Source organism: Narcine bancroftii, chromosome 3 (genome assembly GCF_036971445.1).
Source record: "Narcine bancroftii isolate sNarBan1 chromosome 3, sNarBan1.hap1, whole genome shotgun sequence".
In the NCBI taxonomy this organism is placed as follows: domain Eukaryota; kingdom Metazoa; phylum Chordata; class Chondrichthyes; order Torpediniformes; family Narcinidae; genus Narcine; species Narcine bancroftii.
The window spans coordinates 259,018,952-259,140,847 of NC_091471.1; the positions used below are offsets into that span (position 1 = coordinate 259,018,952).

Sequence of the window (121,896 nt, forward strand, 5' to 3'; positions counted from 1 at the left end):
CTAGAGCAGCACCTGGTCATTCTGCCCGTCGCGTACTATCATCGCAGCTGGGCTTCCCAGCGGAACCTGTTTCTTTCAGCAAAATCCCTCTTCATAGCAGCTACCTGCAAGATCGTGAAAGCTTGGATCTGTGTCTAAAGCTAAAGGGCGTGTAGAAGTGATTTTTATTTCACCTACACCGTGGTTGGAATCTGGAACAGAGTGAGTGACAAGTTCAAAGTTCAGAGTACAGACATACATCACATACAACCCTGAGATTTTTTTCCCCTGCAGATGCAGAGACTCTCGCAACAGTGGGACGTGCACTTGATTGCCAAGGCATTGAAAGCTATAGACAAAGGTGCTGCTAAATGGGATTAGTATAGATGCTCTATGACTTCAGGACTAATGTGAAAACAGTAGGGGGCCATTGAGCCCCTCGAGTCCTTTGTTTATCGAAAATGGACGATTTCCTCATTTGTGGAAGGAGTTCCAAATTTCTCTTGCATTCCTTTTTAGTGTGTCTGAGTTTCTTTCTGAAAATCAGGCTCTAATATTTCCTCTCTGTCCTCTGGCCAAACTCCCTAACCAGAGAAGATTCTCTGGTTATCTCTATCTGTGTTATCTCTCACTCTCTCTCTCTCTCTCTCTCTCCCTGGATTTTTAAAAAATCTCTTCCTAAATATGCTTGGTTTCTAAAAGTGACTTTCTCATTAGGGGCAAAAAAATGACTGGCTGCATCTTAATTACTCCCTTGTCTGAAAGCGGACTCAATTCGTCCTGAAACCTTATGGTTACAAACACTCCATTTAGTTTTCCTGATTTACTTTGTCCAAACCTGCACGATTTTGAAGATTTCGAACAGTTCCATGTACCCCTGCAAACTGGAGGTTTGGTATAACACCAGAATCCCTGGTGCAAAGTGTGCTGACCAGCTACATCACATTCTGGTATGGGGACACCACTACCCCTACTCCCCAAAAAGGTAGTGGACACAGCCCAGGACATCACAGGCAAAACCCTCCCCACCATTGAGAACATCTATGGGGAACGCTGCCAACGGAGAGCAGCAGCAATCATCAAGGATCCACACCATTCAGCACACCCTCTGTTCTCACTGTTCCCATCAGGAAAGAGGTGTCGGTGCCACGAGACTCACACCACCAGGTTCAGGAACAGCTGCTCCCCCTCCACCATCAGACTCCACAATGACAAACTCAATCAGGGACTTATTTAAGGTCTCTAATTTTTACACTTTATTTATTATTGATTTTCTGCATTGCACAGTCAGTTAGTGTGCATTTTTTCTTTGTTTACATTTTTCTCGTATAAATATCTTTTCTTGAGTACAGTTTTTTTGCACTACTGATCAGTAGAAATTCTGCCTGACCCGCAGGAAAAAAAATCTCAGGGTTACAGGTAATGAATGTCATGTATGTATGACCTCTGACAAATGTGGATGGATAATTTGACAGCAGAACGGGACGCTTCTGATGGGCAAAGAGAAAACAATGACATTGCAGAATTCAGCACCGAGTCAGGAAAGCTGCAATGTGTCTCCAAGGCAGATGAACGGCAGTTCCTCACATTGGCCCACAGACAGATAGGTCAGCGGGAGAGAGGGATGGTAAATTGATGTGACAAATAACTAGGAGCTCGGGGCCAACCCCGTGGAGTGAGTTACACGCTCTGAGGAGCGTCATCCAATCTAGTCGATCTCTAAAATGATGAAAACAAACACATTCTGAACATCTGCTCCATCAGCAAGGCTAGTTTAGGTTACTGGACGGTGGGAAGGAGAGAGGTTGAAAGGACTGGTGTAACGCCCCCTTTTGCTGCCCAGGAAGTGCGGTGAGAAGGGGAGGCAGGGAATGGGCAGTGGAAACAGAAAAGAGGCCCAGGCAGACAAAAGGAAACAGGCCCGTCAGAATGCTGCAAGGGTGGATGTATCTAATAGTGAGATTTAGACGAAGACATACAACACAGTAATAGGGCCTCTCGGCTCATCTGCCCATGCCACCCAATTACATCCAATTGACCTACAGCCCCTGTACATTTTGGAGCACCCAAAGGAAACCCACACAGACACAGGGAGAATGTATAAACTCCTTCCAAACAGTGGAGGATTTGAAATGGGGTCACTGTGGCGCTAACTGTGCCGGTTGAAGATGAGGGTTTTAACAAATGGCCCATTCCATAAGACATAGGAGCAGAAATAAGGCTATTCAGCCCATTGACTCTGCCCCTTCATTCAATCACATTCCAATAGAAGCAGAATTAGGTTGTTTGGCACCTTATGCCTGATCCACCATACAATGAGATTGAGGCTGATCTTTCACCTCAGCTCCACTTTCCTCCATATCCCATGGCTCCTTTAAAAACCAAATATCTCTGTCTCGTGCCTTGAAGATACTCAGAGACCGAACTGCCACAACCTCATGGAAAAATTCACCTGGCTGAAGAAATTTCTTGTCATAATTTGATACAACATAAAATTGAATTTCTCCTCAGATGGAAAACCAGGAACTAGTCCGTGCTATTCATGGTATTCCATTAAAAGTTATCACCCAGACGTACTGAGTGAATATGGGCCCCTTGAAAGTGCTGGACTAAAGGAGTTTGAGGAGATTCGGGAAAAAGGTACAGACCTGAAGACGATCCCTCAATGTCACAGGGGCAGCTTCTTCACCACTCCCATCAGATTCTTGAATGAACAATGAACCACAGCCTTACTTTGTCTTTTTTATTTTGTCTTGCACTTTATTTATTTTGTAAGGTGGTTCATATAAAGTTTGGACTGTGATTCTGCCACAAAACAATGAATTCTGCGATGCATTGATGAGAATAAATGTTGATTCTGATGCCGGAGCAGTGCACTTTCACAGAGCTGGTAATCTGTTTGGGACAGCCAGCAGGAAAACACACCAGGCAGAACATGCAGCTTTTCCACACAATGCCCATACTGAGACAGGCTGTGCGTTTCAAAATTAAGGGAACAATTGTGTGCTTCTTTCACCCCTATGCAGGCAGACTGTTGATGGTCTCGGCACAAATCTCTCATTGTGTTCACCCTCCCACGCGTAGAATGCTTTTTATTGCTCGCTGTACCCAGTCCTTCGCAAGGAGAACATTGGAACATGAGCCAGCCATTCAGCCTCTCGACGCCTGCCTCATCATTCAGTTAAATCAAGGCCAGTCATTACCTCAGCCTCCTCTACTCACCTTCAATTTACAAGACTGGTCAATAGCCTCAGTCACCTTCTCCCTCTTTAGATGGAATTTAAGTTAATACAAAGCCTTCTGAAGGAGAGAGTTCCAGCTTTCCACTTCTTAACAGTCAGTCTCTAATCTTAAGATGGATTGTCTGATCCGTATCTCCCCCCACTAGGTGAAACAGTTTCTCTATATCCAAATGATACCTTCTCAGGAAGATGAGATCGCCCTCTCTATTCTTTCTTTTACTTTACTTGAATGTGTTAAACCTGTCCTTGTCGTTTAACTGAGGGTGGCCTGCTTGTGAAACTAATTTTTCCCCTAAGACCAGAGTGAATGCAATGTGCACAAATGTCCAACATTTTTAATGGATGTGTTCATGGGATGTGGACGTGCTTGGCTGTTATGCATTGCCCATCCTAAGCAGATGGTAGTTCTGAGAAACCACAAATCAAAGTTCAAAATTCAGATTTGTTTGTCAGAATACATGCATGACATTACCTGTAACCCTAAGATTCTTTCTCCTGCGGGTCAGGCAGAATTTCTACTAATCGGTAGTGCAAAAACTACTCAAGAAAAGATATTTATACAAAAGAGAGAAATGTAAATAAAGAAAAAAATTACAGAAAATAAATAGTCGGCACACTTTCCCACCACACATCTATAAAAGTTTGCCAGGGTTTCCAATGTCATACCGAACCTCCACAAACTCCTGAGGTACCAGAGGCTTTCTTCATAATGCCATTTGTGTGTTAAGTTCAGGAAATGCCCGCTGAGATGGTGATTCCCAAGAACTTGCTCCCACTCTGCACCCCTGATCCCCCAATGATCACTGGATTGTATAGCACTGGGTTTCCCCCTCATGAAGCTGCTTTGATGCTGGTGATCATTAGAGAAGGACGGGAGATTTCCTTCTCGAGGGACAATGGCAAAGCAGCTGGGTTTTCAGAACCATTCAATGATTTAGTAATTCAAGATTTTATTTTTTTATTTCCCAGCTTCTGTGGTGAGATGTGAACTCATACCTCTGCTTAACGGTCCAGGCCTATGGTGGCCAGTCCATTATCTTAACCTCCACATCATCTTACCAGTAATTGAAGCATCACATCCTTGTTTCTCACCCTTTGTGGTAAAGCCTGATGTTCAACTTGGCTTTTTATAATGTTTAGTAAGGGGGATTTGGGTCATGATCTGTGGAGCTGAGAAATGGATCAGTCGAGGTCAAATTGAATCCAGGCTGAATGGCCAGGCAACAGCGATCCTGTTTGGACATGGACTGGACACACGCTGATCTTTATTAAAACACACGTAAAGGGATTGCAACAGGGATAACACACACTAATACTCTCAATCACACAGCACAATCACATCGGACTTAACTCGACCAATACTAGCAACTGCTTACACTCATACAAGCACAGTACAACCCAGTCACATCGGATATATTGATTACCGATACCAGCAACAGTTTATATAGACTTATGACAACCAAAGATTACAATACGCTACCTGTTGTTCCTTGTCTAACGTGAACATGGCTCCGATGCTATCTATAATGCTAATGTACAACAGCCCCGATTACTATGTAGTGCACACCTTACCAACGACTCCTCCACAGTTCGCGACCTGGAGTGGACCAGGGTTCGTCTCAGGACTGAAGAGCAAAAGAGAAAGAGCTACTCCATGTGGTGGAGTTTATAGAACAGTAAGCTAGAGGATCCATCCCAGGTATTGACCAGATGCCTGACAGGACCAATAATCAGGTATGCACCAATGGGTGGGTAGAGACCAAATTTGATTGGCAGGTGATGTACCTCCAGACAAGTTACTCATCACATGACAGATGAGACTGTCCACACTAGTGTTACCTAAAGGAGGAATGGTGAGATTGGGGTTAGAATGCAGTTGAGGAGAGAGAAAGGCAGAGGAGTTTCATTTTGAGTCTAATGTTGAGCTAGCTGGAGTTGGCCAGGAGGAGTCGAGCTTTTATGGCTGGGAGAGAACACAGACTACTCACCTCGCTCCCTGGATTTAGTTTATGCATAGTTGCTGCACCTTTTAACACATGTGGGCTCCTGCCACCACTCCAGAGACATGACATCAAGGGCCCAGGAGTTGGTTCAGGATCGATTTACTGGAATGGTGGCAGGAAGGAGGGATCCAGTTCCAAGGTTAAACTGGAGAAGCTGACATTGTTCTCTTTGGAGAAAGCAAGGTTGGGGGGAGGTTTGATAGAGGTGATGGGGTTGGAAATGCTAGAGGAACTCAGCCGGTCCTGCACCATCTATAGGAGATAAATGTATATGACCAATGTTTCGTTGCCTGAGCCCTTCCTCAAGCAGGCAAGAGTCTAAATAAAGACTGGAGAAAGGGGGAAGAATGGCAGGGGGAGGGGTCCAGACCAACAGACAAAGGTGTCTAGAGGATATGATAAGAGGAAAGATTAGAATTGATTTTTCCCACCAGTGGATGGATCAAGAGTTCATGGCACATACAGGATAAACATTTGGGCCTCAGAGACAAAAGCCTTCAGCGGCTCAAGGCCAGCTTCATCTCTTCTGCTGTCAGATTTCTCAATGAACAATGAACCACAGACATTACCTCACTTCGTCTTTTTCTTGCCCTGTTTTTATTTATATTGAAATGTGGTTTTATCGAAATGTTTGCACTGCGCGATGCTGCCGTAAAACAACAAATCTTGTGATGATAAATTCTGATTCTGAATGTTAGAGCTTTTTGCACGGACAGTTCTGAGTTGGTTCTGCATTGGAGCGATGGCCACTTTCGATAACTGCCCCCCGACTGCTGGTCAGGGGCAGCGGGGAACCGTGCCAGACTTGTGGCCGTCACTGGGGCTCTGTCTGGTAATGGAGCTGCTTTCCATCATGACCTGCCCTCACTGAGCCTGGGCTCATTGGCAGTCCAGTGACACCCTATCAATACGATGACTTGTCTCAGGAGCCCCGCAAAGGAGTTTGTTTGCTCATTATTCGTTTATTCATTATTAACGTCCTGCCTCATTAAGCAGTTACTTCATTCTCTCCAGAATTAGTAGCGCCAGCCAGGCTACTGGGCAGAGGGGTTTTATTTGCTTATTCACCTGGGGATAGAAGCAGTGCAGCTGAAAACAAATTTATACCAACAACTGGGGCAGAGTGGGTGGGTGTGTGTGCACGCGCCTGTGTGGGTGGGTGGGTGCATGCCTGCGTGTGTGGGTGGGTGGGTGTGTATGACTGTGCCTATGCCTGTCTGTGCGTGAGTGTATGTGAGAGAGGAGGGGGGGAGGGGAGAGTGAGAGAGAGAGAGAGAGAGAGAGGAGAGAGGGGAGAGAGATTGAGGTTGCCTCTTCCAGTTTCCAGCTACCTCTTTCTATCTCAGGTACAGGCTGATACAACAGATTGTTCACCCCGACAGTCACAGGTGCAAAGAACAGGGCCAGCAGATCATCACTGACCTTTAAGGCTCATACCCTCAATCACATCATTTTCAAAAGTTGAATCATTTATGGTTTATATACTGCAGGCATGGAATATTGCCACTACATGGGCAGTCGAAAAAGCAACATGCAGGAATTGTGAGTCAGTTCCTGCCATGCGATTTTTCCTGCAGGACCCCTACAACATTATGGAGGAAATCGTACCGGAAAAATTCGTTGATGGTCATCTACTCTACTGCATGTCCAACCACCGGGCCTATTGCACTCAGGTGCTTGCAGTTTAAGCGACCACACGGACAGCAATTATACAATTTTCTCCAACACTGCTGTCTGAAAAACATTATCACTAGTTAATAGACTGAAGAGGCGAGAATAGTAGAAATCATGGCACAAGAACATCACAGCAGCAGAATATCACTCCCATGGAACTATCTGAGAAGGAGGTCAACTGTTCTCATTTACAGGATGGTCCCGGTAGGCCCACTATTTCTGCCTGGCTTGTGGTCCGCTGAGCTCGTACCTTGACAACCCTGTTGTCCTCTTGTCCAATCCCTTCCCACTGTCATCTGGGAGAGCTCGAATGCCCTCCATCGTTCTGTCAAGCTCCCTACCCCCACCGCTTCATCTTCACTATAGATGACTGAGCTTCATGCACCTCCATTCCCCATCAGGAAAGTCTGAAAGGCCCCCCCCCCCCCACGCTTCTTTCTGCAACAAAGATCCAAACAGTTCCCCTCCACCAGATTTCTGATTTATTTATTGTCAGAGTACGTACATGACATCACATAGAACCTTGAGATTCTTTTCCCTGTGGTCCAGGCAGAATTACTACCTATCAATAGTGTAAAAAACTGTACTCCAGAAAAGATATGTATACAAAAGAGAGAAATGTAAACAAAGAAAAAAAATGCAAACAGAAAAAAAAAATTAGAAATAAATTTTAAAAATTTTCTCTATTTTCTTATTGGGGCTTAGGGATAGTTGGGGTTGGGGAAGGAGGGAGGGATAAGAGATATATACACCACATATGTATCTTTTTTTTCAATTTATTATTAATAATTGTAATTGTGGTTTTAAAAACATAAATAAAATATTTAAATAAAAAGAAATAAATGATGTGCAAAGTGAGAGTCTGTAAATGAGTCCCTGATTGAGTTTGTCATTGAGGAGTCTGATGGTGGAGGAGTAGCAGCTTTTCCTGAACCTGGTGGTGCAAGTCTTGTGGCATCTAGACCTCTTTCCTGGTGGCAGCAGCAAGAACAGAGTGTGTCTTTGGCGGAATGGATACTTGACGGCAGCATTTCATGTAGATTTTCATGATGATGGGGTTTTGCCCATGATGAACTGGATGGTGTCTACTACCTTTTGTGGGGCTTCCCAGTCAGAGGTATTGGTGCCCCTAATACCAGACTGTGATGCAGCCGGTCAGCAGACTTTCCACTGCACATCTGCAGAAGTTTGCCAAGGATTCCAATGTCATACCAAACCCCCACAAAGTTTCGAGGAAGCAGAGGTGCTGATGTGCTTTCTTCACGATGCCATTGGTGGGTTGGGTCCAGGAAAGATCCTCTGAGGTAATGACTCCCAGGAATTTAAATGTGCTCACCCTCTCCGCAGCTGATTCCCCCAGTGATCACTGGATCATACACCTCTGATGGTACAACTCTGATCGTAGTCAACGTCCTCATCTGCCCTCCAGAATTTGTTCTTATCCTGGACAACTTCTCTTTTAACTCCACTCACTTCTTACAAATCCAGAGTGAAGCCATGTGCATTCGCATGGGTTCATTCATACCTGCCTTTTCATTGATGCATGGAACAATACTTGATCCCACAATCTAACTCTTTGTCCATTACACTGACGACTGCATTATTATTGCTTTCTGCAAGTTGTCCGTTTTGCTACCTTCCTATTTGACCATGTGTCAAATTCACAGACCATTTCTGATGTTTCTTCCTTTTCTCGATCTCTCTGACTCTATCTCAGGAGACAAATTATCCGTTGCCATTCCCTGTAACCCCGCTGATTCCCACAGCAACTCAGACTTTCTCCAGCAATTTGCTTTTTGCACCAAATCAGTCTCTTGCGACCCATTGATTCTCTGTCTCTGCCAGTCAGACCAACTTCATACAATTCGGATCTTGGGTGTTGCTGCCACCTGCTGTTGCTTTATATTAATTGCACGGGTGGAGTCCAGTCTACTGCATGGATGATAAAAGTACTCTTTAAGTGGTAATTGATTTACAGTGACCATTCCACATTCAACGAAGCTGCTTACAGACAAATCCACTCCTCAGCTTGACAGTCGTGTCTCGGAACCCTCATGGATGGCTAAAAGGCATGTGGGTACACCTTCTGGAAAAACCTCAAGTTAAGTCAAGACAAGTTTATTGTCATCTGATTGTACAAGTACAACCTGATGAAATAATGTTATCTGGTTCTCGGTCCAAAACACGCAGACGCACAACCAGATATAACACCAGATAAACAATACATATGCAGGAAAGTATTCATTCATAGGTACAAATAAATAAATAAATATTTAGGGAAGAAGCTGTTCCTCAGCCTGGTGGTGCTGGCTCTGATCCTCCTGTATCTCTTTCCTGATGTGAGCCGCTGAAAGATGCTGTGTGCAGGGTGGAAGGGGTCCTCAATGATTTTGTGCTTCCTCTTTAGACAACGATCCTGGGAGGATATGTCAGGGGTTGGGGTGGGGGAAGACTCCAGTGATCCCCCTCTGCCACTCTTGTGGCTCTGAGGATTGATCTTTGATCCATTTCTCTGCAGCAGCAGTATCGCACTGTGATGCAGCTCTCTATAGAGCTCCTGTAGAAGGGTGACGTGACGGTGGCCAGTAGCCTTGCCCACTTCAAACTTTTCAGGAAATGGCCTTCCTGACGTGAGATTTCCACGATAGGTCACAAGTTAAGTGAACTCCAAGGAACACACTGAATTAAGATCAGAATCAGAATTTATTGTCAGGACCATGTGTCATATAATTCGTTGTTTTGTGGCAAGCATCATTGGGCTTTACAGGTGCAAAAATTACAATTCTGTAAATCCACTATTTTAAAAAATAAATACATTTGTGCAAAAGAAGAGAACATGAGGTGGTGTCCGTAGTTCATTATTCATTCAGATATCTGATGGTGGAGGGGAAGAAGCTATTTCTGCTCCATTGGATGTTCACGGGGTGGGTTATACCATCAAGCAAAGAAGATTTGGTTTGTCACCAACCTCTACATTCTGGCTGGTTGCGTCACTGACTGGTACGGAGGGTCCAAAGCTCAGGACAAGAAAGAACTCCAGAGGGTTGTTAACTCGGCCTGCGGCATCACAGGCACCAGACTTCACTCCATCGAGTACATGAGGCAATATCAAGAAAGCTTCTATCCTCAAGGACCCAGGCCTCGCACTCTTCGCTCTGCTACCATTGTTGGAGATAGGTAGAGGAGCTTGAAGACTAGCCCTCAGCGGCACAAGGATAGCTTCTTCCCCTCCGCCATCAGATTCCTGAATGATCAATTAACCACAGACACTGCCTGACTTTGTGCTCTCATTATCTCAGAGGTTTATTTATGTAAACTCTAAACTTGCACAACTAACTGGCAGTGTACCTAGGGCGTTATGTGATGGGGTGTAATGACTATACATTTAATAAACAGTCATTTCAAAGTCAAAGATCTTCCATTTTCAGTACGATCACTTACTTTCCAAGGTGTGCCATGTCCGTCAATTTTATACAGCTATATACCATACAGATATTCAACAAAGTATCACACTATTTCTTTAATTGATAGCTCTTCAAATTTAGTTTAAAATAAATTAATTATTTTCTGATTAGATAATTCACCAGATCCATTCCTAATTCACACCCCTAGGCTCCAGTATCTTAATCTTGGAAGTGACATAGACAAGGTGAATGAGAAGTTGGTTTGAGGTGCACCCTTTCCCTTGTGCTATGAATTTAAGTGCCACACTACAGACCTGAACACATGCACTCGCTTTCCAGAGAAGGGCCGAGGTAACAAAGTAATATTAAGGTGCCCTTTTTCATCTGAAACTTTGATGTAAGGCCTTGTTTACCCTCTGAGGTAGGTTTAAAAGTTTCCATAATTTCAAAGTGCAAACCATCCTTCTGACCAGAATTTATCCAACTAACTTCACTAAAATAGATCATTTGAACATCGACTTCCTGCAGTTTGTGGGCATTTTCTGGGCTTAGATTAACTGATGAGATTTCCACATCAAAACAATGAGAACGCTTCAAAGTCCTTTATTGGCTGGGAGACACTTTGGAAAGTACCAACCTAAGAAGGTGCTACGCACATACAATTTTCTCTTTTAAATATATATCGTATTTAAATGTATTTATTTACGACATGGTATGAGCCAATTCCGACCACCTAAACCCGTACCACCCAATTGCACCCAAATTGACCTACAATCCCATGCGCTTTGAAGAGTGGGAGGGAGCCAGAGCTCCCACAAGAAACCTGCGCAGTCACAGGGAACACGTACAAACTCCTTACAGATAGTGCTGGATTCGAGCCATGCTGCCCATAGACGAGCAATTTCTGGATTGGTGAGGTAAAGGACGAAAGTATTGAATTTAATTATTTGTCCTCTTCCTAGAAAATTACAGTGACTTTTTTTTCCATTTGGGTGATTGCTTATACTCTTATATTCAACTTGATTCTTCGGTAACTCAGGAGAGAGAATAGAACAAAGAAGGTGCAGAAGGATAATATTCACCCGAGAGGAGGCCTCATAACATAACATAACATAACATAACATAACAATTACAGCACGGAAACAGGCCATTAGGCCCTTCTAGTCCGCACCGAACCAAACACCCCTTTCTAATCCCACCTCCCTGCACAATGCCCATAACCCTCCATCTTCTTCTCATCCATATACCTGTCCAACCTTTTCTTAAATAATACAATTGACTCCGCCGCCACTATTTCTCCCGGAAGATCATTCCACACAGCTACCACTCTCTGAGTAAAGAAGTTCCCCCTCATGTTACCTCTAAACCTCTGCCCCTTAATTCTTAACTCATGTCCTCTTGTTTTAAACTTTCCTCCTCTTAACGGAAATAGTCTATCCACATCCATTCTGTCTATCCCTTTCATAATCTTAAATACTTCTATCAAATCCCCTCTCAACCTTCTACGCTCCAAAGAATAAAGACCCAATCTGTCCAATCTCTCCCCATACTCCAGATGCTTAAACCCAGGCAACATTCTGGTAAACCTTCTCTGCACTCTCTCCACTCTGTTTATATCCTTCCTATAATTAGGCGACCAGAACTGCACACAGAACTCCAAATTAGGCCGCACCAACGTCTTATACAATCTCAACATCACCTCCCAACTCCTATATTCCATGCAATGATTGATAAAGGCCAGCATACTAAAAGCCTTCTTCACCACCCTATTCACGTGAGTTTCTACCTTCAGGGAACGATGTACCGTCACTCCTAAATCTTTCTGCTCTTCTGTATTTCTCAATGCTCTCCCATTTACCACATATGTCCTATTCTGATTCTTCTTACCAAAATGAAGCACCTCACACTTATCAGCATTAAATTCCATCTGCCATTTTACAGCCCACTTTTCTAAGCAGCCCAAATCCCTCTGCAATCCTTGAAAACCTTCTTCATTATCCACTATTCCACCTATCTTAGTATCGTCTGCATATTTACTAATCCAATTCACCACCCCATCATCTAGATCATTAATGTATATAACGAACAACAATGGGCCCAATACAGATCCTTGAGGCACACCACTGGTCACCGGCCTCCAACCTGACAGACAATTATCCACTACCACTCTCTGGCCTCTCCCTTTCAGCCAATGTTCAATCCATTTGACTATCTCAAAATTTATACCTAAAGACTGCACCTTCCTAACTAACCTTCCATGTGGTACCTTATCGAAGGCCTTACTGAAGTCCATATAGACAACATCCACTGCGCTACCCTCATCCACATTCCTAGTCACCTCTTCAAAAAATTCAATCAGATTGGTCAAACATGACCTTCCTCCCACAAATCCATGTTGAGTGCTCCTGATCAGACCCTGTCTATCCAGATGTTTATAAGTACTATCTCTAAGAATTTTCTCCATTAATTTACCTACCACAGACATCAAACTTACAGGCCGATAGTTGCCAGGCTTCCTCCTTGAACCCTTTTTAAATAACGGAACCACATGCGCAATGCGCCAATCCTCCGGCACTATCCCCATATCTAATGACATTTGAAAAATTACCGCCAGAGCCTCTGCTATTTCCTCCTTCACTTCTCTCAATGTCCTGGGGAAGATCCCGTCTGGTCCCGGAGACTTATCCACCTTTATATTCTTCAAAAGCCTTAAAACTACACCTTTTGTAATCTCTATATTCCCCATATTTACCCAATTTGCTTTTTTTATCCCACATCTCCCAATATCCTTCTCCTTAGTGAATACCGAAGAAAAGAAACTGTTCAATATCTCCCCCATTTCTCTAGGTTCCACACACAGTTTTCCACTCTGATTTTCTAAGGGACCAATTTTGTCTCTAGCTTTCCTCTTACCATTAACATATTTGTAGAACTCTTTTGGATTAGTTTTCACCCTGCTTGCCATAGTTTTCTCGTACCTTCTTTTAGCTTTCCTAATTCCTCTCTTAAGATTCCTCTTACATTCAATGTATCTTTCAAACATCTCCTTAACTCCATGCTTCTTATATCTAATGTACGCCTCCCTTTTTCTTCGAACCAAGTTTCCAATATTCCTTGAAAACCACGGCTCTCTCAAACCTTTTGCCCCTCCTTTTAACCTAACAGGAACATAAAGCTTTTGCACTCTCAAAATCTGATCTTTAAAAGACTTCCATCTCTCTACTACATCCTGCCCATAAAACAAATTGTCCCAATGCACACCCTGCAAGTCCTTTCGCATCTCCTCAAATCTAGCTTTTCCCCAATCAAAAACCTCAATCCTTGGCCCTGATTTCTCTCTTTCCATAATGACATTGAAGCTGATGGCATTATGATCACTGGACCCGAAGTGCTCGCCAACACTAACCTCCGTCACTTGACCCATCCCATTTGCCAACAGTAGATCTAACACTGCTCCTTCTCTGGTCGGCACCTCTACATATTGTTGTAAAAAACTATCTTGCACACATTTCACAAACTCTAACCCATCCATTCCTTTCACAGAATGTGTTTCCCAATCTATATGTGGAAAATTAAAATCTCCCATAATTACAACCCTGTGCTTATCACAAATATCTACTATCTCCCTACAGATTTGCTCCTCTAGGTCTCGGTCCCCTCCGGGTGGTCTATAATACACCCCTACAAGTGTAACCTCTCCTTTCCTACTCCTCAGTTCCACCCAAATAGCCTCCGTGGATGTGACCTCTAATCTATCCTTCCTAGGCACCGCTGTAATATTTTCCCTGACAAGCAATGCAACCCCACCTCCTCTTGCCCCTCCGACTCTATCACACCTAAAACAACGAAACCCAGGGATATTCAGTTGCCAATCACATCCCTCCTGCAACCATGTCTCACTAATCGCTACCACATCATACTTCCAAGTATCAATCCACACCTTCAGCTCATCCACCTTTTTTACAATACTCCTGGCATTAAAATATATGAATTTCAGGGATTTCCCATTTTTTAATCCCTGTTTTCCCTCATCTTTAAGAACAACATTATTTACTTTTCCTGCCAATTGCCCTTCATCTTCTTCCAGAGCATTTCCCTTCTCTATCACCTGCCCATCCATATTCAAATACTTACTACAAACTTTCATTGTTTGCATTCTAACCTTCTCCTTACTGCTCTGTACTATTTTGTTCCCTAGTTTAATATCTTGTTGGAAAGACATGACCTCTGACTTTGATGGGATTATATTATCGGCCCCTGTCAACAAGAATTGGTATGTATACATATTATATATATATATATATATATATATATATATATGCATATATGTGTGTGTGTATGTATGTATATATAGGGATATTACAGATAGATATAGGAATAATAAGGCTGGAATAAAAAGTGATTTTAACTTCCCTAATATCAACTGGGGCTGCCTTGGTGCTCAGAGATTAGATGGGGCAGAATGAGTCAAGTGAGCCTTTCCCCCACTCTCTCTCTCTCTTTCTTTCCTTTTCCCTGTCTCCTTTCACAAAGCCAAAATCAATTCTTACCTCTCATCATTGTCAATTAATACCTTTCGTTGGTCTGGACGTCCTCAGGCCAGTCTTCAGTCTTCATTCTGACGCCTTCCTGTTCTTTGCTTACCTTGAAGAAGGGCTCAGGCCCAAAATGTCAGTAATATAGACGCTGCGGGTCCGGCTGAGTTCTTCCAGCATTTCGGTGGGTGTTTACTAAAAGGGATCTTGACTCCTTCCTTCTTTTAAAAATGAGGCTGGGGGAGTGATTTGGAGACCAGAGACCATGAGATAGTGATGGAAAATGATGGGATTGTTCCTCAAACTAATATCTTAAATTTTGATGGCATCTCTAAAAATCTGATTTTGAAAAGCTGTTTGTACTGAAGGGATATTTGGCAAGTAGAAGGGTTTTAAAAGTGAGATGGTGAGTTCAGTTGCCCCATTAGAGTAAATATCAAGGCTGACAAGATTTAAATTTAAATTTAGACTAACAGGCCCTTTCGGCCCACGAAACCGTGCCGCCCAATTACACCCAATTGGCCTACAACCCCTGGTTCGTGGGAGAAAACTGGCGCAGATGTGTGGAGAATGCACAATCTCCTTACAGTCAGCATGGGTTTCGAGCTGTGGTCGCTGATGCTGTAACAGCATTCGTGCTGCCCTTTTGGGAACCTTGACTGAAGAGGCATATTGAGGATATAATTAGAAAAAAAAACCCCACACGTCAGACACAGGCGGTTTAGATCATGCAAATCTATCTGGAATGTAGGAGTACTCAAGAAGGAAGTGGGGGAAACCGGCGACACGAGCCCCATTGAGTGCCAACTATGCCAGTATGCGATTGAACTATGGGTCCAGGCCATATAGTGGCCATTCAAGTGGATATTTTTTACAATAATCTAACGGCTACATCATCACTTTTTCATTGCTTAGTGGTTCTTTTTTTCAGTTCTTGCCTTGTAGTGGGATTTGAATGCGCCAATCTGCACAATTACAGCCCTGAGTGCATTTATCCATGTCCAGAGAAGCTCAGCAAACTCTTTCTCAAGATCTTTTTTTGACTGAAGTCAAACAAGGATGTACTTCAGTCAAATTATATGGTTACCACAGCAACCTGCTGCACAATTTGCAGCCTACAATTCAGTTTACAAAGTTTACACAAAGGTTCTGTGAATAAGGTGCCTCTATCCAACCCACACTGGAACCTCCAGGGGCCGCTTAGTGAAGCAGCCACAAAGGATATATAGTCAGAGGGAGCTTTAGGCACTGCCTGCATCCAGGGTTTTCTGCTTCATTTAGCAGTGTTGCAGAACTCATAGGTTGTTTAGAAACAACACTCAACTGGGAACTCATGAACCCCTTTATGTTCCAGTACTGGTTCTGAAAATGTTTTTGAGCTTCCTGCAAAATGAGAAAGGCAGTTTCCCACATTCAACAAATTAAAGACAGAAAAGGCCCTTGTATTCCATACACCTTTCATGAAGTCAGCCTGAGAGTCAATTAAATCGTTTCCAAGTTTAGTCATATTTGGCACAGAAGCGCAAGCTCCTTCACTTTTGTGAAGAGAAATAAGCAGATAATCTCTATTTAATGATGTTGGCTGGGAAATAAATCTTCATCATCTTACTGGCCTTAAACTTCCCACTCTGACCCTGCAGTTAATACAAAGTTCAAAGCAGGTTTGAGGAGCAACATCACCTGCGGGCAGTGAGAATGACCAAAGGAACTGATCACACTAACCCTCCGAGGCCCTTATATTTACTAAACAATATTTATATCTATATTTGTCCTGCATATGTATTCTTTGCCTGTATGCGTCTGGTTTTGAGTCTGCATGTTTTGTACCAAGGACCAGAGAATGCTGTTTTGTTGGGTTGTACTTGTGGAATCAGATGGTTAAGCACGAACACCTCATCCTCTGTCTGTCTGGGCACTTTGCAGCTTGCTTGAACTCAAGATCAAATTTCCAACTTTTGGAAACTCTCTCTTTTTGACGCAGAACTAACCATTTCAGCCTGTCATCATTTTTAGCTCAGTTTCTTTATGTCTGGCCTGTTGGTCACATCCCACAGCCCTACAATGAGAGTAATAGACAGAAACATGATCTAACTTCCACATTAACATACTATTAGAGGTCTTCCCCACTTTCTGCATGACTGAAAAGTATCTTTTCCCTTTCTGATAAAGCTTGGGTCTGATTCATTAACTGCTTCTCTTTCCACGGATGTGGAGTGTTTCTCATATTTTGTTGCTTTCGCTTAGATTTAAAGCAGCTGGAATGTTTTGATCTTCATTACTCTTGCCACACTTATTCAAACACAGCCATCTAATGTACTCCAGCAACAAGGCTCCAGTTTTAACTTCTCCTGTGAAGGTTGGTAGCTTTGAAATGGATCACTCCTAAGCCAATGCACTGGATCTGATGTCCACCATCTCTAAAGTACACTGAACTTTCCTTGCTCTTGCCTCCCAAATTCCCAACAAAATGAACAATGGCAGCAGGCACAGGGAACATCACCACCTGCAGGCTCCCCCAGTCATCTCTCAATTTTTCCATTGTTGGGTCCAAGTTCTGAAATCCCCTCCTCAACAGCACGAAGGTGGCTCACCATGGTAATAGGGGAAAGACAATAAATGCTGGCCTTGACAGTAGTGCCCAGACATTATAAATGCATGGTTATAAGATGGTCAACCACATCGTCTACCAACGTTCATGAAGGTGGCCTGTCACCATTCCCAGTGTAATTAGGAAAAGGCAATAATATCTAGTTGTATTAGTAAGAGCACATCCCATAAATTAGTTTTTCCTTGGTGCAAAAACAGCAACCTTAAATTATACCCACACTGGAACCTCCAGGGGCCGCTTAGTGAAGCGGCCACAAAGGATATATAGTCAGAGGGAGCTTTAGGCACTGCCTGCATCCAGGGTTTTCTGCTTCATTTAGCAGTGTTGCAGAACTCATAGGTTGTTTAGAAACCTAGAATTAGTTCATGTTTTCATTGAAAATTAGAAAAAGGGAATTTCCCAGAAAGGTCAGACTCGGGGTCGGAGGAGACAGTGAGTCAGTGCCTGGTGTCGGGTGAGAGGAGGAGGAGCCAAGAGACAGCATCAGAGAGGTGAGTAGAATAAATAGCTGGACTTACTAATTTGGTTAGTCCAATCTATATGTAAATTCGAGCTGGGAGTCGAAGAAGAAGCTCGGAGAGAGTGACGTGGAGGTAAGCAGTTAAATACAAGGGCTTACTGGGGCTTGGGCCTACTCAAATAGGGCTGGGAGTCTGAGGAGGCAGCAGCTGGAGTTTGAGCTGTGAGTCAGAGGAGCAGGAGCATGGAGAGAGTGACTGGGTTAATTGGTCAAGGGGCCAGTAAAAGGAGTAAAAGGGGAGGGAGCGGCCACCGAGGAGCGGCGCACTGAGTGAGTGGGGCACTGAAGGAGTGGGGCACTGAAGGAGTGGGACTTCCAGCCTTTGGCTCAACAGGCTTAGGCAAAAGCAGGCGAGGAGAAGGGTAAGTGGCATTATTTTAGCTCAGTCTGCCTATGGGGTTAGTGCTTTGTACTGGATGTCAGATGTGGGAACCATGGGTGAGTCCCACCCTCCCAAATAGCCACATCTGCGTCAGGTGCACCGAGATGCAGTTCCTTAAGGACCGAGTTGGGGAACTGGAGCTGCAACTTGAGGACCTACGGCTGGTAAGGGAGAGTGAGGAGTTGATAGATTCAACTTTCAGGGACATAGTTACCCCAAGACCAGATGTGTCAGGTAAGTGGGTAACTGTCAGGGGTGGGAAGAAAAATACCAGGAAAATGGAGAGCACACCTGTGAATATCCCTCTCAGTAACAGGTATATTTTGTTGGATGCTGTTGAGAGAGATGACCTGACAGAAGCTGGCAGCAGTGACACCAGGTCGCTGGCACTAAGCCTGGCATGGTGGACCAAAAGGTAAAGAGGAATGCAGTGGTCATTGGGGACTCCATTGTCAGAAATACAGACAGGAGATTCTGTGAGCCAGATAGGTATGCCCGCATGGTGTGCTGCCTCCCTGGTGCAAGGGTACGGGGTATCTCAAATCAGGTCCAGGGTATTCTAAAAGGGGAAGGCGAACAGCCTGATGTCTTGGTACATGTGGATACCAATGACATAGATAAAAAGGAGGAAGTACTGAAAAAGGATTACAGAGAGCTAGGACAGAAACTAAGAAATAGGACAGCCAGGGTGGTGATCTCTAGTTTGCTACCTGTGCCAAGTGCAACTGAGGACAAAAATGGAAGGTTAAGAAAAAAGTGTGGCTGAGGGGCTGGTGTAAAGGACAGGGTTTTGGCTTCTTGGATCATTGGGATCTCTTTTGGGGAAGGCATGACCTCTACAAGAAGGATGGGTTACACCTAAACCCAAAAGGGGTCAATATATTGGCAGCTAGGTTTGGTACAGCCGTTGGGTGCGGTTTAAACTAATTTGGCAGGAGGGTGGGAACCTGTATGATAGGGCAAAGGACAGAAAAGATAAAACAGGAAAAGTTAGGTTAGGCAGCGAAAGTAAAAAATCAGAAAGAGCAAGGAGGGTGAAAAAAGCAAATCTGAAGGCTTTATATCTTAATGCAAGAAGCATTCGGAATAAGGTAGATGAATTAGCTGTGGAAATTGAGATAAACAAATATGATTTGATTGGGATTACAGAAACATGGCTGCAGGGTGGGCAAGCCTGGGAACTTAACATCCCGGGGTATACGGTATTTAGGAGGGATCGGCAAGAAAGAAAAGGGGGTGGGGTAGTATTGATGGTGAGAGAAGGGACCGACACGATTGACAGGAAGGATATTAACTCAGAAGATGCGGAATCTATATGGGAAGAACTGAGGAATAGCAAGGGGCGGAAAACGTTAGTGGGGGTGGTATATAGGCCTCCAAATAGTAGTGTAGAGGTGAGGGAAGGCATTAAAAGAGAAATTAGAAAAGCGTGCAATAAGGGAACAGCTGTCATCATGGGAGACTTTAATTTGCATATAGATTGGACTAGTCAAATTGGTAAAAATACTGAGGAGGAATTCCTTGAATATTTACGGGACGGTTATCTAGACCAATATGTCAAGGAACCAACTCAGGAGCAGGCCATTTTAGATTGGGTATTATGCAATGATAAGGGGCTAATCAGCAATCTTGTTGTACGAGGCCCTTTGGGTAGGAGCGATCACAATATGATCGAATTCTCACTCGACATGGAGAGTGATGAAATTAAAACCGAGACTAAATAAAGGGAATTATGATGGTATGAGACGGGAGTTGAGTAAGATTGATTGGGTGGTGTTTATGGGGGAGTTGACTGTGGATAGACAATGGAAAGCATTCACAGATCTAATGGAGAAATTGCAAAAATCGTTTATACCAGTTTGGCATAAAAATAAACCAAAAAAGGTGACTCAACCGTGGATAACAAGGGAAATTAGAGACAGCATTGGGTCCAAAGAGAGAGCATATCAATTGGCCAAAAAAAGTACCACAACCGAAGACTGGGAGCAGTTCAAGATGCACCAAAGGAGGACAAAGGGATTAATCAAGAGAGCAAAAATAAATTACGAAAGTAAGCTTGCGGCAAATATAAAAACCGACTGCAAAAGCTTTTATAAGTATGTCAAGAGGAAAAGATTGGTGAAATCCAGAGTAGGTCCTTTGCAGTCGGAATCAGGGGAATATATAATGGGGAATAAGGAAATGGCAGACCAATTAAATTCTTACTTTAGTTCTGTTTTTACAAGAGAGGACACAAATAACCTCCCAAGGACGTTGGGAAACATAGAGACTAATGCAAGGGAGGAACTGAAAGAAATCAGTGTCTCTAAGGACATGGTCTTGGGGAAATTGATGGGATTGAAGGCAGATAAATCCCAAGGGCCTGATAATCTACATCCTAGGGTACTTAAGGAAGTGGCCATTCAGATAGCAGATGCTTTAAGAATTATTTTCCAGAACTCGATAGACTCAGGATCAGTACCCATGGATTGGAGGGTAGCTAATGTTACCCCACTATTTAAAAAGGGGGGTAGAGAAAAAGTGGGGAATTATAGGCCGGTGAGCCTTACATCAGTAGTGGGCAAAATGATGGAATCCATTATTAAGGACGTAATAGCGGAGCATATGACTAGCAGAGAAGGGATCGGACGGAGTCAACATGGATTTACAAAAGGTAAATCGTGCTTGACAAATCTATTGGAATTCTTTGAGATGGTGACAGATAAAATAGATGGGGGAGAGCCAGTGGATGTGGTGTACCTGGACTTCCGAAAGGCCTTCGATAAGGTCCCGCATAAACGACTGGCTTCCAAAATCAAGGCTCATGGGATTGGGGGCAAAGTATTGATGTGGATTGAGAACTGGCTGGCAGGTAGAAGACAGAGAGTTGGGATAAATGGCTCGTTTCTGAGTGGCAGGTGGTGACCAGTGGGGTGCCACAGGGATCTGTACTGGGACCCCAGCTGTTCACAATTTACATTAATGATCTGGATGAGGGGATTGGATGTAATATCTCCAAATTTGCAGATGACATTAAGCTAGGAGGGGTTGTGTGCATGGAAGAGGAGGTCAGGAAGCTCCAGTGTGATTTGGATAAATTGAGGGACTCGGCAGATACATGGCAAATGCACTACAATGTGGATAAATGTGAGATTATCCACTTTGGTAATACAAACCGGAGGGCAGATTACTATTTGAATGGCAATAGATTAAGAGATGGGGAAGTGCAGAGAGACCTAGGGGTACTTGTACATCAGTCTCTGAAGGCGAGCATGCAGGTACAGCAGGCGGTTAAAAAGGCAAATGGTATGTTGGCCTTCATATCAAGAGGGTTTGAGTATAGGAACAAGGATACCGTACTGCAGCTGTACAGGGCCTTGGTGAGACCACACCTGGAGTATTGTGTGCAGTTTTGGTCATCTTATCTAAGGAAGAATGTTCTTGCAATGGAGGGAGTGCAGAGGCGATTCACCAGGCCGATACCTGGAATGGCAGGAATGACTTATGAGGAAAGATTGCGCAAATTGGGATTGTACTCCCTGGAGTTTAGAAGATTGAGAGGGGATCTCATAGAGAAATATAAAATTCTGGCAGGACTGGACTGAATGGATGCAGATGGGATGTTTCCAATGGTGGGAAAATCCAGAACCCGGGGCCATGGTTTGAGGATAATAGGCAAACCATTTAGGACCGAGATGAGGAGGAATTTCTTGACCCAGAGAGTGGTGAATCTGTGGAATTCATTGCCACAGAGGGCAATAGAGGCAGGTTCATTAAATATATTTAAGAGGGAATTAGATATATTTCTTCAGTATAAGGGTATTAAAGGTTACGGAGAGAAGGCGGGGACGGGGTACTGAACTTTAAGATCAGCCATGATCTCGTTGAATGGCGGAGCAGGCTCGAAGGGTTGAATGACCTACTCCTGCTCCTATCTTCTATGTTTCTATGAAATGATCTGAAACACCCTTCATCCATGTGTCATGAATTAGGTTTCTGCCTCTGTTACCATTCTGTTAAGATTAGATTTCTGTGGTGTTAGTGCTGTGTTCCTGTGAAATATAAATCTTCTGAAGGAGTAATAAAGTTTTTTGATGTTTTACTTTAGTATGATGCACAGAGGGTGTGGTCCCTGTGGAAATGTTCTCTGAAGTGTGTGTGTGTGTGTGTGTGTGTGTGTGTGTGTGTGTGTGTGTGTGTGTGTGTGTGCGCGCGTGCATGTACTTTTGACTTTTTCTCTATCCACAGAAGCTGACACTCCAAACAGGTCTCCCACTTTCTATTTTATTCCAGTGTTTGTGTTGTGTTTTCTTGAAGTTCAAAGTACTTTATATTACCAACTGATAAAATGGAATTAAGCTATTGCATTCACAGGCTGACAAATTTGATTTCTGGTTGGTATTTAGCTCACAAAGTCTCAAGTCTTGAGTTTTCATGGTAAGAACTGAATCCTGTTTCGTCAAAGCCTGCACATCCATTGGTCAACACTGTGATCCAGAGGCAGATCCTGACATGTTACTGATCCACAGCAAAGTTCAGAAGTTTGATTGTAGACTTTAATTTCCTGATTTGAGGTGAAGCCTTGCCCACTAGGTGTTGGGGAAAACTCGTCAACCATGTTACTTCATGGAGAAAACTTCATGAAATAGCCCTGGGAAATAAACATAATTGCATGATTCTTTCTGTGGCAAGAGATTCAGTGATATGGGATGGGGGAAGGAAGAGGGAAGAGCGCAAATCAAAGGGTAAAGCAGTCGTATCTGGGAGTGGAAAAACAGACATGAAGAGATAAGTTGCCTCAATGCCACGTCAGAGAACCTGGTTGTCAGCAGGATCAAGGGATAAAGTTGTAATGCTATTATTCCACCTTAGGAGCCTTCATTGAGGGGAAGAGGAGGCTGCCAGTGGCTTCATTCAGAAGTTTGAAGAGGGCAAGGGTCATTTATCCTCTCCCACCTCCACCCGCAGCCCTCTACAGAAGGACAATGGCCCAAGGCTCATTAGCTCAAAAAAGACAATAAAACAAACTGTCATCATGCAAATGTCATCCCAATGCTAGATTACCAGGTCAATGTGGAGTCACCATCTTCTTATGGGTCCTTGGTTGTGTTTCCCATGCACGACATTTGATAGAGACCAATCAGGGATGAGATGGTGCCCATTAGTCCAACCAGCCACTCGGGGAAATGCCCTGCCCACAAGAAGCCCACTGGCATCCAGTGTACAGCATTGGCCAGGTCACTCAGGCTGCCGATGACGTTGAGGATTTCTGCTCGCTTCCGAACCTGGTACATATGCCACTGCTTCAGTTCTCTAAGATGGATAGGGCATTTGTTTAAAATGTTTAAACATAAGAAATAGAAGCAGGAGTCGGCCACCCGAACTGTCAAGCCTGCTCCGCCATTCAATAAGATCATGGCAGATCTGATAATAGGCCTATCTCCACCTACCTGCCTTTCCCCCATATCCTTTAATTCCCCCGTCATCTCCCTACAACTCTCCTCTGAGCTCCCCCTAGACCTGACCATCTCATCTCTCCTCCAACTCTCCTATGACCCCACCTACCCTCCACCCTCTGACCTCCCCAACCCTCCTCCTCCCTCTGACTTCCCCAACCCTCCATTTCCCCTCCCTGATCCCCCACCCTCTCCAGAGAGCTAGCCCCTCCCTCTATTCACCTCCGACCTCTTGCCTGTTGCCCCATGCTCTTCCCCTCCCACTACTTTATTCAGAGACTTGCCTGCTTTCAGCTCATACCTTGATTAAGAGCTCTGGCCCAAATGTTGGATATGTACTGTGACAGATTATGTTATATTTTATATTATGTATAGATATGTTTTTGGAAGATAGATTGTGGGGTTTTTGGTTAGGTCACTCACAGAAACAAATGCTCCAGAAAGTCCAGGCTCCGAATGCCTTTGAAAAAACTTTGAAGGAGGGAGTCACGTGATGGAGTAGTGGCCGGTCAGGAAAACCAGCCCTTTCCAGTAAAATAGGAAAAAAGTTAGGAAAAAGCAAAGCATAACAAAAATAAAATGTAAGAAATAGAAGATAAAGTTACAGAGAAGAGAAAGAAGATGGCTTCCAAGAAGGAGAAAGTAAAAACAACTGGAAAAAAAAGAAGTAGAAAAGTCGCCGGAGAAGAAAGAAGAAGGTCTTACCTGCACAAAGGAACAGGACGCTGTGGTGGCGAGGAGCGCCCGACCCTCGAGGTCAGTGCCTGGCCTGCAGAGTCGCAACCCACCAGCCGGTGGCACCACAAAAATGGCTCTCGGAGCCAAACAAAAGTGCATAACTGCGCAATCAAAGGAGAAAGAGGACACCAGTGGGAGAGGGGCTCAGCAGAGGAGCGGGATGCCACAGCACGAATAGCTGAGGGATGCCCGACACCAGGGCTCCCAGCTGGAGGACGAGGAAGACAGCAGAAGAGGGAGCAATGAAACAGACGTGGGAGATAGACGGAGGGATGACCGACAAGAAGACCAACATCAGGAAGCACAACAGACGAGCAGCCCAGGAGGGGAGGACCAGCAACAAGAGGCCCAGCAACAAGAGGCCCAACAAAAGGATACAAGCAGCTCATCAGGGAAAACAGAAGAGACACAGACACAAAGAAGAGAAGAAGACACAAACACAGGTACAGATACAGAAGAAGAGGAAGAAGAAGACCAAGATCTTCACAGAGAAATAGAAGATAAACCTGATGGACAAAGATAAATAAAAGGTAAAACTGATGAACAGAATATAGATAAAGTCCTTTTTGAAGAACAAATGAGATCACTAAAAGAATGGTTATCATTAGAATTTAATGTAATTAAAAGGAAAATGAAAAGAGCAGAAGATAAAATGCAAAGGTTAGAACGGTAATGACAGAAATAGGGAAAAGAGTAGAGAATGTGGAAGAGCGGGAAACGGCTGTAGAAATGGAAGTAAATGACTTGAGAGAAAAATTGGAAGAAAGTGACAAAAAAATTAAAGAGACACAAGAGTTGTTATCTCAGAAAATTGATAAGTTGGAAAATTATAATAGGCGGAACAACATAAAAATAGTGGGCCTGAAGGAGAGTGAAGAAGGCACAGACATGAAGGAATTTATAAAAGGATGGAACCCGATGGTCCTGGGAATTACAGAAATGCAGGAAGAAATGGAAATAGAAAGGGCACACAGAGCATTTGCTCCGAAACCACAGGCACATTAAAAACCAAGATCCATCTTAATAAAATTTTTTGAGATACTGTCTTTGGCTTGGCTTCGCGGACGAAGATTTATGGAGGGGGTAAAAAGTCCACGTCAGCTGCAGGCTCGTTTGTGGCTGACCAGTCCGATGCGGGACAGGCAGACACGATTGCAGCGGTTGCAAGGGAAAATTGGTTGGTTGGGGTTGGGTGTTGGGTTTTTCCTCCTTTGCCTTTTGTCAGTGAGGTGGGCTCTGCGGTCTTCTTCAAAGGAGGCTGCTGCCCGCCAAACTGTGAGGCGCCAAGATGCACGGTTTGAGGCGTTATCAGCACACTGGCGGTGGTCAATGTGGCAGGCACCAAGAGATTTCTTTAGGCAGTCCTTGTACCTTTTCTTTGGTGCACCTCTGTCGCGGTGGCCAGTGGAGAGCTCGCCATATAATACGATCTTGGGAAGGCGATGGTCCTCCATTCTGGAGACGTGACCCATCCAGCGCAGCTGGATCTTCAGCAGCGTGGACTCGATGCTGTCGACCTCTGCCATCTCGAGTACCTCGACGTTAGGGGTGTGAGCGCTCCAATGGATGTTGAGGATGGAGCGGAGACAACGCTGGTGGAAGCGTTCTAGGAGCCGTAGGTGGTGCCGGTAGAGGACCCATGATTCGGAGCCGAACAGGAGTGTGGGTATGACAACGGCTCTGTATACGCTTATCTTTGTGAGGTTTTTCAGTTGGTTGTTTTTCCAGACTCTTTTGTGTAGTCTTCCAAAGGCGCTATTTGCCTTGGCGAGTCTGTTGTCTATCTCATTGTCGATCCTTGCATCTGATGAAATGGTGCAGCCGAGATAGGTAAACTGGTTGACCGTTTTGAGTTTTGTGTGCCCGATGGAGATGTGGGGGGGCTGGTAGTCATGGTGGGGAGCTGGCTGATGGAGGACCTCAGTTTTCTTCAGGCTGACTTCCAGGCCAAACATTTTGGCAGTTTCCGCAAAGCAGGACGTCAAGCGCTGAAGAGCTGGCTCTGAATGGGCAACTAAAGCGGCATCATCTGCAAAGAGTAGTTCACGGACAAGTTTCTCTTGTGTCTTGGTGTGAGCTTGCAGGCGCCTCAGATTGAAGAGACTGCCATCCGTGCGGTACCGGATGTAAACAGCGTCTTCATTGTTGGGGTCTTTCATGGCTTGGTTCAGCATCATGCTGAAGAAGATTGAAAAGAGGGTTGGTGCGAGAACACAGCCTTGCTTCACGCCATTGTTAATGGAGAAGGGTTCAGAGAGCTCATTGCTGTATCTGACCCGACCTTGTTGGTTTTCGTGCAGTTGGATAATCATGTTGAGGAACTTTGGGGGACATCCGATGCGCTCTAGTATTTGCCAAAGCCCTTTCCTGCTCACGGTGTCGAAGGCTTTGGTGAGGTCAACAAAGGTGATGTAGAGTCCTTTGTTTTGTTCTCTGCACTTTTCTTGGAGCTGTCTGAGGGCAAAGACCATGTCAGTGGTTCCTCTGTTTGCGCGAAAGCCGCACTGTGATTCTGGGAGAATATTCTCAGCGACACTAGGTATTATTCTATTTAGTAGAATCCTAGCGAAGATTTTGCCTGCAATGGAGAGCAACGTGATTCCCCTGTAGATACACGACAAGAGAAAATATACTGGAACGGGCAAGGAATAAAGTTAGAGAAGATAATAAACCATTGGAATACTAGGGTCAAAAAAATTTTTTTTTACCCAGACATGTTTTGAACTGTTAAAGAGGAGAAAGGAGTTTAATACTGCGAAATCGATTTTAAGGAAAAAAGGTTACAAATTCATGTTAAGACATCCAGCCGTGCTTAAAATATTTATACCCGGGAAGCAAAACAGACTGTTCTCGGATCCATAGAAAACGCAAGAATTCGCAGAACGTTTGCAGGACAGGAGAAGAGATGAAGAGATGTAACAAGAATGAAGAATGGCGATAAAGTATATATAAAGATGTAAAAACCATGTATATGTAAAGAACTAAAGAGGGAAAAGAGAAGGGAAGGAAGGGAGTAAGGGGGGGGAAGGAAGAGAGAGAGCTTTGTTATATGTGTTCAAAAAAAAGTGTTTTCTGGAGAGGGTTGGGTAGAGGGGGAATAATCGTCACTGCAAAATCAGTTGACGCTGTGAACAAGATTGCAATCCAAATGAAAAGGGGAGTTATGGTTGCCCAGCAACTCAGAGGGGCAACTCAGAGGGGGGGGGGAACTTTTGGGGTTAAGGAATTAGTAGATGTGGAACTGCGGGGGTACTTTATGTCTTAAATGTGTTGCCATGCATTAAGTGTAATAAGAGAAAACTAAGAGATGAAAATGGGGAGAAGGGGGATGGAGGTGGAAAAGTATAAGATGGCCACATTGAACTATATGACTATAAACATTAATGGAATACATTACCAAATTAAAAGGAAGAGGCTACTAAATTTATTGAAGAAGGAAAAAATAGATATAGCATTTGTGCAGGAAATGCATCTAACTGAAGCAGAACATAACAAACTAAAGAGAGACTGGGTAGGACACATAACGGCAGCATCCTATAATTCAAAAGCTAGAGGTGTAGCCATACTAGTTAACAAAAATGTACCAATCAAAATAGAGGAGGAAATAATAGACCCGGCAGGGAGGTATGCAATGATAAAGTGTCAGGAATTTTGGAATTTGCTCAATATATATGCGCCTAACGAGGAGGATCAAAAGTTTATGCAGGATATTTTTTTGAAGATTGCAGACACACAAGGAAATATATTGATAGGAGGGGATTTTAACCTTAATTTGGACCCAATGTTGGATAAAACGGTACAAAAGACAAGTAAAAAGAATAAAGTAGCCAAATTTATGGTTAAATCAATGCAGGAAATGAAACTTATGGATATATGGAGGAGGCAACATATATTCCTTCTTCCAAGAGAGAAGGAATTTTCATATTATTCGAGTAGGCACAAAACTTACTCAAGGATTGATATGTTTTTGTTGTCAGCCCATATTCATGGAAGAGTTAAGAAAATTGAGTATAAAGTTAGACTACTATCAGATCATTCACCCCTATTATTAGCAATAGAACTGGAGGACATCCCACCAAGAAAATATAGATAGAGGTTAAACTCCATGCTACTTAAAAGACAGGAATTTAGGGAGTTTATTGAACGCCAAATTAAAACATATTTTGAAATAAACACATAGAAACATAGAAACATAGAAGATAGGAGCAGGAGTAGGTCATTCGACCCTTCGAGCCTGCTCCGCCATTCAACGAGATCATGGCTGATCTTAAAGTTCAGTACCCCGTCCCCGCCTTCTCTCCGTAACCTTTAATACCCTTATAATGAAGAAATATATCTAATTCCCTCTTAAATATATTTAATGAACCTGCCTCTATTGCCCTCTGTGGCAATGAATTCCACAGATTCACCACTCTCTGGGTCAGGAAATTCCTCCTCATCTCGGTCCTAAATGGTTTGCCTATTATCCTCAAACTATGGCCCCGGGTTCTGGATTTTCCCATCATTGGAAACATCCAGTCCTGCCAGAATTTTATATGTCTCTATGAGATCCCCTCTCAATCTTCTAAACTCCAGCGAGTACAATCCCAATTTGCGCAATCTTTCCTCATAAGTCATTCCTGCCATTCCAGGTATCAGCCTGGTGAATCGCCTCTGCACTCCCTCCATTGTAAAACTGCACACAATACTCCAGGTGTGGTCTCACCTGATCAGGATCAGTGAAAGACAAATTTATATTATGGGACGCAATGAAAGCCTTCATTCGAGGGCAGATATTAAGTTATGTGACTAAGATGAAAAAGGATTACAATCGGGAAATAGAGCAGTTGGAAAGTACAGAAAAGGAATTAGTAAAAAGGGATGATATAACGAAAAGGAGAGAATTGGCGGACAAAAAAATAAAAAACGAAACATTACAAACGTACAAGGTGGAGAAGAACATAATGAAAACAAAGCAAAAGTATTACGAACTGGGAAAAAAAAACACATAAAATATCTGCCTGGCAACTTAAAACAGAACAAGCTAAAAGAACGATACTGACATCAAGGAAAAAGGACAAACAAATTACATAAAACCCAACAGAGATTAATGAGAACTTTAAGGAATTTTATGATTGTATCAAACTGTGAACGAGGGGAAAGATGATAAAATAGAGGAATTTTTAGCTAAAATTGAACTGCTGAAATTGCAAGAAGAGGAACAAAATAAACTAATAAAACCATTTGAAATAGAATTTTATAAAACATTTAAAGAGTTATTAATTCCTCCTCTCCTGGAAGTAATAAACCAGATAGAAGAAACACAAAGCTTGCCAGATTCATGTAAGACAGCAATAATTACAGTAATACCAAAGACGGGGAAGGACCCATTAACACCAGCATCATAAAGACCAATATCTCTACTTAACTCAAACTATAAGATAATAGCAAAATTATTAGCAAACAGATTGGCCGATTGTGAACTTAAAATAGTAAAACAAGATCAAACTGGATTTATTAAGAAAAGACAAACAGCGGACAATGTCTGTAAATTTATTAATCTAATCCACGCAGTTTAAGGAAATAAGAAACCAACATTGGCTGTTGCTCAAGACGCAGAAAAAGCCTTTGACAGAGTAGAGTGGAACTACTTATTTAAAGTATTACAGAAGTTCAATCTACCAGAAAAATATATAAATTGGATTAAAGCATTGTATAATGGACCATTGGCGAAGGTAGCAGTAAATGGATATGTATCGAGTCACTTTAAATTAAGTGGGTCAACTAGACAGGGATGTCCACTGTCCCCCTCATTGTTCGCCTTAGCAATAGAACCTTTGGCAGAACTGATGAATAGAAAATAAAAGTGATAAAAATAAAGGAGGAGTATAAAATCAGCTTATTTGCAGATGACATCATAGTATACCTACCAGAACCAGAGGTATCAGTAAAAGAATTACATAAGAAATTGAAGGAATATGGAGAAACATCGAGGTACAAGATCAATGCAAATAAAACTGAAATGATGCCAATGAGTAACGCAGACTATACAGAATTTTTTTTAAAAATCACCATTTAAATGGCAAACACAAGCAATCCGATACCTAAGGATCAGGTTAGATAATAAATTAAGCCACTTGTACAAACTAAATTATCAGACACTAATAAAGAAATTGCAGGAAGACTTAGAACATTGGAAAGAATTACCGCTAAAGTTGATAGGGAGGGTAAACTGCATTAAAATGAACGTGTTCCCAAGGATACAATACTTATTTCAAACGTTACCAATTCCTTTAACAGAAAAATTATTTAATGAACTAAAGAGAATAATAAGGGAATTCTTGTGGAAAAGGAGGAAGCAAACAGTAGTGTTAGATAAATTAGCAGAGAGGTATAATCAAGGTGGTTTGCAGTTATTAAATTTTAGAAATTATTATAGAGCCACACAATTAAGGTATTTATCAGATTTTTACCAGACAAGGGAAAAACCAGACTGGGCTAAGATAGAGCTAGATAAAATAGGGGAGAAGGTACCGGAACATATACTTTATAAGTGGGATGAAAAGCTGGTACAATATAAAAACTCACCGATACTGCATCATTTACTTAATACATGGAAGAAGATCCACTTAGAAAGGAAAAAAATGAATTATCAAATACCAAAATTATTATTGACACAAAATCTGCTCATCCCTTTTACAATAGACAACCTTTCCTTTAGAGCAGTGGTTCCCAACCTTTTACTTTCCACTCACATACCACTTTAAGTATTCCCTATGCCATAAGTGTTCTGTGATTAATAAGGGATTCCTTAAGGTGGAATGTGGGTGGAAAGAAAAAGTTTGAAAACCACTGTTTTAATCATTCCAAATTGATTCATTATGTGCACAGTTTCATAACTCCAAAGGAAATAGGCCAATGACAATTTTTCTCAAGCAAAATATTTCAGTAATAATTGGGTCTAGAGCAGTGATTCTCAACCTTCCCTTCCTACTCACATACCACCTTAAGCAATCACTTACTAATCAAATAACACTTACGGCATAGGGAATACTTAAAGTGGTATGTGAGTGGAAAGTAAAAGGTTGGAAACCACTGCTTTAGAGAATGGGAGAGAAAAGGAATCAAAAGAATAGAAAACTGTCTTTTGGGAAATAATTTATTAACATTTGAACAGTTGAAGTATAAATATGGAATAACTCATGATACAATGTTTGCATATCATCAATTGAAAGCTGATTTAAAGGATAAATTGGGGAACAGTTTGAGATCACCAGAAGGAAGCAGTTTTGAATATGTAATTACAGACACAATGATAATTAAAAGATTTATAACCAACATGTACATTAAGCTGCAAGATAAGGAAAATTAAATAAACTATAAACCTAAGCAGAAGTGGGAAAAGGATCTAAACATAAAGATAAAAAATGAAGTTTGGGAAAAGTTATGTTCTGGAACTATGAAGAATACAATAAACACAAGGTTACACGTGATTCAGTATAATTGGTTACACAGGGTATATATCACTCCTCAAAAATTAAAAAAATGGGATTCAACATTATCGGATAGATGTTTTCACTGTAAGAAGGAAATGGGAACAACATTACATGCAACTTGGGCATGTACGAAAGTGAATACGTTTTGGGAAAAATTAAATCAGATACTAAATAAAATTACAAAAAATTACATACCAAAAAAACCCAGAGATATTTCTTTTAACTACCTAAGAAGAAGAGAATTAGGCCTCAAATTGGATGAAGTGCAAAAAAATTCATTATGATAGCCTTAGTGATAGCAAAATAATGTATAATGTCAACTTTGAAAATGGAAGAGAGCATGAGTATACAGCAATGGTACATGGAAATTAATAAATGTATTCCATTGGAAAAAAAACATATAATTTAAAAAATAAAGTCACAATGTTTGAACAAACTGGAGAACCATACATAGAACATATCAGAGAGAGCTTGCCTATGACCTCCAACCCCTAGAATGAGAATGAAAATGATAAGAAGACAAAACGACTAGATTCAGTGTGTAATAAATAGATGATGCATTTTTCTTGTTTATTTTCCTTTATGTGAAGATATTGCTTTATGGTTTTATTATATGGTATATGTTGAATATTTATGGGTTTTGGAAGACTACACAAAAGAGTCTGGAAAAACAACCAACTGAAAAACCTCACAAAGATAAGCGTATACAGAGCCATTGTCATACCCACACTCCTGTTCGGCTCCGAATCATGGGTCCTCTACCGTCACCACCTACGGCTCCTAGAACGCTTCCACCAGCGTTGTCTCCGCTCCATCCTCAACATCCATTGGAGCGCTCACACCCCTAACGTCGAGGTACTCGAGATGGCAGAGGTCGACAGCATCGAGTCCACGCTGCTGAAGATCCAGCTGCGCTGGATGGGTCACGTCTCCAGAATGGAGGACCATCGCCTTCCCAAGATCGTATTATATGGCGAGCTCTCCACTGGCCACCGTGACAGAGGTGCACCAAAGAAAAGGTACAAGGACTGCCTAAAGAAATCTCTTGGTGCCTGCCACATTGACCACCGCCAGTGGGCTGATAACGCCTCAAACCGTGCATCTTGGCGCCTCACAGTTTGGCGGGCAGCAGCCTCCTTTGAAGAAGACCGCAGAGCCCACCTCACTGACAAAAGGCAAAGGAGGAAAAACCCAACACCCAACCCCAACCAACCAATTTTCCCTTGCAACCGCTGCAATCGTGTCTGCCTGTCCCGCATCGGACTGGTCAGCCACAAACGAGCCTGCAGCTGACGTGGACTTTTTACCCCCTCCATAAATCTTCGTCCGCGAAGCCAAGCCAAAGAAAGAAAGATGGGTTTTGGAGGGGGGTGGGTAGAGGGGAGGGAGGGAAAGGGGGAAAAAAGACCACTGTGTAAATTTAATGAGAAACCTTTATACATATTTTGGTTGATATGGTTCACGGAGTGAAAAATAAAAAATTATTTTTAATAAAAAGAAAAAACTTTGAAGAATGCCCATAGAGACTTCACAACTAGGTGTTAATTGGATGTGCTGTGGAGTAATGGGTTATTGTTTTGGAAAGCAACAGTTGATTGTATTTATCCTTCCCATTAAATTAATAGGTAAATCTTTCAATTTAATGAAATCAGTTTTAATTTTTTTCATTAATGGAGCATAATTTAATTTATATAAAGATTGATAATTAACATTCAAAATTATACCCAGATATTTAATTCGATCAGTCCACTTCAAATTAATAATATTCTTATAAACAGAATAATCTCCTTCACTTACCGGTAATATTTCACTTTTTTCCCAATTAACTTTATATCAAGAAAGACATCCATATTGTATTAAACATTCCTTCAAATGCAAAAGTGACTGAGCTGGGTTTATTAAATACACCAATACATCATCAGCAAATAAATTAATTTTATACCCCTCATCTAAAACTTTCATAACTTGTATCTGTGTATTTTGTCTTATCAACTGTGCTAAAGGTTCAATCATTAACACAAACAAAGCTGGTTATAAAGGACAACCTTGACGAGTTGATCGAGTTAACTTAAAAGATTCCAAAATCAAACCATTTGTCAATACTCTAGCTACCGGTTTACTATATAGAGCCCTAATCCAACCAATAAAAGAAGGACCAAACAAATTTCTCCAAAACCTTAAACAAAAAATTCCATTCAACTCTATCAAATGCTTTTTCTGCATCTAAGGATATCACCATCAGGTGATCTAAAGATTGTCAAAATCTATTAATCAAACCAATCGCGCAAAATTTTATCTGAAGCATATCTATTCTTTATAAAACCTGTTTGATCAATATGAATCAATTCTGGAAAAAATTTAGCCAATCTATTCACTAATATTTTAGCTATTATTTTATAATCTACATTTAACAACAAAATTGGTGTATATGAAGATACTTTCAAAGGATCTCTATCTTTTTTAGGAATTACTGTAATTAAAGCACTAGAACAAGACTCAGGTAATTCATAACGTTCTCCAACTTGACATACTACATCCCCAAACACTGTAGATAAATCATCATAAAAAATTTTATAAAATTCAACCGAAAATCCATCATCACCAGGCAATTTACCGTTCGGCATTTCCAGCATAGCCATTTTAATTTCCGAAACAGTAAATGGTTCTTCTAACTCCTGTATTATCTCCATCCTCTAATATCGGTAAATTCAACTGTGATTAAAAAAAGATCAATCGATCCAGTTTCCTGTTTTCCTTCAGATATATATAACTTTTTATAAAATTCATTATTAATCTCATGAGGTTTATAAGTAATAAGAGAATTCCATCTAACAGCATTAATAGTCCTCGATATCTGTTCTTTCTTTAATTGCTGCGCCAATACCTTATGTGCTTTCTCTCCCCATTCATAATACCGTTGTTTAGTCCTATCAATCACACATTCAAATTGATAAGATTGCAAACTATTATATTTCAGTTTCAGCCAAGATAATTCTATTTTCTGATCTTCTGTAGCATCTTTCTGAAATTCTTTTTCTAACTCATCGATTTGTTTCTCTAATTCAAGACTGATTTAATCGATTCTTTTTTATTTTAGAAGTATAACTAATTATTTGTCCTCTCATATAGGCTTTTATAGCATCCCATAATACAAACTTACTTTGAACAGAATTAGAATTTTCTTTCAAAAAAAATTAATTTGTTTTTTCAAAAAATCAATAAATTCCATATTTTTAACAACATTGTATTAAATCTCCAACGATAAGCTATTTGAATTTTCTCAGAAGTTTCATATGTAAAATATAAGAGAATTATCTGAAATCACCCTTTTATATTCCGCTTGTTGTATTTTCCCTTGTAAATGTGCCAATACTAAAAAGAAGTCAATCCTTGAAAATGATTCATGTCTAGATGAATAAAAGGAAAAATCTTTCTCTTAAGATGAATATCTTTCCGGGTATACAATATTTGTTTCAATCTATTCCATATTTACATGATAAAATTTTTTTTCGAGATTTGAATAAAATGGTTAGGGCGTTTTTATTGAGGGGTAAATTTTCAAGAGTAGCTTTGAATAAATTAACTTGGAAATATGAGTTAGGGGGACTACGTTTACCACATTTTCAAAATTATTATGAGACTGCCCAACTTAAATTTATTAGTTCATTGATGGAAGTTGGGCTAAAATTGAGATGACAAGTATTTATGAATTTGAAATACACCAATTTTCATTTAGGTGGAATATAAATTTGTTACAACAATATAATGTGCCTATACTAAAACATTTAATGAAGTTATGGATAAAGAAAAATAAAATGATAGGCTCTAGGGGTAAATTATTGGCTTTGACTCCTTTGTATAATAATCAACTTATTTCTTTTTCAATACATAATCAAAGTTTATTGCATTGGAGACTTAAAGGTGTGAAAAATTTGGGAGATTGTTTTAAAGAGGGTAAGTTTTTAATCTTTTAATCAGATGAGGGAAGATTTTGGTATTGATAAGAATTCTTTATTTCTCTATTATCAAATTCGATCTTTGGTAAAATGTATGTTTGGTAGAGATATGATTTTACCTAAAATGACTAAATTTGAGACTTTTCTTATGAAGGTACCAGAGAAGGGTTATATTTCATTTATGTAACAAATATTACAGGATGGTATGGATAAAAAGGGTTGGGATAGATCTAAAATTAAATGGAAAGCAGATATTGGTTTTATTTTTTCTGAAGATGATTGGTTAGATATCTGTTATGATAGCGTAACTAGATTTATAAATGCATGTTATGCAATGATTAATTACAATTTTTTACATCAATTATATTTGACACCTGAAAAATTTTAAAAATATGGTTTTAATGAATCAGATTTGTGTTCTAGATGTGGTGATACGGTTGGAACTTTTTTTCATGCTGTTTGGTTATGTATACATATACAATCTTTTTGGAAGAAAATTCAATCGTTTTTAGAATACCTGTATAAGATTAAAATAGTTTTAGATCCAACAGTATTTTTATTGGATAGTTTGCAATCTCTGAAAGGTTTGGGATTAGATAAATTCCAGCTTGCTTTTGTATATTTAGCTTTATCCGTAGTAAAAAAATGTATTGCTAGTACAAGGAAAGATACAAATATGATTGATATTAATAGATGGCATAATGAGATAAATTTTGTTTAATAATGGAAAATATTATGTATGTTTCGCATGATAATTATAATTTTTTAATTAATAAGTGGCTGTTATACTCGGAATATTTACATTTCAATTTATATTGATTAGATTTTAATATGTATATTTAACTTTTTCTTTAATATTCTTTCTTTTATTCTTTTTTTCTGGCTCTCCTTAGGAGAGTTGACTGAAGGGGGCGTTCTTTTCTTTTCTTATATATATTTTTTAAAATGTTCATGTTTAATTGCTGTATATGTCATATATTATTTGTTTTTTGAACGAATAAATAAAGTTTAAAAAAAAGTAAAGCAACAGTTGAACGGACTCAGAGGATTGGGTCCGGGGCCGCAGTCTGTCTGAATACAGTTTGTTCTAAGAGAGTCATATGGTTTACTCTGTGTGTGAGAGAGAGAGAGAGAGAGAGAGAGAGAGAGAGAGAGAGAGAGAGAGAAATCATTTCTACAGTTCAGCAGCAGCAGCTGCGACTGGAACATGACAAGCTGGCAAGCTTGTGGAAAAACCCAATTTTGAAGAAGGGTAGTGAGTTCTTAGTTCAGCCTGTTCAAAGCCCTTGTGGTCCATACAAGAGGAGATGGCTGGCTCTATAATGTTTCTTCTTAGATAAGGGAAACAGAAAAGGAACCTGAAAGAAACGTGATGGGGTAAGTTTCTTCGGCAAGACACTGAAGTGGCTGATCGGAAGGAATCAGTTGTGTGTGCTCAAATCTCTCTCTGAAAACCAACAAGAACCTTCCTGAGCAGTAACCATTTACTTTTCAAGCACCAAAGCCTGGTGAAGATTCATAAATGTTAAATTCTGTGCACAGTACAAGAATTGCCTGATACCGGTGAACTTGGAACAGTGAGAAGTGAGATTGGACTGTGAATCAAAGAACTTTTCTGAACTTACACACACATTACATACATGTGCGCTTAGAATTAGAAGGGGGTGGCAAGATTAAGTTAATAGTAATAAGTTATTTAAAGTTTGATATTGTTTTTATATTTAAAGAGAATTAAAAGTAACTTTTGTTTAAGTAACCATTTGCCTTGGTGAATTTTTATTGCTGCTGGGTTTTAGGGTCCTCTGGGCCTGTAACGGTACCTTTATCTTTGCTACATTAAGAATGCTGCATGACTTGCTGATTTTCTACAACTTCATAAAGAGCATATTGCCATAGCAACCCCAGCCTCTCCCTACTGAAAATGTATCTTTTCTACTTAATTCCCTCTCTGTACCTTGAAACTAACATTTCAAATCTGGTGTTTTGGACTGGAAATGATCATTCAGTTTCGCATTACAACAATGCTACCAGACCCGCTGACTAGTACTGGAGAATTTTTCAGTACTCATTTCTGTTCTGTATAAATGCCTCTCCCTCAGGCTATGACTGGTGGAGTTTCACGCTTTGGCCCCACCTAGTGAAATCATTTCAATTATTTGGGTGAAAGAAGCAATGCCGTATTTCCACGTTTGGTGATGATACTAAACAGGGTGAGATTATGAGCAGGGTAGAGGATGTGAAGAGGCAGTGGTTCTCAACCTTTTTCTTTTAAGTAATCCCTGTGCCATCGGTGCTCTGTGATGCAACTGACACAGTTGTTACTGAAATCTTTTGCTTGAGAAAAATTGTCATTGACCTATTTCCTTTGGAGTTATGAAGCCATGCATATAACGAGTCAATGAGATATGATTAAAACAGTGGTCTTCAAACTTTTTCTTTCCACCCACACACAACCTTAAGCAATCCCTTACTCATTACAGAGCACCGATGCCATAGGGAATACTTAAAGTGGTATGTGAGTGGAAAGAAAAAGGTTGAGAACCACTGCTTTAAGGGATATTGATAAATGAATAGGCCAGTCGGTGGCATAGGAAGTATATAATAGAAAATATATGAGGTCATCCACATGGCAGGAAAGCAGAGTAATTTTGAATGGTGACAGATTGGAAAACTGACGTTCTCAGGTTCCTGGATGCCTGTGCACATGTGTCACTGCAACAAGTAATTACACTCCCACAGGAATGCAATGAAGTTCCTGGGATGATGGGTTTTCTGTATGAAGTGAAAATGAGTAGCCCATGTCTGTATTCTTCAGAATTTAGAGCAGAAAGAGGTGATTTCATTCTTACTGGGCTTGTTAAGGTGGATGAAAGAATGTTTCTCCTGTGAAGAGGGAAGAACCAATAATCAGGTCATGTTGCAGCTTCATGAGGTAATGTTGAATCTTTGGTGAGACCACAGTTAGAATATTGTGTTGAGTTCTGGTCACTTCAGTACAGGAAGGATGTGGAAGCTATGGAGAAGGTGCAGAGGAGATTTACCAGGATGTTGCCTGGATTGGAAAATATGTCTTATGAGGCAGGGTTTGCAGAGCCAGGTCTTTTCTCTTTGGAGTGAAGGAGGATGGGAGGTGACTTAATAGGTCTACAAGATTATGAGAGATAAGGTAGACAGTCAGCACCTTTTTCCCAGGGCGGGAGTAGCAAATACCAGAGGGCATCTGTACAAAGTGAAAGGAGAAAAGTGTAGGGGAAACATCAGGGGTAAGTTTTTTTTTACCCAGAGTTGTGGGTGCCTGGAATGCATTGCCAGGGGTTGTGGTGGAGGCAGGAACAATAGGGGGATTTAAGAGACTCTTGGACAGGCACATAGTTGAAAGTAAAACAGAAGGTTATGGGGTAGGGCGAGTTTTGTTTTATTGGGTTCCGTATAAACTCATGTAAAAGATGAGTCAACCCCCGCCTCTAATTTTTGGCCCCCAAATCAGGTATTTTCCATATATCGCATGTAAAAGTGGAGCCCCCTGTATTTGGCTCCGATCTCCTGCTCACCGAAGCTCCAAACGCTCCAGCTGCGGACCCTCACCTAGGCCCTGGTCACCTGCCTCAGAGTTTCCGATGCCTAGGCCCCAGCCGCCCGCCCACTAGAAGTCTAGACATCTTGCCCGCAGACTTACCACCCAGTCCCAATCTGCCGCCCACCCATCCGAGCTCCCAAAGCTCTGAACAAAGCAGGTACTGACCGCAATCAAAAGTAGTAATGGGTGTTATAGTTGACCCTCTAAATTTCTCCCTAAAAATTGGTCTGCAAAATTCAATTATTACATGAGGGGGTCTGTATTTTGCTCTAATGCTCTATGTTCATTATCTCAGAATAATTCTAGTGATCTCTCTTTCTACCTGTCCCTGCACCTCACACCTTCTGTTCTATATCCTCTTGGCCTCTATCCCAGCATCCTTTTTACCTTAGTCTCGATACAGGCTCCTGACCCAAGTCATTGACTGACCCATTGATGCTGTCTGATCTGCTGTGTTCCTCCAGCACTCAGAATGAGTGAAAGGCCATTTGGGATTGAAATAAGAAGAAAATTTTTGATTCAGAAGGTGACAAGTCTTTGAAACTTTTTATCTTGGTGAGGTGAGGAGGATTAGTTACTGTGTTCATGTAAAACAGGGATGAAGAGAGATAGAAAGAAAATTAAGAAGTATGAGGATAATGCAGGAGAATGAAAATGAGGCAGAGGATCATTCATGACCTGACTGAATTTGGAGCAGGATTGAAGCCCATTTATGGGCAGCATGGTTAGCATAGCAGTTAGTGTAATATTGTAAATGTGCTGGTGACACAGGTTCAAAGCTTGTAAGGAGTTTGTACATTCTTCCCATGTCTGCATGGATTTCCTCCCACTGTTGAAAAGTGTACCGTGGGTGCAGGTTAATTGGGTGTAATTGAGCAGCATAGACTCGTGGGCAGAAAGGGCCCTGTTACTGTGTTGTGAGTCTAAATTTTAAGCACATTTGCCTGACTGATTATCTCCAATAAATTAGGCTCTCCTCAATTACTAGAACGTATATGTACTAGTATATCATGGGTTTTTTTTAAATTGTAATATGACTTATTAGTTAATTCCTACTTCTGTAAATCTGTTTCATGGTCCTGGAGAAATGCTATCTTGCCTTTACTGTGCTATTAGTGGTTATGGTATGAACAATAAATAAAGGTGACGCTATTTCTGACATTATTCTGTTACATTACCATTGCCAAATTTCTGGCATTGTGGTGGATTTTTGGCATCCGAATCTTCCCCATATCAAGAACAGGAAAATAATACCTGGACAACCAACTCTTCAGATGACTAAAATACACTTCTACATTTTCCCACAAGAATAACATTCATGCTATCTTCACTCACTTTATTCTCTCCACATTTGCACCAATGCTCCTACCCCTTGCCCCATCCCAGATTTTACCTCTCAACCTTTTTCTTTCCACTCACATCCCACTTTAAGTAATCCCTATGCCAAAGGTGCTCTGAGACCACTAAGGGATTGCTGAAGGTGGTTTGTAAGTGGGAAGGGAAGGTTGAGAATCATTGCTCTAGACCCAGTTGTTACTGAAATATTTTGCTTGAGAAAAATTGTCATTGGCCCATTTCCTTTGGAGTTATGAAACCGTGCACATAACGAATCAATGAGGCATGATTAAAATGGTGGTTTTCAACCTTTTTCTTTCCACCCACATACCACCTTAAGCAGACCCTTACTGATGTGAGTGGAAAGAAAAAGGTTGAGAACCACTGCTCTAGGGGAAACGTACATTGACCAATTTAACCTCCCAATGCCACATTTTTGGGACCTGGAGGAAAGCAGAGCATCTAGGAGAAAATGCAAGGGGCTAGAGAATGTGCAAAGTCCACAGACTTCATCAGATTCAACCTGAATCCGGCATTGATTCTGAAAATCCAAAATCTGAAACAAGAAAAAAGATAAATACTGGAAGTACTCAGCAGATCAGAAAGCATCTGTGGAGTGGGAACCAGAGCTAACGTTTCAAGTTCTTGGCCTGTGGCTACAAGCCACAGAAGCTCATCAACCTGAATCATTAAGGCTCGTTGCCTCATCTGATTCTGCAAAGTATTTCCAGCATTATTTATTTTTATTTATATTAGGGTGGCACAGTTAGCTTAGTGGTTAGCGCAACACTGTTACATCACCAGCCATCAGGACCGGGATTCAAATCTGGCACTGTCTATAAGGAGTTTGTACATTCTCCTAGTGTCTGCGTGTGTTTCCGCCGGGTGCTCCGGTTTTCTCCCACCCTTCAAAAATATACCTGGGATTGTAGGTCAATTGGGCGTAATTGGGTGTCACGGGCTTGTTGGGCTGAAAGCACCAGTTACTGTGCTGTATGTCTAAATTTAAATTTAGTTTCAATTTTGGGCACTGCAATATAAACAGTCATGTTTTTCACCGTACTCTGTTCCAACTTGCCCCCTTCGCCCTCTCTTCAGCTTTCTCTTTAGCAGCTGCAGAACTCTTAAAGATCTATTCATAGAGGAGGAAGAAGAAAATTAATTCTGTCATTCTGTTTGTTTCTTGGTGATCTACAACTACTATTAAATGCAAAGTATTAATAAAATCTGCAGATTCCCTTTCTTCATCATTAAACATTTAGAATGGTGAACAGCGTGACTGCAGGTTGTTAAACCAATTACACGTGAGTTAGGCCTCAATCGCCATCCCATGAGTGTCATATTTTAAAAGCCCATTGGAAATCTTCCTGCAGGCTTGGGCCAAAGCGTGCAAGGCTAAATTTAATGCTTAATCCTCTTGTCCATAAACCCACCGCTAATCTTTAAGTTAAGCAGCCCCTGCTGCCATCGTGGTAGAACTCATGTTCACAGTCCAAACCTCTACTGTCCTAATCTAATCACAAGTAATTGGTCAGCATTGTATTGTTGAGTGTAAACCTACTGCTCCCCATCCATTCCAGCCTTTCATTCCCATTAAGCGACATAAAAGGATATTGAGTTTTAACGTGTCAGTCACCGTATAACACCCAGTGCCAGCGACAGACTCCAGAGTATGTTACTAAGTGTCCACCACTTGTTGGAGTAGATGCTGAGGATTTTGTAATCTGCTGCCCAAGCTAGGTGTTCACAGGGGTAGTAGAGCTGATCTGTCACATTTGCAACCACGGACAGCCACCGTACTGCAGCATCTTCCTCCTACACAGCAAGTTAAGGAATACTAAAATTATTTCAGTACTCAAATTTACTCTTTGGGCCCTGTGGGTCCAATTGTGTTGGAGGCCTTGCTACTGTGGCCGCTCCATGAGGTGCAGGATGAAAAATCCTGATATAAACATTGCATGTCCAGAGGACGTGTGGGAAATATTCTATATGTCGTCATTGTTACTGTATTACCCTGTAGATTTGACATTAAAGTCAAGTTTATTTGTCATCTGATTGCACAAGTACAACCTGACAAATCAGCCTTCTCCGATCCTCAGTGCAAAACATGCACAAACAGCCAGGCATAACACACATATGGACAAACAATACATATGCAGGACAAGTATTTAATCTATACAAATAAATAAATATTGTTTTGAAAAATTTTAGAGTCTTGGATGATCAGTGTGAGCAGTTCCTTTGGTCGTTCAGCATTCTCACTGCCCGTGGGAAGAAGCTGTTCCTCAGCCTGGTGGTGCCGGCTCTGAAACACCAGTAGCTCTTTCCTGATGGGAGCAGCTGAAAAATGCTGTGTGCAGGGTGGAAGGGGTCCTCAGTAATTTTGCTACTGCTCTCCACTGTTTCAGTCAACGATCCCAGTGGATCACGTCGATGGGGGGGGGGGGGGGGGGGGTGGAAGAGAGTGACTCCAGTGATCCTCTTATGGTCCTGAGGATTGATCTCCGATCTATTTCTCTGCAGTGACTGTACCACACAGTGATGTAGCCGGTAGAGTTTATGCAGAAGGTAAACCCAGGCTACCAGTGCCCTCACAGGTCAATGTAATTAATCCCATAGAACTTGTAAAAGAAATCTGTATCCTCTACGCAATATCCATCAACCAATATTCCTAAAACAGATGATCCGTCCTTGGTCACATTGTAAAAACTTGCTTTGTGAAGATTGGCTACCATGTTACCTATTGCATTGTGGTGGTTACACTTTATCGGACTCATTGTGCTGTGCCAGACAGACGCTCCACAGAGAGCAGGCAACTAGCTGCAGTGCAAGGTCAACTTGTTCCTGACTTGGGTGCTTCGTACTAGAACAGGTTGGGTGTTCTGATGCTACTGCTATCCACTGCTAGACTTGAGGCAAAGGCATAACTAAAAGAGCATGCAAAAGAATATTAGATCAAGTGAGAGGGCATGAGGCTGGAGTGCAATGTGAGGAAATGTGTGGTCACCCACTCTGGAAGGAAGAATGAAAGAGAAAATTATTATTGAAATGGACTGAGACGGTAAAATGTTGCAGCACACAGTCAATGGGAATCAAGGTAGATTAAGCAAATAGATTTTGGCCTTTGTTGTCAAGGATATTAAGTATAAAAGTAGGGATACCCAGAAGCAATTTTACGTGGCAACTGTCAGGCTGTACTTGGCATAGTGACTACCATTTTAGTCTCCAATGAAAAAAGGATATACAGTAAATCCCTGGTATCCAGCACCTACAGGGATAAGCTGGATAAGCAAGCTTTCTGGTTGCTTGAGACTGCGGGTTGCAAGGCACGCCAATTTTTACCCATTGATTTAAATTTAGACATACAGCATGGTAACAGGCCCAGTCAGCCCATGAGCTCGTGCTGCCCAATTACACCCAATTCAGGTCAAGTCAACTTTATTTATCATTCATACCATGCTCAAATGGTAGGACGAGCTAGGTTTTTCCAGGACCACGGAGCATATTTACATAGATGCAAGTTAGGAAAGCAGTTAACACATTAAAGTATTAAGGTATGAAGACATATACACTGAAAGTCCACGGCACACTCTCTACATCTGTACCAGGAGTTCAAGAGCCCGATGGCTTGGGGGAAAAAGCTGCTTCCCACTCTGGATGTAAGGGCCCAAGTGCTTCGGTATTTCCTGCCAGATGGCAGAAGGGAAAACAGTTTACATGCAGGATGTGTGGAGTCTTTCACAATGTTTATTGCTTTCCACCTGCACCAAGTGTTGTAGATGTCCTTTATAACGATATAACCATATAACTGTTTACGGCGTGGAAACAGGCCATGTCAGCCCTTCAAGTCCACGCCGGTTCACTTGCCAATGCCTCGGGGCAGTTAGTCCCAACAGTGTTTACATAGGATGGCGGTCACTTCCGTCAGGCCTTGGCAGGCTGCAGGAGTCTTCGTGGAGTGCCCAGCGACAGGGGTTTGTGTGGCGGCTTTGGTGCTGGTTGATACTGCAACACCCCACCCTCACTCTTTGCCTTTGTTTGAATCATCTCCCTCATTTTTTGGTTTTCTCTTGTCTGCCTCAGTCTTCTCAAATTGCAACCGCTGTCTGTGAAGATCTCCTAATTGGTCTGAGCAGTCCTTCAGTACCCAACCAGGTTCTATATATTGTTTGGATCTGCTGCTTAATGTGGGTTCACCTCATGACCTTGTCACCTCAGCTGCGGCTATGAATCGGGTTTTGGGGGGGGGGGGTGGGGAAGAGAAAAGAGCTTTCTTTAGTGTCAGTCTATTCTTCATCGACTGTGCATAGATGTTCAGTCCATCTGGAAGGGAGGCGTTATCCTTAACTTGCAAGGTTGTCTTGTGATCCATTATGCTAGGAAGAGGTTCCCCAATGATCTTTTCCACTGACTTCACTATCCTATGCAGGGTTTTGCAGTCTGAGGTGGTACAGCTTCCAAACCAGGTAGTGATGCAGTTGCACAGGATGCTCTCAATACATCCTCTGTAGAATGTAGTGAGGATGGAGGATGGGAGATGAACTTTCCTCAGCCTTTGCAGGCCTGGGTTTTCTTGGCTATGGAGCTGGTGTTAAGGGACCAGGTGAGGTTCTCTGCCAGGTGCACTCTGAGGAACTTGATACTTTTGATGACCTCAACGGTAGAGCTGTCATTGGTTGGGGAGCGTGATCTCCTCGGGCCCTCCTAAAGTCGACAACTTTAGGAATGTTAAAATATTTTAACATTCAGATACAGGTTGTCTACTCTGTACCAGTTTGTTAGTGTCTGCACTTTGTCTCTGTATGCTGCTTCCTCATTCTTACTGATAAGGCTGTCATGTCATCAGCAAATTTGCGTTTGGCTGCACAATCAAGGGCCAGCAAAGTAAACAGCAGTGGACTAAGCACGTAGCCTTGAGGGGGGCCCTTGCTCAGTGTGGTAGTCTTGAAGTGCTGTTTCCAATTCAGACTGCTTGACATCTCCCCAACAGGAAGTTGAGAATCCAATTGCAGAGGGAGGTGTTTCGTCCCAGCAACCCCAATTTCATTATCGGGTACTGAGGTATGATCGGGTTGAATGCTGAACTGAAGTCCTTAAACAGCCTTGAAACATACAAGTCTTTATTTTCCAGGTGGGTGAGGGCTAGATGAAGGGCGGTGGCAATAGCATCAATTGCCTTACAATGCCCTGTATGTTTCAAACGGTGGTACAAAACTGGAGCCCCTGGGGAAAACCCACGTAGACACAAGGAGAACGTACAAATCCCTTACAGACAGTTCGGGATTTCCCACACAATTTTTTTGCCAGTTACTTGAATTCCAGAAAACAGGACTTTTCTGTTGGGGGTTGATTCCCATATGAAGAGCATGGTATAGGACAAAAATTTGAACCAATACTCACTGGATTATCAACCAGGACATTGGCATGCCAATACTTTGAATAGGTTTCCCTTAGCACAGTTTTTAGAATCATGGGGATATGGTTTCAAATTAAAGGGTTATCCATTCAGTGCAGAAATGGGGACAAAGTTCTTCTCCAAAAGTTGTCAATCTACTTAACTCTCTACCACTGAGAGTGTGGTGACAGAACCATTGAATATGTTAATGGAGCAGATTGACCAGTCATTTAAATAATGAGGGAGTTGGGATTATAAGGAGGCAAGAGAGTGAGCAGTTGAGGACAGGATTGCATGAGCAACCAATTCCTTGAATGGCAGAGGCAGAGCTGAATCCTGTCTGACTTCAGGTACTTCCACCACCTGAGTCTAGATGATTTGGATTACAAGCCCATCTCCAAACATGCCCAGGTCCTGTGCAGGCCCCGCTCCCTCCCCTTGCAGGAGGACCCGCCCCATTGGCGCAGACCCCCCCCACCTCTGAGCAGGCCCGCCTCCTCCGTGTAGGCCACGCCCGCTGCAAATGCTCCGCCCCCTCGGTGCAGGACCCGCCCTTACCGATGCGCCCAAGCCATATTCTCGCGAGAACATCAACATGGCCAGGTCGTCGAAGAGACGGAGAGTCGCCCTGCAGTTGCTGAGCTCCTGCGAGAGGCGCAGCAGCCCGCGCTGCAGCCCCGAGCCGCCATTCCTGGTCGCCAACAGCAGGCCGCCCAGCAGCCGTGAGCTGTAGCCCAGCGTGCGCACCAACCGGTCCCGGCCCCGGTATGACTCTAACACGTCGGCCACCGCCTCCATTCTCGGCCGTGCTGGGACGCAACGAGCGTGAGTGACTGACAGATGTGCTAACCAATGGCGATGTGGGACTTCCATGACGTATAAACGGCGCACCAGGAGTTGTCAACTCGCTATCAATCCAATTGGGTAAATGGTAGGTACGCATCGGCCCATTCTCAACTGTTACCTAGCAACACAAGGAGGCGGGACTTCCATTAAAAAGATGGTTCAATATATTAAAGAGGAATTTCAGGAGTACTAGTTATAAATCAAAAGTATTCTTCAGGGTGAAAAATAAAGTTATTTTCTTAAAAATCCAAAATTCAACAGTTCAAAGTTCCTTCCATGGCCTGTGTGCCTGGTGCTCAGTGAGGACACCAAAGGCCAGAGCTGCTGGTTGCCCCCTCGCGCCTGCTCACAGCATCCGTCTCGTACGTGCTGTGCATGCGTTGCGAGCCGGTCTGCAGACAGCTGCCGACACAGCCCCGTCAAGGCCCACGAAGATGCACCACTGGACCAGCACCATGATCATGATGGGAAAGAGAAGCAAAAGACGGGCCCTTCCGAGACACTGAGCGCCCGTGGATGCACTGCCTCTTGTAGGGTGGCCATTTCCAACTTACCAAAACGGTGACCTGAATGGTGCCCGAAATTCAAAGGTTTAGAAGCATTACTTCACAGATTCACTTTCTCACCCAGGTTATTATCCCTTGATACAAACCTGGATGCAGGGTCAGCATCAGAAGTTCTCTCGGGGTGGGGGGGGGGGGGGGGTAGAGAAGTCTTACCTACCATGGACCTTCATTCACCACGGTCACACTTCCCCCTCATTGACCATGTGCCAGCTGGCACTTCATTCGCTGCCGTCACACTTCCCCGCGCAAGAAGAAACATGGCCATGCACGCCGCATTTAACAGGGAAATGCCTTTTCTGCCCTCTATTTGGGGGTGTAAGCCCTATACCCCTAAATGTGCAGCTTGAGGTGGCATCGGATGGAGGACAGAGTCCTCAAAATCCATACTGTCTGGCCTAAAACCAGACATCTGGCCACCCTCAGTCAACCAGAGGTCCAGGCATCCAAGTCATTCTCCTCATCCTACCAATGCCAAAGTCTGAAACACTGCAGGAGCCCCAATCGCCATCAGCACCCTCACAAATCCCATTTCCCAATACCTTAACGAAGGGCTCAAGCACATAATGTTGGTTATGTGTCTTTATCTTTGCTATACAAAAGGCAAAGGAGGAAAAACCCAACACCCAACCCCAACCAACCAATTTTCCCCTGCAACCGCTGCAACCGTGTCTGCCTGTCCCGCATCGGACTTGTCAGCCACAAACGAGCCTGCAGCTGACGTGGACTTTTTACCCCCTCCATAAATCTTCGTCCGCGAAGCCAAGCCAAAGAAAGAAGATAAAGTATGCTGTTGATTTTCTCCAGCATTGTTTTTACTTCAACCACAGTGTCTGCAGACTTTAGCGTTTTACACCTGGGTAGGGGATCAGCAGCCTGGCACGAGTTCCTTGTCTGGTCCGCTGCTCACCCACACCCCTCCCCCCCCCCACCCAGAACCTACAACCCTCAGAGTCTGGTCTGCATGGGTTCCACCAACTTGAAGCACCAACCTCCATGGTAGAAATAACTGCCACTGACTGGCTCCATTCTACAGGTGATTTTAAACCTGCACTTATTCAAATGAGGCCCAACATTGAATGTAAAGTTCTGTTGAAAGACCGTTGACCTGAGCCATTTTACTGTTTCTCCATGTCTGACTTGATGAGTATATCCAGCATTCTCTGTTTTTATTACGAAGCCTGACCTTTCTACAAAATGTTGTTTGACTGCTGCATAATTTAAGCATTCTTAAATCTATTTCAAGAAGTCACTGATACAAATTATCGTACATTTTATAATTTCTCATATGGAGTAGACAAATTGCATAAACAAGGCACAAATTTCTTGGAATGAAACACAAAAGTCTTCAGAAGCTGTGATTGCAGACAAAACATAGAAATGCTGGAGGAACTCAGCCAGACTCACAGCGTCCATAGGACGTTCCGGGCCTGAGCCGGGTTTGAGCAAAGAAACACAGCATCTGAATTAAAGGCAGGGATATGAATGGGAGGGGACCAACAGACAAAAGGCATTAATTGGATTATGATAAGGGGAAAGGTAAGAATTGATTTTGGCTCTGTGAAAGGAGACAGGGAAGAGGGAAACTAGAGGAAAACAGACAAAGATGGGGGTGGGGGTGTTGGTTTAAAACAGGGGTGGCCAACCTTTTAATTTTACATTTTTAATTTAGACATAGAGCACAGTGAAAGGCCATTTCAGCCTTTGTGTCCGTGGCACCCAATTAACCTACACACCTGGTACATACTCGTAGCCTGAAATGGCCTGTTACCATGCTGTATGTCTAAATTAAAAATATAAAATTTAAAAATTGGCTATAAGTGGTTTAAAGGAATCCAGAGAAGTCTATGTTAATTCCATCCAGTTGGAGGGTGTTCCTCCAATTTGAATAAAGGGTTCAGGCCCAAAACATCAGGTCTTTACCTCCTATGGATGCTGCAAGACCAGCTGAGTTCCAGCATTTCTGTATTTTGCCAAGATTCTTGGAACATTTTTGCCAGTGTGGGCTGTGATTTCTAAATATATGTAGTTTCTGCCTGGCAAAGAGGAAATGTCTTTAGCTTTAAGTGAATTGGCACTGGTTACAAATATCAGCAAGCCCCCACAAATACCCTTTCCCAGATGTTCAGTGAAGTCATTCGAACCTTTCTATTTGGTGTTCCGGGCCTATACAATTGCCAGTTCCATACAAAATAAAACTCATCAAATCTTAATTAAATTCTCTTTGAAAATTTTTCCTCAACAACAGATTACAAATTTCTTTCATTAGCTAGAAACAAAGAATACTTTCATTATTCATCAAAACACACAATTCACATCCATTTTGGTGGAGCTCTGGTGTTTTCTCATTCTTCTAAACAAACACTAATAGATCGTCTACTGAAGAACAGTTCATTCAGTCCTGCAGAAACAGGCCCAGAGGCCCAGCTTGATTGTGCCTAATAACATGCTGCCGTGTTTGGAAAGTATCAGGTTTGGTGGGTTCACAGAGAGATGAGTTTGGACACAAGTGCTACAATCAAAGGGGAACTTTATTGAACACATTGGAAACAAACAGGGGAAAACATCAAGTGATACTTAATTACACAATGTAGACATTCACATCGGACCCAGGCTGGACTCCGATACTAGTGGCTGTCTATCTTCTGCACGGTCCCACACACTTCAGATGGGGACTTCCAAACATACTCCCGATTCCCTGTACTAACAGGGGTGCAGCTCTTTGCAAGCACTGATCCATCGCAGTACTACGGCTCAAAAGTGTAGTGCATATCTTACCTGCTACTCCTCCAGCAACGTCCAGAGGAGTGACCTGGCATAGAGCGACGTCGGGGCTTGGAGGGAAAGAAATGTGGTGTGCCTCAATGTTTTATACTGTTCTGAGCTGGGTATCTGGTCAGTGATGACACTGAGTCATTTAAAATGAGCCAATGCTAATTGGTGGCCGGAGTCCAACCTTGAATGGCAGGTGATGTAACTTCTGAATAAGTTTCAGACAGGGAGAACACATGACCCTTCTGCAATCCACAATGTTCTGGACAAAGAGGCCATATGCTCCTCCACAATTCACATATAGCATTCCACTCCTCGGAAGTCTCATCACTCACCAATCACTACAAGCACAATGAGTAACTGGTTTCTAAACTGTAAAATATAAGTGACATGTTATAACAGTAAAACCATGTCTAAAACACAGATCAAGTCGATCGATATATATTCAAGTACCTTTCGTATGATGGACGAGGCACATTATCAAACTCAATAGGCCTTTTCAAGCTGTCATGTAAAATGGGGTTAACCTGCCAATTTGCCTGGTTAGCGCCTGTAATGGAAGATTTAAACTGTGTTTCTTACTTTTGCAGCCTTTGCTTCTGCAAGGCTGAGAACCTGCTTGTTTCTTTAGAATCAGCAGACATAAGCTAAATTCCACCCCACCCAGGGGCCAGAGATGCAATTATCTGAAAAAAGGACATCTGTGTGCCAAGAACATTTAATCTTCCTGCTTGTTTTGGTCACAGACTGTCAGAGGCTTAGCCTTGATGCAAAATAAACCATTGTATTCAAAGTGATAAGCTGAAAATTATGTTATTCGATTGAAGCCTAGCATGCTAGCTTGCTCGCTTATCTTTCTTGCTGTACTGGGAATAGGTGCTTGGGTAAGCAGTTTTTGGGTAATATAAGCCATGGTCCCGCTGCTGAAGTTTGAGACTCTCCGAGAGATGGCAACATCTCTCAGCAAGAAGAAGAACTTCTAGAGTCCAGCCAACATCCTGGTCGGGGGAGGTGGAGAAGCTGCTACCGGCGCCCCGACAACCTACTACAAGTGTGCAGTCGTTGCCTCGCTTCGGCAGTTGGGACCAGTCCAGGCGTTAATAAGTATAGTTGGGAAGGACTTGCATATTGTAGTTTGAAATCAACTTTTGAATTTGTAATAAACATCTGTATAAACTGAACTGCTCTCGGTGTGTGTGTCTATTTTCTTTCTGTAGCTCAAACACTGACCAATCTAAAACAAAAAAAAATGAGAGGTATAAGTTTACCCAAGACAATTGGTGCTGCGAGCAGGGTTGGTCTCAAGATGTTTCGCCGAACGAAAGAGGTGAGCCCTGAGCAGTTCTTGATTCCTGGATGGACTTCCAAAGATGATGGGTTTGGCATGTTGGCCAATACCCTGTCTTTGTTGGGACCACCCATTAGTTGGGATGAGAAGTTAGACCCATCAAGTGCACCTCTGGGAGAGCGGGTTGCCACTCTCCTTCGAGAAAGTAAATTTAACATTTGTATAAACTGAACTGCTCTCGGTGTGTGTGTCTATTTTCTTTCGGTAGCTCAAACACTGTGACCAATTTAAAATGAACAAAATGAGAGGTATAAGTTTACCCAAGACAGTGCCCCACTCACATGGTAGCTTGAAAGGGTCTGTCCCGGTCAGTGTGGTCCAAATCCAACTGGGTCTTTGATCTACCTCAAAGATAGTCAGGGAACCCAGTTAAACTTAAGTAGGACATTTTTGAAAACAAAAATGGCCGACCCTGCTGTTCCAGTGACATCAGCGCACAGTGCTTACATCCTGCTGCTCCTCCAATGACGAGTGCATTTGCCTGACAGTGGTGGTCACAACAGTTGCCTGCTGTACTGAAGTGTTGCTTAGCCAGCATCTGAAGATCGTTCCCATTCACCATTTAGACTTCAATTTGTCACTTCCAGTAGTACTTCTGGTAAGTGCATGGTGCATCATTCAACTCATCATCGCGGGGGTGGGATTCCCCTTAAATCGCCAGGTTAGTGATTTAATGGGTCAAACCCCCTGCAGCACTGCTTACCCAACTAATCGCACCTGGGTCCCAGGAAGGATACCACCCCAAAAAAAACAACCAAACGGGGTCATTATGTTACCAATGGATCAGGGTGTTGTGGGAACTGCAGTGAGAGGAGAGGGAAGAGAGAAAATTGACTGTTCACAGACTCGCATGCTTAGTTTCTCTGGCTTAGCTGGCATATGGGTGCACCTTTACCATCAAAGTCCACGACCATACGGTGACAAAGCCTCCTCTTGGCTTGCGCATCCTGCACCTTGGCTTCACATTTAGACGCTCCCTCAGCACAGAACCCAGATGCCCGACACCGTGCTATCTCAGGGTGAGGTAGGGGCCAAGCCAGCAGGCATACATCCAGGGTGTATATTCTTGTGAGAGCACCGTATTTTTCTGGGCTGTCATCTGACACCAGGATACTGTTCCTGCTCCCGTTCCCTTAAATGGGTGCCACATATGCTTGTGTCGGTTCACTGTAACAGTAGCTAGGAGGAGTCGGGACTGAAAGTTGACCAAATTGGTAGATTTTAAATAAAAGCTCCTGAAGCACCCACCCCTTTGGGAATTAGTCTCTGTTAATGGTGGATGCTGCTATTGCCAAGTGGTTACAAAATGTATACAATATTTCCTGCTAGTGGATCTGTAACATTGTAATTAAAAGCTGAAACTGCAATTTCCTGAGTGTGCTGAGAGACATGAGTGAAGAGTAAATACCACAGGATGCAATTAAAGAGGCCCATGACAAAAGTTGTAATTGAAAGGTGCATGACAAGATGTGCCTTGGACCATGAGGCAGAGAGAAAGAAATATGGTATGCATCAATGTTTTATACTGTCTGAGCTGGGAATCTAGTCAATGATGACACTGAGTCATTTAAATGAACCAACGAGCACTAGTGGGTGGCCAGAGTCCAACCTTCCGAATAAGGTTCAGACAGGGAGGACACATGACCCTCGACAGTGTTGAAGACAAACAGGGAGTCTACTTGTTCCTCCACAATCCACATACATGTGATTTTCTGTCACATCAGTAACATAATCTCTGTCCTGAGGGCAGCAGGGGCCACCTCAGCTGATGGAGGACCAGGAGGCTAAGTAGTAGGGGAGCATGGTGGGCAGCGCAATGCGAGGTGCAAATTTTTGCAGCTTTTACCCTCAGTGCTCCTGCCACATTGCGAATATGGCAGGGGTAGAGATGCCATGTATGTGGGTGCAGTCTACTCCAACATGTGTTAGGGCTTAGTACATATCCTTGCAGGACAAGGAGAATGTGTTCACTGTCCTTTCCATCACCATGCCTTGTCTCCACGCAGCGAACCTGGGCAGGTGGTCCCCATTCCAAAAATTCTAGCAACTCCAGAAGGGCAATGTCTTCCCAGATGGTTTTGCCAGTCCCATCAAGGGCAAGACCACCTTCTGAGGTCAGGATGGATAGTGGTAACTAAGTGCCCCTGCGCCCGGGAACTCCACCGTGGACCCCATCCTCTAATGACCCTCGTACCTTCATTGATTGTGAGCCACTGCACTCTAAAAGTGTGAGGAACCTGGCCTGCACCGCAGTCATCACCCAATCCCATAAAGTGGTCCCCTCATCGATCCCTTCAGGCAGCACCTGAAGGGAGTTGTTGACTGTATACTGTGCGGACAGACTGCCCAGAATGCTGGCCTCTACGTGGCAGAAGCAAATAATGGAGGGCTCATCTCATCCCTGATCTCACAACGGCTCTTTGCCTGACCGCTTGGACCCTCTCCATTCTCGGCAATTTCTCCATTGTGGAAGGCCAACAGGGAGTCCTTGTGGCGCGGTTACCAGCTGGGCTTGCAAGATCTTTGAGATGCAGAGTGGAGGGCGTGTGTAATTGGACTCGGCCTCCTCAAAGTCGTCATTGTCCAGCCACACATCCCCATTTCCCGACCATGCATCACTCTCTTCCCCATGCATTCTGATAGTTCAGTTTTTTACAGGATAGATCTGCCAGCCATATCGGCAGGCTTCCTGAAGCTGCTGCACTTGGCAGGCGGCCTCAGTGTACTAACCTCCGTGCTACTGACACATGGCCTGGCAGCATCCAGTGCCTCCTGCAGGGACCCACAATAGAGCTTTAGTGATTCAATCTGTTCATCTTTCTGGGTGCCCTGATTACTTAAATCGGATGTGATACCCCCCGGCACCCAAGTAACCATACGGCTCCTCCTCATCTCCCCCTGGCCTTGGGAAATCCCGATTCCTTCTGAAGGGAGACCATGTGGTGCCCTATCTTCTCATCATAGGGGTCCAGCCTGTCATTCCAATTGACTGGCATAGCTGAACCCCTGATAGTCATAAGGATTTTATATTCTGATCCTGGGGTTCCTTTAAACTGTTGGTTGCCTCCTGTTGCCCTGTTGGTGAGCATCTGCAGTCTTTGTGTTTCTTTCAGTTAGAGCGATGAAGTTGAGGCGTGTGCCAAGGACAGATTGTTCAATACATGAAGGATAGCGAAAACACGGCAAAAGAAAGGAAGAGATGGAGTCAGAGGAAAGTGGGGGGCTGTAAATCCACAGGAGTATGATAATTCAAGAATGTGGGAAAGGTTGAAGGACAGAAGAAATTGGTAATAATTGGAGAGGGAGGACAAGAATATGGAGATCGAGGACAGTGATTCTATGAATGATGACTATATCGTGAACATACCTGCAAATTCTAGTGGACCTGGAATGCAAAGGAAGGAACTTTGGAAACCAGATGGAGCTCGAGACATTAGCTAAGATATGCAGCGGTGAAAACAATTTTCAGGCAACACATTTATCAAAAACACAAATGGAAACGGTAAATTCAGAATTCAGAACAGGAATATTTCTTCCCCTGCTCTAGAGTTCAAAATCATTTCCTCTTGTATTCTTTACCTTAGCCTAAATTGAGAATTGAGAATTGATCTTTGCTGATCTAGGAACCATAGCTATTCGTTGGATTAAACAGGATGGCCCACAATGAACATGGAGTCAAAGAACGCAGAAATTAAAGATGCTTCACAAGTGAATGAATAATTCAGCCATGGCAACAATGGATTATACCATCTCAGAAGCCATTGGAATCAATAAAACTACAAAAAAAAACAAATACAAGATAAAGAACATTAAAAATAGATTTCACACATCTCCCATATTATTCATTATACAATTGCCATAAAATCTGCAGAGTTTCAGCTTTCTTACTCTGCTGTACATTTTTAAATAAATATCCTTTTTCACAAATAATTTTAATTTACAGATTTTGCAACGATCTTTGGTTCATTTATAATCGTTACTTTTTAAAGAAAAAGAGGTTTTAAAGAGTTCAAAAGCAACAGATTGTTCACAATGCTACTCACACTTTGCACAAGTTTTTTTTCCTAATCCCTGTGGACGAGAAGTAACGTGAATTATGTTGCTCCAGGAACATTGGTGGACGATGCATTTTCGTGGACTAAAAAAGATTTCAATTTTTATTCACCTCTCCTTAACCCAATTTAAAGTTGCAGTTGTAGATACAAATAAATTTGGGGCAATAAAGAGAGGATGCAAAGAAGAGAATCAGTTGGCCATGAGTTTCACGATTCTGCATACCATGTAATTTACAGAATGCATTGTAAACATGGAATAAAAAGTTGGACAACACATTATATAAAAATAGAGCTCATTTCAAGGTGCTCAAATATAACATCATCACTCAGTGGAAGACTGAGCCTGAAAGATAAATACAATCACAGATTCAATGCTTACTCAGGGCTGAGATGGTTGAACTTGATTGTCTGTCTCTGCAATCAAGGAGGTTCCATCCAGGTCATTCCCCTCTCAATTCCTAACCAGCGGTTTCATATTGGTGAACCCACATCTCCAAGCTTGAGTTTGGAATCGAGTCTACCACAATGCTCTTTTATTGGATTGCACTACTTTGAGACTCACAAAGTGTTACAAATGGGCACTTAGGTGAAAAGCTGAAAGATAGCCAGGTACCTACGGAATATCACTCTGTGTGAATCAGCGCCTTCCTTGAGATGGTGCCTCTGCAGATGAAACAAAGCAGAGCACCGACATGGTGGGTGTAACTGCAAAGGTCACTTTGGGCAGAATTGAAAGGGGTGCTGTGGTCACAGTTGGGGGTGGGTGGGGATGGGGGATGGGGAACCCGTCCAAACTTTAGGGGACATCTGCTCCCTACCGTCTGCAGAACTATCCCTTGTGCCTACAATGAACTGATGGCACAAAGGAAATGTAATATTATCCATTAGCAAAATAAAACACACGAGACATACCTGAGTGTTTATACTGCTTCTGAGAGGGACAAAGAGCTCTCTTCCCTCCTCAGTAGACTTAGTTACTAGCCTGACAAAGGTGGAGGAGGAACTACAAGTGAGGGAGTGCTCCCTGTAAAAAGTCATTTCTGTAGAATCCTGCAATCATTGATTCCTTCTTTCATGTCCAAAGAGGGAAAGAAAAATATTTGAAAATGGAGGGCAGAATCAATACAATTCTGAGTCAGCAGGAAGGGATCATTCCTTTCACTCACATTCTCTTCCTCTTCTCACTAGGCAAGCCTCTCTCTGCTGAAAAATTGTGACAAACCCTCTCCAATAGACTCTTCCCTCAAATCCACAGAAACAGGAGCGAGAACAGACCATTTTGTTTAAAGTGAGGAGACTTGAATAATTTAGCATGTGTGCCATTTGTGTGTTTAAGTGTTCGAACAGTAGTTCCTCAGCAGGCACACACATTTCTTTGGTAATTCCACTCATAGTAATGGTGGCGAAGGCACTTTTCCAGTTCGTCTATGAGAGAGGCTTTCCAATGTCAACTGTTATCTTGGTGAAAAGTTGCTTTTTTTCTATCTTGATGACTGAATACTTAAGGGATTTGTGGCCATCTTGGTGCATAGTAAACTTCATCTTGTTATAAACAATGTAACTGGAAATACAGAAAAGGTCAGTTAAGACATTGATGTTGAATGTCTTATAAAAACATGATTTAGACTGTATCAATCTGACCTGAATGATGCCCTAAATTCAAAGGTTTAGAAGCATTACTTCACAGATTCACCTTCTCAGCCTTGATACAAACCTAGAGGACATTTCCCAATTTTTAGTCTTTTTTGCATCTCTTAAACCTGCTTCATAATACAAGCAGGAAGAGTAGGCACAGTTAGTGTAGCGGTTAGTGCAATGCTGTTATGGTGCCATTAACCTGGATTCGAATCCAACGGTGTTGGTAAGGAGTCTGTACGTTCTCCCCGTGTCTATATGAGTTTCCTCCAAGTGTTCCAGTTTCCTCACCCCCTCCAAAACGTACTGGGTTGTAGGCTAATTGGGTATAATTGGGCAGCACGGGCTCGTGGACCGGAAGGGCCTGTTACCGTTCTGTATGTCTAAATTAAAATTTATATCTAATACCTTGAACTGCCACACCATTCAGCAAGCTAAGTGCAAATCCTCCTCTCCATTTTCCCATTCAATGCCCAGATCCTTTGCTTTTCTTAGTATCTTAAAATCTTCTCATCAATCTTGAAAATGCACAACATTTGAGCACCCCCATATTCCGAGGAGAGGGAAAGGGCACAGCAGGAGAGCATTCCAACAATTCTCAACACTAGAGAAGGAACTCAGTAGCAAACGGCTGACTTCCTCAGCTCCTTGTTCTAGATTCTCCAGTCAAAAGGGAAAGCAGCCTATCGGCATGCATGCCATCAATCTACCACCACTCAATTGTTCTGGGTGTGCCAGCTTCCTCTCCATTCCAAGCATCAAAACCCTCTCCATCTCCTCAACTCAAACACCGGCTGAATCAAAAGACTCCTTGCCAAGAGGAAACTTGAATCCATTTAGCTAAAAGCTTTTTTTTGCAGCTGAGAGTGTGTGTGTGCCCTAACTTCTTCATGGATCAGCAGCTAAGAATTCCAGCAGTGGGTGGAAACCAGTGAGCCTCAGAGATTACCTAAGATAATATGTCGGGGTTGCTAAATGGAACCTAGGTGGTACGTCCTTGGGTGTATGGCTATCAAACACAAACATAATTGACCTTGACTACAATAACCTCAGCCTGAGTGAATTCAGATATTGAAGATTTACTAGAATGGAATTTCAACTACTGGAGTGGATCAGAAAACCTGAAATTCCTCTCCTTGCTGCAAAGAAAGTTAAGAGGAAATTTGACCAAGGTGTGGCACATCATGACTGATCTAGCTACAGTTAAAAAATACCTGTACTTGCCAATGGAACTTCACTAGTACAGTAAAACCCATTATCCCGAATTCAAGTAGCCTCAAGCAAATATATCACGGAAAATAAATAGGTAAAAATTACAGAAGTTTAAATTTGGCATTCTTCACCGAATCAAGCAAATGTTAAATTCACTTATTCAGTATCTGCCAATCCCCATAGATACCGGTTACTAGGGGTTTTACTGTACATTAAAAATATTGAAAAAAAAATTTGAGAACGATGCAAAGGAAAGCTAAAACAAAGCCATTCTGATCTCAAACTAACTGTCTGATACGATGAAAACAGGTTCAATTAACACTTCCAACAGGAAATAGACTGAACATCACTATATAAGCCAGCTGATTCTCTACCTCAAAACTTGCCCATTCAGTTACCATTTTCCCTTGATTGCCTCCAACAACAAACAAATACAAGAAATTAGAAGGAGACAATTGGCCCTTTTATCTTGCTGTGGCAATCAGTAAGATATTGCAAATATGGTCAGCTCCACTATCTTGCCTTTGCCCATGAATGCTGATTTTCTGATAGAGAAAAAGTCTGCTTGGATATGCGAAATAACTACCTCTAAGGTTCAAAGAAATAAAGATTAGCCCAATCATCTGAGTCCTCGTCAGCACATAATCCTGAATGATCAATCCCTTTATGGGTGAGGGTGAATCATATGCAGTAAAACCCCTGGTATCCGGAATTCAAGCAAATGGTAGCCTCAAGCAACTGGCAAAAGAAAAGGGGAATAAACGAGAAAATAATAAGTAAAAACTATGCAAGTTTAAAATTGGTGCGCCTCGCCGTTAGTTTCCTAAACCACCACTCACACGCCAGATGGATTCATCACAATATCCGTATATTAGACTTGTCTGGTGAGCAAAAATCAGTGAATCATGAGGCATTGTAAGAGTGAATATCAAGCAACTGGAACACTTATTTGGCATCTACCAATCCCCATTAAGCACCAGATACCAGTTTTACTGTACAACCGTTGATATTGTTACACTTTAACCTTGCCATACAAAGTGATAGCTGCCTTACTTTTTCTCGTTGACCTCATTTCCCTTGTCTCTTTCATGTCGTATCATTTTGGTTCTTCCAATGGTGTTATCAGGCCGATCAACTGCCATTCCATTCAATGTTACCCTAAGATCCGGAGAAAAGAGACATTCTCAATGCAAAGCATGAAGAGTATGACAAAGTCTTCTTTTAGTAAGAGAATTATAAAACATCCCTGGAGCAATTAAAAGCATGATCTCTTATTAAACCGCACAAGGAAACAAAATGCCATTTTCCTACATTTCCTTTAGAAGAATGAGAAGGGGATCTTATAGAAATGTATAAAATTATTTAAGGTATAGATAAGATAGTGGTAAGTAAATGTTTCCCTTGGTGAGGGAGACTAGAACTGGAGACATAGCCTCAAAATTCAGGATAGCAGATTTAGGACGGAGATGAGGAGGAACTGCTTTTCCCAGAGGTTGGTGAATCTGTGGTTTTTTATACCCATTGAAGCAGTGAAGGCCACCTCAGTAAACATCTTAAGACAAGGTTGGATAGATTTTTACATAGTAGGGGAAATGAGGGATATGGGGAGATGGGTCTATCGTCAGATCAGCCATGATCTCATTGAATAGCAGAGCAGGCTCAACGGGCCGGATGATCATGTACCTATGAACACCTGGTGCCACTGGTGGAGAGAATCTGAGACACAGAAACAGAATGAATTAAGAGAGTGGAGAGCAGAGGAATGCAGGGCTGTAGATTACAGGAAGGGCAGGAATTTTTAAGTGAAAATTGTGTATCTTAATATTGGCAGTTCAAAGCCCACCAAGAAGCAGCTGATCGAAATTAATTTTAAAAATTGCAATTTTAGCATCTTTGATGCAGAATAACATTTCAAGGCACTGAAAACAAATGTAGACAAACAGGTATACACTGACATATGCACTTAAATATGCCTTCATAGAATCCCATATCGTAAACTTACTTGTTACTGAATCATTATTAGTTCCAAGAAAAACATTTTTATCTGTCATCTCATAAAGTCACAAAATTCTTTTTTCTTCAGTAATGTTGCAATTAACCTCCACCTATAACCTATCTTTTGTACTTTTCCAACAAAATTGATACTCGCACTTGATACTCAACCTTTTGTACTATATTGAAATTGTGCAGAAATCAAAAACATATCTATTCGTGAATATGTTTTACATTAAAAAGAGTAAAAATATAATCTCTTTCACTTGAATAAATTCTCCATATATTTGTAGGACGAGAGATGGGAGAAGGCAACATTGAAAGCCTCCCTTTAATTACAGAGTGCCTTTGCAAAAACTTTGAAGGATCCCTATAAGGACTTCACAAGTAGGTGTAAATTGGACGTGCTGTGGAGTAATGGATAATTGTTTTGGAAAGTAAAAGATGAACAAATTCCAAAGATTAGGTCCAGAGCCGAGTCTGTCTGCAGTTGGCTGTTGTAAGAAGGTCATGTGATTTACTCTGTGTGTGTGTGTGTGTGTGTGTGTGTGTGTGTGTGTGTGTGTATGTGTGTGTATGTATGAGTGTGAGTGAGATAGAATTCAGTTCTACAGTTCAGCAGGAGCAGCTGGGACTGGAACAGGACAAGCTGGCAAGCTTGTAGAAAAACCCCATTTGGAAGATGGGTTGTGAGTTCTTAGTTCAGCCTGGTCAAGGCCTTTGTGGTCCATACAAGAGGAGAGGACTGGCTGCCTAATGTTTCACTTGAAATAAGAGAAACAAAAAGGAACTCTGTTGTGACCTGAAAGAAAGAGGTTATCATCTGGAAAACCCTGATGGGGCAGGTTTCTTCGGCAAGAGACTGATGTGGCTGATTAAAAGGGATCAGTTTGTGTCCAGCGAACAACAAATCTGAAAATCAACAAGAACCTTCCTGAGCGGTAACCATTTACATTTCAAGAACCAAAGCCTGGTGAAATTCATAAATGTTAAATTCTGTGCACAGTACAAGAATTTCCTGATACCAGTGGATTTGGAGGAGTGAGAAGTAAGATTCATGTTTAAAGATAATTAAAAGTAACTTTTGTTTAAGTAACCATTTATCTTGGTGAATTTCTATTGCCACTTGGTTTTGTGGTCTTTTGGGCTCATAACATTGGTGGGGCTTGGAATACATTGCTGGGGTTGGTGGTTGAGGTTAGTACCATAGAGACTTTCAAAAGACTCCCAGATAGGCACATGGATGTTAGGAAAATAGAGGGTTATGGGTGTGGTTAGGGAAAAATTAAGATTCTTGAGGAGTAGATTTACATCGTCAGCATAACATCGTGGCTGAAGGACCTGTACGATGCTGCAACGTTCTACGGTTTATGTTTACTCCAGATGTCCATTAAAATGTACACACAACACAAACTTTATAAAAGTGGGCCTTGGTCAAGCCACCTGGAGCAGGACCTGGCTCAAAACTATGGGAGCACAATATGGGGATCAGATTGAAGTGCAGAATCAATGACAACCTTATTGATCAGGCCCTGGTCTTATTTCTTATGGCAAAGCCAGTGCGTAATTACCTGGAAGCGCATTGGTCCTGCGACCATCAAGAAGCTCGCCATCTGGGACAAAGCACACTTGTTTGGCATCCTGTCCATCGCTCTAAACATTTAATCTCTACAACATCCATTTTCAACCTTTTTTTGGCTGTGGCCCAACTATGACTTTGCTCACTGTTTAAGGGCTCCCTTCCCTTTGAAGCAGTTAAATTTAGTTGGTTTCTTCCATACTTCTCTCCTACCAACTACATGAAAAACATTTTTAAAGATGAAAGGCAAAAAGAAAACAAGGATTTTACTTAAACGTTCTGTGGCCCCACCCCACCCCCCCCACCCCCATGAGAATGGCTGCTCTACACCACTGGTGTACCTTGGCAGCAGAGGGTACTACCAACAAATTGCATCTCACGATACATCGGCACCTGTCAAACCCAGAACATCTACCATAAACCACAGCAAGGACAGGAAATAGACATCTTTAGGTTCCTCTCCAAGTTGTGCACAATCCTGGCACGGAAAATAATTGCTATTCTTTCCTCATGTACTGCCTCCAAATGCAAGAAACAGCATGGTAAAATGACCTTCATCAGAAGATCTGAGGCATTTCAAGGTGGTCAACATCAGCCTCGAAGCAACAATGAAGAATGAGCAATAAATGCTTTGACAGTGATTCCTTCATCTAAAATAATTAATATACAATCATTTAAGGTGGGTGAACATTTTCTGGAAGGTTTTAATTGCCACAGTCTACTTCAGAGCCATCAGTTCTGTTCTATGTCTTTTGTTTCTTGGCAAGTTGATTTGAACCTAGAGGTCCCAGGGACACCCAGTCCCTTTTTTGCTTCTCTATCTCTGAATGTAAGGGGCTTTAAGCAACTTCTGCTGATGGCAAATCTTTGCCTGCCTAATGGTAGACTAAATGAAATTTCAAAATTTTCTGTTTTATTACACAATTTAAAAAATCTTGTATAGAGCTACTCTCACCAAGTGAACAAAAACCCTTTGCTAAATGAACATTTCCATAGTGTGATTTGCAGTAAACTTGAAAACTTTCATGGAAGAATGAAACTTTCAATGATAAGAAAGTAGTGATTCAATCTTATCTTCTTTTAATATGGAAGAATAAACATCCTCGCCTAAATAAAGCCCATTTACAAAAACTTAAAAAGAACTGAGGTTCAGCTGTACCAAACTTTAGGTTTTATTATTGGGCAGTCAATATACAAAACCTTACATTTTGGTCCACTATGGATCTCTCTGGAATCTAATCCTATTACAAAATTTTCTCTCATCTCTCTTCCTGGATTCTCACTTCCTATATCTCTAAATAAATTAACTAATCATCCGATGGTTAAACATTCTTTGAGAATATGCATACAATTTAGAAAACATTTTGGTTTAAGGAGCTTTCCATGATTGATGTAACTTTTAAAGAATGCTATAGATTGGGCATTAAATGTTTTAAAGATTTATTTGTTGAGGGAAGTCTCACTTCCTTTGAAGTTAAGTATGGTCTACCTGTTATGGACTATGGACAGTTTTATTTCTGACAAGGGACAGTGACTGACTGTATAGCAGGAGAAAGGAGCACGCATGGTGTGGTGCGCCGGAGCAGCGAGCTGGGAGAGTGAACAGCTGTGTGGAGTGCGAGAGCCGTGCACGCTGAGAGCGCACCTGCTGCTGGCCACTCCTCTCCTCCAATCAGGAGTGTCGAAGACACTTGCTGCAGCAGTTTAACTGTCCAGCACGCTGAGGAATGAACTGTCAGTGTGATGACCTGGAAGCTCCAGCTAAAAGACAGGAGGCTGAACTGCTCTGTTGGCGGGTGGCAGCACTACTGTTCTGACAGCAGATTTTACACTCTGATTCCCAGAGTGTGTGACCGACCTGTGTTCTCCAGTCCCCTTTAGAGAAGAGAACTTTGTGTGACAAAAGTTGCTTGGTATAACCCAAGGCAAGGTTTTGGTGGAGAAGACTTCGTGTGACAGAGGGTCACCTGGTGCAACCCTAGAGAGGGCTTCAGAGGTGCGGACTTTGTGCTAATGACTAGGAGGTCACTGTGAGAAACACCCTTGTGAGAAAACTGAAGGTAGTCGTTACCACACAAGAAACTAAGGAAAGTCTCCTGTATTCCCCTGCCAAGATTGTAAGTCTGCTCAGTGACAAGTCATCTCTCTCCACATTCAACTCAAAGACCTGTGCACAACTGAACTAGACATTAAAGCATGGAGACCAGATTCTGTGGACTGTTCATTTGACTGACTGACTTGACGAGACTGACATGGGGTTTTGTTTTGAGAGTTTATTTGGCCTTACTCTATAATGGCTTTTGTATTTTTTTTCCACATACACTCTATAAATATCCACTGTTAGTATATAGTTGGTATAAAGGTTTATATTTGGGTGTTGTTTTTATTGAGATAATTATATTATTAACAATTGTTAATAGGTTTTGAGTTAAACTTAACTCCTCTGTTTATGCGTTTTTCAAATGCTGCTGGCGAGGTATAACGTACCAAATACTCACTTTTTTCGTTATCTACAGATTTTTAATTTACAACCTTTCTATAATGGTTCAATATCTAACATTTATATGTTCTTGGGAAGCTCCCTAAGATAAAATTTAAAAAGCCTGGGAACAGGACCCACAGCTTTTAATTTCTGAAGAAACTTGGAATGAAATTTTCAAATTGGTTAATACCTCTTCTTTATGTGCTCATTACTCTCTCCGACAATTTAAAGTAGTCCATCGAGCTCACATGTCCAAAGTCAAACTATCTTGTTTGTATGCAGATGTATTTCCTTGTTGTGATAAATGCAACAATGGAGATGCTTCATTAATTCATATGTTTTGCACATGTCAGAGTCTTGAGAAATATTGGAACTGAGTATTTCAAACTTTCTCTACACTTTTTGAAGTTATTTTTAAACCTAATCCCATAACTGCTTTATTTGGTATTGTTGGAGAGAGTGACATGATTTTAACAGCATCTGAGCTACATGTATTAGCTTTAATTTCTCTTATGGCTCGGCAGGCAGTGTTGCTCAGATGCTACTCGCCTACTCATGCTCAATGGCTACGTGACATCATGTCATGTTTACATTTAGAGACGATTAGATGCTCAATTCTGGTTTGAATTCAGATTTTCCAACACTGTGGTGACCCTTTTTTTAATTATTTTCATAACCTTTGATTTGTGATGAAGTTAGAACTGTACATTCATGTGGTAATTTATCACTCTGAGAAGAAATCTATAATTTTTTTTTGTTTTTGGTCAAATAACTTCTTTCTTGGTAGATTTTCTTTTTTATAAATAATAAAATATGAATACAATACCTGCTTAATTAAAATCTGGCGTACCTTGGATGAATTATATGATTTAAGTGTAATGTATCTTTTTGACTTTTAACATATATGCTGTATTTTTGGTTGTAAAATTTCAATGTTAATAAAAATATTGCAAAAGAAAGAAAGAAAATAAATAAGTTAATTAATCTTCCTTCAGTGAAGGTGCTGTAAACCATTAGAATACCCACTTGTTTTCATGTGGAAATTGGGATGAAAGACAAAAGCCTGCAGGCACTGCAATTTTCATAAAAATATAGAACTGGTGGAAGAACTCTGCCAGCCTAGTGGGGCCCATAGGAGGTGATGGTATATAACCGATGTTTCAGGCCTGAGTCCTTCTTCAAGGTAGGAGTAAAAAGCAGGAATGCACCAGAATTAAAAGGCTGGAGGGGGAAGAATGGGCATTTGGGGAAGAGTAACAGACAGAATATGGATGGAACACAGGAGAAAGGAAAGGTGAGAAGTGACTGGGGAAGAGTGGGTTATGTGCAACTGTGGAAGCAGAGCTCAGGAAAAGGAAACTGAGGGAAAAGGGAAGAGAGAGAGAGAATGCAAGAGGAAAGAAGACATTGGGAAAAGTCTATGTTAATACCTTCCGGTTGGACCATGGAAGCATACAAGCTGAAGGTTACGAGTGATTCATCCCATGGCCATAGTTACCAGATGGATGAGCTCAGTGTTCAATAGACTTTGATTAATTTTAAATGTCTTGCTTCCTATATAAGATCCTTTCCCAGTAACCCAATTAAAAAATGGGTAGAACATTACTGTTTTCCCACAGATGTGTGTTTGGCTTGAAAGAAAATGTCTCTAAATGTGTTCTGTTTCCTTCACTGTAGCAAATTAAATCTTTGTTGCGATTAATTAAATATTGTTGCAGCAGAGATTCATAAACTAAATATTTGCTAGCCATGGCAGAAATATATCAGGATGGAAGTGAGAAGAATAATTCCAATCCAGAGTGCATGTCCAGATGAATCCAAGGGTTATACAGGTCTGTGAGAGCAAGGTGTGCTATCTGCTGATTAACTGCAATATATATATATAGATATATATATATATATATATCTATATATCTATATATATAGATATATATATATATATATGTACATATATAATTTTTTTAATTTATTTTTTTATATATAATTAATTTAAATTCACCATACTTCAATGGAGGTGATGTGGCGCAGTCAAAAATTTGGCCAGCGGCGTGGTTCAGGTATAAGCATGGTGATCAATCACATGGTTTTCTGACACTTCTGTGCAATATGAAAGCCAATTATTGATTTTCACATTTCCTGGCATGAAACACCATCCAAAGAATGAAATAAGGTTACAAGTTGGAAACACAAACACCAAGGGGCTAGGAAATATGGCAGACAATTCTCACATTGCAAGATCGAACCAAAGGCAATACGAGTAAGACCATGCAATCTGCTTTTATTGGTATTGGTTGCGAGGTAAACATTGACTAGAGCCCTTACTAAAGCTCCTTTTGCCCTTCTCTGCCACAGTATCATGGGACCTTTGGCACCACATTTGATTTAACATATCTGAAAATGACACCTCTGCAATGCACAAGTGTGAGTCAGAACAGTCCCACTACTGAACTATCTGCGGTGGGGATTGAATCCAAGATTTTCTCATTCAGATTGAAAGTGTGGAACCCATTCCTTTAAAAATAAATCACATCTAAACAGTCACCTAAAACTATAAATTCAAAACTGAAGTTCTAGGTTCGTAACTATTGCAAAAGTTTTTGACCAAACCAAGTTTGATCAATCTAAAGCCCGAGATACTATAAAAAGATTTTTTTTAATATATTATTTGAAGCAAAAGTATATGGAAGACCATTGAATGGGCATATGTCCTGATCCAAGATTTAGTTTTGAACACCTGTTTCATTCCTACCTCATGTATGTATCATCGTCTTCAGTCCCCCAGCCCCAGTAACTGTTAGAGAAGCCATTTATTTTCAAATATTGGTGCTTGGTAAAAGCTACGATCCCTCCAAAATACCCATTATAAGGCAACCTGTATTAAGAGAGAGGGAGAAAATAAAAATGCACATTAGAGGGCAATTGGTGTTAAAACCTTCAGTGAAACAAGAATGTGCACACTCATGTGCACACTCCCCTGCAGGTGACCCCACCCGTCCCTTTTGTCCCTGAAATACCTTTTGTAAATAAGTAGACCAGATTGTTAAAGATTAAACAGTATGTACCTCTGAACAATGGACATGCTACACTTCCCATCCACCCCTACATTAACTGTAAAGATAAGTGAATCAATGCCACTGTTCAGGTTGCAGCACTGAATTACACTCAGCACCATTGGGAAGGCCTCTTTGTAGGCCCTATAACAACCTGCTGATCAGACACACTGAACTCCAAGAGATTTCCTGGCAGACAGGATACAATTCAAAGATCTCTCAAGGCCTCTCTTGTAAAACTCCCAACACCCCCACCAACTTTTGGGAATTTGTGGCCCACGGCTGATTAAGGTGGGAAAAGGCATTCAGGGCGGAATGGAAAACCTCAAATCCTTCCATCAGGAATACACAGAAGCTGGTGTAAGCCCCAGAGGAAAAGTACCATCCAAAGTATCCACCAACCTCAAGCATTTCTTGCCCCTGTGCCCATCTCACCAGTGGAATTAGTGGGAGTAGGTGATCCATGACTCAGAGAATGTCGAAGAAGCAGGAATATTTCTGAGATTCAAACTCACTGATACTCAGTTGGAGCAACCCTTTGAAATTAACCCTGATTACTAATTGCTTAGGTGTTTTGTGTGTTTTTATCAGTAGCTCGCATGACTTTAAATCAGAATTCCATGGTGCATCTTATTCAAAAACACCAAAATAGTATTATCAGTTCAGTTCTGAGGGAATGGCACGGAGATGGGTATTTGACTGATGTTACTGTGCTCTCATATACCTGTAAAACTTTCCATGGGGCTATTTCAAGAGCAACAGGTGTGCTATTGCACACCAGCCAGCCCACAGTTGGACATAACAAGGTCTTACTCCAATGGCAAGGAGGTGCATAATTTCAGTCTCGATTCTAGACACACAATCTTGCTACAGCCCCGTCCCTGACAAATATCAGTCTGAGCCTCCCCCTCTCTGTCTTCCTACCAGTCTTCTCTCCTGACTGGCTCCCTCTGTCTACCACCTCCCTCTCCACTTTATTGCCTTTCCTCTTACTTTCTCTCTTAATTTCCATCTCCTTCCTCACCTGCCCCCCAACTATCATACAATCAGATCCTAAAATTGGTGGTGAGAGTCAGGAAAGAGGTATCAGTGCCATAAGACTTGCACCACCAGATTCAGGAACAGCTGCTACCCCTCCAATATCAGACACCTCAATGACAAACTCAATCAGGGACTTATTTAAGGGCTCTTACACTTTATTGATTTTTTTTTCTCTCTTTGTATTGCAGTCAGTTTATTTACTCTTCATGATCTGTTTACAGTTCTTTATTTGTTTACAGGTGTACATTGTGTACAGTTTTTTTGCACTATTAATAAGTGGTAATTCTGCCTTGCCCGCAGGAAAAGGAATCTCATGGCATGCATGTTGTCTGACAATAAATCTTAAATCTGATCTTGAGCACACCTCCACCCACCCAACTTCCTATAAGGATTCCATACTGCTCCCTTTATTTCGACCATGTTGCATCAGTTCTGACGTTGACATGTTTCACACCAGTCTTGGGATCTTCCCTTTTCCTTGAAGGTGGTTTCTCCTCCCAACTTGACAAGGTTCTCAACTACATCTTTCTTTTGTTTATTGCATTTCTGGGCACAACCCCTTTCCACCCACCCAGAACGATGCTCGAGTTCCCTGCAGCCTCCACGTTCAATGGATCCATCTCTACCATCTTCAACAAGATGCCAGCGGTATTCCTCTTCCCTGCCCCTTCCCCTTTAGCGTTCCCTGCCTCTCTCCACTGCCTCTAGCACTCACTTCCTTTCTCGTGGCCCTTTCCCATGCAAACTGCAGGAAAAGCAACAACTGGCCCTTTTACCTCTTCCCTTTCCACCAGATCTCTCAAGGCTGTGGAGAAAGAAAATCAAAATCAGAACCAGCCAGAGACTGAAAAGCATAATAACTGAAGATAGAGCACAGCAACAGGTCCTTCAGCCAATGAGATCAGCTGAACACAATGCCAATTGATATTCCCTGCATATTCAGGTGACTGTCAAGAAGCCTCTTAAATGCTACCATCATATCTGTTTTCACCAGCACGCCTGGCACCTACCGCCTCCTGTGTAAAATAAATGCCCTTTAAATCTCCCCATTTAATCTTAAATGTCAGTGGTAAACAAAAGTAGAAATTCTTGAACCACTCATAGAAAGTGATACAGTTAGTGCTCCCCTGCCTGAAAGCCCGTCACGGTGACAGAGCCGATGTTTATCCCTAACAGGTAGATGGACTGAGGCACAAAGAAAGGAAATGTAGCCAAGCCACATACCGATAATTGAACTTGTCCATAGCACAGGCCAGATGTCGCGGATTCTTGGTACAACGGTACAGGTTCCGGTCATCCTCAGGAATGATATCAACATCGCTGAATATGAAACAGTCGTAGTCATTCTCTTTCAATGCTTCCACAAATCCCACATTGAGCAGCTTTGCTCGGTTGAAAGTTTCATCACCAGCCTGCCGGGGGTGGGGACGGGGTAGAAAGTACAAATATCTGAACAGTCATAGATGAAACATTGCAGTCACACAGCAATGCTTGGTTAGTTTAGTAACCAAAAAAGATACACACAGGAGGATGTAAAATGATAGAAATCTGTACACTAAAATGCTGGAGGAACTCGATCGGTCTCACAGTATCTATCGTAAAATGATACCGAGACACCTTCCTGATAGATAATTTGGTCATAACAAACTTCATTCTGTGAGCAACACCTTGTATTCTACCTGGGAACTCTCCAACCAACAGCATTAACGTCGACTTTCCAATTTTTGTTAAACCCTCCCTCCCCTGAGACTATCACCTATCACTGTATCTCCTTTCCTCCAGTTCCCCACTCCTTTCCCTCTCCTATCAGAGGTGCTAACCTCCACACCACCTCAGTTTCCCCCTCTTCTACTTGTATCTACTTTCTGATCCCTTTAACTCTCAGCCTGTGCTCCCCTCTCTGCCCCTTCCTCCCCCTTCTCATCCCTCCCTTCCACCCCACCCTTTTTTATTCATGTTTTTTGATCACACCTTGACAAAGGGCTCAGGACCGAAACGTTGATGACCCTTTTCAGAAGAAGTACAAAATTCCAGACTGCTTAGAGAGTGGATCGGTCCGGATTTTCGGATTTTCTGGATTCTCAGGCGGTACTTTTAAAATTCAAATTGAAGGAGGATTAGAGAAGAGATGAACAGGTAAATGCTAATAGTTTACTCATTAGCAAGTACAGGGTGTGTGAGCAGTTTTAAATAAAAAATAAAGTGGTCGCATCCTAGAGAAGTTGCATGACCTACTGAGTTTCTCCAGCACTTCAGGTATTTCATTCTGAGAGAGCTTTCCAGGTACAAATTGGAAACCATGTTTCAGCTGTAAGTGGCTGCACATTAAACATCCTACTTGGGACAACAGAGGCTGTGGAAAGTGCCTGATCAGACCACTGCTTTTCAAATTTATTGTCAGAGAACATGCATGACATCACATACAACCCTGAGATTCCTTTTCCTGAGGGTGAGGCAGAATTACCACTTATTGGTTGTGCAAAAAAAAAACTGTACTCAACCTACACGTAATCAAATAAAGAAATGTAAACAAACTGCAATATAGAGTGGGGAAAAAAAACAAAGTGCAAAAGTAAGAGTCCCTGATTGAGTTTGTCGTTGAGGAGTCTGATGATGGAGGGGGAGCAGCTATTTCTGAACCTGGTGGTGCGAGTCTTGTGGCACTGATACCTCTTTCCTGATGGTTGCAGCGAGAACAGGTGTGGATCCTTGATGATTACTGCTGCTCTCTGATGGCAGCATTCCCGAAAATGGGGAAGGTTTTGCCTATGCCTGAGCTGTGTCCACTATCTTTTGGAAGGCTTTATGCTCATGGGTAGTGGTGTCCCCGTACCAGACCGTGATGCAGACGGTCAGCACACCTTTCACCACACTATCTGTAGAAATTTGCAAGAGCTTCTAGTGTCATACCAAACCTCTGCAAAATCCTGAGGAAGTAGAGACACTGACGTTCTGCTAGTTCAATGGAGGGTTATGAAAGATGGCCTTTTGGGAGTATGCTGTTAGCTTTTGTTCAATGTGGACATTGCTTTCGGGTAAAAGGGGAAAGGTTTAGGGGGAACTTCTTCACTCAGAAAGTGGAGGGGGTGTAGAACAAGCTGCCATCTGACGAGGTAAGAGAGGGGTCAATTTTAAGTTTTGAGAATAATTAGGATGGGAGAGGTCTGGAGGGTTATGGAATGGGTGCAGGTCAGTGGGACTAGCAGAATAATGTTTCGGCACAGACTAAAAGGGCTGAATGGCCTGTTATCTGTGCTGTAGTGTTCTATGGTTCTACAAGTAGCACCACGGTCTTACTCCAGAGACTAAAAAGCTCCTGGCCAATGCATTCTTTAATAATCCCTGGGTCTAAATCCCAGAACTCCTCACCCCATTGCATTACCAGAGAAACTTTGTAAGAATGCAGCAGTTCAAAATAGAGGCTCTTAGCAATTCTTTTCTTCTTTGGCTTGGCTTCGCGGACGAAGATTTATGGAGGGGTAATGTCCACGTCAACTGCAGGCTCGTTTGTGGCTGACAAGTCCGATGCGGGACAGGCAGACACGGTTGCAGCGGTTGCAAGGGAAAATTGGTTGGTTGGGGTTGGGTGTTGGGTTTTTCCTCCTTTGTCTTTTGTCAGTGAGGTGGGCTCTGCGGTCTTCTTCAAAGGAGGTTGCTGCCCGCCAAACTGTGAGGCGCCAAGATGCACGGTTTGACCTTGCCATCCCAGGAAAGAATAAAACAAATCCAGGCTAGCAACAAGGGAGTTCTTCACTCTTTTTATTTGATAAGAAGCTCAGGTGAAGGTCAAGGACCTTTCGGCTACACTTCAGCTGGTTTTTTTTTCCCTAACAAATAAACATCCAAAGGCATTCCCATTGGAAAACCCAATGTGACCTTGCTGCTTCATTGCAGATGATAAACAGCAGAAGGAGAACTCCCAAAGGAATTCCCTCTTTAGTGAACCAGCAATAAATATCATCAATGCTGGTTAAATCGCTACTTCTTCCCAACCATTGGAAACTTGGGAACCTTTTTCTTTTGTCAATTGAGAGAATTAATCTTCCCCCCCACCCCCCACCACCCCATAAAATATTTTGACCTCATCTTGCATCTTCCCAGCACGCGACGCATTACCAGGAAACATATTTTGGAGAATGGGGAACAAAAATAGATGGACATCTACTGTGTGGACATCTGCCAAATTTTTTGATGGCCTCCACCCAATTTAACCATCCTGAAATTAATTTAAAATTGTAAGTCTTTGCTTGTCTGAATTATTAAATATAATATTATTAATAGGAAAACAATGATAAACTATCAGAAGCATCAAGAGACTGAATCCATTTCACAGCATGGTTTCATTTCCATCAGTCACATGTTCTCCTGTCAGAACATAGAACAGTACAGGAATAGGCCCTTCAGGTCACATCTGTGCAGAGAGTGATGCCTAAATTCCACTAAAACCCTGCTGCTTGCACATGATTCACATCTCTCCATTCCCTGTATATTCATGTGTCGATCCAGAAGCCTCTTACATGCTACTACTGCATCAGATTCCACCACTACTCCTGTCAGCCCATTCCAGGCACCTATCATTCTGTGTAAAATACTTGCCTTGCATATCTTACTTAAACGCTAGTCTCCAACATCTTTATCCTGGGAAAAGATTCTGTCTACCCTATCATTGTCTCTCCTAATTTTATAACGTCCTCAGCCTCTGGCAGTCCGGAAAAAACACAAACCAACTGATGTAATTTAGCCATGTAAGTAACCAACTCCATGTTCTGGAGAAATGCTATCTCATTTTCACTGTACACTGCAATGGTTATGGTAAGAATGACAAATAAACATGACTTGACAAGAACTTTGTATGTCCCTTCCTTTTATCTCATACTCTCAAATACAGGAAACATCCTTCTGCACTCTTTTCAAAGCCTCCACATCCTTCCTGTAATGGGGCAACTGGAATCATACAATACTCCAAGTCCATCCTAGCCAAAGTTTTATACAGCTGCAATATGGCTTCTTTGTTTTTAAACTCAATGCCCTGCTCAATGAAGCAAAACATAACATATGCCTTTGCTACCACCTTGTCTACATGTGTGGCCTCTTTAAAGGAGCAATGGTCCTAAATCCACAAAACCCTTTGGATATCAGTGCATTTAAGAGTCCTCCCATTGACCTTGAGCCTTTCCAGTCAATGGCAAACTGATATTCTGCCTATTCCACTGACCTTTACCCAGTCCAGAGCCCTCCACACCTCTCCCATCCATGTACCTTTCCAAATTTTTCTTAAATGTGAAAAATGAGCCTGCATTCACCACTTCGGCTGGTAGCTCGTTCCACACTCCCACCACTCTCTGTGTGAAGAAATTCCCCAACGTTCCCCCTAAACTTCACCCCTTTCTCCCTTTACCTCTGGTTTGTATCTCACCAATTCTCAGTAGAGAAAGCCTACTTGCATTTACTCTAACTATACACTAATTTTGTATACCTCTATCAAATCTCCCCTAATTCTTCTACACTCCAGGGAATAAAGTCCCAGCCGCCTGCCTGCCCGCTCATCGGAACTTCCAATGCCTCGAATTACGCAGGTACTTACCACGGACAAAAATAGTATCAACCACATAAATTTAACGCTAAAAAAAGGTCTAAAAAAACTCGACTTTTACACAAGATTACGTAAATAAAATCTGGAGTTCGTAAAATTTAAAATAACCGTGAAAAAAAAGAATTGTAAAAGCCTGTGTGGTTCACTCATGTCCCTCACTGAAATAATCTGCTGCTCTGGACTGGCCAGGCCTCGATGTGACTTAACTTGCAATAATGTGACTTAACTGCCTCCTCAGTTTGGGGAAACTAGGTATGGATAATAAATGACAGATTTACTGACTGATTAACAAATACATTGGAAAAAATGTTTTTTGTATCCCCATCACCTTTAATGTATGTCATTTAGTTATCAGGCCTTCCAACTCCAGGATAATTTCCTTCATTTACATCTTCAAAACTCTTCAGAGTTTTGAATACCTGTTAAATCACGTTTAAGCTGTGTCCACGCTGAGTGGAACAAGCCCAGAGTCCCTCATTGCTCCTGGAGGAATTAAAGTCATCCTCTGTGTTGTCCACAGTGACTCCTACCTGCTCAATGATGAAAATGCCAAAATCCCCTTGCTGCCGCCGTAAGATTGGGAGAAGGTAGTAGAGCCAGTGCCTCAGGTGGTGGTCGCGATTGCGGAACGGAATAATGATGGCAATGCGTTGCTGAGCGATGCATTCCTTTGGCTTGTATTGACCTCCAAATGTCACATAAGGATTCAATTCAGCTATCTCTTTCAGTGACTGTTCCTGGTCAAACACGATCCTCAGTGGCCCAACTGTTTAACAGGAAGGGGTTTGATTAATACCATTGACTCCAACACAAGGGGAAAATGGGAGAAAAGCACAAGGTCAGGAATAAATCTCAGAAACGCTGCCAGTCCTTTTTGTGAAGAGTGGACGACAGAACGAACACACCTCAGTCAACCATTTAACAGTAGTAAGATTTATTCAGCATCTTACGGACCGCAACGTTTCAAGAATGATTAAGAGTTTCAGCCCTAAGCATCGACTCTCTATTGACTTCCAGGACAGGGATTTCCTCCAGCAATTTGTGTGCTGTTCCAGTTTCCCAACATCTGCAGTCTTTCCTGTTTGCTGATGAGAGCTAGAAGTAGTGAGAGGTTTCTAGGGCTTAGCTCTGATTAAATTCAGGGAGATTGTAGCAGAGGAGTGCACAGAACTTAGTGGCTTAGAGCAACTCACAGATAGGGAGAAACAAGGCTTTGCAGCATTTGAAAATAAGATGAGATTTTTAATAATAGTGTAATTGGAAGTCAACGTTGGAAGGTGGTTGCTCTGACAATGGGTGAATGCAAGAACAGAGGGGCCAAAATTTTGGATGGAAGGGAGAAGATTGCCTGAATAGTCTGGTCTGGGGTAAGCAAAGGATAGTTGAGGACAGGTGGAGCTGAGTGACATTCTGACATTCAAGAGGAATAGGATATAAGAGCAGGGATGTGCACCACGGGGCTGTGTTCTTATCCCCTGCTCTACTCACTTTACACCTATGACTGTGCAGCTCAGTATGACAATAACACCGTCTACAAATGAACCATTGATACCATGGTAGTTGGTTGTACAAAGGAATGGAATGAGTCATTATACATGATGGAGATTGACAACTTGGCTGAATGGTGCACCAGCAACAACCTTGCACTCAATGTCACCAAAACTAAGGAACTGATTGTTGACTTCAGGAAAGAAAAGTCAAAGGCATACATTCTAGTAATCACTGGGGGATCAGAGGTGGAGAGGGTGAGCACAATTAATTTCTTGGGAATCACTATCTCAGAGGATCTTTCCTGGACCCAACACACCAATGGCATCATGATAAAAGCATGTCAGCGCCTCTACTTCCTCAGGGGTCTGACACCAGAAACCCTGGGAAATTTCTACAGATGTGTGATGGAACGTGTTCTGACTGGCTGCATCACAGTCTGGTATGGGGACATCAATACCCCTGAGCATAAAGCCCTCCAAAAGGTAGTGAGCACAGCCCAGGACATCACAGGCAAATCTCTCCCCGCTATTGAGTAACTCTACAGGGAACACTGCTGTTGGAGAGCAGCAGCAATCATCAAGGACCCACACCACCCAACACATGCTTTGTTCTTGCTGCTGCCATCAGGGAAGAGGAATCAGTGCCACAAGATTCGCACCACCATGTTCAGGAACAGCTGCTACCCCTCTACCATCAGACTCCTCATCAACAAACTCAATCAGGGACACTACTCGTGCACTTTATTGATGTTTTTTGTTCTCTTTGTATTGTACAGTTTTTTTACATTTGTTATCTGTTTACAGTTCTTTATTTGTTCACGTTTACATTGTGTATAGTTTTTTTGCACTACAAATTAGTGGTAATTCTGCCGCACTTGCAAGAAAAAGCAATCTCAGGGTTGAATGTGATGTAATTTATGTACTTTGACAGTAAATCGGAATCTGATGTTGCAGCTTTAAAAGGCACTGAAGAGACCTCACCTGGTATATTGTTTGCTGTTTTGGGCTCCTCATTTAAGAAATGATGTGATGGCATTGGTGAGGGTTCAGAAGGATGAATCTGGAAATGAAAGGGTTATTATATGAGGAGTGTTTGACAGCTCTTAGCTTGTATTCGTTGAGGGGGGAATAAGGGGGGGGGGGGAATCTCATTTAAAAATTTCAAAGGCATGGACAGATTAGATGTAGAAAGGTTATTTCTCATGGTGGGAGAGTCCAGGACAAGAGGACACAACTTCAGGATTGAAGGGTGTCCACTTAGAAAAGAGATGCGGAGAAATTTCTTCAGCCAGAGGGTGGAATTTGTTGCCACAGGTGGTTGTGGAGGGCAGGTGTATTTAAGGCAGAAATTGATAGGTTCTTGATTATCCAGGGCACAAAGGTTATGGGGAGAAGGCCGGACAGTGGGGGTGTGTGGGAAAATGGATCAGCTCCTGATTAAATGGCAGGGCTGGCTCAAAGGGCTGAATAGCCTATTTCTGCTCTGTCTTAAGGCCATGGACATTTCAGGGAAGTCTTGATGATGATGTGAGAATTTGATTAAAAGCCAAGGTCAGATCCTGGTCCATGTTGTGACCAGTCTGGCTCGGCCTCAGACAAAGGAGAGAGATAGAGCCGGCAGCTAGGAATGGTGATTAGCTTTAATTATCTCAGTATTTAAGACAAACAAACTTCTGTTCTTCCAGGTCTGAAAACACAAAATGAACCATATTCCTTAATTCTGAACATCCTGTGCTAACCTCAATAAAAATGTCTTTTGCCAATTCCTCCTATTGCTTACCAAGTTCTGATGGATTAATCGGGCACTTCTCCAACTGGTCAACTTTGGCAGGTTTGAAGATTCTTGTCTCATAACTTGGAGGTGGAACATTATCTGCTGAGAGAGAAAATGATTTATTTTCCAAAAGTAAACTTTATTAAAAAAAAAAGGTCAACTTCTTTTCACTTTGTTGGTGTCATATCCATACATTTCCATCACTGTACATTGTTACTTTCAGTCTTCATTAAGCACTATTGCCACCACTGTAGTACCTTATAGTTACTCCCCTGTCTATGGTTGTAGCGGCTTCCTGTTGGTCTAAGCCCGTCAATGCCCAATAATAGAAGGGCTCTGGGCTATGGTCCTTCCCAACAACGTCCTCATGTTGGCTGCACCAAGTCTCTGTGTGCCCCTGAGCACTTATGCCTGCAGCCTGGCATGAGCCAGTCACCAGCATTCCCTCACCGACATCTCCATGTGCTGAAAGACCAACAGGTGTCAGGCAGGCCAAAGTGCATCTTTCACTGAGTTGATGGTCTTCCAGCAATTCTGGATGTCTGACTCTGTGTGCATCCCCGGGAGCAGCCTATAGATCAGAGTCCTGCGACAAGGATCCTTGCCTACTCTCAGCAAATCTGCATTCTGCAAAGAGATGGGTGACTTGTCTCGACTCCACCGCAGTCACCTTGAGGATAACGTGCGTTGTGGGTGATGTTCTGGTTGTACAAGAAGGATCTGACTCTCATCGCCTGCCAGGCCAAGTCCTGGTGTTTTGCTAGTGAACACCAGTGATGAGGCATTCCGCCAGATGACCTGAATGATCTTCTCAGGGAACCACCATCAAGTCCTCATCTCTCAGTATCTGCAGGATGTTCCATGCTGACCACTGCTTGATGGGCTTGTGGTGAAAGATGTTTGTCTGGAAAAACTTTTCCACAAACCAGTCCAGTTGACTGGTACATTGCATGGCAAAGGGGCCAGGCCTATCCGTCGCTACACTTGGTATTGGTAGAACCTCAGCACCTAGCAGCATTTGGTGTCCTCGTACTTGGGTTCCATGCACAACCTGATGCGACCACACACGAAGGTGGCCCTCAGAATGAGGCCCACATTAGATATCCCCTTTCCCCCACTGTCTGGTGGAAACAATGTACGTACTTTGGACCCCTTCCCTCTTGGATCAGCGCATGAAACGGAACTCTGCTCTGATTACGGCCAGGTGCGAGGGCTGGGCCACATCTGTGCCACGTACAGATGTACTGAGAGCACTTGCACCTGATGGAGGGGGTCGGAGGAGCATCTGCAGGACTGCTTTGAATTGGTGGATTGGATCACATTCAAGAACTCATCGAGACTTGGAATGAATATGCAACACGTCATCGACTTCATCAAAGCCTGCATGGAAAAGTGTCTGCCCACGAGCACATACCGGGTGTTCCCCAACCAGAAGCCTTGGATGAATCAGAGGATTCACAACCTGCTGAGGGTGAGATCAAAGGTGTTTAAGTCCAGGGATCAGATCTCCACAGGAAATCCAGGTACGACCTGTGGAAGGCCATCTCTGCAGCAAAGTGACAATTCCAGAGGAAGCTGGAGACAGAGACAGATAGACGCTAGCTACGGTAGGGAGTGCAGGCCACTACAGCCTACAAAGTGAGGGCGAACACCCATAGATGGCTGTGATGCTTCATTACTTGATGAACTGAACATCTTCTATGCCCGCTTTGAGAAGGAGAGCTCAACAGTGCTTACAAGAATCCCTGCAAAGGCTGAGAACCCTGTAATACCCGTCTCTGAGCCCGACAGCAGAACATCATTCAAGAGGGCGAAGCCTCACAAGGCGTCAGGCCCTGACAATGTACCTGGCAGGGTACTTAAAATCTGTGCCAACCAACTAGCCGGAGTGTTCATAGACATTTTCAACCTCCCATTACTGCAGTCGGAGGTTCCCACCTGCTTCAGAAGGGCATCGATCATCCCGGCCAAGAAGAAGAGCCGTGTGGGCTGCCTCGTGACTATCGCCTGGTCTAGTTGCACTAACTTCTACTGTGATGAAATGCTCTGAGACGCTGGTCGTGGCCAGAATTAACATGTGACTAAGCAAAGATCTGGACCCACTGCAATTCACCTATCGCCACAATCGCTCCACAGCAGACTCTCCACTCAGCTCTGGATCACCTCAAAAACAGCAACTCGTACATACAGCACTGTGTGGCCAAGCACAATTCCAATGCTATTTACAAATTTGCTGACGACACCAGCAGAATCACTAACAGCTATGAGGAAGCATGCAGGAGAGACAGATCAGCTCGTTCAGTGGTGTCACACCAATAACATGCACACAACGTTAGCAAAACTAAGGTGATGATTGTGGACTTCAGGAGGAAGTCGGGACAACATGACCCAGTCCCCATCAAGAGCTCGTTAGTGGAGAGGGTCAAGAACTCCAAATTCCTGGGTGTCAACATTTCCGAGGATCTGCCCTGGAGTCTCCACGACGATGCAATCACAAAGAAGGCTCGCCAGTGGCTGTACTTTGTGAGGTGTTTAAGGAGATTATGTCACCAAAGACTCTCGAAAACCTCTACAGATGTACCACGGAGAGCATTCTGGCTGGTTGCATCACTGTCTGGCATAGAGGTGCCAAGGGTCAGGACAAGAAAAATCTCCAGAGGCTTGATCACGGGCACCAGACTTCACTCCATCAAGGATACCTTGTCTTAAAAAAGTAGCCTCTATCCTCAAGGACCCCCACCACCCAGGCCATGCCTCTTCACTCTGCTCCCATCGGGAAAAAGGTGCAAGGGCCTGAAGACAATCACTCAAAGGACAGCTTTTTCCCCCACTGCCATCAAATTCCTGAATGAGCAATGAACCAAAGACACTGCCTCACTTTGACTTTTTGTGCACTATTTACATTTATTTTTGTAATGTGGTTTATATGAATGTTTGCTCCGTGATGCTGCCGCAAAACAAATTTCGTGACTTGTTCTTGACAATAAATTCTGATTTTGAACTTTGGCCTTAACACTGTTTCTGCTCCACTTACGGCTCAAGGGCTGGCCGAAGTCAAGTCCAAAAACAGAAGCCTCCAGCTAACAGCGGGTTCTATTTAAAAGAAAGACCACTTGGCGAGGCTGTGCCAAGGTATTAGCTCAAGTGATTACGCCAAGGATGAACGTCACCGCAAATATTTTGAACAAACAAAACTGACAAGATTCTGATACCGCAGCTTTAAGCACTGATGCCTCTCCATTTGGCATTGGTAAGACGTCAACCTCTGAAGCTGCTGTGTCATCAGATAGTTTACTTAAAATCTTTGTTATTTATGCCTGTTAATTATCAAGTCACTCTTTTTCCCCCAAGTATGTCTACTTCCTCTACACCCGTGACTGTGTGGTGAGACACAATTGATATCCCAACTACAAATTTGGTGATAACACCACGGTTGTCAGTAGAATCACAGACACCAAAGAGGAACTGTACTGGAGGGAAATAGAACAGCTAATTGAGAAGCTTCACAATGACAACCTTGCACTCAACGTTAGCAAAATTAAGGAACTGATTGTAGACTTCATGAGGGAGAAAACAGGAGAACACAAACCAGGGGCGGCAATTAGCGCCTGGGTTCGAATCCCGCGCTGTCTGTAAGGAGTTTGTACACTCTCCCTGTGGCTGCGTGGGTTTTCCCTGGGGGCTCTGGTTTCTTCCCACCGTTCAAAACGTACTGGGGGTGCAGGTTATAATTGGGTCTAAATTTGGCGGCACGGACTCGTTCACTAAAATGGCCTGTTTCCGTGATGTAGGTCTAAATTTAATTTTTTTTTCAAAATCCTCATCGAGGGGGTCAACAGTGGAAAAAGATAATACAAAAATAGCTTCTTCCCCTCTGCGCCGCAGAACGAGTTTCGTGACAGGTTTCATGACAATAAATTCTGATGCAGAGTAAAGACGTGGGAGGAGTCCAGACCGAACAAAAGGTGTTAATTGGATATAAGAGGAGGTGAGAATTGATGCTGGTCCTGTGAAAGGAAACAGGGGGAAAGAGAAAGGGAGAGACAGAGCTTTGGGAAAGGTGACAAGGGAAGAAGGCGGGAGTGGGTTTAACAGAAACTGGAGACGTCAATGTTAATGCCATCTGGTTGGAGGGTGCTCAGAGGGAAGATGGGATGTTGTTCCTGCAATATGCATGTGGTCACAGGCTGGCAGTGCATGAGACCTTGGGACAAACACGTCAACAACTTTCACAGATCCCATAAAATACTCTTCACTTACCCCATCAACCTCCTCAGATTCAGCCAAGCATCTACACTCCAGGGAAAGTTTGTAGAGACCAATTAACCTACAAACGCACATGTTAGGGATATGGGAGGAAATTTGAAAAACTGGAAGAATTCCAAGCAGTCACAGGGAGAACAGGCAAAGTTCACACGGACATCACTAGGAGTCAGGCTCGAGCTTTGTCCTGCGAGGCAGCGTCTTTGCTGCCCTACAAGTGAATGGAAAGTCTGGAATTAAAACAAATCTATAATAAAAAGATGACATCAGCAATGGCAGCCATTTTGCTTACTCATGCTTTCCTACAAAGACACCTGGAAGAAGGAAAACACAAAGACTGCAGATGAGATGCTGGAGGAACTCAGCGGGTCAGACAGCATCCATGGGTAGAAATGGGCAATGGGATGTGATATGTAAAGTACATCAAGGAAAAGGAAACAAAATCACCCCCTCCTAATTTAGTCTCAATAAAGGGTCCTGTCCCAAAATATTGACTGACCATTTCTACCCATGGACACAAGGGTGCAGTGCTGCAGGAGCCCACAGGATCTCGATCCGGCACCTCCTCGTCGCCGTCTTTTTGGTGAGCTCCTGCCGCTGAAAAATTAGCACTGCGCCCCTGCATGGACGCTACCTGACCCGCTGAGTCCCTCCAGCTCCTCATTATTTGCTGAACTGGTCATCAGCAAACCACTACCTTTTGGAGCTTATCACAAGCAGATTACAGTGGGCAACGAAGATTTTGCTTTCTGAACATTTTTGGGTGGATTTTATGGACTTTGGGCAGCTGATCATGAGAATCATCTTAAAATTTTCCTACCACATACTGTTTTTTTAGATATAACATTTTATTGTGATTTCCTATTGTAGACGCAAGGAGGTACAGCAAACAGAACACATTGACAGTCAAGAGTGAGCTAAACCAACTGACTAATAGAACTTAAATCCCTTGGAACCCACTGACGCTTGCAACTCCCAGCACCTTTATCACGTCAGCTCCAAGGACTGGAACTGCACCCGGTATATTGAGGCCCCGCCATTCCTCAGCTCCGTAACCCAGTTCACTTGCAGAGTGGCTCAGTCCGCCACATCATCATATTTTTAATATGCTTCAATTATACAAGGTGCAAGGAGTCACGTGATGGAGTAGTGGCCGGACGGTGAACTCCAGCCCTCTCCAGAAAAGTCGGGAAAAACAAAGGAAAACACAAAGGCACAGAAATAAAAGTTACAGAAAAGTGAGTATAAAGGTGGAAAGAAGATGGCGACAAAAAAAGAAAAATCGAAAGCAACGGTAAGAAGAGAGGAAGAGAAGACAAAGGAGGAAAAAGGCGAAGGCCTTACCTGTCCGAAGAGGCCCGCTGCGGAGAGAGAAACCCGCTCCCTCAGGTCGGTAAATAATGGACTACAAAAATGGCTCGCAGAGCCGAGTAAAAGTGCGCAACCGCGCATGCGCGATGCGAATGAAAAAAAACACACCGACGGGAGGGGGGACCAGCTGGGGAGTCGATCTCCACAGCCGGCAACGACAGCTGCAGAACACCTGCAGCAAGAAGAGACCACAGAAGACAATAGAAACAAGAAAGAAGAGGAGGAAAGGGCACCAAAGAAACAACAGATGGTCAACCCAGAGGAAGAAGAAGAGGAAGAGGAAGAGTACAGTGAAATAGAAGAAGAAAAGAAAGGCAAGATAAAGGATATACTTGCTCTTATTAAAGGATACATGGAGTCATTTAAAGAATGGCAAACACAGGAATTTAAGGATTTAAGAAAAAGAATAAACAACACAGAAGAGAAAATAAATAAAATGGAGATGACCTTAACAGAAATGGGAAAGAAAATGGACAAGATGGAAGAGCGGGCAGTAGCAGCAGAAATGGAGGTAGAAGACTTAAAAAAGAAATTGGAGAAATCTAATAAAAAAACTAAAGAGACACAAAAACTACTAGCTCAAAAAATAGATACAATGGAAAACCATAACAGAAGAAATAACATAAAGATAGTGGGCCTTAAGGAAGATGAAGAAGGCAAGAATATGAGGGAGTTTATAAAAGAGTGGATCCCTAAGACCCTAGGATGTCCAGAACTACAGCAAGAAATGGAAATAGAAAGGGCACATAGAGTATTGGCCTCTAAACCACAACCACAACGAAAACCAAGATCTATTGTAGTAAAATTCCTAAGATATACTACAAGAGAAAAGGTACTGGAGAAGACAATGGAAAAAGTAAGAGAGGGCAACAAACCACTGGAGTATAAAGGGCAAAAAATCTTCATTTATCCAGATATAAGTTTTGAACTCCTAAAGAAGAGAAAAGAGTTCAATACAGCAAAGGCGATTTTATGGAAGAAAGGGTATAAATTTATACTAAAGCATCCAGCGGTATTGAAAATATTTATTCCAGGACAACAAAACAGACTGTTCTCGGATCCAGAAGAAGCACGAAAATTTGCAGAACAATTTCAAAAATAGACTGAGGGATGAAGACGGGTAATGAGAGTTAAAATGATCACGATTGATATGTATGTGGGTAAAGACAAAAATAGACTGAGGGATGAAGACGGGTAATGAGAGTAAAAATGATCACGATTGATATGTATGCGGGTAAAGAGGTATAAGAGTGAATAGAGACAATGAGCATACATGAATGTATCTGTACTTAGAGGAAAATATAGATAGTATAGACAAGAATTAATAAGGGAAGGTAATGGAATAGAGAGAATAAGGAGGGAATTAAAAGAGTGACCTTTGTGACATATGAAAAGTGAAATCTTTTCTGGGGGAGGCGGGGTGGGGGGAAATAGCGGTCACTGCAAAATCAGTTGACGCTTGCGAGTGGATTCGCAAATCCAAATGGAGAGGGGAGATGTGGTTGTCCGACAAGAGATAAAGGACAACTCAGGAGGGGAAGGGGAGATTGGGGATAAAGAAGTTTTAAATAGGAGAATAAGGAAAATGTTGGATGTTGTAGGAATGTTGTCTTATAAAGAGTTGAAAATAAGAAAACAGAAATGGAAAAGGAGGAAAGGTAATGATGGAAAAATGGAAAGAGAAGATAAACAAAATAAAAAAGGGCTACGCTGAACTATATGTCTTTAAATATTAATGGAATACATAACCAAATTAAAAGGAAGAAACTACTAAATTTAAATGAATAAATGTATTCCATTAGAAAAAATAACATATAGGTTAAGAAATAATATTGAAATATTCAAACAAGTATAGGAGCCTTGCATTGAATACAGTGGCAAGAACCTACCGGGGACAAACATTGCCTGGGTTGGTGGAGGGAGGGGGAGGGAAAGGAATGGACTCAGTAGAATTTCTGGTGTAATTTTGTTGAATGACAACATTGTCTGACTGGTTTAATGCAACCTAGATTGTATACCTAAAATGGATGAGAGGGGGGGGTGGGGGGGTGGTTTGGGAGGAAAGGGGGGGGGGGAGAAAAAGTCACTGTATATGTGTGAAAAAGAAATAGTGTATATCATGGCTAATGTGATTTATGGTGTGAAAAATAAAAAATTTAAAAAAAAAAAAAATTATACAAGGTGCAACAAGTTATTGAAAATTCATTTACTGCATTTGGTGCCGTCAGTGATGAACACGGTGAAAGGTTTCACCAGGACATTGCGACCATGAAATAGAGGTATCAGGGCAACTGGAATCTATTAATGCTGGCCAACTATTGTTGGACACTGACCGAGAAGCATCAGATTCTGAGTACAAATAAAAATCAGCGGCAAAACACTCTTAGGTCATTCGAAATAACGCAATCTGTCAGCATCATTATGCGATTAAACATGCTAAATTCAATCAAAGTTAATTTAATGTTTCTCCAGTTTCCTATGTGATGCAACAAATCTGAAATTATATTTGTGTTCAGTTTGAAGTTGTCTATCATAATCAATTTCAAGCAGCAAACCTTTTGAAAAATATTTGATATCCAGGGTTATCAACAGAATTCTTGTAATACAATAAAGGCTCAACTTCTAAATGTAATTTGTTGGTCGCTAAGGACCTTGTGAGCTCACTATAGTTACAAATGGCACTATAGAAACGGAAAAGTTCCTTGCTGGCCGCAATCCATTTGTGTGGATTGTTGAACGTTTTAAAATTTGGAGAATTTAGAGGAGGAAGGAATTCAACGATGTTCAAAGAGGAATTGGATCACTAGGAATCTGAGAAGGCCCCATCAGCTGATGACTGTAAAACCCAACTCAAGAACTTTTTCTGAAAATCAAGTCACCTTTATTTATCGTTCATATCAGGCTCGCATGGTAAAGACGAGATAGTGTCTCCAGGACAACAGAGCATATTTACATAATTATGAATAGAAGTTAAACACATTAAAATATTAAGACTTATACAGTAAAAGTTCACAGTACATAATCCACAAATGTTCTGGGAGTTCTGGAGCCTGAAGGCTTGGGGGGGGGGCGTGAATAATTATTTCCAAATATGGACATTAGGGCCCAGAGTGCTACAGTACCTCCTACCAGATGGCAGATGGGAGAACAGTTTATGTGAGGGGTGTGTGGAGTCCTTCACAATATTTATTGCCTTTTGCCTGCATCAAGTGTTGTAGACGTCCTTCATGGTGGGAAGAGAGTCCCCAATGATCTTTTCTGCTGATTTCACTATCCTCTGCAGGGTCTTGCGGTCCGAGGTGATACAGCTTCCAAACCAGGCAGTGATGCAATTGCTCAGGATGCTCTTGACACATCCTCTGTAGAATGTAGTGAGGATGGAGGGTGGGAGATGGACTTTCCTCAGCCTTCGCAAGAAGTAGAGGTGCTGCTGGGCTTTCTTGGCTACGGAGCTGGTGTTAAGGGACCAGGTGAGATTCTCCGCCAAGTGCACTCCAAGGAAATTGATACTCTTGACGATCTCAACAGTGGAGCCAACCCAACCCAGAGGCAATTAGGAGAATCAACAAGAAGTGACGCCATGACCATCGGTGACATCTATGATAATTTGACACAAATTACTCTGACCCGAGTTGGACTCAAGAGTCCAACCTCACCCAAAGCTGTACATCTAATCAGAAACTCCGTCCAAACTATCTCTTCAGAGGTAAACAGCTTCTTTGCATATATTACTATAAGACAGAAACAGGCCATTCAGCCCATTGTGTCAACCCTGCCATTCAATCATGAGCTGGTCCATTTCCCCACTCAGCCCCATTGTTCAGCCTTCTCCCTATAACTTTTGATGTCTAGGCTAATCAAAAACCTACCAATCTCTGTCTTGAATACATTCAATGACCTGACCTCTACAACTGCCTGTGGCAACAAATTTCACAGATTTACCACCCTCTTGCTGAAGAAATGTTTCCACATTTCTGTTCTAAGTGGACACCCTTCAATCCTGAAACAAGAAACATCTCAAGAATTTTATGTGTCTGAAAAAAATTAAAAACAGCCCCCTTTCAATGTATTCCTACTTTTAAAAACTGAATGAGAACTTAAAGAATTGTAGACTCCAATGGCAGGAACAAAGAGTCCTTTTCTGCCAAGTATACTTGTGATTTTTATAGAGAATAGAAATTATCTATCTGAATGGGTGAAAGAAAATCCAGAGGTTTAACAGGTTTGCTCCTGTTTCCTGTGTTGCAAAAGACAAGATTTTGGACCACATCCATAAGCAGGTCGTGTGTTTAGGATGAAGCGCACAACAGAAGATTAATGTTCCACACAATTTTGACCCTTGAACATATCAGTTGAAAGTACCACATAAGCTATTCACAGGCCTTTCTAAATAATGCATGAAGTGGGAAAGACTTTATTGTAATACAACATTCTAAAGAACATTTGGCCTGACTAAATTCAACATTCATTCATAATCACAAACCAAAAAATATACTCAATGAGTTGGTAGGCAATACTACAAATTCTCATTATATCATCCAGGGGGCTATAATTACCATTCAATTGGCTTATTTGCTGTTGAATGGTATTTCTACTCCAAGCAGTGAGAAACTATTTATAACTTGGACCCTGAGGAAGGTTTGAAGGGTCTGAAATTCTTTTATGATAATCATGTCATGACACGCTGATGTGTTAAAAGTGCAGGCTTTATAAACTGGAGAAAATCAAATGCACATTAAGCGCATCCACCGGAAAATGTGCCCATAAATGGCAATTTATGCGTAATCTCTCTGAATTACGAGTGCTTTTGGAGTAAAAGACTAACTGTGAGATGATTGTACCAGTACAATCAGTAATATACCGATGATACAGTTTGCAAAAGTGCCAAGATGGACATGGGATCCGGCCATGCACCTGACGGGGTACATGGACATTTGTGTATGTGTGTGTTGATTTTTCTGTTAAAATAGGAGCCCAATGTACATTTGTATAATGTGTACAAAGTTGTTTTTGATGCTCAATAAATATGTTTTGGGGGGAAAAAAGCAAAGTGCAGATTTTACTTACTGATTCAGTTTTTTTTTTAAAAAAAGGAAATGAGAAAAAGTTTCCAAATTCAGGATTCCTTTCCTAGCTCCATCGAATTACATGAGGTAAATCGCAATGTGAGTACTCCACCAATATGTTAAATATATACAATGTGATTCTTCTGACTATCCATCCCGTAGGGTGATGCTGGTTCCTTTCAGTCAGTTTATGGGGTTTGAAATGGATGCCCTGGAGTGGCTCTGCCACCTACTTGGCAGGTGAGGCCTCGAGGGGCCACAGGAGTAGAAGCCCCTGTGGTGGCGCTTCCTGGGCCTGTTGCCTCTTTGAGCTTGTTCTCAGCAGCGTCCACACCTTTGCTGATGGCGTGTTCCTCCCCCCCCCCCCCCCCCCCCACTGCGAGCGAGCTTGAGCCAGATCCTCCCATGTTGATGGGGCAATGTCAGCTTCCTTGAGGCTCCTGTGCAGAACATCCTTGTACCGTCGTCGCTGGCCTACTCGTTGGCTGGACAAGATGTCCTTGGGCAGTCTTCTGCCAGGCGTTCTGAAAACATGTCCTGCCCAGCGCAAATGGGCTGACATCACCAAGGCTGAAACTGCTGGCATTCCGGCTCAAGAAAGGACCTTGATATTGGAGACCTTGTCTCGCCAGGTAATCTTCATCAGAGAACAAAGGTGGCACTGCTGCAGTAGGTCCAGTTGATGTGACTCTGAGATGGGCACCACGTAGAGCAAGGCTGATATGACAACAGCCCTGTACACCTTGCACTTGGTGGCCAACCTGATGTTCTGTGACCAAACCCAATCTTTCAGCTGACAAAGGCAAAGCAGGTATTTCTGGTTCTTGACTCAATCTCTACATCCAGAGAAACTCATTGTGCTGCCCAGGTAGCAAAACAGGTTGGCAACATTGAGTCGAGTCATCATTGAGGACAGATTGTTCTTCGTAGCTTGAGCCAGGGGCCAGTTGGTACAAAATGTCCGTCTTTTTCAGGCTGAGTGTCAATCTATAGTTCTTAGTAGCACTGGCAAAGCTACTGGTGATCTCCTTCGAGAGAGCGGGCAACTTACACTCCACCAATATGTTAAATATATACAATGTGGTTACATTTTATGAGAATATCTGGAAGGTTAGAGAAATGTTTTGGCCATGTTAGATTAGCCTTTTAAAATGGATGGACAATGGCTAATGTACAACATTCTTCAGCAACCAATTGCACGAGGTACCCAGCATCCTGGATAAAAAAGGTTTGGGTTTGAACCCTTTATCAAGACTAGCAGGAAGGGAGTAACATTATGCTTATAAAGGGGAAAAGAAGCTGCAGGAGGGGGGTCCTGAGGTGATTGGGGCGGGGGGTCCTGAGGTGATTGGGGCAGAAGGTCTGAGAGATAGAGACAGGTAGAGGGAGAGACTACTAGAAAGAGGAACTGAAGAGATGGGGTGGAGAAATAACTGCAGGAGTAGGTAAAGAACTGATGGAGACAGTGGAATCAGGGTTTTTTTGGGGGGGCGGGCGGGTGACTACTTGAAATTAGAGGGGGAAAAAAAAAATCAACATTCATGCTGTTAAGGAGAAATATGACATCTTGTCCCCAAGTTTATGTTTGGTCGCACCTTTCTTGTCCTGTGTAAAAATATAAAAGAAAATGCATCCCAACCATTTAATCTAATGATTACCAAAGAAATAAAAGTGATGACTGGGTGTGGTTTAGATTTCAGCAGAGAAAGATAATGAACAATGAGAGTCAAGCCATGAAGGAGATCACTCAGCTTTGTGGACACTTTGATAGGGTTATTCAATCTTTCCCCCACTTGCCTTTTGAAATGACATATCCAGTTCATTTCTGAAGGCTGAAACTGAATGAGTTTCAATTACACTCACAAGTATTGCATCCCACATCATAACAAGCAGCTACGTAAAGATAAATTCTACATGGCTTTTAACATGTGCTACACGCTGCTGAAGATCCAGCTGCGCTGGATGGGTCACGTCTCCAGAATGGAGGACCATCGCCTTCCCAAGATCGTATTATATGGCGAGCTCTCCACTGGCCACCGTGACAGAGGTGCACCAAAGAAAAGGTACAAGGACTGCCTAAAGAAATCTCTTGGTGCCTGCCACATTGACCACCGCCAGTGGGCTGATAACGCCTCAAACCGTGCATCTTGGCGCCTCACAGTTTGGCGGGCAGCAGCCTCCTTTGAAGAAGACCGCAGAGCCCACCTCACTGACAAAAGGCAAAGGAGGAAAAACCCAACACCCAACCCCAACCAACCAATTTTCCCTTGCAACCGCTGCAATCGTGTCTGCCTGTCCCGCATCGGACTGGTCAGCCACAAACGAGCCTGCAGCTGACGTGGACTTTTTACCCCCTCCATAAATCTTCGTCCGCGAAGCCAAGCCAAAGAAAAAAAAACAGAGAGCAAATCCAGCTTCCTGCCAGACAATCAGTAATGCAAAGCTTACTTCTCCATAACTGACTGCCTCACAATTCTAGCGTGTTTACTGAATAATGCAAAAATAAAGGTGAGTGATTCACCCATACAAGGCATCATCAGCTCAAATTTATTGGAGCTTCTAATGTGCATCAGATTTCGACGTCCCACATTACAATTGCATCATTTCTGCATATTTGTCACTAGTTCTAGAAAGACCCAACATACATCCCAGGCTCATGAAAGGTGCTACAGAAATGCAGATCTCTTTTGCAGGTACAATTACGACATATCAAAGACATTTGGATAGTGTGGGTTTATTGCAGGCAAATAGGACTTGCCCAGAATTGGGCCAAAAAGTCTGTCCTGTGCTTTATGACACAATAGTACAAAGCTTCATGGCAGTGGTGTCCAAAAATAAATCCGACACCTACTCACATGTTTGGACAGCTGGCCAGAGACCATGGTGAAGAAATCAGTTAAGAGGCAATAATGCAAGACCTTCAAAACGTACAGAGGTTAATTGGGCAACACAGGTTCGTGGGCCTGTTACTGTGCTGATGCCAAAATTTAAATCAAAAGGGCCTCAGGATTTTATTTTGGCCTAAAAATCAAAAGGGGGTTAAGTGCAAGCAAGGCAGGCAGAGCAGAATGCGAAAGGCCAGTTAATGGCCTTAATTACTCATTCCAATTATTCTTAAGCAGGAGCCAGAATCCACCATTTTGGATCACTGCACTCTCTCTGGTGAATTAATCTTCAGCAAAGTGGTACATTTTATACCAGGGAGCAATTTGCTAGGCCACGTCAAAGATCAGCTCATGATTCGGTTAAATTGCACTCTATTCCATGTGGAAGATAAACCTCACAAGACATGCTGGTTTGATTTTGATGGGTCCCTATTATAGTCCAGAGACTTGGATTCATGATTCTGAGGAGTTTAAAGCCTGGAATTGACAGCTAAGATTGTATATTCAGATAAATAATTAAATTGGAATAAAAAGCTCGCAAGACAAATATCACCATGATGTAAAAAGAAACTCTCTCGTTCAGTAATCCAGTCGAAACAAATCCACTACCCTTACCGGTCTCTAGGTGATTCCAGACCACAACAATGTAGTTGACTATGAAACCACCCAAGCCAAGAATGTATTATGACACTACTAGATATAGCTGAACAATGAACACACAAGTGCATGCAGATCCTGGAACTCAGCAGGTCAAGTTGCATCTATGGTAAGGAGGGGTGGGGGAAAGAGATCATCAACATTTTGGGTTGTGATTCAGGATCATGACCCAAAATATTGGCATGAAACCTGAAACTGTGCAGAAGCTGTGACTGCAGTAAAAACCCTGAAATACTGGAGGAACTAACTCCGCAGGTCTCACTCCATCCACAGGAAGTAGGGATTCACGGTCTGGGACAGGGACACCAATACCCCTGTGTGTAAAGCCCTGCAAAAGGTAGTGGACACAGCTCAGGACATCACAGGCAAAAACCCTCCCCATCGAGAACATCTACAGGGAATGTAATCGTCGGGGAGCAGCAGCAATCATCAAGGACCCACACCACCCAGCACATGCTCTGTTCTCAGGGAAGAGGTAGAGATGCCACAAGACTCGTACCACTAGGCTCAAGAATAGCTGCTCCCTCTCCACCAGGTTCATGAACAGTTGCTCCCCCTCCACCAGGTTCAGGAAAAGTTGCTCCCCCTCCACCAGGTTCAGGAACAGTTGCTCCCTCTCCACCAGGTTCAGGAACAGCTGCTACCCCTCCACCATCAGACTCCTCAACAACAAACCCAATCAGGGACTAAAGGTCACTTACTGTTGCACTATTGATTTTTTTTCCCCTCTCTGTATTGCACAGTTTGCATTTCATTATTTGTTTACATGTTGTACCCATTTTTTTTGCACTATCAATATGTGGTCATTCTGCCTCGCCCACAGGAAATAAAATCTCAGGGCGAAATGTGACGTCACACGACTGAAATCTGAAGAAGGCCTCAAGCCTGAAACATTGGTCATATACCTCGACCTCCTGTGGATGCCATGAGACTTGTCAAGTCCCTCCAGCATTTGTGCTTTCACTGAAATATTGGTGATCTCTTTCCCTCCACACCTATCGTTTGACCTGCTAAGTTCCTCAGCAGATTGTTTTTTTTTGAGTCAAAATGCAATAAATAAATTGCAGGTGTTAGGATTACAAAACTGGTTTCAGGGGTAATTTGTGTGAACAATTAATACTGGTGCAGCCAATGAATCTTAGTATGAATAAAAATTAAAACTACTCCACAATCTCCAGGCAACTCAATGAATCCAAAACAATGTTTGGCTCTTTATTCAATACTGCCTGTCCTCCACTGCAAGTGTAAACAAGACCCAACGCATTTTCAGGAAGGGTGATCAGTTACTTTGTACTTCACTCCCTAACAACACAAAAAGCTCTCTTTTGAAAATGTGTCAGGAAATGTTGGTGAGAATCAGTTTAAGAGTGTAAATGGAAGCTCTCTGTTATGCTCCATCTTGTAGTTTGGGAGAAGCAGCTTCATGGGAGTTTTAGAAGGATGAGGGGGGATATCACGTAAAGACATTTTAAATTATGAAATCATGTAAAGACATGTTAAATTATGAAATGAAATAGGTACGATTGAAATAGGGAGATTATTTCCACTGGCAGGCGAGGCTAGAACTCAGGAATGTAGCATCGAGATGGAATAAGGAAATGCAGAATTGCATTCCCTTGGAGAAAATCACACAATCTAAGGGGGAAAGATGACACATTCATTAAAATGTGGCAGCCGTATCTGAAATACATAAGTACATAGATTGACGAGCAACCCCCCCCCACCCCATGAAATATGGGGATTATTAAAACCCATCTTAGTAGGAAAGGATTGGAGTGAAGGAAATGGAACAGGGCTCAGGTCTTTTTAGCCCTTTTGTTTAAAGTCTGTTTTATTTTAGTTTTTTCTTTTATTTCTTACTTGGGTTATTTAGTTAATTAGGTTGTTCCTTTTTTTAGGTTTTTGGTGGGGGCTCTGAACCCCACTTGTATTTGTAGAATGTATAATCGGTCTGGTTATGTGTTTGGGGGCAAGGGAGCATGACAAAACACAGACTCTGTACATTTTCTGAATGTTGAAAAAGATTGTATTGATGGTTGAAATTACTTTGAGTCTGTAAAAAGTCAAAATAAAATATCAAAAAAAGCCCAGCAATCCAAGGGAGTGGATTTAGGGAAAAGGCTGCTTCTCCCAGAGAGAAGTGAATCTGTGGCAGTCTCTGCACAAGGAAGCAGCAGAGACTAACTCGTTGAATGGTTTTAAGACACCAGTTGATTTATTGAATAACAGGGGAATTAAGGGTTAAGGGCAATAGGCAGATAAGTGAAGCTGTGTCCACGGCCAGATTAATCATGATCTTATTGAATGCAGCCTTGATAGCCTACTCTAGATCTGCTCCTATTCTCTTACTTAAATTGTCTTCTCTGGTGCCTATATGAAGTTGCTCAAGAATGTGTACTTACAGGGCATCCTTCTCAGCCTCCACACAATACAAGATGATTGAAGTCACTGTTGTAATGCCAGCATGCATCAAGGAAGATCACCTAGGATGCAATGATACCCCACTTTATAATGACTGGGCCAACCCTTTTGCTAGGTTTAACTGAGGGTCATTAAGCAGGCGGCTTCTTCCATATAAAGATTGGAATACTCTTTGGCTGCAATCGCTATTCTCTAGTCAACAACTCCCCACCTCTCTCTGCTGCAGGCACTCCTCAATTTACAAATTGGAGGGATTGTTGGCTGATCTGATGATAGGCTCATCTCAACCTACCTGCCTTTCCCCATATGTCTTAATTCCCTTACTGTGTAGAAATCTATCCAACCTTGTCCTAAATGTATTTACTGAGGTCACCTCCACTGCTTCAATGGGCAGCAAATTTGACAGATTCACCACCTTCTGGGAAAAGGAGTTCCTCCTAATTTCTGTCTAAATTTACTACCCTCCCCTAGTTTTGGACTCAATGGAAACAACTTACCTTCCTCTATCTTATAATTTCATAATTTTACGTTTTTATACAATCCCCTCTCATTCTTCTGAATTCCTGCGAGTACTGACCAAGACAGCTCAATCTGTCCCATAAGCCATCCCCTTCACCCCCAGAATCAACCTGGTCAACCTCTTCTGCACTACCTCCAAAGCCAGTCCATCCTTCCACAAGTAGGAACTGGGGCAACCAGGTTACAGCACCAACAATCAGGACCGGGGTTCAAATCACATGCTGTCAGGAGTTTGTATATTCTTCCCGTGTCTGCGTGGGTTTTCCCCGGGGGGATTCCGGTTTTCTCCCACCATTCAAAACATACTGGGGGGGGGGGGGTGTTGGTCATTGGGCAGCATGGATTCAAGGGCCAAAAGGGCCTGTTGCTGTGCTGTACATCTAAATTTTGTTTTTAATTAAGGAGAACTGCAAGCAGTTCTCTCGATGCAGACTTACTGGTACCTTGTACAGTTGCTGCGCTGCACAACCTCTCTACTCCTAAATTCAATCCCTCGAGCAACGAAGGCCAACATTCCCTTTGCCTTTTTGAGAACCTGCTGAAGCTCTCCCAAGACCACCTGCGCGTCAGCATGCTGCAATCGAGTGTACTGGTCTTTCCTCCCACTGAAGTGGTGCCAATGCCCCAGGAACCTGAATTCCACGTCCCTACTCTCCACACATCATCTCACCAGCCAAGGACACAAGAGATTGTGTTGCTGGAACCTTGAGCAAACAATGAGAAACTCGAGGGTCCCATCAGCAACTGTAGGGAAAAACAGAGGTCATCTCATAAAGCTTTCTATTTCTACTCTTGCTGGCACACATGGTACTGGAAGTTATCCCAAAATGTCCAACTTTGTTGTTCGACTTTATAATTTTTTTCTTAACTCAATATTCTGTAAAAATCCCCGATATCCAGCACCAATGGGGATTGGTAGATGCCAAATAAGTGAATTTTCTAGAAGCTTCAGGTGGCGTGGATTGGCAAGCTAATTGCCAGGGGGTATCGTTTTTAAACTCCCATATTTTTACCTATTTATTTTCCGCTTTTTTTGCTGGTTGCTTGAATAAAGGGGATTTTACTGTATATTCAGTTTATTTACTTTTATTATTAGTATCAACAGGTGCTACAGCAAGTAGCTGTTCACCTCCCCCCCCACCTCCCTCAGAATGCCCTGCAGCCTCTCAAACACATCCTGGACTCCAGTTCATAGATGCCACATACCATCCCATCCTGAATCCCATTTGCAGAAATCAAAATTCTTTTCTGTTCCCCACATGGAGTCCATATCTTTTTGAAGACAAAAATCTCAATAGTGCGCCTCAAAGCTCTGTGTAAGCACCATTTCCAAATCTGTACTTATTGGAGACACGAACATCAGTAGGTGTTGGAATCAATATGAAATAAACAAGCTACTGGCAGGTCTGGACTCAAACCCTTGGCCATCTTTTTGTCTCCTCTGACCTGGTGAGTTCCTCCTATGACAAAGTTTTCTTTTCCCATTTCCTTGACTTTGTTTCTTGTCATTCTCTTCATTACAATGAGCAGGGTGGTTAGCGCCACGCCATCACAGCACCAGCAAACGAGGCCAGGGTTCGAATCTATAAGTTCTCCCTGTATATTCTTGGGTTTCCTCCTGGGGGGGGGGGGGGGGGGGGGCGGTTTCCTCCCACTGTCAAAATGTACAGGTGTTATAGGTTAATAGGGTGTGAATGGGCGACCCGGGCCCATGGGCCAAAAGGGCCTGTTACCATGTTGTATGTCTAATTTTTTTTTATTTAAATTTAACAATGCATGGTTTCAAATTAGTCATATTAAATATCACCTGTCATATCTGCCCTTCCACCAGTGTGTTACTAGCCACTAATTCCTAGTCACAGAAGATGGTGAACTCAGCAGAGCATGTGACATCCCAGGCAGACTTACCTGAGGAGTTACAGCGTTGTTTCTAATTTACATTTCTGCCAATTGCTTTTCATTTTGATTTTCACTTGTTGCTATTCACGGTCATAAATTTTGAGTCACCTGCAACTGTCTCGTTTATCAAGCTGCAGGTTATTGGCAAGTAGTAAATACAGGGAACTTTCCAAAGCCCAAACCCTGTGGAAAGCACCACAGGCTCACACAGGAGACTGGAATCTGGTGGCTTGATGAAAAGTTCCAACCTAAAACACTGACATTTCTTTTTCTCCCACTGACGCTGCCGAACATAAGGAGATCCTTCACCAAATTGTTTGGTGCAGATTATCCTGGACAGTTTTTAACCCAAATGTTATCTGGCTCTTAAACCTTCACTTACTCCCCTAACCATAATTTATCCTGGAACCATAAAAAAACCTGTTTGCACTTTTGAAACACCATTTTTGCTTTTCTTTCCAAAATTCTTAACTGTGAACATTTCTCTATTAATCCTTTATATTTATTATTGTGTTTCAAACTGGGATAATTTAATGTAACAAGGTCGGGTCAGATACAGCAATGAGCTCTCTGAACCCTTCTCCATTAACAATGGCGTGAAGCAAGGCTGTGTTCTCGCACCAACCCTCTTTTCAATCTTCTTCAGCATGATGCTGAACCAAGCCATGAAAGACCCCAACAATGAAGACGCTGTTTACATCCGGTACCGCACGGATGGCAGTCTCTTCAATCTGAGGCGCCTGCAAGCTCACACCAAGACACAAGAGAAACTTGTCCGTGAACTACTCTTTGCAGACGATGCCGCTTTAGTTGCCCATTCAGAGCCAGCTCTTCAGCGCTTGACGTCCTGCTTTGCGGAAACTGCCAAAATGTTTGGCCTGGAAGTCAGCCTGAAGAAAACTGAGGTCCTCCATCAGCCAGCTCCCCACCATGACTACCAGCCCCCCCACATCTCCATCGGGCACACAAAACTCAAAACGGTCAACCAGTTTACCTATCTCGGCTGCACCATTTCATCAGATGCAAGGATCGACAATGAGATAGACAACAGACTCGCCAAGGCAAATAGCGCCTTTGGAAGACTACACAAAAGAGTCTGGAAAAACAACCAACTGAAAAACCTCACAAAGATAAGCGTATACAGAGCCGTTGTCATACCCACACTCCTGTTCGGCTCCGAATCATGGGTCCTCTACCGGCATCACCTACGGCTCCTAGAACGCTTCCACCAGCGTTGTCTCCGGTCCATCCTCAACATTCATTGGAGTGACTTCATCCCTAACGTCGAAGTACTCGAGATGGCAGAGGCCGACAGCATCGAGTCCACGCTGCTGAAGATCCAACTGCGCTGGGTAGGTCATGTCTCCAGAATGGAGGACCATCGCCTTCCCAAGATCGTGTTATATGGCGAGCTCTCCACTGGCCACCGTGACAGAGGTGCACCAAAGAAGAGGTACAAGGACTGCCTAAAGAAATCTCTTGGTGCCTGCCACATTGACCACCGCCACTGGGCTGATCTCACCTCCAACCGTGCATCTTGGCGCCTCACAGTTTGGCGGGCAACAACCTCCTTTGAAGAAGACCGCAGAGCCTACCTCACTGACAAAAGGCAAAGGAGGAAAAACCCAACACCCAACCCCAACCAACCAATTTTCCCCTGCAGCCGCTGCAACCGTGTCTGCCTGTCCCGCATCGGACTTGTCAGCCACAAACGAGCCTGCAGCTGACGTGGACTTTTTACCCCCTCCATAAATCTTCGTCCGCGAAGCCAAGCCAAAGATTAGTCAGAGAAACAAAAAATACAAGTTAACCTGAGTTTGTCTCACCCCCTCCAAAATAACCGTGCACGTCCTATTCGACCCGATACTAAACATAATTTCATTATCACGGGAAAGAGCAGCAGTCCCCACCTCCATCTCCCTTCACCATTCTCCCTCCCCTCCCCACTCCCCCCCCCCCCCACTTTCCTGCCTCCCCACCCTTTCTCCCCTCACCCCCTTCCCCGTCTCACCCCCTCCCCTTCCCAACCTCCCTCCCCGTCTCACCCCTTCCCACCCCCCTCCCCCCTCCCCACTCCCCACTCCCCACTCCGTGACCCACCTGCGTTCCGCTCCGTCACCGCGACCCGCCACCATGGCCCGAGGCCGCCAGACGCCCCGTTGTACAGCAGGATGCAGCTGAGCACAAAGACGGGGATCGTCGCGAAGAAGATTTTGCGCTTCATCCCGGCTGCGGCTTTCACGGGGAGTGCGGCCACCGAGCGCTGTCCGCTCCGTCCCCGCCCGCTCACGTTGCTGCTGTCGGCCGGCCACCGCGGTGCTTCCTTTCGCCGGCCGCCCTCCCTCCGTCCGTCCGCTCCTCCCCTGCAGGCGCCAACTCTCCGCCCTCCTGTAATCCTGCCTCCCTGGCTGGTACTCGGCTCCGTTCCTGCCCGTCAGCGCCGGCTCCCCTCCCTCCCTCCTTCCTTCCTCTCTTCCCTTCCCTCTCTTTCTCCCCTTCCCTCTCTTTCTCCCCTTCCCTCTCTTTCTCCCCTTCCCTCTCTTTCTCCCCTTCCCTCTCTCCCCCTCCCACCCCCTCTCTCCCCCTCCCTCTCTCCCCCTCCCACCCCCTCTCTCCCCCTCCCACCCCCTCTCTCCCCACCCCCTCTCTTCCCTCTCTTTCTCCCCCTCTCTCCCCCCACCCCCTCTCTCCCCCACCCCCTCTCTCCCCCACCCCCTCTCTCCCCCACCCCCTCTCCCCCCCACCCCCTCTCTCCCCCCCACCCCCTCTCTCCCCCCCACCCCCTCTCTTTATTCACAGAATAAGATATCAGAAATACACAGAAATCTGATAAATTAAAGACAAACATTTTTTGAATTGAATCATGTATGTTCAAAATCACTTTTGCAGAACGGAGCACAACTTCTGAGAAGAGCTACATACACAATCGTGGAAGATAGAGCAGGGCTCACGAATGAAAAGGTCAGGTGCTGGCATTTTGGTCACAACCCACAGGTGAAGTACCCTGTTGAATGCAAAACATGAGACCAAACACTGTCAGAAGCACTAAAGATGGTGTTCTCCACTGCATTATTCCAATCAACTCTTCTTCCTGGGCCAGGGAAGATCTCAGTGCATTCAGAGAGAGCTGTAAAGCCCACCCCTCACCCTAACTGGAAAACCTAAAGTACTGGAACCATTATTCCAAAGAAAGCAAAACATTTATAGGTGGTACAGGATGTGAGTCATCAAAATGTTGATGCTTTCTCGACTCATAGCAATAAAATTTTTTTTAAACAGGAGCTGTTAATTGACAGGAAATTTTAGCTTGTTTGATTTCCGGATCCTCGCAAGAGGTAACATTGCTTGGGGCATCAGTTCCACCATCCTCCCAGCTGGGAAATCTGTTGAGCCCATCAAAGAGATAGAGGTCTCATTCCACCAGGAACTGTTGCCAGTGAAGTGCATCAAAAGGAAATCGAGTCTAGTTCTAGTTTTATTCCCGATTTTGCAATCATCTGAGTATTAAATATAATCTTAATTTTCATGATTCCATCTGACAATGTATTTTAAGATTAATTAGTTTTGACTGAAGTGAAGCAAATTTAGTCCATGATCAGTTTGAGCCAGATTATCTTAAAATGTCATTAATTGCTTTTGAAAGGTCATCCTTTCCCTTTTCTTTTCCCTTTAAAGATATTTCCTACTTCAGTTGAACCTCTGTTGAAAAACAATACCCTTTACTTAAGTAAAAAACACATTGCTGGAGAAACTTATCAGATCAAGAAGCATTCTTTACACTGCAAAAATCAGAATTAAAATATATGGTCATGAACAAGTCATGAAATTCGGAGTTTTGTAGCAGCGTCCTAGAGCAAACATTCATATTATAACCATCTTACGACATTACTATAAAAATAACAGTGCACGAAAAGTCGGGCAGTGCCATTGGTTCATTGATTATTCAGAAATATGATGGCAGTGGGGAAAAAGTTGTCCTTGTGCCACTGAGTTCTCATCTTTAGGCTCTATCTTTTTTCCTGATGGTAGCAGAGTGAAGAGGGAATGGCCTGGGTGGTGGGGGTCCTTGAGGATAGAGGCTACTTTTTTTAAGACACCGCTTCATGTCCTCGATGGAGTGAAATTGGGAGCCTGTGATGTTGCAAGCCGAGATAACAACCCACTGGAGCTTATTCTTGCCCTGAGAGTTGGCACCTCCATTCCAGGCAGTGAGTGCTCTCCATGGTACCCCCATTCGGTGACGTACCGAATCTCCTCAGACACCTCACAAAGTATAGCCATTGGAGAGCCTTCTTTGTGATTGCATAAAGTTCCAGGAGAGATCCTCGGAGATATTGACACCAGGAATTTGAAGTTCTTGACCCTCTCCACGACTGAGCCCTCAATGGGGACTGGGTCATGTTCCCCGACTTCCTCCTGAAGTCCACAATCATCTCCACGTTGAGTGCAAGATCGTTGTCATTACACCAAAGATACATAACCTACGTTTTGGGCTTGAACCTGTATCAAGATATGGTGAAGGGTTCAAGCCTGAAACATTGGTTATGTATGTTTATCTTTGCTATGTTTGACCTGCTGAATTACTCCAGTGTTATGTTTTTTCTTTTATTGCATTCTTTTATCTGCAGACTTTCTTCTTATGGCACTTTTTTTATCTAAAGTTTATTTGCAGATGTTTACAAATCCACACATTTATAGCATTGGTTTGTAATGGATATTTATTTTCATTGCTAAATGAAATAAATCCAGGATGAAATTTTACTTTTACTCACTGTGTAGATCTCACAGACCAGATCCAAAAGGTTCATCTCTGCATGGTGCTGGATTTCCTCAGAGTGTACCTGAGGAAAGAAAACTACAGTCACTAATTTCACACGTCAAACCGCGTCGAAAGAACCAGAGACTTGTTGATCCAAACTTTTATTAACTAAAAGACTGGAGCATATCACATGTAGGTCAACCAGTCCAGAATGACCTGGTCTGGCTAGGAGCAATCCTTTAAGACCTGCCAGTAGGTGTGGCTACACTCTCAGCCAATCACAGTCATCCTACACGACCATCTGTACATATACACATTGGTGATAGAATCTGTACTATCACAACCACTTTACTTCAGCTATATGCAGATGAAAACAAACAGCATACAAAATAATTTAAATACATGCATGGAAATACCCCTTTAAGGAAGTACAGCTTGCGATTCTATGAAAGTGGTGGCATGGGTTTTCAGGTCGTGAAGAAGACATTTGGCACTCACTTTCATTGGACATCCTGTGCCTCTATTTTCCTCAGGTTATGAACATCAAATCTCTTCCAAACCAGATGTTCCTCAGGATGTGGGATAATTGAAATCTATTTTTACACTAGCTCAGAACCAGAGGACCCCAGAAAACAATCTCAATAGCCTCTATGATGTAGTGGAGCGTCCCGCATAGGCCACCTCTGCCCTGACATCCCGCACCAGCAGCCCCTGCCCCATAGTCCTACATTGGCAGCCCCTTTCCCATAGTCCCATGTCTGCTGCCCCAGCCTTGATGTTCCGCACCTGCCGCCCTAGCCCTGTAGTCCCATGCTGGCAGCCCTTGCCCCATAGTCCTGCATCGGCCACCCCTGCCCTGACATCCTGTGCCGGCAGCCCCTGCCCCGTAGTCCTGCGCTGGCAGCCCCTTTTGGTCACAAGCCCTGTAGTCCCGCACTGGCAGCCCCTTCCCCATAGTCCTGTGCCTGCCACCCCAGCCCTGATGTTCCATGCTTGCCGCCCTAGCCCTGTAGTCCAGTGCCGGCAGCTCCTGCCCCATAGTCCCACGCCGGCTACCCCTGCCCTGATGTCCCGCACCTGGGTCAGAGGCAGCGGGGAGCGGGGCTGTCAGGTGCGGGGAGTTGGATTGCCAGCTGACTGTCATCAGCCCGCCCCTTAGCAGCTGCTTTCAGGTGGCTGCATTCAGGTGCCCTGGGGGACTTAAGTGCTCCGGCAATTATCCCTCTCGGAGAAGGGTTAGAAAGTGTGCCTCATAGGCGCCTCCTGCTCTTTCAGGTGGCCTCCAGACAGTCGCATAGGGCTAGAATATGAGGCTTTATGTCAGAATATTCTGGCCACCTGAAAGAGCTTACAGTATGCAAATCTGAAATGGAGACTTGCAGCCTCATGGCATGCCTCGTGTGCTGTTTACAACAACTTTAAAGTAAAGAACCTTTTCCTTCATCCATGTGTTGTCTAAGAACTCACACACAAGAATACAAGATGAAACAGCCATCACGTATGTCACCCAAGGTCAAGACCACCTGTGCTGAGTACCCACCTTGCGATTGTCTTTTTCAAAAGATCACACAAGTCACCACTGTTTCTGTTAATCACCTGGGTCAGCCCCACTGACCAGTAACGGGGTAATACCCCTGACACGTTCAGCACCTGGGTCTTTTTTCCCTCAGAAACCAACCCGAGCTCCACTCCAGGTCACAGGCCAGAACCGACACTGGAGAATCAAGATCAAGCTGTGTGCCAGTAACAGGTGCGGGCCTTTGTGGTGTCCACTGGTTAATCATCATCGGACTGTGCTTCTTTTTCCTTATTTAATGTTGATGCTGTACCTTCACTAGTTCATGGGGGGGGGGGGGGGGGGTAGGTACTGTTGTTGCATTTTCCTCCACTGTATATCTCTATCTAGCGCAGATTATATTTATAACTTGTTTAGTTGCGTCCGATGTGACTGCTTTCTGAATTTTGTGAGAGTGTGTGAGTGATTGTGATTCTCTGTGGTGAATTTCTCTCATGGGCAAATAAAAACTATTATCACATTCAAACTGAGCTTCTGGGTTTGGTTGAACTTGTTCCTCACACACCACGTGGTAATGACACTTTGGCAGTGCCTGGTCCCTTCCTGGCAATGGACACCATCCAAGAAGATGGGTTCCTCAGCTGGTCACCCCAGAGAAGGGGTGGGCTGGCTGGTAACCAAGGGTTACTCTGTGGCTCAACCACCATACCCTGCAACCAGCAAGACCTGGTCCTCCATACACTTCAGATCTGCTGGTTCTACCAATAGCTGAAAATCTATCTCAGTAATTGAAACAGCATTCCTGGAAAATAGCACCTTGATCTATCCTCGGATGAAGGGAAGATCAATTCTATCAGGGGCATGAATCAAATCCAAGGTTGCATCATCATAACACCTTTAACGCAGTAAAGGATTGGACATGAGTGATCAATGTGGGACACATATTGGGACAGGTGGTCAAAGTGGTAGGTTCAAAGGATCTTCATGAATGAAGGAATTACTTAGTTTAGGGGCCAATTAGGTTAAGGTTACCAATACTAGTTTGACTATATCCAGGGAAAAGTCTGGAATGAGGGGAGCACAGAGTTGCAGGGCTGAAGAAGATTACAAAGATGAGGAGGTGGGGGTACTGTGAATTGAACCCAACAATAATGCTACACTGCAAATGGATGTGCTTTGCCCCAGAAACCGATGGAAGAGGAAAATTCACTCCAAACTTCAGAAGGGCTTGGAGAATGATAACAATAATTTGCAAGAGAAAACATTTCATTTCACAGGAAAACAAAATGGTTGGGATAGGATTGCTCAGAGAGCTAGGTCAGGTTCTGTGGGCTGAAGGGTCTTAAGGAAAGATCAAGAGATGGAATTTTGTAAATGAAGATATGAAAAAAGAATGTGAAACTGCTTAAAGTTAAAGTAAAGAGAGAAATAAATAAAATACTTATTAATGAATAGATAAGCAGACTTGGGATGCTGGTAAGGACTGATTACAAGAATGATCTGGAAAGCAGCTGCTTCAGAACAAGGGTGTGCACTTTATTACAGATCTTCAGCTGCACTGAATCTGAGAGATGCTCATTGTGTAATCTTGTGTGTTCTATTTACTTACCATATGAATTATAGGTGTGTAATAGCCAGATTTTATGGACCAGTTTTTAGGGTAAAAGTTACACATATACTACTTTTGACCACAATAAGTACCTGTGTCGTTCGGGACGTCGGGAGCTTAGATGGGCAGGCAGATGACCGGGACTGGGTGGTAAGTCCGAGTTCGGGGAATCGGGAGCTCAGATGGGTGGGCAGCCGGGGCCTAGGTGAGAGTCCGCGGTCGTGGCGTCAGGCGTTCAAATGGGAGGACAGTTGTGGCGTCGGGAGGTACAGTGGGCGGGCAGCTGGGGCCAAGACGAGAGACAGCGGTCGAGGTGTCGGAAGCTCCAGTAGGTGGATGGATGAGGCCAAAAATAAGGGTGTTGACTTTTGCACGCAATATATAGAAAATACCAGATCTTGGGGTCAAAAAAGGAGTCGACTTATACACGGCATCAACTATTACACGTATATTTACGGTAACAACATAAATGATTCCCATATAGTTATGAGTCAGGCAGGAAAATTGTGGCTTTCTAATCCCTTCACCTCTTCTCTTTCAGTTTAGTTGAGATGTTGGTAGGGTGACTGCAACTTAAGGCAAAGGGCCTTATTTCCATTTCAAAACAAGGCAAAATGCTGGATTATGGAAATGAGCCTTGATTTAGTATCAGCAGAATTCTGGGGCTGTTGCTTTGTAATTAATATGTAACCAGGGAAGGAGAAAAATATGAATGATCTTAGCAGCACCACGAATGAGATTATTTCGGAACCCTTACCCCATTGACCAGGATCCAAGGGACATAATGATGCGGTGGTTCCAGCTCATTGGTCCTTTGAGCATTTTGAACCATCAGCTGATAGCCCAGATCTTTAGCTGATAATCTCCCAGGTCACCGTTGGTGCGTGTTCCTGTAAACACTGGAAAGTCAACGATTTCTCAGAATTAAGCCAAAAAAAGACCACTTAGATATCCAGTAAAATCTCTCTAATCTGGAATTCAAGCAACGGCCAAAAAAATAAAAATTGTGAAAAATAAACCAGTAAAAAGTGCAAAAGTTTTAAATTGGTGCCTCCTAATCGTTACTTCATCAATACATGCAATCTGAAGCAACTGGAAAATCCACTTATCTGGCATCTACCAATCCCCACAGGTGCTGGATACCGATGGGCTTTACTGTACAATGGTTTGCAGCACTCCCCTTTAATTATCACCTCTGAAAAACACTTAGCTTGCTCGATGAATGCTGAGAATGGGAGTTCAAGCAGTGCTTTGGAGTCTCTTGGTGCTTAGAAATAACCCATGTAGATACGAGCCTTTTCCCTCTGCACCAGAGGAGCACTGCCCCATGTCAGGACAGCCATGGAAAGTCAAGGAGGTAGAAGAGAAGAAACAAAGGCCACCAGATGCACTCTACTGGCAGGGGAAAGCCAGAATTTGCACAGGTGCTTCCTCCTGGCCATTCCCTTTCCATCCTGATGTGTTAAATATGGTAAGTAATGGGGGCAACTAATAAGCTTTCTGTGGGGGTAGAGGAGAAATGGATCAACTGAAAGAGAATGAAATGCCTTCACCTCAAGCCAATGATGTGAAATAGAGTTAAGCCCAATGTCCCAGCCTCATGAGAAAGGGAACTATGTGAGGCTTTTTGGTCTGCCAACTGTTCGATAGAGAGTCTTCCACAGTGTAGGCCCTTGCTGAGGCCAACACAGCCATTGTGTGCAATAGAAAGATCTACAACTTTGGAAAGAACATAGAGCATGACAGCACAGTACAGCCCGGTCCGCCCACGATGTTGTGCCGACCTATGGAAACCTACCCCACAATAATTTTTCCCTACCTCACACTCATATCCTATTTTTCTTACATCCATGAGACTGTCTAAAAGCCCCTCTAAGAGTCCCGACTGTACCAGCCTCCACCTCCAACCCTGTGTAAAAAAAAACAAACCAACCTCTGACATTTCCCTTGAACTCTTGATAAAGGCATTTATCACCAATGCCCTCTGGTATTTGATATTGTCATCTCAGGAAAAAAAGGTGTGGGCTAAATAGGGCTAAGTACGGCCAGAGGTGTGATTACGGAAATAGGACTTGGCGCGATGACACACCTGCCCTTTTCAGGTCTAAGTTTATTTCTTTTTAGTGATTTCTTCGAATGGCATTGCCATTGTGATTTTTAAAAATATTTTTTACAGTTCTTGGTAGGGGCCGTGTGCGCCATGATGAGTGGGACCGAGATAATTTATTGGAATGTATTCGCTGTGTTTGGACAAATACGGACTTTGGGTATGTATATGTACATGAATGGCTTTGTTGATTGGATTTTGTAAATGTGAAAACTAAAATAAAATAAAGGTGTGGTCTTATACATTGCAAAATACTCTTTGATGTTATAAAGACATGACTGATGAAGAAAAAACTACAGAATTGCTATCTACATTAGACAAATATTTTCTTAAATAAATAATGTTCACTTTATTGCCAATAAAAAATCTGTCATTTTTCATTTTGATATATCTCTCTTAAATATTTTATGCAAATTTTGCATAAGAGTTCTAGATAAAAGAATAATTAATTATAGGATTGAAATGTATTGTATTAAAGTATATTGACATAAGGCTTTGAACAGTGCAGGTTTCGATAACACTAAACTTTTTTGGAATGTATTAACCGTCCTGTACAAGGTATCCCTGTGCATCACTTTTTTTGGTAATATTTTATTTATCATTTTAAATATATTTAATAAGCAACAATCATACCAAATACAAAACATCAAGAGAACCCCTCCCTCCACCACCCTCCCCTCTACACGTCCTATTTATCAGAGAAAGAACAAAGAAAAAGAAATACAAAAAAAGATTATCCCATTGTCAATGTGGACAGTAAAACATATGGAGACACAATAACACCACAGGGTTAAAATGTTTAGAGGTCTACTAGCGATCATAACCCTTTATTGGTGCCAGTTAGGTGCCTATATGCTCGAAATAAGGCTGCCAAATTTTTAGGAAGGTGTTCTATCCCTTCCTGAAATTGTATGTGACCTTTTCAAATGGGATGCAGCTATTCATTTCTGAAAACAATCTACCTATAAGTAGATGGGAGTTAGACTTCCACGTTACCGCTATGCACTTCCTGGCCACACATAAGGCGATTTCTGTGAATTTAATTTGAGGATTAGTTAGTGATCTACCAACCGTGATAAATTTCCCCAGAAGACAAAGCTCTGGGTCTACTGGGAAGGTGGCTCCCAGATCTTGGTTAGGGTGTCACAGAGGTCATACCAGAAGAGCCTCACCTTCGTGTAAAGCCAGGTAGAATGGAAGAAGAAACCCACCTCTATAACACATCTAAAACACATCTCTGATAATTCTGGTTTATATTGATGTAATTTCCGTGGGGTGAGAAAATGATAATGGACCAATCTATACCTGGCATTGATAGCAGCCATCAAACTTCCCTGACCCAGATTTGACCAGAGTTGGTCACCAACCTGTATACCACTATTAAGTCACCTCTCATCCTTTGTCTCTCCAAAGCCTTATCTCTGTCAATTTTGCTTCATTTGACATATTCTCCAATCCAGGCAACATCGCGGTGAATCTCCTCTGCACCCTCTCCAAAGCAAAAGAAGGATATTTGGCCAGAGAGTAGCATCAGTGGATGTGATTGTACTCACCTGCTGTGCTGCAGTGAGCACTGAATGGGCAGACTCTAGGTCGAGATGTTCTGCAGGTGATGAATCATACAGCTCTGCACAAGGACAAAGAATTGAAATGAAGGTTAAATGGCACAGGAACTGTTAAGACCCCCTACCCACCCCCCCCCCCCCCCCCCACACACACACACACAATTTGGAAAAAAAAAATTTAAACACTGTACTCATTGGGTCGGACAGCATCTGTGGAATGAGAAGCATTTAACTTGAGCTCCAGAACAATCGTTAATTATTTTCATTTAATTAAAACATTGGTTCCACAATTCCCTGACATAGAATCCATTAGAAGACAAATGAGAAACCCTCTCTCAATCAAAACCATAGCATCTTTTTGACTTTTCAAACTTTACATTCTGATACATACAAAAGGCAGCCTTGCCTCGGAGAAATGCATGTGGACATAGAATAACAGGTAAACAATGATTGATGAAGGTACATGGATTCAAGACAGGTTCAGGAAGGTAGGGTTAGGTAATGGAGCTGAGGGATTCACATTGGACTTCTGCTGATACCCTTAACTTTCACTTATGCATTAATTCATGACAGAAACCTGGAGAGAATGCCTTTATCAAGGCCCTTATAGCCCCTTCTTTCTTTGGCTTGGCTTCGCGGACGAAGATTGACGGAGGGGGTAAATGTCCACGTCAGCTGCAGGCTCGTTTGTGGCTGACAAGACCGATGCCCCTAATACAGTTTGAAAAGACTGTCACATTTCTTCTGCTAATGAAGAAACCATTAAATACTACCAATATGACACCGCCCAGGGGATTCTCTCCTGTAATTTATATCTTAAATCACTCCCAAACAGGTTCACTACTAATTAAATATTAAATGTCTTACTCGGTGCAGGGCTGAGGTTGCTGTCTGTCTCCAGACAACTAACCACTCTGAGATGATTCAGGGTAACTCTCCCAACAAGTGAAAGCCTTGTTCAGATCTACAAACTGCACCTGCAAAGTAACCTGCAGGGAATAAATGATGTTCATGGTTTTCAGGATTAACAGCTGTTCCCTGAGTGTATCCCCTGAAGAATTTACCGATTTGCATACTGAACACTTGCCCTCAAAAACAACCTGTCCGTCCAGCCAAGGCATTCTATACTTGGAGTAATGTTACGGACCCACATTGTGGAAAATTCCCTGGATACATCTGGCTTAGGGCAAATCCAATCCATCCGATCATTTCTCCATCCGCCACCTTCCATCATCAACAGTGCTATCAAGTCACTGCTCACTGATCCTCAGAATGAGCAGAATGAGATGGATGTCCTCCTTCTGCTCCTGCACAACAGGTTCAAGAGCATTAAAAAATAACCGCAGGAGCTGACCATCCGCTGCTCCGCCATTCAATGTGATCAGGGATGATCTGATGATGGGCTCATCTCCACCTCCCTGCCTTTTTCCCCATATCCTTTAATTCCCCAACTATGTAGAAATCTATCCAACCTTGCCTTAAATATATTTACTGAGGTCGCCTCCACTGCTTCAATGGGCAGAAAATACCACAGATTCACCAGTCTCCAGGAAAAGCAGTTCCTCCTCATCTCCATCCCAAATCTACCACCCTGAATCTTGAGGCTATGTCCCCTAGTTCTGGTCTCCCCTATGAATGGAAACAACTTTCCTACCTCAATCTTATCTATGACTTTCATAATTTTATGTTTCTATAAGATCTCTCATTCTTCTAAAGCCAATACATCCTTTTCCAAGTAAGGAGACCAGAACTGCACACAGTACTCTAAATGCAGCCTCACCAGTATCCTGTACAGTTGCAGCATAACCTCCCTGCTCTTAAATTCAATCTCTCCATCAATGAAGGCCAACAATGCATTTGTCTTCTTGACAGCCTGCTGCACCTGCAAACCACCCTTTTGCAATTCATGCACAAGAACGCCAGCATCTTGCAATCGCTTGCCATTTAAATAATATTCTGACTTTCCATTCTTCCTTCCAGAATGGATAACACCCACATGGTACTCCATCTGCCGGACCCTTGCCCGTTCATTTAACCTATCGATTACTCTCTGCAGACTCTCTGTATCCTCTACACAATTTGCTTTTCCACTCAAGTTAGTGTCATCAGCAAACTCAGATATACGACCCTCTGTCCCCTCTTCCAGGTCGTTGGGGCGGAATGGTCTCCTGCTCCTATGTGGATGACTTGAGAGCAGATTGATCTTCTGATCGTGCGTTAACAGGCTCATATAACTGAGTGGGTTTCTTCTATTAACAGGAAAGGTAGAAGGAAGCATTGACATTCAAGCCAGCACAAGTTCTTGGATGATCTCCAACTTACCCCCACGAATCTGCACATTCTCACTATCTCTTGATTCCTGATTCAACCTTTGACTGCAACGACTAAACACCCATGGCCATGCAGAGTGGAGAACTATACTGAATAAAGTCAGTCATCCTCATTTTGGTTCTAAATCTTCTTTGAGACTGTGATGACTGGTTCTTCACTTCCCAGCCAAGAGAATCATCCTTCCTGCATCGAGCCTGTCAAGCCCTACAAGAACCTTTTTAATGGTTCAACCTTCTTTCTTCTAAAGCCCAGAAAATATAGATCTAGTCCAATCAAATTCTGTTTATTCTACAAATGTACTATCCCAGGAATCAACCTGGTGAATCTTGTTCCATTCGCCCGTGACAAGTGTTATCTTCTGATGGGTAAGGAGAGCAAAACTGTACAAGGTGTAGAATCAACAAGATATCTGTACTCCTACATTCAAGTCCTTTCCTTCTGTGTAGAAAGCCTTCTGACAATCTAAATACAACTCTAGTCATCTGGAATTCAAACAAGTGGCAAAAAAATTGTGGAAAAAATTGGTACAATATAGAAGTTCTCCAGTATTACATCATCGACTCAATATTTGGAAGAAGATTCATGTAGAAAGAAATAAAACAAATTATCAATTACCAAAACTAATATTGACGCAAAACAAGTTACTCCCTTTTACAATAGATAACCTTTCCTTTAGAGAATGGGAGAAAAAAGGGATCAAAAGAATAGAAAATTGTTTTTCAGGAAATAGATTATTATCCTTTGAACAAATGAAAGATAAATACAATATAACTCAAGATACAGTTCTGGCATATTACCAATTGAGATCCTACTTGAAGGACAAATTAGGAAGCAGTCTGAGTTTACCAGAGGGAAGTAACTTTGAATATGTGATTACAGATACAATGATAATCAAAAGATTTATAACAAATATGTATATTAAACTGCAAGAAAAGGAGAATAGGAGAATGAGGAAACAAATGGTAAAACTAAACAAAAATGGGAACAAGATTTAAATATAAAGATAAAAAAGGAAACATGGGAGAAGTTATGTTCTGGAACGATGAGAAATACAATAAATACGAGGTTACGTATGATACAATATAACTGGATACACAGGCTGTACATTACACCTCAAAAGTTAAATAAATGGGACCCAACAGTATCTGATAGATGTTTTCGATGTAAAAAAGAAATGGGAACAACAATTCATGCAATCTGGACATGTGAGAAAGTAGAAAAATTTTGGGAAGATCTAAACCAAATATTAAATAAAATTACAGAAAACAATATACCAAAGAATCCAGAGATCTTCCTCCTAAGTAACATAAAAAACAAAGAATTTGGAATTGATTTGGAGGATGCACAAAAAAGATTTGTTAAGATAGCTCTAGCCGTAGCAAAAAAATGTATTATGTCAACCTGGAAATCGGAAGATAATTTGAAAATACAACAATGGTATATAGAAATGAATAAATGTATTCCATTAGAAAAAATAACATATAGTTTAAGAAATAATATTGAAATATTTGAACAAATATGGGAGCCTTACATGAAACACAATAGCGAAAACCTACCGGGGACATTCACTACCTAAATTAACGAAAGGAGAAGGAAATGAAAAGAATTGACTCAGTGGAATTTCTTGTTTATTTTTATTGAATGACAACATTGTTTGACTGGTTTAATGTATCCTAGATTTTGTACTTTAAATGGACGGGAGGGGGGAGGTAGGGAGGGTGGGATGGGATGGGAGGAGGGAGGGCGGGGGGCGGAGAAAATGGCACTGTATATATTTGAAAAGGAAAAAGTATGTTTCATGGTTAATGTGGTTTATGGTGTGAAAAATAAAAATTTTTTTTTTAAAAATCGTGGAAAATAAATAGATACAAAAATACGGGTTTAGCATTGCCGTTAGTTCACCGATCACACTCCACACAATCTCAAGCAATAGGAAAATTCATTTATACGGCATCTACCTTTCCCCATAGGTGCCGGATACTGTATACCACAACATTTACCTATTCTATTAATCACATCCTTAAGGTCCACTGCATGATTTTTCTTTCATAAATCCACAATGACACTGCTCAATCCTATTATAGGATATTCTGTTATAACATCCTTCATTACAGATTTCAGGTTCTGATGTAGGAGATTGAAGGGGCTGGATGGCCTTCTCTAGCTCCTGTGAACTGGATGTTGGGTTACAAAGAAGATCGAGGTGAAGGGATGAAGGCACTTGCAGATAAGGAAGAAAATGGGTTGCATGTTGCGTTCATCACCAAACTGGCTGCAGGCAGTCCTGACTGGCTCTCAAGCAGATACCAAGGAGGGACCAAGGAGTGCTTGCCATACTAGTTTGCTAGGGAAGAGATACAGGAGTATCTGAGCCAGCATCACCAGGTTGAGGAACAGCTTCTTCCCACAGGCACTGAGAAACTGCTCACACTAACCATCTAAGACTCTCATATCAATGAATCAATCTTTATCTGTCCTGCATGTATTGTTTGTCTGTATGTATGTGTGTTATTCCTGCTTGTGTGTCTACATGTTTTGCACAGAGGACCGGAGAACTCTGTTTTGTCAGCTTGTCCTTGTACAATAAGATGACAATGAACTTGACTGATTCTTGTATCTCCAGCACAGATTAAGTGAGTGAGAGACCAGTAAGCTAGTTGATGCCTGGGAAATTAAATGCCATGGACACCAGTGGCTGGATTAATTGCAGCAATATATGACTTGGACCTGGATCATATTTCCGCAGCACTTTCCCCCCTGCGTTGACACACAAACTGCCATCTCTGGGCACCTTGGATCACCTGTGGGATGAAACAAATGGAGTTTCAGATTCAGAGGCTTGAAGGTGTAAGCTGTAATGTCAAATATTCTAATGCAGGGGTGGCCAACCTTTTAATTTTTAATTTATACATACAGCCATTTCGGTCCACAAGTCTGTGCATCCTATTAACCTACATCCCCAGTATGGACTCTTGGACCAAAATAGCCTTTTACTGTGCTGGAGGTCTGAATTAAAAATTGCCCACCTCTGTCTCTAAGGGGAGGATCCCACCACAATGAACAGAGGCCAGTGCAAGGTGGCTGAAACAATGGGGTACCAATGACTGGTCTATGCTCGTGCTGGCTGGTGCACTCTGTTGCAAGAGCTGGTTTGGGGTTTGGGACAGCTAGTGGCCTTTCTCTGGGTCTGGACTCCATTGGGACCCACACTCTTGGATAGTTTGGATGAGGGTTGTCAAGGCTCATGGGGGCAGGGGAGCTGCAGTGATGTTTATGAGGATTGGAGGTGGGTGGGCATTTGGAGGGAGAGGGGATTTCAAAGAAGTCTTGGGGATCAGGGACTGATGAGGTGGGCATTGGTGCAGTGTCAAGTGGGGGTTCTGCCTAACAAAATGAATGATTCATACATTCACCTGACAGGCACCCTGGTTCGACTCCCAGCATTCCACTGGGAAGACCAGGTTAAGCAAGTGGTGATTGTTCAAGGAGTAAGGCATTCCAAGTTCCTCTGTAAACAGGACATTATATGGAGAATATACTCCTACTGTAGAATATGCACTGTACAGAGGTGTTGCACCTAACAGGTGGAATTGTGTGGTTAGATTTCCAGAGTGAAGCAAACTGACATATAATTGTATTCCACGCAGGTCAATATCACTGGACAATGAAGATCTGGCTTTCTGAACACTTTTGGGTGTATTTTATGGAGTTTGGGGCCCCTGTTCACAAAAATCACCTTAAACTTTTCCTATCACATACTGTTTTTTTAGATACAACTTATTTTTGTGATTTCTTGTCACATTTGAAGTCTACTTCAAGCAGACAAAACCATGGTGTGCAACATGTCGTTGAAAACTCATCTTCTGCATTCGCACTTGGACGTCTTCCCTGCTGCTTTTGGTGCCGTCAGTGACGAACATGGTGAAAGATTTCACCAGGACATTGCGACCGTGGAAAAGCAGCATCAAGGCAATCATTGCTGGGCGACGATGGGCATCAGATGCTGAGTACAAATGAAAATCAACGGCCAAACGTTTTTAGGTCAGTTGAACTAATGCAATGTGTCAGCATCATTATGCGATTAAACCTGCCAAGTTCAGTCAGTTAATTTTATGTTCCTCCACTTCCTACGTGATACAGCAAATCTGAAATGATCTTTGTATTCAGCTTGCAGTTGTCTATCATAATCCTCAATTTTTATTCAGGAAGCAAATCTTTTGAAAAAAATTATTGTCCAATGTAATAATTGGAGAATATGGACATGAAGTATGTATTTCAATTTCTAGGCAATTAATACAATTGCAATGTTTAAAAGGCATTTGGATAGGAAAGGAGTAAGGATATGGGCCTAATGCAGATAAAATTAGTTTAATGGTTAGCATGGACATGATGGGTAGAAGGGCCTGTTTCTGAGCTGAACATCTCTGTGACTCTGAAACATAATTAAACATTCTTAAATAGGCATGTGGATGTAAGAAAAATAGACAGGTGGGAGGTGGGGGAAAAATTAGATTGTTGTGGAGTAGGTTCACATGGGTTGGCATAACAATGTGAGCTGTATGGCCTGTACTGTCCTGTAATGTTCAATGTTCTGTTCTATTGTTGGTCATGAAGGTAAGTGGATGGCCGCTGTGGCGATGTTTCCATTTCATGGAGACACCAGCATCAATACTACAAACAGAACAGGAACAGGATGTTTGGAACAGAAGGGCTCCACTGGGCTCTCTGTTCCAACGGAAATGCTGCTGGCAGGTAAGGGTGTGTGTAAAAAAAATATATAACATCACGGCGAACTGGGAAGAAATAAGAGAATGAAGGTCAGTGAAGAGAAGGACATGGATAAAATGCAGCCAGGGAACGCAAGTGTAAAATAACTCTGTTTAATAAAGTGAAATGGAAAATTGGTAATCACAAATTAGGCAGCCTGTCCAGCAAGGTTTTGGGAATTTGAAACAGTGAAGATCAAACATTTCTGGAGCAAATGAATTAATTTCTAGAATGTGGTCAGGATAAGAGAAAGTCAACGAGAATCTGTAACATTGGTCATGTCTTTGGAACCTGATTAACCCTTTGAGCAGGCAACTAACACAATCTTTTGTGGGAACAGTGGGTGGTGGTTGTTGTTCACGTGAATTTCTGGCCATTTATTGCAAGCTAACATTGATACTTTATGAGCCGAAGGGAAAGCATTAGTTTACTCAGGAACTTGGCTGAGGAGGAGACAACACTGCAGGAGTAATGGATTGGAACTCACATTAGCAGGATGAGACTGGTACCCCATAAGGGAACACTAAAATTAACATTTATAAATAAAATAGAAAGCCATGAACCCAAGGCAGCTGTGGCTGCAAACAAAGTGGCTGTCAACTCTGGACAGAACAAGGTTAAAATACAGCCATTGCAGCACAAATTTTTACTGCAATTTGTTTCAGATTTGTGCAAGTTCCAACAGAAGGTGAGGAGTATATTTCAACAAGGCCATCTTGTCACAACTACTGCACACTGACAAAAGGACGACGTGACATTAAGACAGAAATAATTTTGAAAACTGCTATTCTAAATATAAATCTCTCCCAAGGGGAGGGGGAGGGGGGAGCGAGAGAGGGGAGAGAGAGGAGAAGAGAGAGTGAATGAGAATATGCTCGCATATACAACTTTCCAATCCCTTGTACTGACTGACCAGTAACCCAGTCCCGATTATCTATTGTTATACATGTCATTCCTCATCTTTCCAATTTGACCGCAGCTGGTATCCCACTCAATGATCTAATTATTTACTTTGGAGCTACAATAAGGACAGTTCTCACAAAAAATAGATGTGATGCAGTTTTATTGGTCAGTAGCTTATAACATCATCTGTCACACCTGGAAGAAATGCAGCTCTTTTACTTATTGTGACTGTAAATGTTGACAGCTGAGGGCTCAGTTGATGTTCAGCAGGGAATATATCGTAAGGTATTACCTTAGCATTGCCAAATGGAATCACCGTGATGTTCAGAACTTCCTTCATCCTCACCCATGTCGGGCAGAGTTCATTTATCATGAATGCATGACAGTCGGGACACAGAGACTCGTAGAACAAGCTGATGTGCACAGGCGGCCCTTTCCCGGTCTCGGCAGCCGTCCGCCTGTTCCCAACCTAGAGGGGCACAAGGCAAAGACTGGGATTTGCCGTGACACGCGAGATGGTCCACAATCCTGGCCTCCGAGCACCTCATCTTCTTCTCTAGATGCCAGAAGTGACAGTGGCCAGACCAAGATCAGAGTTACAAAGCAGTTAAAACAAAATGTACTCACTGCACAAAGACACAGAAGAAGTAGCTCAATCAGAAACGTCATCATCCTGCCAGCAACACACTTTGCCTGCCTGATGCCCAGACAGAGCAGCACACATTCAAATGTAAACGTGGATGACTGATAGAAATCATGTTGACCCTGAAATTATTTGTCCAGAGTGATCTGATTATTAATTTACAGAATTTGTTGATAGGGATTCAGTGTGCATGCCCGTGCATTGGCCTAAAATCGATTCTCTTGCAGAGTATGTCTGCGATGTGGAGCCAGGTTTGTGTAAAGTCCTAGGCAACCAGGCAAACTCGAATGCAGGGTCCCACCCAATCTTTTCCTTGTGCCTCTCTGAATTGCAAGAACCGACATAGGGCTGCCTGCACACCTTGTCTTTCTCCTCAACAGTTCTGACAGCCTCAGCCGATGTATTTTCCACCTGTGGAAAATCGCATCTTTCTTCATCCAGTCAAACCACGTCTATTATCATCTGATTGCACAAAGATTCTACAGGTGTATTGTGGAGAGCATTCTGGCTGGTTGCTTCACTGTCTGGTACGGAGGTTCCAACGCTTAGGACGGGAAATAATTCCAGGTAGTTAACTCGGCCTGCAACATTACAGGCACCAGACTTCACTCCGTCGGAGGCGTCTACAATGAGGCAGTATCTTACGAAAGCAGCTGCTATTCTCACCCCACCACCCAGGCCAAGCCCTCTTCACTGGGAAAAAGGTTCAGGAGCCTGAAGACGAGCACCCAGCAGCACAAGGACAGCTTCTTCCCCGACTGCCACCAGATTCCTGAATAATCAATGAACCAAAGACACTGCCTTACTTTGTCTTTTCTTTATCTTGCACTATTTTATTTATTTTGCTCGCTGCCACAAAACAACAAATTTCATAACAATAAATTCTGATTCTAAGTGCAACATGATGAAACAGTGTTCTCCGGTCCTCGATGCAAAACACACAGACACACAACCAGACTTAACACACATTTATATATACAAATAAATAAATATTAGTACATGAATATGAGAGTGTCGGGTAGTTGTGTGAGCTGTTCCTTTGGTCGTTCAGCGTTCCCACTGCCTGTGGGAAGCAGCTGTTCCTCAGCCTGGTGGTGCTGGCTCTGATCCTCCTGTCTCTTCCCCAATGAGAGCTGCTGAAAGATGCTGTGTGCGGGGTGGAAAGGGTCCCCAATGATTTTGCACGCCCTCTTCAGACAACCATCCCAGTAGAACATATGAATGGAGTGGAGGGAGACTCTCTGCCACTCACGGTCTTATCACTGGTCTTAGCCCTTCCCGACTCTGTCCTGCTCATGATACCAGGTCTCAATGGAAAAAAAGCTATATTTCAATGGGGTCCCAAGCAGCAAACTACTTTCGACAGGGCAAATCAGCTGTTGAACTGGACAGACAGAGGTCCCCTTCAATCTACAGGTTTATGCCTCTGCTACAATGGCCGGTTGGAGACTCTGGCAAAAGATGAAAGGTTACAGAGTCCCACTTGGCTTCTGGACCAAGACCCTCCCTTAGGCTGCCGCACGCTACATTCGATCAACAGCGGGCTACTTTGATCTCCTTCTTCCACTCCCCCTCACCACTTAGCCATCTCACTTCCAATAATCCTTGCTGGGGTGGGTCTTCAGGAACTGGTTCCTTTCTCCCCTTCCGTACAATTTGGCATGCAAACAGTCCTGACTTTCCCAGCGAGTCCACAAAGGGAGCAAGCCTTGGCAATGAGGTGCACCGAGTTCATTCAGCACCAGTCCAACCAATCAGTGGAAATGAGAGCAGGAATGGCACCCTGGCACTGATATGGCTACCAGTCCATAACACAAGATAGCTGATTGGAGTTGAAGAATTCTCAGTGAGCTGTGGAATCCGTCCACTTCATTGTGTGGAGCAATTCAATCTGACACAAGGTCTCCTGAGACTTTGCAGGAAATGGAATTTCCATCATGTTCATTTCTTACTGGCATTCACCCACCTCTAACTCCAGTTCCAATTCCCTCTAACTCCAGTTCCAATTCCTTCTCCAAGGGAAAAATGTCCATGCCCATGAATGTTGCTGTGAGTATTATTGTACTGCAATACACTCTGGTTTTAATGCTTCAGATACTCGTATATTATTTACATGTTTAAACATGTTTAACTTATTTGAACTTACAAACACTTTGAAAAATATCAATACTAGCAATTCGGCTTTGCTGCCAACCTGTAAAGGTGGTCCGATTTGCATTGTAGTTTACTTAAAACCCAGCAAGTTGGTACAGATCTATTCTCATTTGATAGGGAATGTGTGGAGTTTAACTTGGATTGAATTGGGGTGGCACAGTTGGTGTGGCGGTTAGCGCAACGCCTTTACAGCGCAAGTGATCAGGACCAGGGTTTGAATCCCGTGCTGTCTGTAAGGAGTTTGTACGTTCTCCCCGTGCCTGTGTGGGTTTTCTCCAGGGGCTCCAGTTTCCTCCCACTGTTTGAAATGTACTGAGGGTGTAGGTCAATTGAATGTAAATTGGGCAGCATGGACCCGTGGGCCGAAATGGCCTTTTACCGAGCTGTATCTCTAAATTTAAATTTTAAAAATGTAAATATATTGATTCCAAAATTTCTTTGTTATTTATTACTTATATTCTTGGATACAAATGTAGAGAAAAGATACTTCAAGTAAAAAATACAGCTCAAGATGTGAGCAGAGTTTACTTGATGGAAGGTTCACAATGCAGAGGAACTGTTTATTGGTAAAACTGCACTCCTAGCTTTAATAGTTACATCTGCACTAACAGCTGAGGCCTGCGTGATGAGAGAAAAACATGAAATCTTGCGACAGATAGCACTTCTGTTACAAGGAGGGCACAACAATATTTTGACTAATCAGCAAATTACATAGTCAACCGTAAGCACAAAGACTGGTAAGTGTTAACGCTTACTGAAATCAATGGTGAATGAGCTGTGGTCGGGGCAGGTGAGTTGCAGTTAGAATGAAAAGGCTGTTGTCAGGGACAGTTAGAACTGGAGTTAGAGGCAGTAGGAGGAATCAGAAGTGGGTTTAGAGGCAGTTGGATCTAATACCTAATATATTCCATCAAAAATTCCTGCAATGTTTCATTGCAACATAGATATAAAAGATCATTCAGTTTTTTCTTGGAAGAGTTCTGTTTGTTGTCAACTTTTACCTACTAACTTCCACATCCAACACATTATCCTTTGTTATTTCTGCGTCCTGCAATGGGATCCTACCACTAAAACCACGTTCCCCTCTCCAACCCTTTCCATATTCTGCATGGACAACACCCTCTACTGTTTCTTGGTCTGCTCATCTCTCCCCAACCGCCCCTCCCTGACCCCGGCACCTTCCTGTCCAACCTACTCCTCCTCCATCCCAGAGATCTCGGCAGCCCCTGTAACTGAGGCAAAAGGTTCACATGCACCTCCTCTATCCTCACTGACTGCATTCAGCGCTCCTCTATGTTGGCGAGATCAAGGGCAGATGTGGAAGCTGATCGACAGAGCACCTGAACTCTCTCTCCAATTACCACCTCCAGCTCCTGGTTGCATATCATCTCAACTACCCATTCCATTTCCACACAGAGCTGTCTGTCCTTGGCTTTCACCACTGCCAGACTAAGGCCGAACACAAACCTATTGAACACACTGGGTGGTTCATGGTGCGAACATTGAATGCTTAAATTCAGGTAACTCTTACCTCCTGCCTTCCCTTCTCTCTGCTTTCCCAATCTACTTCCACTCCTCCCATCCAGACCTCTTCCAGCACCCATTTTCATCACCTCATGCTCCTGGTTCTATTCACCTACTCCCCACCAATTCTTCACCTCTCCCTTTACTTATCAGATTCCACCACTAGTAGCTTTTGTGTCCTTTCTTACCTCCCTCCAGTCGCTGCTTCAACTCTCCACCTGTCCGTCATCCTTCTATCATTCCACCTATCACCCTCTGGCCTGTCTCTACATTATACTGGCTATCCTCTCCACTCTCAGGTGTGATGCAGTGTCTCAAACCAAAACACAGACAGTTCCCTTTCCTCAATGGAATGCCATTCCTCCAACAGTTTGTCTTTTAGCTCCTTTTAAAGCTTATTCCCCTCTAGTGTCCATAAGCCATAGGAGCAGAAATAGGTAAATCATAGGAGATTCTCCACTTCCTCCCTCGCCACCATTCAGGGTCCCAAACATCCCTTCCAAGTGATGTCACCCATTACATTCAGTGCACCCATTGTGGTCTCCTCTTCATCGCAGAGACTGGATGCAGACTGAGACATCGCTTCACTTCATTGAGCACCTCAGCTCAGTCCACCGCAGTAGTTTGGATCTCCCAGTGGCCACCCATTTCAATTCACCATTGCATTCCCTCACTGACATGTCTGTCCATGGTCTCATACACTGCCAGATTGAGACCACCCACAAACTGGAGGAACAACACCTCATCCTCTGTCTGGACTCCCTCCAACCACATGGCATTAATGGCAACTTGGCTGGATTCCATTAAACCCCATCTTTGTTCCCCGCCTCCTTTCCTCTCTCTTTCTTCCCTTTTCCCTTTGTCTCCTTTCACTGAACCAAAATCAATTCTCCCCATTCTTCTTATCATATCCAATTAACTCCTTTTGTCTGTTGGACTGGCTCCCTCCCCCTCCCATTCTTCCCCTGGCCTTTAATTCTGACACGTCTATTTTCAGACACACCTTGAGCAAGGGCTCAAGCCCAAAACCTTGGTAACGTACCCACTATGGACACTGCGAGACTGGCTGAGTTCTGCCCATTGAGTCTGCCCCACCATTTAATTATGAGGCTGAACCATTTTCCCACTTCCCAGCCTTCTCCCCATAGCCTTCAATGCCCTGGCTAATCAAGAACCTATCAATCTCTGCCTTAAATACATCAATATCCTGGCCTCCATAACTGCCCGTGGCAACAAATTCCACAGAT

General features: G+C 42.9%; 2 protein-coding genes and 1 long non-coding RNA gene across 16 annotated transcripts; 1 reads left to right on the forward strand and 2 right to left on the reverse strand.

The window, feature by feature from the left end:
- Nucleotides 1-22,596: 22,596 nt before the first annotated feature.
- On the reverse strand, nt 22,597-47,123 carry pex11g (peroxisomal biogenesis factor 11 gamma). Of its 4 annotated transcripts, XM_069927746.1 has the most exons (5): nt 46,817-47,109; nt 42,500-42,678; nt 41,927-41,995; nt 23,391-23,639; nt 22,597-22,977 (listed from the first exon to the last, which is right to left on the reverse strand). In XM_069927746.1, exons 1-4 carry the CDS (start codon nt 47,054-47,056, stop codon nt 23,417-23,419), a joined length of 711 nt encoding a protein of 236 aa, XP_069783847.1. In that variant the 5' UTR covers nt 47,057-47,109; the 3' UTR covers nt 22,597-22,977; nt 23,391-23,416. The 4 variants fall into 4 exon arrangements, with proteins under 4 accessions (XP_069783847.1, XP_069783850.1, XP_069783851.1 ...); XM_069927749.1 differs by lacking the exon at nt 41,927-41,995 and having other exon boundaries at nt 46,817-47,112; XM_069927750.1 differs by lacking the exons at nt 22,597-22,977; nt 23,391-23,639 and adding an exon at nt 35,244-35,402 and having other exon boundaries at nt 46,817-47,121.
- LOC138758586 (uncharacterized) lies at nt 46,800-100,168 on the forward strand. Of its 2 annotated transcripts, none has more exons than XR_011354354.1 (3): nt 46,800-47,189; nt 88,418-88,489; nt 99,661-100,168. It is a non-coding gene; the product is annotated as an uncharacterized lncRNA (long non-coding RNA). The 2 variants fall into 2 exon arrangements; XR_011354353.1 differs by lacking the exon at nt 99,661-100,168 and adding an exon at nt 92,756-93,118.
- On the reverse strand, nt 55,588-117,062 carry LOC138758583 (beta-1,4-galactosyltransferase 2-like). 10 transcript variants are annotated; one of them, XM_069927741.1, is made up of 14 exons: nt 116,956-117,059; nt 116,621-116,797; nt 113,386-113,459; nt 108,316-108,389; nt 105,413-105,545; nt 101,544-101,612; nt 99,694-99,775; nt 77,697-77,792; nt 76,898-76,976; nt 74,957-75,192; nt 70,058-70,245; nt 67,492-67,614; nt 59,743-59,847; nt 55,588-57,403 (listed from the first exon to the last, which is right to left on the reverse strand). In XM_069927741.1, the coding sequence occupies exons 7-14, from the start codon at nt 99,745-99,747 to the stop codon at nt 57,268-57,270; spliced, it is 1,017 nt and encodes a 338-aa protein (XP_069783842.1). In that variant the 5' UTR covers nt 99,748-99,775; nt 101,544-101,612; nt 105,413-105,545; nt 108,316-108,389; nt 113,386-113,459; nt 116,621-116,797; nt 116,956-117,059; the 3' UTR covers nt 55,588-57,267. The 10 variants fall into 10 exon arrangements, with proteins under 10 accessions (XP_069783842.1, XP_069783837.1, XP_069783838.1 ...); XM_069927736.1 differs by having other exon boundaries at nt 105,413-105,554; XM_069927737.1 differs by lacking the exon at nt 113,386-113,459 and having other exon boundaries at nt 105,413-105,554.
- Between the last annotated feature and the right edge of the window lie 4,834 nt (nt 117,063-121,896).

Coding starts and splice junctions, on each gene's coding strand:
- pex11g (XM_069927746.1), bottom strand. CDS start 47,056: ATGGAGGCGGTGGCCGACGTGTTAGAGTCATACCGGGGCCGGGACCGG. Junction 42,679..46,816: donor AATATGGCTTGGGCGCATCG/GTAAGGGCGGGT, acceptor CTTGCTGTGTAG/GAGGAAGATGCTGCAGTACG. Junction 41,996..42,499: donor CTGGCACTGGGTGTTATACG/GTGACTGACACG, acceptor CTCTATGAATAG/ATCTTTAAGAGTTCTGCAGC.
- LOC138758583 (XM_069927738.1), bottom strand. CDS start 99,747: ATGCCAGCACCTGACCTTTTCATTCGTGAGCCCTGCTCTATCTTCCAC. Junction 75,193..76,897: donor AACAGCAAACAATATACCAG/GTGAGGTCTCTT, acceptor CCTGTTAAACAG/TTGGGCCACTGAGGATCGTG. Junction 70,246..74,956: donor GCATTTTCATCATTGAGCAG/GTAGGAGTCACT, acceptor CACCCCCGGCAG/GCTGGTGATGAAACTTTCAA.